This window comes from Rhinopithecus roxellana, chromosome 3 (assembly GCF_007565055.1).
Source record: "Rhinopithecus roxellana isolate Shanxi Qingling chromosome 3, ASM756505v1, whole genome shotgun sequence".
Lineage (NCBI taxonomy): Eukaryota > Metazoa > Chordata > Mammalia > Primates > Cercopithecidae > Rhinopithecus > Rhinopithecus roxellana.
Window position 1 is genome coordinate 150,373,110 of NC_044551.1, and position 144,179 is coordinate 150,517,288.

Consider the following 144,179-nt stretch of genomic DNA (forward strand, 5'->3'; position numbering starts at 1 on the left):
GGCCCCAGGCCTGGTCCATCCTGATCCCACACACAGGTGCCCACCGCTGCGACTTTGCTCACTGTCTCTAAACCAACAGCTTCCATGCCTGTGTCTCCAGCCTAGACCCAGAGACCCTGGGTCTGCTTTCCAAGCATCTCCTCAAACTCAATGTCGAAGAACACATGTGCTTATTTCCTCCCAATCAGCTTCTTCCCAGCCTTCTGCACCTCAGCCAGTGGCACTACCATCTCCCCAGGCCACAGGCCTTGCCATCACCCGTCATTCCTCTCTCTCTCCACACCGTGTCCCAAACCAGTTCCATCCATGAGACCAGTTCGCTTCACCTCCTAACCACGTCCTGAATCTGACGCTCTACACCACCTCCGCTGCTTCAGCCTCCTGTAGCAGCCACCATCTCTCACCTGCACAACAGCCTAGCCTCCTTTCTGTCTGCCTCATGCAGCAGCTAGAGAGGCCATCCTGCAGCAAGCATAACCACCGCGGTGTGCCCACCCCACTGCCAGCCAGGGCCTTGACGCGAGAGTTCAGCCCAGGTGTCGTTAGGAGAACCCCTTCCTCCTCTCCAGGTTGTCTGGGGCTAGAGAGACAAGAGGAGGCATGGGGGAGCCAGACAGTACCCATTCCTCTGATCTTCTCCCCTGAGGGCTCTAGTGGGACAGAACCAAGTTCCTACTCCCAGGCGAGCTAGAGGTGGCAAGTGGAGACCCTCAGTCATTGCTTCTTCCAGCCAGCAGCCCTGCGCTCCCTGGTCAGAGCCTGGGCATGCAAACACACCTCCCCACTCCCCACCCCTTTCACCTCATCAAAATCCAAAATCCAGCCCATCCTTCCTCTCTCAGCTTACTGTGCCCTTCTCAAGGGAGCCTCCTGCCCCATGGACCAAGTCAGTCCTGAGCTGTCTGAACACCTGTGCCTCTCCTTCAGAGCCCACTGCTGCTAAGTAATATGTTAACCAACTGGATAATGTCTTTGTGTTGAACACCTGACTTCCCTGATGGTCTTTAGTGTTTGTTCTCTGCCTAGAGGTACCATCATCCCAGCCCAAGTCTCTTCCTGTTCTATTTATTTCTGAAAATAGATTGCTGTACCTGCAACTTTTATTCCTTTGGGGAACCATCCCTTCTGCTCTCCATGTGGTCCTGTGGGACTACCAGTCACTGTTTCCCTCCTGTAGCCCCAGACTCTCGCCACAGAGGTGGGCAGCTGTGCCCAGCTGAAACAACTACAGTGCCACTTCTCACCAAACACAGTAACTGGTATAGGCGTACACAACTTAGCAAGGGCTCTCATTTCCAGGTGCATATACATAGATGTGGAGAGGAGGCTTGCTTTCCACTGACTGCCAGGCTGAGGCCATGTAAGCCTGGAGCTGCTAGCAGCCATTTTCCCTGACTACATGAAGGAAGCTCACCTGCAGCAGGAGGAGAATTAGACTCACACAGAACAATCAATCAGGGCAGAACCAAGAGAAGGGGGAGAAAGACTATCATTTGTGTTGCTGGATCTGAACTTACCTGAAGGCAGGCACCCCTGAATGTCTCACTTTGTGAGTCAAACAAACTTTTCAGCTTGAGAGGTTTGCCTGTTGTGTACAATCAAGAGTACTGATGAATATAGCTTTCTTCCTGAGACACTCCCCAGTTTCACCCACATACCTGAACAAACTCACCTCCTCCAACTCCATGTCAAGTGTCTAAGATGTCTAAGATTATAGTCTGCATGTAAGAGCTGGCTAGGCTACAGTAAGGTAGAAGAAGGGAAATCACAGTTGGGCCCCACCTCTATAATTCAACCCAACCCCCAGGGATACACCTCCCACTACAGGCTTTTGTTTCCCCACCTTAGGAAGCTTGGAATAGAAGAGCCACAACTGTCATCTCCCCAAGTCCAAGAGCACCTCCTGGAGTCCCACACCGTCCCTCCCTCTAAATGGAAAAAAATATCTGGAAACCCACTATTCACCCACCCTAGGTGGCAGAAACATGGGGGCAGAAACATGGTCTTTCTGGGTGGAGTAGGGATGCCCCTCTGAGTGGTACTCTCACCCACTCTTCATTTCTTCAGTAATTGTGTTTAATCCTCACCTTGTGCCAGGCACTGTGCTAGGCACTGGGGCTACAAAGACCCTCATGCCAAACTGTCTGTTGTCTACCTGGTATCAGTAGGCCTCCTTCTACACCCTCTTCCACATCCCAGGAGTCCCGTATCAGCAGGGTTCCAATTAGAGTATACCAATGAGAGGCACTCATGTGAGATTTGGAGGGCAGAAGAGAAAGATAGGCCCTGATTTTCAGGTGGAAGCTATGAGCCAATGAGTTGAGGTTCCACCAATGGCCTCCAGGTTTCCTCTGAGAATCTCCTGCTTCAAGGCTGGAGGCAGTTGAAATCATCAGCTAGCTTCCCATAAGATGCTTACATTTCCAAATCCTGAATGTAGCATTTCTGAATTTTGCTTAACCCCACCCCATCTCCAACAATTGGATAAGCCTCTAAATCCCTATATTCAATCCCTTGCTGCTCAAAATACCTGGAAAGGTTCCTGTTCTCCATGCCCTGTTGTCTCCTGGCACTTTGGAGAAAAGCCTTGCCTGGTCACATTGTCCTCAGGGCCTGCCAGGATACCGCACCGCTGATACAGTGCAGTGCCCACTACACCATAGCAAGTCAGCACAGCCAATGACTGTATGGTCATTGAAAACCTGGCAAAGCCTTATAGGATCACACCAGGCAAGGATAAGTGAACTTAGCCTAGTGGGTATACTATGGCTGAAAACACACACACACATGGAGTAAAACTGTATCTCTAACCCCTAAACATTGAAAGGGCAGGATAGAACAAGCCATGAAATAGTCTGACTCCTTGTTGACTGATCTGCATGATACCCAGAAAGGGGTGCAAGGAAGTCATTTATGCCAGACCCAGTCACCCACTGTCACCAGTGTGGAACCCTCCTTGGCTGGGGCTTTGACTCTCTTCCTGACTCTCAGAACTGCACATGTGGGGACCCTCTTCACAGCCCCTCAGGCAGCCTTCTCCTAATGCCACCTCTGTCTTAGCCCCAACCCCACTGCCTCCTTGGTTTCTTAATTCCCTCTGCTTGCCCCTCCCAGAATGCCTCTCTTGGCCTCCTCAGTCTTCAGACTCAGTACTCCTTCATCCACTTCACCCACCTCCCCTCATTTCCCAGTCCATTTCCCCATCGAGCTTGACAGCCAGGCCCCTAGGGAGGCAATGAAGGTCCCACATTCAAAAATGCACCAGACAATCATGCCCCTACTCTGCCAGGGAGTCCACCCTAGGCATAACCGCATGCGCTATTACGCAGAAAGGGCCTCCGCCTCCACTCCCTCCTTGAGCTGCATCACTCAAGAGTCCCTTGAGCTCTCCCAACTTGGCGTATGCCCCACAAGGAAGGTGTGTGCCATGCTCCAGCCTCAGAGGGTGGAGAAGAGGGAGCAAAAAACCCAAGCTCCCAAATGTGCGTATGAAAAGAAATGTGCAGCAATGTGACTATCGCATCCAGAGTGCTGAGATGATGGGGTTGTTTCCTAAGATTCCCTGTTATACATGATCCTTTCAGTAAAAAGAAGATAAACAAATAGAAAGAGATCACATGATCACTTAAATCTTCCTGAAGGTTTGTATGAGTGCTGAAATTAGCCCATGCAGCACGGTGGGAGAAGAATTTTTCCACACTCTCCTCTCCCACATAGATGTTCCACCTCCAGGATGTCCTGTGCCCTGCTCTGCTCAGTTCTCCCAACAGGCCTGAGATTTCCACGATACTATTACTCGAGCGCCATTTTGAGTCTGAACTGCTTGGAGACTGTGGGTGCAGCCCCTCACCAGCCCTCAGTTCCCTGCCAGACCTCTCAGCTCTGGGTCACTGCTCTGAATCTCAGTGTCATCAACTCTATGTGGCAGAATGTGCAAACTGAGTTCACATCACAGTGAGGCTGGGGCCAGACCCCCAACCCCCAATCAGAAGGTTCCAGTTCACCAAGTTGCCTGCATCCCCATGTGTGGGATACCGCCTAATGAAATTTGCTGGAATCACCCCAGCCAATATTGCTAACTTTTCTTTTATTTCCTATTCTGAAAATCTGTCAAACTCATCATCTCTGGCCCGCAAAACAAATTTATTTTTTGAGTCGTGTAGGAAAAAATTGAAGTTGAAATGCTGTGAGGGTAGAGGCTTTTGTCTTGGTGTCAGGCATCTATGAAATCTAATGGAGTCGTTCTTTGACAACATTATCTGTGTTTGGTTAATTTGGTGGAGTAGACAACGTCCTCCATTGAACAGAAAGAATAGAATGCACAGTCCCAGGAAAGCAGAGAGTTGGCCCATCGTAGATAATTTCCTTCCACTATTCATCCTGCAGATAGGCACTCAATTACAGAGGTGCTCATAGGTACATTTCCATTCATTCTTTTATCACCTTGCAAATGAAATAGTCATTTTTTAAATAGCATGAGCAGAGATGCATGTCAGTAAACAAAAGGGCAGGCTTCCTTATCACAGTATATTTTGTCCTGATTATTTGCTCTTCTATCTCACAGAAAGCTCTGCATCTAATTCACAGGTTTGGCCACCTCTTGCCAACTTTTTCTTATTAATGCAGCCCAAACTGGGTTGTTGATACACAGTAACAGGAGTAAACCCTCCCTGAGTTCCACGTTCAGGGGCCTTGGTCCAGGGCTGAGTGGATGGAGGATAGGAAGTGCCCCTGCCCCTGAGAATCCACTGAGTGCTGCTGGGTGGCTACTGGTACCAATTACTGGTATTAGCTTCTGGTACCAATGATGCTGCCCCATAACTGCTTATTTTCTGAAGCAGTACTTGGAGCAAACTGGATGGGGACCCCTGCCGTGCATAAATGGGGAGACAAGTACCCCAGACGATCCTCCAGGCAGATGCCACCTAAGGGAGCCCAGTCTTTGCAGAGCCCACCGAGTCAGGGTGATGCCCACAATCATGACTGAAAGGACTTTTGAGGATGCTCCAGGGAACATTTCAGATGTGGGCTGTCAATCACACCCACACTCTATGAATATGCATAAGTTTCATGGATATTCATAAGCATCCCAGCAACCTCGAAGTTCCTCCTTACAACAATAGCACAATTCCTTTTGTTGTTTAACAGCCTCTTCACATTAAGTGGTCTGCTGGGTCAGAAGAGGAGGCTGGGAAGGAAATATGCATCTCTCCTCTCTGTTCCTCAGTCTCCCAGCCAGCCAGGGCTAATATTTACTTACTGTAGCTAAAATGCTTCGTGCCTCAAGGGCAAGCGGCTGCTTTCCAGATGCAAGCGTGACCCCTTGAGTGCCGCTCACCTCACCCAGCTCTATATAGGGAAACTGTGTTCAAACTGTATTTCTGTAAATAGAATTCTACTTTAGAGAGTTTTTCCTTAAAACATTCTTTTATGACCAGCTTAGATGGGGTCAAGGGGGCTCCTCACACTTTAAATGGAGGACAAATGGCATAATCAAAAAGGATGTTCTACAAACAGATGTTTAACAGCACAGGAGGGCACTCACATTTCAGGAAGCCTGTCATGCTGCTCTTCTCCCTTGGAACTCTGTTCCCTTTCTTTCCACCAGCTGAATTGTGCCTCTGATCGTCAGTGAGGATGCTCTGTAACCAGCAAAGAGCTGTAGGTATGTGGGCCGTTGAGGCAACACCCTGGAAACCAAGAGGTCTTTGGTAAACAGGATAGGGCAGGGAGAATGACAGGTTACCTCTTGAAGATGAGATGGCCAGAGGGTCATGTCCTCTCACCGCAAAATCCAAATGGAACTAAGGGAGAGCCAAGTCACACATCTAGACAGCTTACCTGATGAGTGAATCTTGTCCCTGATGGTAGACACAGCGTCTTCTCCTCATGCTGAGGGTGGTACCTTCTGGGAGAACCTCCTTGATTTCCAGCCCGAGTCCTCCCTGCCCTAGACTTCCTGCGCTCAGCTTCCCGGGCACTCGGACACTGCCTTCCGCTGCCTTGGATTTTTTCCACCTCTGTCTCTACCCACCAGGCACTACGAACTCCTTGAAAAAGGAGGAGTTCGTCCGCACAACGTGAAATAAATCCTTGTTAGATTACACACAGAACTTCATGTTTCTAAGGCATGAAACATGAAATCCTCAACTGAGGCTTTATTTTGTAATATAGTCAAATACTTTATTTTTCCCCAGAATTTAAACTTCTATTAAAGTTGTCACTCCAAACTAGAATGCATCTTTAAGACATACATAGTACATCTCTAACAGAACACAACATGTGGCTTTTCTAAGTAGCCAGGGTGCTGAGAGTTCGTGGAGCCCTCAGGGCTAGACCCTGGGAGAACGGACAGAGGAGGGGAGCATCCCAGGACAGAGCAGGCTCAAAGGAATGAAGCCAGGTTGTTCAATCTGGGGCACATCTGGTGAAGCTCAATCTCCAGTCCTGATGGTCCAAGTCAATTAACTGCTACCAGATATGACTCTCGTCATCTTGTCCTCCAACCCACTCACGCTTGAGGGCTAGTGTGAAGCAGGAACCGAGGAGAACACCTGCAGCTGGAAGTCCAGATGTTAAGGGACTTCAGTGTGAACTTCGCAGTATTAAAAATAAAATCAAAAAATTAAAGAGAAAAGTTAAGTACGCTATCTTGGCTTGTTTCCTTCAGGATGACTTTGAAACCCTGATAGTGAAACTGAGCCTTCTGAAATGTTTTCCCTCGCATCTCCCCCAAAGTCAGTGAAAGAGGACATCCAGGAACAAGCGAGCTGGAATTGCACTCAGCTGCCCCTCCATGCTTCTGTGCTGGAGGAGAAGATGGAAAAACCCAGAGCCAACCTGACAACCCAAACACCACAAGGGGCAAATGTACCCTTCACTCACTCCCCGCCCCCCGCCCCTCACCCCACCCCTGCACACAAACGAAACACAACTGAACCTGGAAAACAGAACAGAAAAAGAAATTCAGTGAACCACCAGGACTGTTTGGTCCATAGGACGTGTGGTCACTAGCAGCTCAATCTGCTCACTTCAAGGGCAGTTCTTTTGGACAGGTTGTGTGAACTTGAGTATAAGGGCCACAGACGAGAGGGCCGTTTCCTAGTGGTAGGTATAAGATGACCTCAGGCCAGGTGCAGTGGTTCATGCCTGTAATCCTAGCACCTTGGGAGGCCAAGGTGGGCACATCACTTGAGGTCAGGAGTTCGAGACCAGCCTGGCCAACGTGGTGAAACCCCGTCTCTACTAAAAATACAAAAAATTATCCAGGCATGGTGATGCACGCCTATAAGCCTAGCTACTCAGGAGGCTGAGGCAGGAGAATTGCTTGAACCCAGGAAGTGGAGGTTGCAGTGAGTGGAGATTACACCACTGCACTCCAGCCTGGGTGACAGAGGGAGCCATGTCTCAAAAAAAAAAAAAAAAAAAAAAAAAAAAAAAGACCTCAGAGGGTAACATGGATGCTGAAGGTGGTGTGGCCAACAGAGGAGTGCAGGAGTATCTCGTGCTATCCCTAAAGCACTCAGTCTGGTGTGTCCTGGCATCCCCTCCTGGGCCTGCACCCTCCTTTCAGTAGAATTGGTCTCAACAAACAAGATCTAGTTTCAAAAGCTCCAAGAAATAAAGTCTCCCCCAAGGCAGGATAGCACCAAAAATGGAAACAATAAAAAATAAAAGAAAAAGAAAAAAAGAACGTTGTGTAGAAATAAATCCCAAACTACCATGCGCCAGATGAGACCAGTTCGCAGAGACAGAAGGAAGGAGTAGGGACCAGAGGACTATACCCGAAGATGCCAATGCCACGCATCCCACAGCTGTCAGCGGCTGCACGGAAAATGGAAGTTACAACTTCTGCCTCTGGGTGAGGTCTTCCCAGTCTGACAGTCCAGATCGGGAGGACACCACTGCCTTCCAACCAGTCCAGAGGCATTAATCGAGCACCTGCTATTTTCCAGGCCCGGTGCGGAGGTCTGGGAATATCAAGACTCACAAAAACAGACCGGGGAAGCCCTCAAGGCATTCTGGCTCAGCTGGGGATACATTCAACACACAATTACACAAAGAGGAGAAATGATTTGATAGGCAGGACAGGTGCTTCAAGGCTGTAAGGCTCTTTCGAAGGGTACCACATGTGCCACAGACTCAGCTCATTCTTGAGAGCAGGGAGAGCCTGGGAATGACACCTAAGGACCTCCTCTGCATAAAACCTGTCCACCCAGGTCTTCTGGCTTTTGAGGATCTGACTCCCGGGGCCACCACTACTAGGGTTGCCCCTCTTACAAATGACACCCTGGGGCTCGCCCAGAACCTCCAGGCTCTCAGAATCCTCCAGTTCTTCTCACACAGCCTTCCCAGGAGCCTGTGACCAGCTCTCCAGACATGATGGCTACAGGATTTGTATTTCGAAAATTCAGTTGCCTTTTCCTTTGCCTCATGCCAGATTAATCAGCCTCAAACACCACCTTTATCTCATCATTCTGAAACTGCATTGTTGTCTGTGGTAATACCCAAGGTCCATTGTCTCATGCCAAGAAAATTAAGGACAGGGACACATACAAGGCGTGTGTTTAGGAGCAGGGGTTTAACAAGCAAAACAAAGAGAAAGGAGAATAGCTCTCTCTCCTGCGAGAGAGAAAGGGGCCCCTGAGTGGGAATTCTGGCCCATGGTGGAGTGCACCAGATTTTATGGACAGACTTGAGGAGGTGGTGTCTGATTTACATAGGGCCCAAAGATTGGTTGGACCAGGTGTGACATTTACCTAAAATGTGGGGAAACTGACTGCCCCACCTAATCTTATTATGCAAATGGGGTCTTTGCCCGGCCAGCGCCATGTTGCCTGTTCCTTACTGTACATGAGACTGGCAAAGAGAAGGAAGATGGAGCCACCATTTTGAACATGCCTAGTCCCAGGTAGTCGTTCCTATTGGCACAACTGCTGGCATTCACCTGTGCAAGCTTCCAGCTTGCTTGTCTATACTTGCAGCTCAATTTTACAGGCTCCTCTTTGTTAGAAAAGAAAATTATTTGGGGGCTGCTTTTCATTAAAAGGAAAACCTTACCAGGAGCTCCCATACCCTCACTATCTGCCTAAATAATTTCTTAAGTCCTATATCAATTCTATTCCTCAAAAGTGCATTATTTCCAAGCAGGTACTCGTGGGCCTGTCCAGCTCTATTTCCCTTATGCACCCAAACAAAACCTCTACTTTTGATGAAAAAGCAAAAGTTATTGAGTTCTGATATAGACACTAGCAAGCTGTCACACTTACCCTAGACCTCTTCATAATCCATTTCCTTTTCACCACTTCCCCCATGCACTTTGAGCTCACTTCCACCTCAAGGTTTGGTTTCACACCTAGCGGGCCCTCTCATATCTTTATTCTCCCTGCCCTTCAAGGCTTGCTCAGGACTTGCCTCTTCCATGCAGCCTTCCTAGATTGCTCTCATAAGTGGGTGTCTAAAATCCTATCCTGAACAAAAGCTCCTTCTGCAGCTTCCTGGGTATACCCTGGGACTCAGCCAGCAGGATTGCTGCCTGAGGCATTCCCAAGAAGCGTGTCTTCCCCACCCAACCCTGAGCCTCCTCCGGCCTGGGAATTCCTCAAACACAAATCAGCACAAGGCCAAAAACTAAGAGTTTATACCTGACACCACACAGGGCTAAGGAGTTTTAGACTTTTTCAGGTTTGGCTTCTGTACTTTTAATCAAGTTTACCTTCACCTTTGCTGGCTTCTCTTCCTCTGCTCAGCCTCTAAATATGGGAAGGCCCTAAAGCCTGGGGTTTCCAGAACTCTGCCATTCCCCATCTACCCTCGCACCCCTGGGGAGCCCATCCAGATGTGCAGTTGTAAATGCCACGTCGGTGCCCATGGCTTCCTTGTTTCTATCACAGGCCCAGACCTTTCCCCTGAGCTCTATCCTGGGTCGTAGACTCAAGATCCTCCTCCCCTGTCTTCACTTGGAATGTCTCAACATGTCTGAAACTGCACTGTTAATAACCCTTTTAATTCCCACCTGTTGCAAAATTCATTTCCCCCACACAGGCCTCTTCATCTCAGTAAAGGATACCACCAGTTGAGTATCCAGTTGCTCGGGATAAACATCTAGGCATCACCCATACGCCTCTCTTTCCCTCACATTCCACAGCCGAATGATCAGCCACTCCAGACAGCTCTACCACCAAAATAAATTTTGAATTCAACCACCTCTTTCCACGTCCACTGCGTCATCCTGGTTCACTCACTACCATCTCTTGCCTGGGAGGACCCTCTTCAGTGGTCTTCCTGCTGCCAGGCTTGCATCTCTGTGGTCCATCCTCCACTAAGGGGCCAGAGTGGTCATGTCACTCCCAGATTGAAACACTACAGGGTTCCCAGAGTCTCAGACTAAAATCGGAACCCCTTACCACGACTACAAGGTCTCGCATGATTTGTCCCGTGACACTTCTCCGTCCCCAGTTCCTACCACACCCTTCCTATGGGTCTTCCTTCTGGTTCTCAAACACACCAGGCTTGGTGAAGACTCAGGGCCTTTGCTCCAGCTGATCCCTCCACCTAAAGCATTGATTTTTCACATTTCTGCCTGATGGGATTCTTCTTGTCATTCACTTCTCAAGTGTCACCTCCTCAGAGAGGCTTTCCTAGACAACTCGGTTTAAACCCACTCAACCCCACATCATTTTCTACTCCATGTCTCCACTTTATTTTACATCTATGCAGCTATCACTGCCTAAAGGCATCTTCTTCATTTATTTACATACCCGTTTATTGTCTGTCTCCACTACAGAATATAAGCTCCAGGGGAGTAGGAGCTTACCTGCCTCGTCCACCACTGCATCCTAGTGCTCAGGACAGTGCCTAGCACTTGGGAGGTGCTTAATACATTCATGATTGTTGAGTATTTTCCCAGCTCTATGACATGGGGGCTCGGCTGGTTCCTTCATGGTAGCACTTCTGCTTTGAACAAAGAAAAAACATAAACTGGGCCAAGGTTTCCAAAAGACAGTTCATTGGAAGATAGCTCCCTTTGGGACATCGTGTTAACATTCTGTTGATTGGCTTTCCAGGAAGAACAGACTCTGGCAAAGGAAGGGCTAAGATGGGCCAATGAGTTTCTCAACCACACGCCCACACTCCTCTCCAGAAGTCAGCAGCCTCCTGTCCAGCGGAGGAGAGTCCACTCTCCTCCACACTGTCCTATAGAAATGCAAGCCACGCATGTAGCTTGGAATTGTCCTGTGGACACATTTTTAAAAAGAAAAAAAGAAACGTGAAATAAATCTCAATAATACATTTTAACCCAACATATCTAAAATATAATTTTTCATTGCTTCAGACAAATAATAAAATAGCATCATTTCAATCAACATAAAATTTTATTGAATATTTCACTTTTCTTGGTACCAAGCCTTCAAACATCTGAGTGTCCTTCATACACATTGAACATCTCAATTTGGACTAGTCACATTTTAGAGACTCAGTAGTTACATGTGGCTAATGGCTGCTATATTGAACTGTTGGGACCTAAAAATAACCAAGCTTCACACATGTAGATTCGAGGAAAGCATAATGTCAAATGTAGGATGCATTTTGTTCTCATATGTTTAGTCTTTTTACACAATGCAGGTTTTCTTGCCATAAGACTAAAACACAAAAGCTGCATTGATTTTTCTTCTTTTCCCCTATGTTTCTGCAATACATTCCTTTGGCTTGCCTTAAATTTGCTGCATGTGTAAATAATGGGCACCAGCCCTTCCCTGCCAAGGAACAGAAGCAGCGTTTCCCCCCTCCCCATGACATTGCTACCATCAGGCTCCTGTATTTCCTGGCTTTGAGTTCACCAAGAGACTATTATAGTTTATTAACTGACTTCGATAGAGATCCGTTTCTAACAGCAGAATTAATGAATCCTATAAACCAGTTGCACAGGGTGAGAGCAACTCCATTGCAAAGATACAATATGCTTATTTGGAAATCTGAGCATGTGTAGGAATCATACACTTTCATATTAGCAAATCTCTCCCCTGACTCCTACAACTAGCTTATTGTACTGGGCTAAACACCATGCCACAGGGGCTGGGAAACCAGGGACTGCCACCAAAAAGGACGGCAACAGCCTGCTGAAGTGAGAACGCAAAACCTGACACTAATACTTCTCAGGCTTGCCTCTTCGAGTGGATCCAGTGTGGGAAGAGTGAGAAATTTAACTGAATTTGATGCAGTGAGTTTTTCCTGAGGGCTGGCTGGGTCTTCACACAAGGGTCTGGGGAGGAGAAAGGGAGGAATTGGGCAGGATGTGCATCTTCTGGTTGGAGGTTGCAGGGAAGCCATGTGGAAAGTGAAAAGCAGTCTTCCAGTGCTCACCATAACAAGCACGTTCCTGTCTTGGAAACTGAATCGGGCAGGAGTCCCTGGGTGTGGCTGGAGGGTGTTGGTGGATAATCTGTACTCCATGCCAATGCCCCTGGCACACCATAGCAGAGAGTGACACCACCCAGCCCAGGAGCTAGGTCACACTAGAAAAAAGATGATGGAGAAAAACACGAGGGATGGCTGCAGACTTGCAGACTTCCTTCTCCTCCTTTCTTTTGATGTTCTGGAGAGAAAAGGTTCAGTTGACTTAGTGGACCAAACAGTTAATCTTGCCCTCACAATAAAAATAAGGGCCAGAGAAGGCACAGACAGTGAAAAGCAGCATTAAAGGCAAGCAGTAAACCAAGCAACTATGTCGAGAGCAGAAGTCTGTCCAGTCAGCAAGCAGGGATCAGAGGGGGGCCACCATCAGTGTCGTTTTGAAACAAATTGCAGCAATGAGAAAGATAGTTTAAAATTATCTGGAAAATGGAATAAGAAACCTCAGTGATGAGAAATAACTAGAGTATAGTAAGGGAAGTTCTAAACTGTGCCCTAAGTGTTTCTGTTTTCTTAAATTTTGCTCCAATTTGTTTCCCCTCGTACTGCACACATGTATGTGAGCTACATGGCTTGTTCCAGGGGCTTCTCAAATCCAGCTCACATCAGAACCAAACCCAGGGCCTCACCATAGAACAACTGAATCCAAATCTCAGTGCGAGAGGTCTGGGTATCAATACATGATTTTGAGGTGCGGCCAGGGTTGAAAACCACCACTCTAGGATAAGACTCGTGGCCTAAAAGGACAGAGATATGGATACTGATCCTCTAATGGAGAAGATTCTAACAGGTCAGGCTGCTCTTGGAGTCATCAACATGGCGAAAGAGTGAGCTCCTGTAGCTGGAAGGGGTCTCGCAGGGAGTGACTACAGCAGAGGAGATTCTTGAACTATTTGGCTAAAGTAGCTTCCAAATCTTAGATACCAAGAGAATTAAAAATCAAAGGCTTCCTGATGATTTTTCTGGGAAGGTTACAGTTTCCATTTTCTAACTCAGGACCTGAGATCTTGAGAATGCCTCCTGCCTGATTTATGTTTGAGAGGTGGCCTGAGAGATTCACCTTGGGTAAAAAGCCTGAGGCGTTCTGAACTATTTCCCTGGTTCATGGGAGCAATGGAACAGAATGCTTGAAATACAACTGTCCTCAGAAATGTAAGATGTGGCGTTGTGGTAAGCGTAATTGGCTGGCTCATGTGCCAGGGTTGGTACACTGGAGATCAGAATTACCTGGGGGAATCTGGTTTTAAAATACACATCCCCAGGCCCTTCCTCCAAATCTACTAAAGCAGAATATTAGGGGTATGGTTTGGGACTCGTATTTTTAAATGTTTTCCCAGGTGTTTCTGCCACAAAGTCAGGTCTGAAAACATTTAGTGTATAGTCTTCTCTGATCCACAGGTGGGAAAGCTTAGGTGACTGGCCTGCACAGCAATATCCTAAAAGCTCTGTCTTCTTGATACAAGTACCCAGAATTGTACAAAGGGCCCCAAAAGGAGGTCCAGACTCTTGCAGGGTTGACCAGGCAATCCCATGCATTATAGAGACCAACAAAGACACTCCAGCCTGACATTTACAAAGACCTGGAGAATCATTTAAAGGAAAACATAATGACATACCTATTATACAATACAGAGGAAGACAAGAAAGACAGAGTTAAGCGGGCTCTGGGCAGCCAGGGAAGGTTCCTTAGACCTTACAGAACAAGTAGGATCTTCATTCATGGACAGGAGGCCTGAGCAAAGTAGCCAAAGACTAAGGGGCCATACTGAGCACCTTGGAAGCTGACCTATCTGAAGGAAAGGACGCTTGTGAGGCAAGTGGGCTCCCTGCAGTGAGGGCACATGGTAGAGTGGAGGCCTTGCTCTCTGGGCTGCTGAAGCGACTCTAAATACATGGTTCCCAGCTCCAGGTCTCCAGGACCACCTGGGAAAAGGCAGGGCCTGAGAGTGTGGAGTCAGGTGGGCAGTCTACACTGCCCAGGTGACCTGCTTAGGATGCAGGTTGTCTCTGCTGATTTGGATCCTTCCAAAGTTTGCACAGTCTTGGTTTGCTCAGCACAACTCTTCCCTCCTAGAGATGAAAAGCCCAGGGAAAGCCATTTACAATGGAGATGCTGACCTGGCACTCCACAGGAGCCTGAAGGATGGCACATCGATCGGCTCCCAGGCCCTGCAACTCCCAGATAACCCCCGGGCGAGGCCAACACCACCAATCCCCACTGGACTGTCTAAGCAAGTAAGTGCTGAGAGGTTTGGCCATTGAGCAGCAGATAAAATACTGTAGCTCTCCAAACCCCAGGAGTGTCATTCTGAGGGGAAAATAACATTATAGGTTTGTGTTAGGTCATTGGCTAATTAGGTGAAATGAATAAGTAGATTTTAAAAGCCACACTGTCAGCGACTCTTCAGACAGAGGCACTGACCCTTCCTCTCTTACCTGAGCTCTGGAGACTTGGGGAAAAAGCCATGGCACCAGGTGGCCCCAGGGAGGGCCTAGCCTCTGGTGCTTAGCTGAAGCTCTGAACCAAACTGGGAGGAAGTGACAGGGAGATCAGGGGTGTAAAGACTGCTGTACTCCAGGCAGCCCCCATTCAAGCCTCCCATGGCTCCTTGCTGCCCACAGATACCCAGGCCCAGGCCCACTGCCTCACTTGCCCTTCCCAGTGGCATCCCCAACACTCCTGGGCCAACCTGAGAAAGCAACACACACATCTAGAAACAAACCCTCATGTCGTGTTGAGATTCACTATCCCGCTGTGTTAACCTTTTCACTTCTATTGTTATCTTTTTAAATCCTTGCGACAGCCCTATGAAGCTGAGTCTATTATCATCCCCATTTTACAGATGCAAACACAGAGGCTCAGGTCACACTGCAAGTAAGGAGTGGAGCCAGGGTGTGCAAACCTTGTCTTGTCGGACTCCAAGGCCATGCACTTGTTATAACTAATGGGAGTTCCACTGTATCAGTCACAGTCCGGTCAGGGAAACAGAAACCATGCTAGGTCCTTCAAATAGAGGAGTTTTCGCACAGTGAATTGCTTACCAGGTGCTGTGACAGTAAGAAGGAAGATAGGGTGACCAAAGATTAGGTAATGCAGGAAGCCAATATCTCCCCAAGGGCTGGGAGTCACAAAGACAAGAGAAAACGTGACCTAGACCTGAAGTCTAAGAGGACCGGCTTCTGTCCCAGGAGCTGAGAGCATGGAGGAAGGACTACAGCTGCCCCTGCCTCAGAGACACCCCTAGAAGAAGACAACGAGCAAGAGAATGAGGAAGAAGGAAGGCTCCTCTCTCTTCCAGCCCTCTGATCTCCCGTGGGCAGAACTTGGCAGGGAGCCAACTGGAAAGGGAGCCCAGAAAATGCAGTTTGTGGGTGTTTCTGGCCCAGAAACACAGGGTATGGAGGGGCAGGTGAAAGCTGGGACAGAGAATAAAGAAACAGCAAGACCTGGCACAGTACTAAGTGCTTTCCATACCCTAAGTCACATCATCCTCCTAATAACCTATGATGCCAGCAAAAATAGTGGCCCCATTTTAGAGACAAAGAAAATGAATCTTGAGAATACACATGACATGCTCGAGGTCATCCAGTAGAATCTAGATTCAAACCCATATCTGCCTGGCTCCTAAGCCCAGGGAACTGGGGGTAAACATGGCAACCTCATCCAAGAGAACTTCGATCCAAGAATCTCACAGCATGCGGCCCACCTGAATGACTCTCCTTCCACGTGGTGCAGTCCTGTCACCACTTTAGGGAACGTGAGCACCGGGATGAATCACATCTTACCTTCTCACAGCCCTCGGCATGCTCCAGGTCCCAGAAATTCTGACAGCAGCAGCAAGAGTCAACAATGGGCTGTGGATTCACAGCATTTACTCCGCAAGGAGCTGCCAGGACTGGGAACACACAGCATGGCCATGCAGGGGCTGTTGGCCAGAGAGGCAGCCCCATCACAGAGCCCAGCTGCAGGCCAGTACTGAAGGCCTGGGGCTTGCTGCTTTGGGTCACTCCCAATTTCATCCACATCCCAAACTCCACTAGCTCTGCGTGCTGCCTCCTTGCTGGATCCAGTTACTGGAGAGGGGAGCCGGCTGTGTCACTGGGGAACTTAACAAGGCTAATTCCACTAAAACCTCCATTAACTTTACTACTTCCGTGTAAGTGTTTCATTGTAAATAATGATTCCACACCGCAGAAACACACTGCCAGAATCTCCCGGCAGACATAAAATTAAATCCAGCCCCCACAGCCTACTCACAAAGTGCATTGTGATAGCTGCATAATCTTCCAAACCACAGAGGGCTGCAAGCGCTTTCCACCAATTTCAGGGGAGGCTTGACTTTAATCTGCGCTAACAAACAGATCTATGCACCCCGACACCTTCCTCTGCTTCACACCAAATCCCCTCTCAATTCAGATTCCTTTTCTAGGACGAATTGTACCACAGTTCTGAGCACAAAAGAACCTCACTCATCTCAGACAGGGACTTAGCTTAAAGTCCCCCACCCAGCCCTTCTCTTCCAACAAAGTCCAGCAAAAGATGTTTCAGAAGATATTATATATACACACACATACACACATACACGTATATATATGTATACATACACACACACCCACACACATACACAATTTCCAGGAAGAACAGCAGAATTTCTAGACCCAGGGAGATCCGCCCAGCCCTCCACCCACATGCCCAACCCCCACACACATAGCTTCCCCAATCCTTTCTCAATGCTAGGTCGGAATCTGCTGTTTCGCTGCCTCACGTTTGCATGGATCACCTCCCTCCAACCCTGGAGAGAGACTGCACGAAGTTCAGCTAAAATAAGAACCACCTAGAACAAGAGAGTGAAGTCAACTTCACTTTGAAAATAAACAGGCATGCCCTCTGTCTCTCCCAGCCTGGGCAGGGGACAGGAACAGCTTTTGGGTGCAGGGCCCTTGGGAGGAAGCCTTTCCTTCTGAGTTTTTAGATACAGGTTTCAGGGATGCCTGGACCACCAAACCTCTGTCTGCTCCCTGCTCCCACCCTGCTCCTCCACTCTGCTCAGTGGCTGAGAGGCACAGAGGTGTCATTGCTGAGCTCTCAGGAGCCTCTGACCTCCTGGAACCCACACAAGGCTCTTCACCCTCTCTGCGTAAGGACGCTCAGCCTGAGGGGCGCATTGAACTGCAGGCTATAATTTAAGTGTCTGCTTGTGTGCTCTTCACTTGCTAAACTCATAGCACTGTTGGAGTCGCAGGCAGGTTTAGGTGACCCGAGATATTCACAATACATCCACAGACCAAGATGAAACCGGGCTGCCCACGCGTTGTTCCAGATGAGACCTCCTGTTTCCACATTCAAATTTCCAATTCTGATTTTAAAGAAGAAAAGCAATAGTCGGTTTATCAAAAACTAAAATCCTGAATGAAGCCTTGCACATGAAGAATATTCAGGCTGAGGGACCTCCACATCAACTGCTCCTGGCCAGCACCTCCTTGTTAATCAAATGACAGCATGGCAGCCACTCTCCCTGCCCTTGGAGATGGGCTGCTGCATTTAATCCTCACCGCAGCCCCATCAGGCATTCGCTTCAGCTCCATTCTTCACATGAGGAGGTGGCCACTCATAGGCACACTGACTTGCTCAAGGTCACACAACTATAGAAAATGGCAGAAGGAAGACTCAAACTTGGGTCTTCTTGCTCCAAATCCCCTTCCCAGCATGCACAGCGCAGGTTCTGCAGTGCCTCGTGTCAGCAGGCCTGAGGGGTTGCATCGCAGAGGCCCGTGTCCTCCAGGGCCCCTTCCCACCAGCACCTCCTCCCCCAGAAGTCCTTCCCCACAGAGCAGCGCAGCTTGCCCGGGCCGGCTGGGACAGTCCAGCTGTCAGGCTGCATTTCTCTCCACTTATTTCTGCTTCCCTCATGACCTCAGTTTCAACAAGATGTGCCTTTAAATTAGATCCCAGAAGGAACTTCAAGGCAAATTCTCACATTTGTGACGTTTATGGAACTTGTCACTGTTCATGCTATTATAGTGCCATCAGCTGCGAGGGCACATTCTTCCTGGTTACAACATTGTTTTTCTTCCCTTTGGGAGGGAAGCACCCTTGAAACCAGAGGTTCTCTGGTACCAGCATAACCTCCTCATTCCCTACTCCACTTATGTCTATTTTTCTCTGTGGATCATGTACATGGTCTTTCAATTTCGTATCTGTGATTTATACATTACAGTGTTTGCTATCCTCTGTACAACAGAGAGAAAATAGTTACTTTACAGGAAGAACAATATGACAGGCTCCCAACTCTACAACACTCGCCAAACCCAAAGCCAAGTGCAGCTTGAGCTTTTGTAAGTGCTGGAATTTAGGCTTCATGTTTCACTTTCTCTTGTAGGCAACTAAAGAGCAGAAACCAACTCTTTGTGGCCAGCCCTGAGCTAGGGACCAAGGAGGAACCAAGACATGTAATATCTTATATCCCCTCCCTGCGGACTTCTCAACTTGTTGGAGGGAAAAAAGATTCATTAAACTATTAGAAAACAACGCAATGTATGTTTTTGATAGTGTGTTCTAATAAATAAGCTGCTATTTTCAGAAAAGGGTGGTAATAGGAAATGTTTAAGATTTGAAGGGAAGTTATAAGAGAAAACATTGATTGTGTTTGAAAACTATACATTTTCTGAAAACTTGTTTTAATGGATCCCTTTAAAAGCTTAATACAAACTATCTCATAGGCTGTTGCCAAACTTTGAAAAGTCCACAAGGAGGTAAGGAAAGAAAGAAATTATTAAATTGTAAAAATACTGATTAAAGGAAGAAGACCCTTACTTTAGAAAAAATAACTTTTTTCTGGTTAGTCACAGAATTTCTTGAGGGCTTCATGCTAACATCATGCGTTCAGCAAAAGGTCATGATTTCTTTCTCATCTTGTTCTTGATAAGCCTGAGTTAAAGACATACCCTCCCTGGAAATGAGCCATCAAGGACGAGAGAGACAGAAGCTGAATGTAGTAGGAGGGAGAATGAAGATGAAAAGTGAAAGCAAACAGGAGTAGGACATAGCTACAGTGACCACATGTCCTGGCTTCCTGGGACAATTCAGTATACACCCATTGTTCCAGCATAATTATTAACAGTGTCCCTTTTCCTTACCAGAATAATCCTGATTGGGATAATAAGTAACATGGGCCACTCTAGAAACCGTGGCAACAAGAGTTCAGAGGCAGGAATTGTCAGTGTGTGTGCTCAGGGGTGAGAGGTGCTATGAAGACTCCAGCTCAAGTGGAGAGTTGAGCACATGAGGGGAAAGGGAAGAGGGCGCTGTGGAGGAGGTGCAGGGCTGGATCTAACAGGGCCCAGAAGGCAGCAGGGAGGAGCTCCTACTTCATCCTGTGGGTATATTAGGGAGTCACTGGGGATTCTTGAGCAGGATAATCATGGCCCCAGGCAACAAGCTCAGAAAGGACAAGGAGTGAGATACCAGAGGCAAGGAGACTGGTCGGAAGTTCAGTTGCCAGGAGTGGTGCAAGGAGGAGGAACACGAAAGGCAGGAGGATCAGACACCAAGGGTCTTACAGGAGCCCAATGGGGGCACAGTGAGAAGGGAAGAGTGAAGACAAGTGACCGTGGGGGGTCACACTCAGGCACATTTCTCAATCAAACCTTCTGCACTTCCTGAGTTACGAAGATGACTTTCCTCCAAGACTCTCCATTGCAAGAACAAAGAGAAAAGCTGATATGACAAAATGCTTAGAATTATGTCTTTGATGTATGAACACTCCTCGCCCCCTGGACCCTGATAAACAGAGTTCACCCCAGATTCCTGTGATGGATCCAAAGTGCACATCTTTAATAACAAGAGGTCTCTGAAGGTAGATTTCTTCTTCCATTTGTGGATTTATTTCCATTTTTAGGGTCTTGGAGATGCTTCCGATTAATTGTTAAGTTAGCCTTTTGAGACCTCAATTTATATGCAGTATTGACCAGTGTCTGCAAATAATCTGAGCAGAGGAAGGAAGAGGTCCTTAGGAAATTAATGTAATCGTTTCAGCTCATTATTTGAAGAGCACGTTCTCAGAGCCCAGAAACTTCATTCATTCATTCAAAATTGCTCTAAAATCCAATTAAAATCAGGGGTCACATACAGCACCATTGTTTATTTCTTCATTACTGAGAGGGGAGAGTAGACTTTAAAACTGCAGAAATCTAAGGAAGGTGAGGGTGGAGCCGTGGGGAAATCACTCAGGGTCCCCAGTGAAGCCAGAAAGCTAAGGATGTGAACATTCTGGGGGGCGTCATGGAAAGGCACACTCACCAACGCTTCTGGAAAGGCAACATTTCAACAAGAATATGAATCCCATCTTTAAGAAATAGTTTTTAGTCCTTCAGCAGACATTACACATCCTTTTTCGGACCCATGAACTCTAACGCCACGCAAAAGGAAGTCCAAAACCAAAAAACAAAGAGTAGAGAATTACCTCCCAGAGATAATTCTGCCAAAAGTCTGAAGATACATGGCAAGGAAATGTGATTCATTTATTCATTAGTCCTTTTAACAATATCCATAGAGCTCTTACCTAAACTACAGCAGTGAACAAAACAGACAGTATCTCTGCTCCAGAGTAGCTTACATGCGGGGGCGGGAGGTGGGGTTGAGGACATGGGCACGGAAACTGACCATGAACAATAGACAAGGCAAACAGGTAAAGCATATGGCACACTAGAAGGTGATCAAGCACCACAGCACTCAGGAGACAAACGTTCAAGGCAAGACGTCAAGAACTTCTGGATGAGCAAGAACAAAACAGGCAAAGAAAGCAGGGTCAGGAGCTGGCCACCACCACGCTCCTGGGCCATTCGTAGGTCCCAATCAGCTCCTCTCAAAAGTAGCTTCAGCACCCCAGGAAATACATAGAAATGAAAACATCAGAACAGAGTGTCCCACAGCAGCCCTTCTAGTCCCCTGAGCAACAATCACATTCCACAGGAAAGGACTTCAGCACAGCCCCAAACCATGCCCCTGTACCCAGAATCTCTCCCCAGCCCTGCAGTCTCCTCCTCTCCAGGGGCTGGTTCAGGCCCCCTCGGACAGAGGGAGCGGTGAGGCCTTAGTCTGAAAGTCGATCTTAGGGGACTTGCCACACAGAGGAGAGATCTCACTAGAGGCCAGATCCTCAGGATATCAGAGACTCAAACACCCAGCAGGGCTGAGAACATCTCCCAGAGAGGCAGTATGGTGTCCCAGACAGAGTGCCCCTCTCTCCCTCCCCACTTCTCCACCAAGCTAGAAACCAAGGGAGTCCTGCTGGGCCAGGAGCCTGCTGGGACACATGAACCAGGCCACTCTCTTGTCTCAAGTCCCTCTGTTGTAAAATGAGGAGGCTGATTGGGTGATTTACTGACCAAGGTCAGCATACCCTGGAACTGGAGCATGGGGAAGTCCTCATGCCCCCTCCAAAGCCAGCCTGCCCCTGGGGAGAAAGGGCCAGATGGGAGGGCTGCAACTCCGCTCTGCAGAACAGCTCCCCTTTTCTTTGTCTTACATGTTGACTTTCCCATAAGGTTTAATTTTTTAAAGAATGTTGCTACTAAATAGATGTTTGAAAGCTACTTTTAGTGTTCTGAGATAAATACCTTTGAAGAGACAGGACAAAGAGCAAAGTGTTTTTCCCTCTGCCCCCACATCACCCAGGCACTCAAGACAAGGCTTCTGACAACCAGACTCACGGGAGGGTTTTCTTACACACCACGCAATTCTGCAGGTGATTCTCGAGCAGACACCAGCTTCAATTCAATTCCGACACTGTCTACTTGGAGAGAGCGTCAGATCCCACAGGACTGCTCCCACTCCAGATGCCAATCATAAGTAGTGGGTTGCCACCTATGCTTCTGATGGACCCACTATAAATGAGGGTTCCCACATCCCCCTCCTCAAGTTCAATTAATTTACTATAGCAGCTCACAGAACTCAGGGAAACACTTTACTTACATTTACCAGTTTAATCCAGGTGGAAGAGATCCACACAACAAGGCATGTGCCCCCGTCCCAAGGCTATCTAGGGGCCACCAGCCATCTCAGAAGCAGAAAAAAGACACCCATATCCCTCTAGAGATTCCAAGGGCTTCGGGAGCTCTGTGCCAAGAAAGGGGGATGAAGACCAAATGTATATTTCACAGTATCACAGTACCTGAATGTATTTCATCACCATTAAACAAGAGGTGATGCATGACTCAGCTCCATCAGAGAAGTAAGAAGACTCGGGGGAAAGAAGGCCCTGTGCCTTTCTCTGACGCACTGGAAGCACCTACTTGTGTGCCAGCTCCTCACCAGGACCCACGTTGCCAAAGCAACCAAGTTCGGCTTTTCCTGCCCAAAGCACACAGGCATCCTTGAGCAGGGGAGAGGTGGAGCCAGGCATGCACCGGGAAACCACCACATGCCATGCCCAGTGGCTGAGCCCTTTGACCTGCCAAGGTTGCTGAATGGTACTTGAGTCTAGGACTCCCACCAAGACACCCAACTCCACAGACAGACAAGTTAAGAAATCACAGGGTGAATCTCCTTCAGAGGGTGGCTATGTGTAAAAACCGAGAGGGCAACACAGCTTCCTGCCTGCCTTTTCTTGGTGTCCCTGGAATCATTCATTACAACCACAGGGCAAGAGTCTGGGGTGGCAGAGATGAAGAGGCTCAGTGGGCTGGCTCCACCTCCTCCCTTCACAGAGACACAGAGGTCACTCAGGGACTCGGTGCCTTGCCCAGGAGTCAAAACCAGGCCTCGGGTCTCCCTACTCCCATGCCACCTTGAAGGACACACGCCCCAGAAACCACAGCTCACTCCTTTTTCAGGACTTCATAGTCAAGAAACAAGCCCAGCCAACCCTTTGCTCGAAAAGTCCCAAGGCTGAGATGCAGGTCTTTCAGGTGGGCACCAAACTTTGGTCTAGAATCTTGAACTCATTTCAAAGTGTTTCTCAAGATGGTTCTTGTCTAATTTCCATATTAGCACAAACTAATATCTCCTCATTGCAATTCCTCTGCCTCTGCAGCCATTTACCACTGCACTGACCTTTGCTTCTAGGTTAATTATCAATAGTTTTGTCTATTGAAGAAATTGAACTGAATTAGCTTAGTTTTAATCTCTCATCAACAATTCAAATGACCATTTCCCACAGATGAAAAATAAAATTGCCCAAGTCGGGTGGATGCAGCAGAGCCACCAACTCCTAATGAGGCTTCACCAGGCAGGGAGGGGCATGGCCCTCACCAGTAGGCATCAAAGCCCTTCCCCTGGCGTCCCATGCTTGAGTGCCCTCGGTCTGGACTGGACGCATGCCAGGGAGCATGGAGGATGTCCCAGGTTGGTCCGGCCCTGTCTGACAGCCCATTAGCTCCAGCTGTCAGTGACATCTGCCTGCTCTGATTACCGTCAGAGCTGCGGAGAAGCAGCGGCCCCCACCATTGAGCTGTCTCCCCCTGCACTCAGCTGTCATCAAGCATTGTGCTTCCACCTCGAGGCACTCAGAACCCATCCCTGGCTGCTATTTATAACCTTCCTGTGAGGTCGTCTGCCAGTGAGGCTGTAGAAGGGGTGTGCCACTTCAGGGCAAAAGGCCCCAAACACCACCAACTTCCTGCCACTGCCTCTAGGTGAGAAGCAGGCAACTTCTGAGCTGAGCAAAATCAATTCACAAAGTACATGCAGCATCAGGTCAGCTTCCACTGCGCTCCATGGCTGGGGACTCCAGGCTACACGAGAGGGACACTGAGACTAGGGTAGCTTGCGATGTAACCAGAGGCCTGGAGAGATGGATTCAGATGGCGCCACATGGCTCCATGCTCAGCCTGACAGGACTGCCTCTGATATCTAAAAAGATGCCACAATGATTACAGAGGGACTGAAAATCCCAGCCTTTGACGTGTGCTGAGCCACCCATGTTAGGTTCCTGTGGCTGCCATAACAAAGGACACAAACTGGGTGGCTTATAACTACAGAAATGATTCTCCCACAGCTCCAAAGCCCAGAAGTCCAAAATCCTGCTGCACCAGACTCCCTCCAGGGACTCTAAGGGAGAAGCTGCCTTTGCCTCTTCCAGCTTCTGGTGGCCATCAGCGTTCCTTGACTTGTGGCTGTATCACTCCAACCTCTACCTCTGTGGCCACACTGCCTCCTCTTCCTGTGTCTTCTCAGTGCCTCAAATCCCCCTTGGCCTTTCTCTTACAAGGACACTTGGATGCAGGGCCCACCTAGATAATCCAGGAGTATCACCCCATCTCAAGACCCTTAATTTAATTTCATCTGCAAAACTCTTTTTCCAAGTAAAGTCACACACACACGGGGCTCACCTTTTGGGGGCCCACCTATCCAGCCTGTGGGAATAAAGCAAGAATCTGGCGTTTAGAGTCAGGAAGCACTGGGTTTGAATCCCACCACTGCCACTGACTTAATAACTACAACTCTGTCTTTTCTTAGGATGTCACCAGCACCCAGTGTGATTCCAATAAAGGGGCCCAGCAGGGCAGGGATCTGAGAACAGGCCTTGCCCTCCTCCCCTCTCACCACAGAAGGCCCAATGGCACGCCCAGTGACAGTCCCGCCCCAGGCCCAGATGGGAGCAGGAACTTCGTGGGTCCGTGAAGACGGCCTGCAGAGGAGCCATTTGCTTTCCCCACTCAGGGAAGCAGCACTCTGTCACCTCTTATGATACTGCATCATCCTCGGCTCTGGGACCTGGCAGCCTGCCTGCTTGTTTCTGCCTCAGCGCCCCCAGCAGCACCAATAGGTCTCCATCCAGGCTTTGTTTGCTTTTAATTACTAAGCCAACTAAGCGAGCCCCCAGCACAGACACACCTGGCTGCCTCCGACAGGTAATGAATCACTCAACCATGTTCAAGGACAGGCCTTTCTGACAGCAGCGGGGCGATCAACTGAACAAAGTCAGAGTGAGCTGGGAGGTCAGAGAATATTGACTAAGGAGTGTCGCAGACGCCTGCCTCCCCGACACTGCCCCTGAGCTCTGCTGATATTGATGCGGATACAGTCTTGGGACCACAACTTTCTGACCAGGAGGATTGATTTCTCTAGGAAAATGACGAGTGGACACTGAGCAAATACTCTTATATATCAGCACCAACATGGAGATCCTTTAAACATCACTTTTCAGTGACCAAGCAAAGAGTTTTTCCTAAGGCCAGAGAGAAGACATCCAAGTCTGTGAACTCCTCTAGTATGACTTTCCTCCTCAGGCTGAAAGACCTGCAAAGCCATGGGTTTCTTCCACACCATCTCACCAAAAATTCTGTACATTGTACACAAGCTGGTCACACACCTCCCTGGAGCCATCCTCAAGCAGGAGAGGGTCATCTTCGACAACCCAGGGTTGACAAAGGACAGAGCATGAGGCACAGGTACAACTGGGAGTCTTGCAGGTTGTAAGGATCAGGATTTGCCTCAAAACCTGAGAGGTCAGCCACACCCGGTGTGTCAATAGCTATCCTAGCCCCCTGGGCAGGTGAGAGCTGCCAAGAAATGCGGAACACTTGGTATCTCCTGGGTCACAGAGCCATCGAGGGAATCCAGAGGGTTGGCCACCCCAAATCCTGTCCCTGGCAGCAACATGGAAACTCCACCCCGGTGGACACAGACTTGTGGGCTGGGAACGGACGGTCAGTGTTCAGTTGCCCTCCTCTGCTGTGTGTTAAGCTGGGGAAGATTCCCTAGCGGAGGACAAGGGCCGGGAACAAGGCTGGCTTCATGTGAGCTGACGCGTCTGGCAGCTTCCTGGGGAACCAAAGACACCAAGGCTGTGAGGGGAAAGAGCAAGTGCGCTTTTGACCCCTGTCTCATAAAAATTCTAAGTACATCCGTATAGGTATACATAGACACAGGTGCCTAGTGGATCCTAAAGTTTGTGCACTAAAGTGTTCACAATGCTTCATCCTCAGACATGTGATTTTTCACTGTGCTTTGTCTCTATTTTCCAAATTTTCTACAATATACACCGTATTACTTTTATAATGTGAAAAAGTGCTATTTTTTTAAACTATACAAATGCAAAGAATTGGCACTCTTAATCTCAGATCACTACATCCATTCTGTAGGAACAAGTGCCCTATTTGTCAACTGTTCATAACAGACTGTGCCTAATTAAATTCTAGAAAAAACCCAGCCACACCCTCGGCCAATTGTGCATCAGGCACTATGGGCACCGTGATCCTCCAGGCTCAAAGGGACACTGGACTGCTGGTTCCTTCCTCTGCAAACACTGAAGCCCCAACACCACTGTTTAACCCATTCAAGAATAACCAAAAATACAAAATAGATTTCATAAATGACTTTGTCTTTACAGTTCGCTCCTCAAGGACACGCATGCAGGCTTCTAGCAAAGACGATGCAAAATAATAAGACAGATGTAGTAACTAATATGAAGTGCTTGCTTCACTAAACAAAGAGCTTTTGATGCTGTAACTCAATTTGCGTTGGCATAATAGGATCTGAGTGGGGCTAAGAGGAGCCACATAACAGCAGGCAGTCAGCCAGCCTCACCAGCAGAGGGGAGCATGGAAACACACGGCAGAGCCCCCGGGGCCACGGGCTTCTCATCTGGGACCTCCGAAAGGCACCATTTCATCAGGTGATCCTCAGAGGGATTGCTCATGTTCCTCCAAGAAAAGGCTCAAACAGCTGGGCGTGGTGTCTCATGCCTGTAATCCCAGCACTTTGGGAGGCCAAGGTGGGAGGATCACCTGAGGTCAGGAGTTCAAGTCCAGCCTGGCCAATATGGTGAAACCCTGTTTCTACTAAAAATACAAAAAAAAAAAAAAAATTAGCCAGGTGTGGTAGCATGTGCCTGTAGTCCCAGCTACTCAGGAGGTGAGTCAGGAGAATCGCTTGAACCGGGAGGCGGAGGTTGCAGTGAGCTGAGATTGTGCCACTGCACTCCAGCCTGGGCAACAGAGTGAGACGCAGTCTCAAAAAAAAAAAAAAAAAGAAAGAAAAAGCTCAAACATTTCATGGTTGTTTCTGGTACCAAAAGCCAAACCAAACAACCCTTCCTTCCCTGTGCCCTGCCCTCCCATTTATTTATTCAGCACCTGCTCTATATTGAGCACCTACTGGGTCCACCAAGGTGAGTAGGGAGAGGAATCAGATACAGTTGCCAACACTCAGGAGTTCATAAGCTGACAGATGCTTTCCTCATGTTGTCCAGGGGAGAGAAAGGGTTCATGGTTTTGCTGCCCCGAGAGTGGTAGAAAAGAGCCAGAACTGCTGGCTCCCAAAGGTCCCAGCCCGGGGAGAGATAGAAGAACCTCACGCCAATTCTTCTTATGAAGTCTGTTCTCCTCAAAGAGGCCGTTTCTAGAGCCTTGCTGCTGGAACTGAGGAAGAAGTCCTTCCTAGAGACGGGGTCTCTGGGGTTTGCTCTGGGAAGACCGGTCAGCCTTCCTCCACCCTCATAGCTATAGTCCCACTGCCGAGAAGATGCTCTGGGTCTGGGAATCCAGTGATCTGCCCTGGCTCAAGACTCCCATGAGGCCTTGAACAAGACCCTAGCCCCCACTAAGGGATGGAATCCCCCCTGGTGACAGCCAAGGTTGTCCTGGATGAGGACGAGGAGTGGGCCCACCTCTGCCCTCAGACATGCTCTGAGGATGCTTCCCTGACATGCAGGCCCCAGTGACAAGATCAACAAGCATGTCCTCACATCAGTGGACAAATGGGCTACTGAGATAGTCATAGCCCTGACCCAGAACTGTGGGTGTTCATTTTGTGCTCAGACTTGAGTACCCAAGTCAAGGTAAAAGGATCAGAGGGGTGTGAGATCTGGAGCTGCCTCAGTGATGAGCTAATCCCTGACTGAGCAGGCTTCTTGGCCATAAATCTGGATGTACCTGTGTCAGAAGAGCCAGCCACTTGGCTCTCTGTACCCAGGGGTGCTGCCCAGCACGGCTAGAGGCAGCTCTCAGAGGCCCTGCCAGGGACCGGGTCTGGAAGCACCACTGCATGGAGGAAGCGGGGGGCCACCATTGCCAACAAGAGCACAGGGCTGGGGCGAGGCCCTGCCTCACTGTACTCACTCTCCCTCCATCTCTGTCCAACCTTCCAGAGCCAGGGAAGGGACACAGAAGCACAAATGCTTTCTCAGCAAGCTTCTGTGTGATTCTCACAGGCACGGAGACCATCAGGACAGAAAATCATCCCCACTTCCCAGATGAACAAACCGAGCCTCAGGCAGGGCCGTGCTTGAAAGGACAGAGCTGGCACCTGTGCTGGCCTCCTGCCTCCAGTCCCAGCGCTCCCTCCTCTGCCTCATTTAGGGGAGTCCTCATCAATTAGGTGAACACCCCAGACTGCAACACAGCCTGAAGCACCCGCCACCTGGCACTGGAGCTTCCTCTCTGCTCCCATCCATCTATTTAAAGGCCGAGCCTAGGAACTCAGAGAGATGGTCTCTGTTCTCTGCTTGGCCACTCACCAAGAACAGATCACCTCTGAGCCTCAGGTTCCCCATCTGTAAAGGGCATCCAGGGCCTCCCAGCTCTCCCCACTATAATTATAGGGGCATCTGGGAGATGTTCACTACCTGTCAGAGTGCTGAAAAACACAGGGCTGAGACCCTTAGCAGGTGGGGAGTGCAAGTTATTTCTGCCCTGTTGTTGTAAAAGATACTGAAAATGAAACCGTGGTTCCACACAGCCCTGAGCCAAGGCTGTCCAACACAAGGTGGATGGATTTAAACTCCGGTGAGTTCTCTGAGTGCTCCTAGAGGAGGTAGCAAGAGAGCAGGACCCCATGGAAGGGTATGCCTGCAAGTCCCCTGGTCCGACCTCTCAAACAGCAAGGCACATCCAGGCTGCTGTATCTGTGCATATAGAGACCTTCCCTGAGCTATTAACTCCAAGAAGGACAAGGGCCCTACATCTTGAGGTTACCAAATTCCTTTTAATGACTCTTAAGTGCTTCCTTACAATTTTCTATAAATCCACCAGCTCATCCCCACCCCAGAACTCCACACGCAACCTCATTAGGAGGCAGTAAGTGGTGGAAAATATTGATACTTCTGGCTAATGGCGTTATTAATACCATTACCATTCATATCGCCTCGTAAACAACTCTTATAGGACATTTAGCATGGCTAAGTCCAAATGAAGATAATATTGTTGCTAATTATATCTCTATAAACTTACTTTATGGCAGGGAACAAGGGCTCTTACATCTCTGATTACTCAGTTGCCAGAACCATAAGGAAGTAGGAAAGACTGCATGAAGACGTGCCCTCTGGGGATGATTCATTATGAGGAAGTGTGGTTTGCAAGAGCACAAGAGCTGTTTGGAGATTTTTAAAAAGAAAGGAATGCTAATTTGTGAGAGAGGGGACAGGGAGGAAACATCTCAGGGAGCCAGAACTGAGCAAGGCTGACTCTCTGGAACTGCTGGGCAGGATTCGCAAGCTGGCTCTCTTGGGTCCCTGTGTCCAAGGGTCAGAAAGTAGCCTAGGTAGGGCATGCCTGAGCTGCTCATTTTGGTGATGAATACATGGTGGAGCTCCAGAGAAGGAAGCTGAGCAAGTGTCTTCATCTCATGAGAGGGTTCTAAATCCAGCAGCCCTACAATCACGTTTGGAAATGACTCGCATTTTCTTATTTACTCAGTGGCTTACTTAGCACTTGTGGACTTAACTGGGGCTTGCCTGAAGCTGGTGGAGGGGTTTATGCTGTCTCAGGAAGCAGTGTCAGCCTTGCGATTTCGCCTCCTGCATTGTTTGGGAAACATTACTCCCAGAAAAGACTCCAAAGTGATTACTCTAAAGGAAGCTGTGAATAAGAAAATAAATGTTTTTCTTTTTCTCTTTCTAGCTGAGCTCAGACGATTTACAGTATTAAATGTCCCCTTGTACTTGGGAGAACTAGAATTGATTTTTTTTTTCTTAAAACTGCTCATTGGGTTGCTTATAAATTTCTGTAGCTGTTGTTATCAAGTTGTAAATTGCAGTTATGAGAATCACCACAGATCAATGGCAGTCATTCTGAGAGAGGACCAGGTCTGTGTGGACAAAGGCAATTCAGGCTTTTGACAGACATTTATAGTCCATTATCTTTAGTTCAGATTTAATTAAGAATTGGTGAAATCTCAGCCAGATACTAGGTAGGAATTTACCTTCTCTCTGCCCATGGGTCAGTCCATACAGCTATTCACCAAATATTTCCAGCTTTTCTCCCTACATACATTTCTCCATCTCTTTTGCAGTTAGGCAAGATCATTAAACTTGTTTTGGCCAACAAAATGTGAGTCTGAGTATCACATATTAATGCCTGGTAGGTGGTTTAAAACAAGGGGCAGAGAACTTTTTTATGAAAAGCCGGACATATATTAAGGCTTTGTGGGTCATATGGCCACTGTCACCAACTATCCAACTCTGCTACTGTGGCACCACCAAAGCAGCCACAGATAATATGTATCTAATGGTGTGGCTGTATTCCTATAAAACTTTACTAATGGATACTGAAATTTGAATTTCATATAATTTTTGTGTCACAAAATCTTCTGGTTTTTTAAAACCATTTTAGAATGGTTTTAAAAAAAAGTTATAGAATGCACAAAAAAAAGTGACAGGTCGGATTTGGTCTCAAGGCCATAATGTGCCAATCCCTGCCGTAAATAAAATCAGTGGATGATTTGTTATATCCCCTCTCCCTGCTGAGACAGCTCCACCATCAGTCCAGGTCCATGAGTGCCCATGAGGAGCAGAGCCCACAGTCAGTCCCCACTGGACATGGAGAGTGAGCAAGAAAGACACCTTGATTGTTGGAGTCACTGAGATTTGGGAGGTTGTTACTGCAGCAAACCCACCCTCTGAAACAGTCTATGAGAGATTTTTTAAGATAATTAATGGACTAGACAAAATTGCAATATAAAGAGATTATTAAGGAATGATTTTTTGAAACATACTTTATTTTTTGTAGTATCCATTTTTATTAAAATCATAAATTATGCATAATATTAATCTGTTCATTAAAGCAGATCCTGAATATGCTGAAACTTGACAACATCTCCTACATCTATTTAGAATCACGGGGAAGTTTCAGAGTCATGACTTTTCTTTTCCTTTTCAAGGATATTTACATTCAGCCTGGGTTTTCTCCTCATCTGTCTCATCAGGGACACTGACAGTTTGGGAATCTCAGCCTCATACCAAACCTTTCCGTCTTTAACCCAAGAGATGAGTAGGATTCCAGACAGAATTACCCATTCCAGACATCACATTTTAATAATAAATGAGACAGGAAGAGGCAGAAGCAGAAAGGTATGCCATGTGACTTCGGGGATGCCTCTTGTCCTTTCTGGGTCTTTTTTCCTCCTGTAAAACTGGGAGTTGGAATAAATAATATTTGTAAGCTCTTTTAGTTTAAATATTCTAAGACTAGATATAATGTCCAACAATTTAAAACAAACCCTTTTGGATCTGACTACAAAAACAAACTAGAAAGAGCCTTTGGACTCACTCAATCTAGCTCTTTATCTAAGAGTCTTCTAAAGAAGTCAGATGTGTCCCTATTTTGATCCCACAGAATTAATCTAGAATGACCTGGAAACTGACCAAAGAAGAAACACAAATGAACAATGAAAGTCTGAGAAATATTCAGTCTTGCTAGAGATTAGAGTAATACAGATTTAAAGATCAAGAACCATTTTCCATCTACTGGCTTATGATCATAAGCAGGATCATATCCCATGTTGGTAAGAGGAGGGAGTCTAGAGACCCTGTGCTAATGGGGAAGTAAATTGGCGTGGTTTTTCCAGAGCAATAAGTATTGAAAGCGATAAACATGGGCATCCCCTTTAACCAAGCAATAGCACTACATCTGTTTTTTGTTTTTTCAAAAACATGGATAAGCACAAGACTTAGATAACACAACAAATGGATACAGCATCATTTCTAATGACAAAAAAAAATTAGAAACAGTAAATGATTAAAGGTAAGGAATTATATAAATTAAAAATGGTACCTTGATAAAGTGAAATACCATCCTGCCATTAAAGATAATGCTGCCATACATTATATAAGCCTCATTTTGCAGGGGGTGGGGGGAGTAAAACTTATAGACATATGTAGAAAAAGGACTGGAAAACATATCAAGATGGAAATACCAAATATCAAAAATATCAAAGTACCAAAAATGGAAGTAGTTATCTTTAGAGGTGTTAATTTTCTGAATTCTACTTTTCATTTTCCATATTGTTATAGAATCAGAAAAAATAAGCATTAAATGGAAGTAAAAACTAAAAAGTATAAATCTATATATTTATTGATTTCAAAGGTGTTCTTGACACAATTGAAAAGTATTTTTTCTAAGTTAGCTATCAAATAACATGTATAGTTAGATCCTGTTTTGGAAAATGAGAAAAAGACTGAAAATATCTTTATGATACTTATAATATATATGATGCATACTTTATGAAAAATGCTTAAAAATTAAGTGATTTGTGGGATAGGGTTATGAGTGAATTTTTTTCTTCTTGTCTTTTTTTCTGATTATTCTACACGGAACATATATGTGTAAAAACAATAAAAAGGAAACAAAACTCTTTAAAAATAAGTGAATTAAGAAAGATCCAGATGCTTCAAGCTAGTTTGCTCTCAATGCTAAATAAGTCACTAGATCAGTCCCCTCCTCCTACACACACAAAAAGACAGCAACCTCCATGGTCTTCTATAACTTCCCCATGATTCTATATCACCACTGTGTGGATGAACAGGCTGCCTGGAAGAGGCAGGAGGGAACACTGGGAGCCCAGTACACTTAAGACTAGGGACACACTTTTGATTCTTGCTACTGACTCTCAAGGGTCCCGATTCTGATATTCTGTCTTTCCACTTTTGGGCATCTCACAGCCAATACCCGTCAGCCCATGTGTGTTTTGTGTGTGAGCCTCAATTTGCTGACTGATATAAAATATTAGACAGTAAGAAAAATATGGTTCTGGAAGAGCACCAAATGGAGGTTTGGCATTCTTTAAAGTTCTTACCAGTTCCTGAAATTTGTTCAGGTAGTTAGACACCCAGGAAGCAGGGAACTTACTGTGTAACACTTGGATGTAGCAGTATACTTGATCTGTATCATATGAACCAGGAAGATCTCTCTTCATGAGTAATCTCTATTTATATATACTAGAGATCTCCATGAGCATATAAGACCACAGGTAAAGCAAGCTCTAAGAAAATGCCTGCTCTGCTATTATTTTCCACTGATACTTGTTTTTGTTTAATTTGTCATCTGCTAGTGCTAACTTCAAATAAAACGTATCAGGACCCAGATATTTAAGAAAAAATATATGGGAGAAAACTTAAAGTTGAGAAAACTCTATTAACTTGAAAAGAAAATTTCCTACCATGATTATGAATACGTCTATTTCTGCTTTTGAGTCTAACAATTTTTGCTTTCTATATTATGAAGCTATGTTATTAGGTGCCTATAAATTTGGATTTGTTATAGATTCCTAGTATGTTGACCTTTTATCATCATGAAATGATTATTTTTGTCTCTAGTAACGATTTTTGCCTCTACACATTGTGCCTCTGATTAATATTTGCATAGTAAATGCACAGTAAGTTACTTTTTCTCCTTTTACTTTCAATCTTTTTGAATTCTTACACATAAAAATATGTCTCTACGAAACATAGTTGAGTTTTGTTTTTATCTAGTCTAACAATCTTCATCCTGTAATTAGTCTATTTACATTTGATGTAATTACTGATATATTTGAGTTTATAATCTTATTGTTTAATTTACACTTGTCTTGCTTGTTTTATGTTTTTTTTTCTTGACTTCTTCTGGATCAAGAATTTTCACTATCTCATTTTTCTTCACTCTTAGCTAGTTAGTTATGCATTGTTTTACAAATCTAATAGTGCATACCCTATATTGAGTACATTCTTGACTTGTTAAAGCCTAAAGTAAATTAGTATTTTGTATTATTTCTTGGACAAATTAAAAATTTTAATTTCATTTATCCCAAACCCACTGCCTTTTGTGCTTTGTGTTGTATATTTTAATTGTATATTTATAACCCTAGAAGACATAGTCAGATTTTTACCCATACGTATACATATACACACACACGTATGTGTGTGGATATATTTATACTTTTTGTTGCTCTTCATTCATTCCTCAATTTCCATGTTTCCATCTGGGATCAACATCTTTGTGTCTTCAGACGTTCTTTTATTTTTTTTTTTAGGGTGGATATAATAATTTCTCACAATTTTTGTCTAAAAATGTGTCTCTGAAGTTTTTCACTGGATATAGAATTCTAAGTTGGAGATTATTTTGTTTCACTATGAGTGATATTTCAGTGCCTTCAAGTTTCTGCTGTTTCCTGGAAGTCAGTGTCATGCTCACTGTTGCTTTTAGAAGGAAATTTATCCTTTTTTCCTCTGAATTTTACAAGATTTCCTCTTGTTCCTTGATTTTCAGTCGTTTTATTGTGATGTGTCTAAGTGTATTCCTTTTAATTTTTTCTATGTGGGGTTCATAGTGCTTCTTGAATCTGTGGCTTGATGTTTTAGTATGTTTGGGGAAATTCTCGTCCATTATCTTTTCAAATATGGCTTCTACCCACCCTAAGACTCCAGTTGCGCATGTTAGACCATCTCACCATCTCACATATTTCTCATATGTTCTTTCCTGTATTTCCTATCATTTTTTTTTTCTGTCTTTTAAACTGGAAGTTTTCTACTGATCCTTCTTCCAGCTCACTAATCTGCTCCTCCACTGCACCTAATATGCTATTAAATCCCTCTACTGAAGCCTCAGTCATTGATTTCTCAATTCTCAAATTTCTATTTGATTATATAGTTTCCAATTCTCCACCGAAGTCTCAGTGTTGTTGCTCAATTCTTGAACATATTAACCACACTCATTTTAAAGCTCATGATGGATAACTCCAATTTCCAGGTTTCCTGTAAGTCTATTCTCCTACAGGCACTGTCTCTTGGTTTTCAGTCAATTACTGTCTTTGTGCTCACCTAGTTATTTCTTTACTGGATTCCAGATGCTGTAGAGATAATCTGAGTTTCTGGATGATGTGGCCTCGTTCAAGAGAGGGTTCATGTTTGTTTCTGGTGGCAGTTAGAGTAGGAAGAGATGACCTTAATCCAGTAAATAACTGAGCTGATTTAATGATGGCCTTTGTGAGAGCTGGCTTATTTCAAGGTCAACTTTATTCTTATAAATTTCAACTCAAAGTTGGGGAGGTGTTTACCAGGACTTCCTATCTGGTAGAACCACAATTTTCCCCTGAAGCCCCATGAAAATGCCAAAAGCTATGATCAACATCTCAGGCATTTCGAGCGACTTTCTGCTCAGCCTCTCAGCAGCTGCATTCACGTCAGCAAACTTGGGTAAAAGTAGCACCAAGTATGTGGCTCTCCCCTTGGGATTTCCCTTCTTTATTTTTATTTTATATATATATATTTTGAGATGGAGTCTCACTCTGTCACCCAGGCTGGAGTGCAATGGCACAGTCTCAGCTCACTGCAGCCTCTGTCTTCCAGGTTCAAGTGATTCTCCTGCCTCAACCTCCCCAGTAACTGGGATTACAGGCACCTGCCACCACACCCAGCTAATTTTTGTATTTTTAGTAAAGACAGGATTTCACCATGTTGGTAAAACTGGTCTCGAACTCCTGACATCAGGAGATTCACCCCACTCAGCCTCCCAAAGTGCTGGGATTACAGGCGTGAGCCACCGCGCCTGGCCAGGATTTTTGTTCTGCCAAGAATCTTGGCCCTTTTAGCCAAGCTCTTGTCACCTTGATAGCTTTCCAAAGACTTCAACTCATGTTTTAATTTTGTAGAGTTGTATTCCAATTACTATGGCAGCAAAACAAATTCCCCTAAAACTTAGTGGCTTGAAACAATGTCAGTCATTTATTATCTCCCACAGTTACTGTAGTCAGGAATTCAGGAGCAGCTCAACTGGACAATTCTAGCTTGGGGCCTCCCATGAGGTTGCAATCAGATGCTGGCTGAGCTGGATAATTCTGGCTTGTGGCCTCCCATGAGGTTGCAATCAGATGCTGGCTTTGGCTGGGCTCATCTCAAAGGCTGCTTCACTCACATGTCTGGTACCTAGTCTGGGAAGACTCAAATTGCTAGCAATTGGGCTCCTCCAGTGTCTCTAACTATCTTTATGTACTCTCTCCCTATAACTTGCTACCACATGGAAGCTTCAGATTAGTTGGACTTTCACAAATTGGCTAAGGGCTACCAAAAGCATGTATCCCAGGGGAGAAAAGGAAAGGCAGGAGGTAACTTCTATGGCATAGTCTTGAAAGTCACACAGTTTCACTTCTACTGCATTCTGCTGGTCATGACAATTACAAAGGCCCGTCTGTGTTGAAGGGAAGAAACATAAAAGCCACCTCTCAGTGCAGGTGAGTCAATGTCTCCCTGTAAGGAGACATCACACACATGGGCACACAGCATGGGCGAGCTAGTGATGTGGCCATCTGGAAAATACAACTGCCACAATGGCTCCAGTTGTCCTTGATAGGAGGTTGGTCTCAAACAAGTCAGTCTGCCATTTCCAGGAGTAGAAAATCCCCTCTCCGTTAACTTACAGTTTTCTGTCATTGAGAAAAGACTGCCATGACTGTGTTCTAATGGAGAAGCCGCTGTGTTGGAGCCCTTGTGTCAGCTCAGCTGAACCCATCTTCTCAGAGACCCAGTGAGAGCTTTGGCACCATTTTAGCAAAGCTTAGGCAGACATGGCCTGAGTCTCCTGCTGCCCCACTCAGACTCACTCCCAAGGCTGATTTCTAGAAGCCCAATAAAGAAAATCCACACCACTCCTCATGGTCCACTCTACCTTTGCTTTATTCCTGCACAAAGAATAGTCTGTAAAAACGCTGTTTGCACAAGATACGAATTCTGTTAAAAATTTTTTTCAGAGAATTTAACATATTCTTTCCCCCTCTTCCAGATTCATAATGCATATTAGCATAAAGCCTCCGAAAAGTCCTGTAGCAAAGAAACTTTGTTTCATCCCCATTTTCATGAATTTATTTAATGACAGAAAGTGGGTTGAGGGGCTATCTTTTTATTAACAGGACAGAAATTAACACCCCATGAGCATTGTACAGAACACGCAAACATTGAACAGAGCATCCCTAGACTTCTGATCCCACACTGCTCTTGTGGGACTGTGGAGCTAAGTTGTTCACAGTAAAACGTTGTGTCTCAAATTGCCTTATGGGAGTTAAGTCATGGCTGAGCGCCCCTTTGCTGAGTGGTATGCTTTTTTGGGTGTTCCACAGCAAAGATGGGCCATGTACCATTTTCTAAATTAGGCTGATGAATGCATCAACCTTTTCCACCTGCCAGTAACACAACAAGAAGTTTTTAAAAGGCTTTTGTTTACTGTCTGCCAATACACATGGGGCCATTAGCCAGTTGGCAGGTCTTGTGTGAGCTTCATTTCTGCCAGCTTACAGTGAGCTGCCCACTCTTTAGCTGAGAGCCACGATCAATGCCCCTTCAATGCTAAAGGGCTGCAGGGGTGAGAGGTGGGAGAGAGTAAGAAACAAGGAGAAAGGGACAAAACCTTCCTTCTACCCTCCACATTAGGTAGAGCCCTCCCACTCAAAGCCTCATTACAGGCATTGCTGCCTGTCTGTTCTACCAATCTCTTGATAATTTAGATGTGTTTCCAATTGAGAGCTGTGTTGTGTAATAAAACAGAGACAATCGACTCTTCCTCAGTGTTGTAATAGCCTCTCTGTGTGTTTACTTGAGAACAAATGCTGTTATAATTTCTTTGGGGAATCAATATCTTCCAGTGCATATGCACAGCCCTATTGGAGGTTCAGATTGTGTAAGGAGAGAAGGGGAAATTTATTGCCTTGTAAATGCTGGCAGAAGGTAGGTTTAGTGAGAGCTGTAATTAAACTTTTGCTGATAATAAAAAATGGAGGCAATAAACACTCAGATTTTCCAGTCCTCAGTCTCAGAATGGTTGAACCATCACAGGGTCCTGGACTCTTGCTGGTCTCTGCACAATTAGCCTCTGAAGGTGAAGGTCCCAGAGCCCAAAGGCTGCCAGCTCCTGGGCCCTTGAGATGCCCTCCAACTTGAGATGCCAAGTTGAAGAAAGGCCCATCTGCTTTCTTCAACTTTAGCAGCAACAAAGTCAACCTTTATTTTACCAACTGCTTCTAAAGCTGGCTATTCAAGTCAGAGCTACCAGGCTAAAAGTCTACACAGGATTTGAGAATGAGGAGTTCAACCTGGAGGCAAGGACCTGTACACCAAAAAGAACTGAAGTATAAGGGGAGGTAAATCACTCTCTTCTCAATCTTTCTGCAGGGGGACCCCTCGCCGGGAGTTCACTCAAGTCTTCCAGAATAGCACACAAAGATTTTACAAAGGTGATTGCTTGTTTCTCAGCTAAGCACTTGCTGTGCAGTTTTGTATGTGCTCTAGGTTTGATGGAGGCAGAGGAACTGCACGGTTGGGAAGGGGATGGACACTTCCTCATGCCCACAAGGTGGCAATGTCCACAAGGTACCACTGATACCTTGCCACTGGCTAAGGACATCTGTATTGTCTTTTCCAGCTGGGATGAAATCACAGTCACCTCTCTCCCTGCAATTCCTGGCTGTGTCCACAAGAGTGTCAGACTATGGACGAAGGAGGCAATTTCTCTGGCCCACTGAGATAGGGGCTTCTTCAAGGCTTCTTTGGCCCTGGGTATCAAAGTAAGATCAACTGGCCTGGGAAAATCAGAAAATATCCCCACTCACCAGCTCCACTACCACCATCACCCATAGGTTAAGTTCCCAAAGGGGAAGAACTTTGTCTATAATCTCTGTAGCTATCCAGACAATAAATATCTACTGAGCACCTACTGTTTGCCATGCATGGTGTCACCGCACCCAGCACCAAACACTTGCAGAAAGAACAAACAAGTGAACAAACTGGCCTCCATATCCACCAGGAGGTTCCTCTGAGAACAATATAGGAGCCTGAGTTCTTCTAGAAATAAGATGCTCCATACTGAGCACCTGCTGTGTACCAGATGGCCTACATAGCCCTTTACACATGTCCATTCTCTCTTTTGGTCTTTACAACCACTCCCCACTGTGAGGTGGAGATGGTGTTGTTGACAGTAGAGGACAGTAAGGCTCAGAGAGGCTAGCCGTGTGCCCAGAGCCAATGCCACCCAACACACAGCACAGGGCCGCTAGCCATGTGCCCAGAGCCAGTGCCACCCAACACACAGCACAGGGCCGCTAGCCGTGTGCCCAGAGCCAATGCCACCCAACACACAGCACAGGGCCAGCGGGGAAGGCCCCAGGTGATGGTGCTCCAAAGCCCACATTCTTTCCCTTATGCCATGTTCCCTGTCAACAACATCACATGAGCCCTTCACCTGCCATCACTTGCCTTCTCCTCGCAGGGTCTGCTGAGAGAGCAGGTGGAAGGTGCAAAAAGAAGCTCACCCCTGAGTACTTGAGAGAGACTAGCAAAAAAAGGGCTGAGCAGGGCTGCCAAGGAGCACCACGGGGAAGCAGCAAAGGGGTCTAGGGCTTACCTGTCCATAGGAGGCAGGCCTGGCCGGGACCACTGGCTGCCGGCATTTCTGGATTCTGTGCCTTTCTCTCCTGTCTCATCTTCCACCCTCCTTCCCTCCTCTAAAATGTTCAGAGGACTAAGAGCCTGCAGGGAATCTCAGTCCAGTGCCCTCGCCAGCCCAAATGCCTCCCACTGGGTGGCCCTTAGCCCTGGGGCTCCTCCAGCCAGTGCCAAGCATATGCAGCCCCTTTGCAAGGCTGGGCACATGTGGTGCAAAACCAGCTGGGCACCAGACGTAACAGGGTACTGGTGAGGTGCAGAGGCTGGCTGGCCCCAGAACGCAAGACCCTCCCGGCGTACAGCCTTCTCCTGGGCAGCTTCCCCTAGAGAAACAAAGCTTCCAGCAGCGAGTCCCAAGTCCAGGATGGACCTGCACGGATTCTGATGCTGTGCCTGCAATCTCTTTCTTCAGATGCCTAGCACTTGCACAAACTTCAAGTTGCTTATGTCCAAATGAGTGAGGGACTCACCGTGTCATATCAGCTGCCCTGGATTCACCCACAGGGAGCAGCAGGCCCCAGGGGAGAGTCTGGAGAAAGTGTCCACATCTGCAACTTTCCAGCTCTGGGGCTTCTCCAAGATACCCAATGGCCCCAGATGAGAGCTCCAGAGCTCAGGCTGCGGTGGGGACCCTAGGCCGCTGATTATCCAATAACATTACCAGCAGGCATTAAATCTATCCTCAGTTAACCCAATGTCTTTAATAATAAAAAAGATTTTGCACTGGGGATAAATACTGTGTCTCATTTTCTCACTCTCACTGGTCTCCTGTCACTGTGCACTTATTAATACAATCGCTAATATACGGCTCCCAATCAGCCACTAAAATGCTGCTGTTATTCCTACTAATTTGACAATAAAATATGGCTGTGCCAGGCCATAAAAAGTAGGCTGCCATGTGACTGGGGGCTCTGTGGGAGGTAAGCCAGGGAGCCCAGGGCTCTAGACTGGCCACCGGGAACTGAGCCACCATGGCCACAGCCCTGCAGGCCCTGACTTCCAAGGACCCAGAGACCACCAGAAACTCAGAGGTGTTCCCTGCTATATTTCCATTACTATATAACAAATTACCACAAACTTAGCAGCTTAAAACAACACTCATTAATCATCTCACCGTTCTGTAGGTCAGAAGTCCAGGCGTGACTAAATTCTCTGCTCGGGCTCACCAGGCTGAAGTCAAGGTGTCAGGTGGGCCACATTCGCAGTGGGAGGCTTGATGAGGGCGGAATCCACTTCCAGGTGCATCTCAATCAGGCTCTTGGCAGATTTCTGTTCCTTGCAGCTGTAGGACTGAGGTCTCTGCTTTCTTGCTGGCTAGGGCTCACTCTCTGCTCCTAGAGGCTGTCTCAGGTCCTAGCTCCCGGCCCCGCTACAATATGGTAGCTTCCTTCTGCAAAGCCAGTGGGAGAGTCTCCCTTCAGTCTTAAACTGCATAATCTAATCGGGGTGGGGGTAGGTGATATCCCCTCCTATCCACAGTCCCACCACGCTCAGGGGCAGGGGCATTGTGCAGGCCATGTACAGCAGGGGTGGGAATCATGGAATCCTGCCATCTCGGAATCCTGCCCACCACACACAGATTGAAGATCCTCCACTTCCCCGTCTTTGTGTGTAGGCAGCCTTTCTGCTGATAACTGGACCTTGGTTCTAATCTCACTCCCCTTCCCCCACATACCAGAGAAGACTTCTACAGCATCTGGCAGCTCTTCTCCCAGGCAAAGCCTCCACACCTGGCCAAGTGGAGAAGAAAGCAGTGGGCTCAGGTACTGTGGATGTGCAAGGGATGGACTGAGGGGCTCAGGAGCAGTCTTTCCCCAGGCCACACAGCATGGAATAGGTATTTGCAAAAGCATTCTCTTCACCAAGTAGCAATAATTCACTTCCAATCCAAAGAAGGCCCTTCCTCAGACCTTCTTATGGCTTCTCCTAAAAAAATCTCCTCTTCGTAAAGCTCCCAACTACGGAGACAAAGCAAATCCCATTACCCACCAGGTTATTTCCTCACCCTGGTTCTGGGCACCCAGATTCCTGGACCCCACCCCCAGATCAGTGGACCCAGAGAAATGGGATCTGCCTTTGTAAAGCTCCCAGCCAGAGCTGCTGCCCAAAAGCCTTAAGGGAGAAGCAGGCCTGGGGCCTTGCCCTGATCCAGCTGCTTTCAATGAGCTCTTCAAGCCCAGAGAGGAAACAAAAACAAACTGGCTTTTGATTTGAAGAATCAAGTTTATATGAAAATCCACGCATCGCAATTAAAACACCATAACCCCAAATGACACCGACAGCCTTCCAGATAAAGTCCACCTTCTTCCAGCTCCCCATTCCCAGGCCTGTACAGGGGGCCCCTCACCCTGTCTCACCAGCCTTCTCCACTCCACCCAGGGCCCCTTACTCCTCCAGAGCCTTTACTCTTAGGTCCCCTCAGCTGGGAACAGTTTGGGAGGCCGAGGCAGGAGGATTGCTTGAGCCCAGGAGTTCGAGACCAGACAGCAACATGGTGAATCCCTGTCTCTTAAAAAAAAAAAAAAAAAAAAAAAATTAATTAGCTAGGCATGGTGGTGCATGCCTGCAGTCCCAGCTACTCGGGAGGCTGAGGGTAGGAGGATTGCTTGGGCCCTGGAGGTCGAGGCTACAGTGAGCCATGTTCACATCACTTATACTCGAGCCTGGGTGACAAAGTGAGACCCTGTCTCCAAACACAAAAAAAAGGTCAGATTTTGCAAAATCTGCAAATGAGAGTCAGACTCAGGTGACCAGAATCAACCTCTTTAGGAATAGATTCTTGGCAGGTGGAGACGTCACCTAAAACCCTTATCCCACCCCCTAAACTCAGGTGGCAGGGGACAAAGACTTGAGGCATGGCAACAGACTGTGACTTTAGAATAAAGGCGGCCACAACCATCGGCGTGACTATGAGCTGCTGGGCATCAGTGCCTCTCTCCTGGCAGCAAACCAGCCCCACACCAAAGCCTTGGGGCAAATCTCAGAGAACAGGCCAGGCAGAGGGCCCTGGCAGGGGGGGTCAGATTAGGTCATGTCCTGAGGATAGCTACACGCGGCAGTCCTGCCGCCCACCCCCTGTGTCTCCACACTTTCCCTGGCGTCTGGGACCTGGAGACTCAGAACATGTTTGCATCTGTCAAGCCCAACAAGTCATTAATTACACCTTGGGGAAAGTCACAAAGCAGGGTGTGGATGGGCAAACACTGTTCAAACATGCTGAGGCAAACATTGAGACTGTGTTTGACGCTGCTGGGGTTATTGTGGTAAGGGTCTGTTTTGGTTGACTACAAATCCCAAAACTTTCCAGTGTTCCTTTTGAAAGGTCTTTGAATTGAAAGATTCAAGCCTATACTGCTCCTACCTTCCCTGAGGGAGTTCCCTCAGTCACTGTGACCTCACCTACGGTCCTTGAGGCCTGAGGGGTCCTCCCCAAGGTCCCTCTCCCAGTCCTCAAGATGAAATTTCCACCCTCAGAGCTAATGCCAGGGGGTGGGAGGAGGATTAACCTTTGTCACAGCCCTCAGCCTGCTGCTGCTCTGACTCAGGATTCTAGGAAGGACTTTTGGGGTCAGGAGTCTTGTTTGGTTTGTTTGGTTTTAAGATGGAGTTTCACTCTTGTTGCCCAGGCTGGAGTGCAGTGGCGGGATCTTGACTCACTACAACCTCCACCTCTCGGGTTCAAGCAATTCTCCTGCCTCAGCCTTCCGAGTAGCTGGGATTATAGGCGCACACCACCACCCCCGGCTTTTTGTATTTTTAGTAGAAATGGGGTTTCATCATGTTAGCCAGGCTGGTCTTGAACTCTTGACCTCAGGTGATCCACCCACCTCAGCCTCCCAAAGTGCAGAGATTAGAGGCGTGAGCCACCGCGCCCAGCCAGGACTCCTGTTTTACAAGTGGACTCAGGCTCACAGCAAGCAGGGTGCTATCTAGCTTCAGCTGAGCTCTGAGTTTCTCGAACTGTAGAATCATCTAGGAATCCTGTAAAAGTGCCAGTGTGGACTCAGCAGGTCTGGAGTAGCACCTGAAATTCAGCATTTCCCACATGCTCCCAGGTGACACCCATGCTGCTGGTTCACAGACCACACTTTGAGTAGCAAAGCTCAAGAGTAGCACTGCCCAGCAGAAACAGAAGCAGAGCCACATAAGTCATTTTAAAGTGTCTCCCAAACACATCAAAAAGTAATTGTCATAATGTATTTTATTTAACCCAATGTGCCTAAAAGAGTATTATGTCAACATATAATGAATATAAAAAAGTACTTACGAGATAGCTCACATTCTTTTCTTGTACTAAGTCTTTAAACTGCAGGGTGGATTTTACCCTTACAGCACATGTCAATCTGAACTAGCCACATTTCCACACTCAGTGGCCACATGTGACTAGTGGCTGCTGTTCTGGACAGTGCAGCTCCAGGGGATGGGAGAAAAGGAAAAGAATATGAGAGGAAAGAAGAAAAATCAAGGAGCCGCCACTGGGTGACCCACCTTGGGACGACAATACAGAAAGAGCATAGTAATGAGTTCTAGACTCAGCTCTGCCTAAAGAGAGTCAAGTAAAGTCTGGACCTAGGCCTTTCCACCAATAAAATGGGTACAGCAATGCCTGCCCATCACTAGGCCAGAATCTGGGCAAGACACTATTCCCAGCTTATGGGGCTTGTCAACATTGGATTCTGCAGAGCAGAAACCTAGAGTGTTCAGGCAGTAATACCTGGCTCCCCAGGGTGGGGCCTGAGCCCTCCAGAGAGCTCCAACAGGAGAGTCTTGATGTTCACTGTTCACACAGAGCCTCCTGGGGGGCTGGGTAGGCTGGCAGGGGCTCTACCCCCACTCCCAAACCACCCTGAACCATCTGGCCCTATTTAGGAAGAGCACTTTGCTGTCCCTGTGAACTGAGGAAACGCAGGCAGATAGAAGTAGTGCTGCCCATGCGTCTCACGCTGCCAGAGTAGCTATTTTCAGGTCCTTGCTGCTGAGTTCATCTTCACATCCTTTGCTCTTTTCCCTGTGCTTCAAGAGCTGAAGCACCAGAGAGGCCAGTCCTGGTGGGTATTTTGGTCTGGCCCCTTCCTGGATCTCTGAGGCCCAGTAGGGATTTGGGGGAAGTGAACTTTGTAGAATTCAGGAGCAGGGTGGGGCACGAGGTTTGAACACCAGCCTATACTAGCGAAGCACTGAATGCCACATATAATCTTAGTTGCCTACGCTTTACAGACATCAAAGCTGTGGCAGGAGGAGGAAAAGGAGCAGGAGGACAAAGGTAAAGCCAGGCTAGGTGACAATATAACCCAGCAAATCCCTAAGCCAGGACCTGAGCTTTCCAATCCCTGGTCCTGTGATGCTGCTGCACCAGTAGATGCCAGGTGAGCCAACTGCCCACCTCTGGCTCCCCTTTGGGGCACCAATGGGCACAGCGCCTGGTCCAGCCTCCAGGGAGCCACACACACAGCTCAAGGGCCTGGTTCTCTGAGAGAGCAGTGAACCTCCCACCAATGCCCTGGACTCTTCCAGGCCCTGGTCAAGAGGCAGTCTTGTCTCAGTCAAACAACAGAGCCTGAGCCAGGGGTCCTCAGTGCCTGCCTGTCTCACGTCCCTGAAGGAGGTACCCACAAGTCCTCCAAACCCCAGCCAGGAACCAAGCAACCCCAGGCACTGGAGGGAGCTTTTAGGTTAAACAGAGGCAAAAAGAACCTGTGGACTCCTTCCGCACCAGCTGGAAAGGGAAGGTGGGTCTGATGGCCATGCCATCTCCCAGCAATCCCCAGAAGAGGGTCCCAGCAGGAGAGGTCGCTGGCCCCTACATCACCCTTGATATGAGGGCACTCACTCATCTTCCTTTGGGCCTTGATGAAGTTAATAAAAGTAAGTAATCCCCTACCCTGCCCACTGAACCACCTCTTGGTCAAGCTCTCCTTGCTCAGTGATACAGTACGTACTATTTTTTCCCAAGCTATTTTGTCCCCCAACTGGTCCAAGGGTCTGAGGAAAAGAAACACTCCCAGTCTCCCCTCCCCAGCCTAAGACAACTTCATCATGTCAGGTGGGCCCTGGTGCCAGCGGCCCCTTGCTGTCACCTCCACAGTCCTTTGAGCTCCATGGGTCTGACCATGTGTGTCCTCATATCTCATAGCATTCCTCTCATGGTGCCAGGCCTGCACATGGCAGACCCAGTGCCCCCTGCTTCTCTCCTGGAGGAGGAAAGTGCCAGCAGGGTGACCTCTGCTCATCCTTGAGAGTTCAAATTAGACATCACTTCTTCCAGGAGGCCCTCCCCAGCTGAGCCAGGTGCCACTCCTCCAAGCTCCCACAGAACCACATCCTTCCCCATTCCCAAGGGAAACTGGGAGGTAACATGGCATCTTTGTTTGACCAGTGACTGGTATATGCAGTTGGTACTCCAAAAATTCTGGCTCGTGGAGTGAGCATGCTTCTTAACAAATCCAGCCAACCACATGGCCTGGGGCACTGACACACACAAATACTCAGACTCAGCAAACACACCCTCCTGAGCCACGACCGCAAATATCCTGCTGAGAGCGCCTTTGAAGTTCAGAGAAATGCTGGGCACAGTTCCTCAGGCCAAGATGGGGACAGCTGAGTGGAGATAGGACCCCTGCCAGTGCCACTGCCTACCCGCTTCCCCCACCCCAAGAAACCTACACAGCACTTTCAGGAGGAAAAGCAGCCAACAAAGAAAGCAGCTACCTCCCTCGACAGCCAGACCCCCAGAGATTTTAAATGGAAATAAAATAATCTCACTTCGTCGCTTCAACCACAGATAGGCACAGTCAGGGGAGAACAGCCGGCTAACTGCTTCTTTGAAGAGGCGAAGACTCTTTGACCCAAAAGCTATTTGTCCTCCGTAAATGGGATTTTAGAAACAGTGCTGAAAGGGAGGCTATGGCCGCAAGAGCCTAAGCTTGTATTATACATTAGAAAGATATTTAGAAATAAAGCATGATTAAAAGGAAAGCTATAAATGACAGCCGAGAGCTCCAGACCCTCCGAGGCCTTCATGCAAATGTCTTGCTGCTCCGTCCGTCCCAGAAATCTGGGCCAAACTGTAACAATCTCTTTGATTTTTAAAGAACTGTTGTCACCCCAGCTGCTTTGAGGGGCTCTGTTCTGTCCCTGATGGTGGGCTCGGATCTGAGGAGGGGAGGGTCTGAGCAGAGACCAAGCACTGGTGCCGGGGGTCCCCTTGGAGCCGCCGTCCTACAGAGGTCTGTGTGCATGCTGACTGACTCCCCTCCGCAGGCTCCCCTGAACATTACCTGGTCCAGGAGGCCTCCCTCATCCATTATAGGGCTAGGTTGGTGTCCCCTTTTCACAACACTCATCACGCCCTGTGCCACCAGGCTGTGTGTGACTTCCATGGGGTAGGGAACCCTGCCCTGCTCTGGGCAGTCAGTGAGATTAACTAAAGAATGGTGTGTCCCACACACACACACACTCTAAGAGGCATGTCAGGAAGGAGGCCAAACCCCGGCCAGTAGACACCTGTGTAGTCAGCCTCACTTGGTCTTGTTAGTTACTGCTGTTATTATTAACAACATTCATCAGTGATGGCTGCAGTTCTAGCCTTTGGCTAATGCCTCCATTTATGCCTAGCATTCCATTCTTGGAACGCTAAGCATGTGGGAGTTATTTATATCCTACTGCTCAAGGTCATCACCAAGGTCTGATTTTTCAAATTCAAAAAAATTACCACCTCAGGCATAAATGAGTTAATCACTGTTAAGACCCCCTTAGAACTATCATAGGCTAAACTCTTCTGAATCTTCCCTTTTCAGAGAAAATGAGCTTACTTCCTGTTGTTTTTTAACTGAAGTCCATACTTTATTCAGATTTTAGTAGTTTTTGCCTGATGTCCTTTTCTTGTTCCAGGATCTTCTCCAGGACCCCAGTTACCCTTAGTTGTCACATCTGCTTAGGCTTCTCTTGGCTGTGAGATTTTTTCTCATACGTTGCTGGGTTTTGATGACCTCAACCGTATTGAAGGGTACTGGTCGGATGTTTTATAGAATGATATCCTCTATCAGAATTTGTCTGATGTTTTCGTCATTATTAAACTGGGTTTATGGGTGGAAAACCACAGAGGTGAAGTGCCATTTTCATCATATCATACCTGGAGTACATACTATCAACATGATTTATCATTGTTGATGTCTATATTGGTCACCTGGCTGAAGTAGTGTTTGTCAAATTTCTCGAGATCTTTTAATTGAAATCTTTCCCACCTCTCTAAAGGCCACATCAAAAATCTCCTCCTTCTAGAAGTCACCCCAGATTACATGTGCACACACAGGCACACGTACTCTATTGGCTCCTCTCAGGACTTCGCACACCTCAAAGTATTTCAGATGTCTGTGAACTTTCCAATCTTATTTTGACTGCATGCTCTGTGAAGCAGTGACCTAATGCCCAGCAAGCATCTAGCATACAATGAAAAGTGACCACACATTCAGTGCTCACTGATAATACCTCACAGGCACTATCTGGCTATAACCCAATGAGGGAAGAAGGTCTCTTGTTATTGCCATTTTACAGCAAGTAACCAGCAGAGCCAGGATCTGGCTGTGTGGCTGTGCAATCGGTTCCTTCTTGGCTATGCTCCACTCCTTCCCCCGTGGGTAGGTAAGCACTGTCAGGTTATCCTCCACAACTGGTTCAAGGACATGCTGCTGTAATGGAGGCAGAAATGTTTGGTGGACTGAGACTCTGGGGCCTCCAACAGCAGCACCAAGGACGTGAGGCTCCATCCCACCCAGGCTCTGTCCCACTCCCAGCCCTGGCAAATATGGACCATGACACCAGCACACTCACAACCCTATAAATCCTCAAACAACCACAAGCTTTCTTTTTTTTTAACGTCAGATGGGTAATATGCTCACGTCATAATGAGGCTTAAAGGAGGCACACCTCACATGAGTATGAAAACTCAATCATCACACTTAGGAAATACAAAAGATCAAGCCTTACCATTTTTGACATCCAGAGACGGGAGGCTGGGCTGTGTACTTGCTAACACGCTGTGTCAGCGAGAAGTTGAATGATGTACGTGGAGCTGGAACATCTCTCATAAATTTTGTTTTATTAAATTTTAAACTTTAATAAAACAATGACACAATTCAAATAGCAGCTCTGGACTTCCTCATCCCCACCACCTACCATCGTGGGTTCTCCAAGAACCCTCCCACTGGCAGAGTCTTCAGGGTGTTCAAGGCTTTCCTATGGTGTTGGCATTGGACTCTGAGCCCTGGACTAGGGAACCAGAAGACAGGGGGCCTAATGGGAGTAGATGGCCTCAGAAGGCCCAAGTAGGCACACAGCTAGATATGACCCAGGCAATCAATATGAGAGGTTTCTGGTCTTCAAGACAGCAGAAAGAGAGAACCGGTATTGTTAGCTCTGATTAAGGATGAGGCTCTCTGTTGATTCCCCAGGGACCCAGATTTCACAGTGGAATTCAGAGCTAGGACCCCAAGTTTCCTAGAGTCAGACAGATGGTAAACCAGGCTCCAGAACAAGCACCCACTTCTCTCCAACAGCTACACCAGAATAGCAAATTCTCCCTTCTGTGCCCCTTCTTCTCTGTCTTCCTTCAGATTCAAATAAAAGGTAGGGAACCAAGTAATCAGCATCCTCTCAGCCAGGACACTACTCCACACTTCACTTCTCTGAATCATGCCACCACCCCTCTGGCTCTGGTCTGGGGAGATCAGATGACTATCCATGTGTCCCCATATCAGCCTCCCTCAGCAAAAAACGAAGTAAGGAGGTCTCTATATCTGGGGGCAGGGCATAGCTGAACAAAAGGCAGCAGAAACTTCTGCAGACTTAAACATCCCTGTCTGACAGCTCTGAAGAGAGCAGTGGTTCTCCCAGCACAGTATTTGAGCTCTGAGAACAAACAGACTGCCTCCTCAAGTGGGTCCCTGACCTCCATGTAGCCTAACTTGGAGACACCTCCCAGTAGGGGTCGACAGACACCTCATACAGCTGGGTGCCCCTCTGAGATGAAGCTTCCAGAGGAAGGATCAGACACCAATATTTGCTGTTCTGCAGCCTCTGCTGCTGATACCCAGGCAAACAGGGTCTGGAGTCGACCTCCAGCAAATTCCAACAGACCTGCAGCTGAGGGACCTGACTGTTAGAAGGAAAACTAACAAACAGAAAGGAATAGCGTCAACATCAACAAAAATGACATCCACACCAAACCCCCATCCATAGGTCACCAACATCAAAGACCAAGGTAGATAAAACCACAAAGACAGGGAGAAACCAGAGCAGAAAAGCTGAAAATTCTAAAAACCAGAGTGCCATTTCTCCTCCAAAGGATCGCAGCTCCTTGCCAGCAACAGAACAAAGCAGGATGGAGAAGGACTTTGACGAGGTGACAGACGTAGGCTTCAGAAGGTCAGTAATAACAAACTCCTCCGAGCTAAAAGAGGATGTTTGAACCCATCTCAAGGAAGCTAAAAACCTTGAAAAAAGATTAGACGAATGGCTAACTAGAATAAACAGTGTAGAGAAGACCTTAAATGACCTGATGGAGCTGAAAACCATGGCACAAGAACTACGTGACTCATGTACAAGCTTCAGCAGCTGATTCGATCAAGTGGAAGAAAGGGTATCAGTGATTGAAGATCAAATTAATGAAATGAAGCAAGAAGAGACGTTTAGAGAAAAAAGAGTAAAAAGAAATGAATAAAGCCTCCAAGTAATATAGGACTATGTGAAAAGACCAAATCTATGTTTGTTTGGTGTACCTGAAAGTGATGGGGAGAATGGAACCAAGCTGGAAAATACTCTTCAGGATATTATCCAGGAGAACTTCCCCAACCTAGCAAGGCAGGCCAATATTCAAATTCAGGAAATACAGAGAACACCACAAAGATACTCCTCGAGAAAAGCAACCCCAAGACACATAATTGTCAGATTCACCAAAGTTGAAATGAAGGAAAAAATCTTAAGGGCAGCCAGAGAGAAAGGTCGGGTTACCCATAAAGGGAAGCCCATCAGACTAACAGCGGATCTCTTGGCAGAAACCCTACAAGCCAGAAGAGAGTGGGGGTGAATATTCAACATTCTTAAAGAAAAGAATTTTCAACCCAGAATTTCATATCCAGTCAAAGTAAGCTTCATAAGTGAAGGAAAAATAAAATCCTTTACAGACAAGCAAATGCTAAGAGATTTTGTCACCACCAGGCCTGCCTTACAAGAGCTCCTGAAGGAAGCACTAAACATGGAAAGGAACAACCAGTACCAGCCACTGCAAAAACATGCCAAATTGTAAAGACTACCAATGCTAGGAAGAAACTGCATCAACAGGCAAAATAACCAGCTATCATAATGACAGGATCAAATTCACACATAACAATATTTACCTTAAATGTAAATGGGCCAAATGTCTCAGTTAAAAAACACAGACTGGCAAATTGGATAGAGTCAAGACCCATCAGTGTGCTGTATTCAGGAGACCCATCTCACATGCAGAGACACATATAGGCTCAAAATAAAGGGATGGAGGAAGATCTACCAAGCAAATGGAAAGCAAAAAAAAAAACAGGAGTTGCAATCCTAGTCTCTGATAAAACAGACTTTAAACCAACAAAGATCAAAAGAGACAAAGAAAGGCCATTACATAATGGTAAAGGAAGTAAGGTGGTCTCCTGCACAGGAAGGGCAACGTGGCCCTCCAGATCCCCCGTGACACAGCAACAGCCTCAAGGACCCTGCTTCCTCATCCCCAGCCCATTTCTTGCCATTCACTGGAATGCATGCCTTCTAAAAATCAGACTTCCTGCAGAAATGCTTTAGGAAAAAACATTACAAAACAAACTGGTGACTGCGAGTACAACACTGAGCTTCCTGGCACCCCGCCTGACATGCCCCAGTCCCTCCACCACACACTCATGATGAAACCCCTGGGAGGCCCCCATGGAAGTTCAGCCTACTTAGCTCAGCACCCTTCAAGCATCATTTCCAGCCATCATCACTTTTGTCCAGACCAGAAATCTTGTTGAAAGAATGGAAGAGAAGAGAGAAAGAGATCTGCTAGCTGGGAACTAATCCATTGTCATTCCAGCCTCAGCTGATGGCCCTCCATCAGCTTTGTAAAGCTTTCACTATGAAGCAGCTTCTCAGTCCAGGCAGAGAAACCAGCCTATGGAATTCCATCAAGGATCCAGGAATCCTTGGAGCTGGCACTACAGACCCTCCCCGCTGGTGCTGGATTTCAAGGGCCTCCAGGATTACTGACTCTCTGTGCTGCAGCCGCTGCTTCCCTCACTTCCACACCAGGCCCATCAGGTTTTCTTCAATTCTTAATGCCCTTCAAGGATAAACATGTTTCCTTAAAATGAAGAAATTTTTTCTCCCCCAAAGGTGAGAATGTTTCACACTAGGGAGAAGAATAGGAGAAACAGTTCAATTAGGTTTAAGGCATACACCCACTAAACCCACTCTTTTGTAATTGAAAGTAATGAAGTTTAATAAAAAACCAGCACAGCCCCTTCAGCGTCAGATTAGATAGCTGTCACTGAAACTCATTTGAGCGCTGTCTTTCAAGGTTCCTTCCGCAGGGCATTGCAATGAGCAAAAGCCAAGGAGAAGGAGGAGAGGTTAATAGTTCTGACTCCCTTCTAATCAGCCTCAGCTGGGAGGGGATTCTGGGCTTGGATGCCTGCTGCCTGCCAAAGCCCCTCACGAAGACCTATGGAGCCCACATCAGGGCTCAGCCTTCACAGTCACTTCATGCATTGACTAGGCTGGGAACACACAAATGTGCACACATACAGACACACACACACACACACACACACACACACACACACACACACACACACCAGGCTTGCGGAGGCCAGGCCACAGCGCCCATCCCTGCCAGCACCCTCTCTCACCCAGCAAGGGTCCTTCGATCAACTGCCAAGGAGCCCAGGGTCATCAACCCACGGGCAGAATGCTCACTCTGGCCAGGGGCATTTTCAAGAGAAAGATTCATAGATTCACCCCTTGAATTCTGACCGTCTTCTCCTAAATGTCATGGGGCCTCGTCACCAAAGCACAACTAAACGGAATCATCGAGCACCTTTCACCCAGAACAACTACTCCCCGTGACTTCCCTAGTCTTCTCTTCCATGTTCTTATTACAAAAGTAATAGATGTTCATTATAGAAAATTCAAAAAATACAGAAAAGTCATAAGAAGAAAATGAGAATCTCTCATAATATCACCACTCAGAAATCACATTAACATTTTGGTTTATAGTCTTCCGCATATTTTTGTGTGCATATGAAGACAGGTTTTTGGTTTTGTGGGGTGTTTTTTCTAAAGCAAAAATGGAATCCGAACATTGGCTTCCTTATCTCTATTCCTATCAAAGTGCATTCTCTCACACACAGACTCAGAATCTATGACTCCCGCTCCCCCAAAACCCACCTCTGGGCACTCACAGAGCTTGTGGCACCTCCTTCATTTGTCCCTTTATCTGCATTCTCACTGCTTTGTGGCTTCATTCAGATCCCCCAGTGCCCTAAGGCCGGGCTCTCATTACCCTCCTCGCTGGTCTGCCCTCCTAGCCCAGGAGGAGGGAGAGGTTAATTGGTTTTGCCCACCAGCTGGCTGTGTTGTAAACACATCTGAGCAGAGTTCACAATCAACGCCCTCTCCAAGGAACGGATTGTGTCAATCCCAGAGATTGGTCAAATGATGGTACATTCCAACCATGGAATACTACGCAGCCATGCATAAATGGTGCAGTGGGACAATGTTTAAGACTTGGAGAAATGTTAGAAAGCAGCATACACAACAATATTTACAGTAAAATCTCAATCTTGTTCAAAATTGTGTACATTTATAAATACACACATATACCTATAATAATGAAGTGATATGCACTAAAAAATTAATACTAATCAGCAGATTATTGAAAATTTCTTCTTTCACTTTGGGAGGCCGAGACGGGCGGATCACGAGGTCAGGAGATCGAGACCATCCTGGCTAACACGGTGAAACCCCGTCTCTACCAAAAATACAAAAAACTAGCCGGGCAAGGTGGCGGCACCTGTAGTCCCAGCTACTCGGGAGGCTGAGGCAGGAGAATGGCGTGAACCCGGGAGGCGGAGCTTGCAGTGAGCTGAGATCTGGCCACTGCACTCCAGCCTGGGTGACAGAGCGAGACTCCGTCTCAAAAAAAAAAAAAAAAAATTTCTTCTTTGTGCTTCCCTGGATCTTCCAACATTTATATATTGAACATTTTTGCTTTGGGAAGTTTTTATTTTTAAAAACGTAAAAGCTTGGGAGGATTTAAAGAAAAAGCTGCTTAGAGCAATGGTTCTCAGATTTTATCCGCATCAGAATCACCTGGAGGATTCATTAAAACACAGATTGCTGGGCCCCATGCCTGGAGTTTCTAACTCAGTGGGTCTGGGTAGGAAAGCCTGAAAATTTGCATGTCTAACACGTTCCAGGTGGGGCTGATGCGGCTGGTCCGGATCCTTTGAAAACCACAGTCCTAGAAGCTCCCAGCAGATGGCATTTAGGAAGAAGGCAATACCACCATGTTGAATCAATGATGGGGAAATACCTCCTCACTCCTGCAGGAAGACATCAACCTTCTAGGGATACCTGAGCTTTGTCCCACATAGACAATGCACAATAGACACCACTTGTGTCCCTGAATTGTGTCCAGAGGACACTGATGGCCTCTCCTTTTCCCAGAATGGGCCCTTCAAGACCCATTCACCTTGAACTTTTTTGTACACTGCTCTGTCCTGCCACTGTGCCCTGGGGTCCAAAGACATGCTACAGGAGAGATGAAGGGCGGGTCAAGGAAGCTGCCAAGCTGTGAGCTTCTAAGGACCCAGGAAAGCCCCACATAGAGATAGCCAAACACAGAAAACAGATGTCAGCGCACACTCCTCCCCATCAGGGAAGGACTCCTCATCCTGTGGCCCCATGTTGCCAGAACACTCTTCCTTAAATAGCAAACTCTCCTGAGCCCATGCCTTCATTCCTTACTTTCAATTATCTGTCTTGTGCCTGGCTCGTCATCCTATCTAGCCGGACAGAGAAGAAACCAATTATGGCAGTGCAGGGAGGCCCATCCTAGGACCGAGGTGTACATAAGGGCCATTGGCACACCAAGGAGGGCCACTCAAATGGTCTGAGGACAGCAAAAGTGTTTAAATAACATTGGCTCAACAAAGCAAGACAGCAAAATGGTTAAGAAGGTGGGCTCTGAGCTCACCCAGGGCCAGATTCAAACCCCAGCTCTATCTTTTACTAGCTTAACCTCTCTGGACTACAGTTATCCCACCTGTAAAGTAGGTGGGTAAGCACTTTCTAAGATGATCCCCAATGATCTCTGCCTGTTGTATTCACACCCCAGTGGAAACCCCTCCCCTTGAGTTGAGTGTGGCTGAATCTAGCCACTGGTTTCTAATAAATAGAGTATGGTAGAAATGATAGAATGTCACTCTTTTATTTTCTTTTGAGACCAGGTCTTGCTGTTGCCCAGGCTGGAGTGCAGTGGCATGATCATAGCTCACTGCAGCCTCCAGCTCCTGGGTTCAAGCCGTCCTCCTGCCTCAGCCTCCTGAGTAACTAGCACTACAGACATATGCCACCATACCCAGGTAATTTTTTTTATATATATATAATTTTGGAGAGACAGGGTCTCACAATGTTGTTCAGGCCTCAAGCAATCCTCCCACCATGGCCTCCCAAAGCACTGGGATTACAGGCTTGCATCACTGTGCCTGGCCAGGATGTCACTTCTGAAATTGAGGGCTGTGGCTTTCACTTTGCATTCTTCCACTCTCATTCTCTTTCTCTTTCTCATCATTTGTTCTGGGGGAAACAAGCTGCCAGGCTGTGAGCAGCCCACTGGAAAAGCCCACGTGACAAACTGAACTGAAGCTTCCAACCAACAGCCAAACCTGAGTTGGGAAGTGGGCCCTCCCCCAGTCAAGCTCTTAGGCGACTACAGCCCCAGTTGACACCTTGACAGCAGTCTCATGAGAGACCCTGAGCCAGAACCACCCAGCCAAGCTTCTCTTTGATTCCTGACCCACAGAAACTGAGAGATAATACATGTGTGTTGTCTTGAGCTGTTATTTGTTACACGGCAGTAGATAACTAGTACACTATAGATAGTAGTGGTACCTGACTGCAGGGTTGTAGTAAGGAGTGAATAGGCAAGTTCAGGTAGAGCTCCTAGCACAGAGCATGGCACATAGTAAGTTCTTACAAATATTATTAATTACAATAGAGAATATCTGCTTCCCACAAGTGCCCCTAAAGGAGCGAGTCTGGTGGTGTCATTGTGGGCACATAGCAAGCTGCAGGTAGAGAGTCAAGGGTGCACGTATCCTTTTCCATTGCAGCTGTAACAAATTACCAAAAATGTACTGGCTTAAAATGATACAGATGTATTACTTTATAGCTGGGGAGGTCAAAAATCCAAAATGGATCATACAGAGCTAAAATCAAGGTGTGGGCAAAGACGTGTTCCTTCTGGAGTCTCTAACAAAAAATGTGTTCCTGGCCCTGTCCAGCTTCCACAGGCTGCCCACATTCCTTGGGTCTTGGTGGCACCGCTCTGAACTCTGCTTCCATTGTCACATCTCCTTCTCTGACTCTGACACTCTTGCCTCTTCCCCCCCCCCCTCCTTTTTTTTTTTTTTTTTTTTTTTGAGACAGAGTCTCACTCCATCACCCAGGCTGGAGTGCAGTGACACCATCTCGGCTCATTGCAACCTCCGCCTCCTGTGTTCAAGTGATTCTCCTGCCTCAGCCTCCCAAGTAGCTGGAACTACAGGCATGTGCCATGATGCCAAGCTAATTTTTGTATTTTTAGTAGAGACAGGGTTTCACATGTGGCCAGGCTGGTCTCAAACTCCTGACCTCAAGTGATCCACCCACCTCGGCCTCCCAAAGTGCTGGGATCACAGGTGTGAGCCACCACACCCAGCTGCCTCTCTCTTAAAAAAACCCTTGTCATTTCATTGGACCCACCTGGATAATCCAGGGTAAGTTTCCCATCTCAAGACTCTTCACTTGTTCACATCTACAAAGCCCCTGATGCTATGTAAGGGAAGCTATGCACAGTTCTCGGGATGAAAACATGGACATTTTGGGGTACATGATTTACCTACCACAGCAGGATTCCTCCAGGGTCTCTGAGCCTTCTCTTCCCCAGTCAAGGCTGTTCTCTGTTCTTCCCACCAAAGAATTCCTTTCTAGGCCGGGCATAGTGGCTCATACCTGTGATCCCAGCACTTCAGGAGGCTGAGGGAGAAGGATTGCTTCAGCCCAGGAGTTTGAGACCAGCCCAGGCAAACAGGCAAGAATTTGCCTATACAAATTTTTTTATATAATTAGCTGGGCATGGTGATACACACCTGTAGTCCCAGCTACTAGGGAAGCTAAGGCAGGAGGATCACTTGAGCTCAGGAGTTTGAGGCTGCAGTGAGCCATGATTATGCCAGTGCACTCTAGCCTGAGTGACAAAGCGAATCCCAGCTCAAAAATAAAATGAAATAAAATAAAATAAAATAAATTGATCTGAAGGCCACCTCTCCTCTCAATGTTCTCCATGTCTCTGCCACCTGATTCTTTAAAAAATCAGGTTGAGATAGGAAATCTTGACACCGTATTCCCACAGGACTGAATTTAATAAGTGAAGATTTTGGTTCTCACACATTCCGCAACACTTCAGGAAAACAAACAACATATCCTCACCGCATCTCTAACACTGATAGCAGCATGAAAATTCCTACTTCCTGTTCCAGCAGCTACAAAGTTGCTCGCATGAGCAAAGGTGAATTATCCAGTGTGGTGTTTAACTAGCATTTAATAATTGATCAATTAGCAATCTTTGATCCATTTCCTAACAGTAGGATGTCCCTGGCTGCTGTCACAGGATGAACGAGGCTGGTTTCAGAAGGTGGCTGTGGGTGTGGGCTCATGTGTATGCAAGTGTGTGCACATGCATGTGCAAGGGGGAAGAGGCGTGCACACACACCTGTGACCTGTGCATGAAACACAGAAGCAGAAGCAGCCCGTATTGAGATTTGGGGACAGCAGAGCTTCACAAGTTAGCAGAGTAGATGTTTCCCCAGGAGTCCCCTGCCTCGCCCAGCTGAGCACCCACAGGGCTACCTATGCCCAATCAGCTTGCATCACTGTCACCGCCACCATGGCTTTGGCAGCACCATATGGGCACACAGCACAAAACTAGCATAGGGTCAAAGAAACAAGTGATCCAAACTTGGGGGCCTCAGTGAAACCTCTACTCCCAGATGTCCTGTAGGTTTGGACTCAGTACCGCCAGTCCTTGCCTCCCACCTGCAGCCAAGCCAGGACTGTGGAGGAGTTTAAGACCTCATGTAAATGTTCTTTATTCCAACAGAGGGATAATTAACCACCTTCAGAGGGATTGCCCTCACTTTGCCAATTGTCACTTGCAGGAAACTGGACACTTGCTTTGATCTTCAGTTTCTAAATGAGAATGTTACTTACAAAGCCAGTCCCCGCCCAGAAAATGAGGTCTTTCCCTCTTTGGTGCCACAAAGCCAATACACGTAATCAAAAGTGAGCATCAAGCAGTGCAGGCTTTATTTGATGGCTGTAGAACTGAGAAGCAGGAGGGGCCAGGTGCAGTGGCTCACCCCTGTAATCCCAGCACTTTGGGAGGCCAAGGCGGGGTGGATCACAAGGTCAGCAGATCAAGACCATCCTGGCTAACACAGTGAAACCCCCGTCTCTACCAAAAATACAAAAAAATTTAGCCAGGCGTAGTGGCAGGCGCCTGTAGTCCCAGCTACTCAGGAGGTGGAGGCAGGAGAATGGCGTGAACCCAGGAGGCGGAGTTTGCAGTGAGCTGAGTTCGTGCCACTGCACTCCAGCCTGGGGGACAGAGCAAGACTCCATCTCAAAAAAAAAAAAAAAAAAAGAATTGAGAAGCAGGAGCTTGGCTTACAAATCAACTTCTTGACTAGTGAGGGGTGAAGGGGTTAAAATATAAACACCAGGTAACAAGAACGCTGCAAAAAGAGTAATGCTACTCCTGACTCATTAGGGAGAAGCCTGGGCATCACACAGACACACAGGCACACATATGCACATACATACATATATACACATACTCATGTACATATACACACATACACTTCAGGAATCTCTCCAGTCAAGCACAGCTCATCTTGGGAGCTAAGAGCCAGTAACTACTCTGAAAGAGACTGTCTCTCACAGGTACCTTCCTACCTTCAGCTCAAGGCTCCTAGATGGGGAAAGGGCTGTAGAGAGGAGGACTTCTGATCAAACATGGCCCAGGACCTGGCCACATTGTCAGAACCCTCCTACCACCTTCCCCTATTTCTGAGCAACGGTACAAGTCAAATGTGCTGCTTAACAAACCAAAAGTGGCACTTTTATATCAGAATGAGGCTTTATAAGTTTCTGTGCCTCTCCCACTGTGAAGCAATTTTGGCATATCCATTTATTTGTCCCAAACTGTGAAAAGAACTGGGGCTTTTGTTGGTTAGGTATTATTAAACACGACCATCATCACCTCCCATATATGTTATTGATTGAGATAAATGACACTATTTTTTACTTAAAAAAAAAATCTGCACCTAATGAAGTCTCTTTGGTGCCAACATCTCAGCAGTAGAGATAAATGAGAAACAATTTCTTGGTATCCATTATTTTAAATTACAGACATCAACCCTGATGTCATTTTCAAGGTTTATTGAGTTTTCATAGACTATCATCAGCTTCGACATTCCACACATGTAATAGAAACCTGATCTCAGAGAGGTTTGATGGCCTCCTTTTAAAGCCTCAATGAGAATGAGCCTCATATCTTAGACTCCCCGAGAAACCTTCCAGAAACTTCCAGGCTGTCTTGGGCAGACCAGGAGAGAGAAAAAGAGGGAGAAGAAAAATCTGCAGAAGGAAGAGAAGTGGAGGAGGGGAACAACCAGAGGGGGTCATTGCTTTCCTCAACTATCTCCAGAGCACAGAGGCTCATCCGTCCCTCTCCAGCCTCCCAGCTGAGCGGGGCATCACTTCTGGGTGCCTGGTTGCCCAGCTGACTTCTCCCAAGCCTCGTTTCCCTTTTGGATATAAATTCCATGGAAAACTAGACCCACCAGCTACCTGACTATAGCCTGGAGTAAACACTTAGTGAGAAGGCATTTTGACACCATAAACCCTCAGGGAGTCTCTCTCCATCCTCACTCCTGGGCAAGTCCCTCCAGACTCCTGCGACCTTCCTCCAGCTGCCACAACTGACCTGGCACATCCCACATTCCACACTGTGACCTCCAGGGGTCACTGATAGACCAGGAGAAGCTGGCACATAAGCTCGTGGATCACCAAAGGAGGTAATCACAGAGAAGGTACTGCTATCCCTGTGTGGGGAAGCTGAAGCCCAGAGAGGCTAAGCTGACACAGTGTGGCCACACTGTAGGAACACTGGTGGCTTCCACAAACTGAATCACAAATAAATGGAAGGAGGTCACAAAGTTCCAGGCCCACTTGCTCAGGAGCAACCTCTGTTCCTAACTATCTGAAAACCCCAAGCTGCCAGAGCCTGCAGAGGTCTCTGGTGTATGGATACGTCGGCATGTACACCCAGGCTCGTGTCTGTATGTAGGCACACATACGTGGGTGTGCACATTCATTTGACAGATGTTATTGAACACCCTGTGTGTGCCAGATCTTGGCAATTCAGCAGTAAACCAGATAATGCTGGTCCCCCCAGATTGTATCATCTAGAAGGAGAGACAAATAGTAAACAAATAAATTTAAAAGAAAAGTAGGTAGGAGTGCTAGTCAGAAAGTAATGGCACCACCAGACCTGCTACTTGGAGGGGGGACTATTGATTACGGTGTGTGTAAGGCAGTACTTAAGGAGGAAGCAGTGACCTCTAAGCCTGAGAGTCAAGGGAAGAGCAAAGCTTCTGGAATGCTGGGAGAGGAACTGCATGGAGGGAACCCCCTGACGGGGGCCGAGGCCTTCCTCAAAGGGACACAGAGGTCAGTGTGTAAACGTGCCCATCTCCCTTTCTTTCCACCCTCCAGCCTCTGGCCTGTGCCCACATTGAATAAATCCAACAAGATGCTGGAGGCAAGGGAGCCCCGTGGCATGGCCCATGCATGGGAGCTTCCCAGCCCAGAGCCGGTGGCGAGGGGTGCAGAGTCTGAAGGGATGAGTGGACAATCCAGATATAGAAAGACAAATTATTGCTGGGCAGCATGGGGCAGAGCAATAAGATGAATGGAAGGGAGGTCAGGAAGATCTTTCCAAAGAGTGACTTTTTTAAGGAAAGAGGATGAGGATGAGCTGAGGACCTTGGAGGCAGGCACGTGCTGTGTGAGGAGGCTCAGCGTAGGAGGGGGCTGGAGGTGGCGGCAGCAGCAGCTCCCACAGACCAAGAAGAAGGTGGTAAGAGTCCAGGCTTCATTCTGAATGTAATTAGAGTCCACTGGCAGGTTTGAGGAAGAAAGTGACAGTAAAGGGGTGACACCCACAAGATGTGAATGAGATAGGAGGCGAAGGCATCCAAATTTAGGCAGCTGGAAAGCAGATGAGTAAACAGTGACTGACACAGCCAACCAGGGAAAGCCAAGTCGAAGCCAGCAGGGGGGAAGTCTGGAAGCAGCTGATTTGCAACCTCCTCAATGCCACACGGGCTCTGGAACGAGAGGCCCGCATGCCTGTGAGAGTTGGGGGAAGGTGGCACTGCACACTGAGGGGCTGCCAGAAATCGATGGAAGAAGCACTGCATCCCCGGCGCCCTCCTCGCCTTGTACAACTGAGAGCTGCACCCCACCCCCACCTCCCCACTTGTCTCTGGCAGGCTAGAAATTTGCTCTCAGGACAGGCTGGTCCCCAAGGGCTGCTCTCTGGGACCCCAGGCCCAGTTGAGCGAAAGATAAAGGAAGTGGAAGTCTACTTACCAAATGGCAAGAGTCCCAGCCCCTCCCCTTGCCTGGTTCTGATACCATTAGTGACCTGGCTCACAGGAAGATTACAGCCTCAAGAAAAGAGACTTGTAGATACAGACACACAAGGGTCCCCCTTTCTGGTGGGTTTTCATGTCCACTCAGAACCTCAGAATGTGACCTTCTTTGGAAATAGAGTGTTTGCAGATAATATTAATAGTTGAGGTAAAAACCAAGATGGGATCATATTGGGTTAGACTGGTCCCTAATCCAATGAGAATGTCCCTGTAAGAGACAAAAAATGGACAGAGAGAGACATTGGGAAGGCAGTCGTGTAAAGACAGAGGCAGAGACAGCAGTTGTGCTGCCATGACCCAAGGACACTAGGAGCCACCAGCAGCTGGAGGTGGCGGCCCTGACTGCAACTTAATTTCAGATTTCTGGCTTCCAGAACTGTTATAGTCATTTGTTGCAGCATTTTTAGGAAACTAAAGATATGATACCCCTCAAATCCAATTACCCTCTGCAGCGAAGCCCACTGCTAGATGCACACACATCACACACACACACTCTTCCATTCCACGCTTTAGTGCCTCACTCTTAAATATGTGCACAGCTCTGCCGAGCTGTAATTTAATAGGATACTCAACATTTTCCCCAAGGGAGTGGGGCACAGAGTTCAGACAGCACTGAGGTCTTCTTCCTCCTTGCTGCGCGGCTGCCTGGCCTTGCTTCTCACCTGAGGAAGCAGAGAGAACGTGAGCCTCCATAAGCAGCATATCCTCTCTCTCCTGCCTCCCTCCCATAGCAGCCAGGGCCAGCACTCCCCAAAGCCCAGCAAATCCTGGCAGCCTACCCACTGAATTGCCACCCCTTACTGGCCCACCTCCTAGAGCACAACCCCTGTCAGGATAAGCATACCCTGGCAGCTCTGTAGAAGATGCAGAGGCCATACCCTGGGGCCACAGGGATGTGAGGGACCCGTGGGGTCTGCAGTATCTGTCCTCACTTTCCTCTCTTTGCGTACACTGCCTGGGCCTAGAGACTGCCCAGTCCTGGACTCACACAGCCCCTGGAGGCCTGAGCTCCATCCCCGGCTGAGGGGGTGATAGGCCGTAAGGCAGCCCCAGCCCTGCCAGAAATGCAGAAAGCCAACATTACACTCCCCATATTGCTTTTCCTTTCAGAATAAGGTGTGGTATCCCTTTCAGCATCTGCAGGGTGAGAGGCCAGCCCTCCCTGGCTTCAAGCTTTAGGCTGGAGGCCCTTGTCCTCCAATCCTTTCTCCAACCAGCTCAGCGCTCCAGGTGGGGGAGCAGCTCCTACCACAGAGGGCTCCATAGTTCTGCCCACAGGATGCCACCCCTTTCTGGGCATACCCTGCTCAGAATCCCCAAGCAGAGAGACAGAGGAGGAGCAAGTGCAGACACCTTGCTCTGGCCTCTCAGGCCTCCTGTGATCTGACCTCGAAGGCTCTGGCCCCTCTTCTTGCACCCCATGCAAGACAGCCTGGATCACTCCTAACATGGTCGTCTTTTCCTACCTCTGAGCCTTTGTCCTTGCCACTGCCTCAGCCCAGAATGCCTTTCCCCTTCCTGTTTATCAGCCCTGCCCATACTTGTAGTAAGAAGTGACTCAGCTCCAGCCCCCACTCATAGTCCCCAACACATCCCTATGATTTTTCTTCCATTCACTGAGATCAGGACTTGCTGAGGCCCAAGCTGTGTACTTGGTCTGGGGACACAAAGACTTAAGGATGAGACTCCTGCAGTGGCGTTTGAACCGCATAATCCCACAAGCCAATTCTGTCTCCTCCACTGGACTGTGAGCTCCTTGGGGGAGTTCCCTCCCTGCTAAGCACACAGGCCACCCTCAGGGAAATGCAGCAGCCACTTTGTGATGCACTTGGTGAACACACAGGTGGAAACATGTCCACAGACTCCGGAACAGCCAGCACTACAGTCTGCAGAGACACAGCTGATCGCATGCCCTACTTTGCAGATGGGAAACGGTCCTTTGAGAAAGGAGAAGGGGCTCCTGGGAGGAGAAAAGCCCAAAGTGCTCCTCCAAGGATAAAAAGGATGGAGAATGGAGCCTTGAACTTAGGTCCCTTGGGGCCCGGGAGCCTGGGTTCGCATCAAGTCAGGTTCTTCCCTGCCCTGCCCTGCCCTATCCTCAGACCCACAACAGACACCCTCATCTCATTCTTGCTCCCAGACTTTTCCCTTCTCCTCTTCATAACTTGCCCACTTCTTCCAGAAGCCGTCTCCAACTCATGCTGTCCCAGTCCAGGCAGATCTTGCCATCCGCTCGTCTTTACAGTAAGCTTTCCAGGGCCACAGTCCTGCCCTCAAGTACAGCCGGAGCCTGGGATCCTGTCCATGGCCTCAAAAGGTGGCCCAGGCAGGAGGGGAGTGCTCGCTGGGTCTCTGGGTGACATTTAGCCCACCTCTCTGACCACTTGTCCTGTACATTAAATATTAGTACTTCAGCTCATCCAGGATTACTGAGGCCTTTAGGTGTGCCAGGCACAGTGCTGGGTGCTGAGGGAACAGCAGAAACCAGACACGCTGCACCCTGTCCTCATGGAGCCAAAGCCCGGTTTGGAAGATGGCCAGTGAGCAAATACGCAGAGCTCAGGGTGAGAGCCGTGCTGGCACCACCCTGGGGAAGGTAGCACCATTTCCACACCACACTCTGTCCGCTCCCCCAGCTTCCTTGACATGGAAGAGAAGTTGCCTGAGACCTACAAACTACAACCCGTCCCAGCCCCATGCTCTTAGCCAACTCGGGCTCTGGCAGGTGTCAGGGGAGTGGGGAAGGGAGGGGGTATGTATGCGTGTGCATGTGTGTGTGTGTGTGCCTGCGCACATATGCATGCATGTGCCTGTGTGCATTTTCAAATACTTTCAACTTTGCAAAATAATGACATCTCTAACATAAAAACAGGGAGCCCATCAGCTGCAATCTGCCATTATATTTTTACTGGGACCCTCGTTGACTGAGAGTGTAATCTGTAAGATAACATAAGTGCTAATAATGTTTTCCAGGGAAGCATTTCTCACTGTTACGAACACAAAATGCTGTTGGGGGTATATTTGTTAACGTGGATGAGACATAGATTACCCAGCTTCTGCAACAAGATGGGAACAGGCTGATTCTTTTCCCCTCTAAGCTGCTCAACTTCTGAAAAAAAATTAGCATAATGTGCTGAATGTTCTATACAATTCTAAGTTAATCTTAAGAACTCCTTTGTGATTCCTCTCCCATTAAAGACTTTAAATATCTTTATTCTCTGTTAATAAAGCAATTCATCAATGTATTCCTCTCAAAGGTAAGTAATATAGAAATGTTAGATGGGGGCGAGGGGTGACATGTTACATAAAAAGGAAGGCTCCATCAGAATAAATATGCTAATTAATACCATACCACTTAGTAGGTGCTTAATAAATGGATATTATATTACTTGATTGATCGAAATTCCCTAACATTTATAAAATAAAGCTTTTCAATATCATGTCAAGATTTTTAAAATATGAAACGCTTAATCATCATTTCCTGTTTAATTTTAAAGTTGGGTAGATTCTCGAAGCCCTCACGTGCGATGGGCTTTCCTGCCCAGGGCTTGGATCTCAGACTTTGACAGAGCGCCACCTACTGCCCGAGCCTCACCACTTTTTTGCAGACCCGCTATTAATAAAATCGCCACAAGAAAAAGTTCTAGAAAAGAGTGCATTTTATTATCAAGCATTTAGCCAGTCCTTACTCTGTATGAGGCAGACCCTGGGGGAACAGACAAGACAAAACGCATCCCTGCTCCGAGATGTTCAATCTACAAGAGAAATGACCAGGGAGGCAGAGCTAAACGGGGTGACATCCACCACGGGGTAGGTCACAAGAGAGAAGCCCAGGTCAGCTACAGGCCCCCAACACTTCCCACCAGATGACTGGCCATAAGCAGGCAAAGCCCTCTTCCTCATCCACTCAGACCCCTTTACACACCCAACACAGCTGCCAGGTCTCTCCTGGTGCTGACCTCTGTGTGAAGTAACGGTCCTCGACCAGGACAGTGACAACGGCTGGTCAATCAGGACTTGGGTGCTGGCCATTAAAGCTGCACTGTGTGCAGGCAGACTCACAAGGAGCAAACAAAGGCTTTGGCAGCTCTCAACTCAGGCCTGTTTTCTACATCGCAAACAGGTTGTATCCCCATGTCGGTCAGAGATACAATTAAGCTATTGATCCTCATGCAAAATGGGCATTGATAAATCAATACGGAGCTGATGCTGTAGATAAACAGCGCGAGTCATCAGGAAGCACGGCATGTGTAAATGATTCGATACAGATTGGTATCTAGGGAAATTCTCCCTCAATACGGCCGAGAATGCCGAACGCTGTTAGGATGAGCAGCAGCTGCTTTCGCCCTAATTTATTGCTGTTCTCTTATTTACTCAACAAGAAGAGACTGAGCACCTTCTGTGAGCTTGGCTGCGTGCTAAGTCTGAGGACACAGGAACAACTGAGCCTCCCCATCACCATCCCCCATGAGCTCATGACCCAGGGCAGAGCTGGTAGAATTCTCCCTGCCCTCTGGAAGGTGGGAGACCTGAGTCAGGGTGGTCCCCTGCTGAGTACTTGCTATGTGCCAGGCCCTGGGCTGGACATGCTGTGGACAAACCTCTCAGTCTCCAGATGGGTCCTGAGATAGGAGTTCCTGGCCCAGTTTTACTACTGAGAAAACTGAGGCTTAGAGAGGTTAAGCGGTCACATAACTAATAAGTGGTAGAGTGGGGATTTGAACCCAGGCTGCTCAGTTCTAAAGCCTAGACTCTCCCCTTATCTGGTTTATACAACCAATATCTTAGATCTGATCATCAAACAGGCTATTTCCACAACCAAAAACCATTCTCCCATCACAGGCAGCCAAGTGGCATTGACCACATGAGAATGGGGACTCCTAAGAGCAGCCTTGCCTGACCTGGGAGGCCAAGGCCCCTAGCAGGTGGGTAGAGCAGGAATACAGTCACAGACACACAATCACTAACCGCATCTCCCTTGCTAACAGAACCCTGGTGCTGTCCAGGCATCCATGCAGCAGGAAGGCTGGCCTGTATCCCAGCCCCACGGCAGGATGTGAGGCTGGATTAACCTTAAACCAATTAGGGCAGTTGCATTCCTTTGCTGATGACTAGCTTAGGAATAAGCACATTACAAATTTCTGGCCAAGGAGACATTGCTCAGGAGAACAAGTCTGCTAGAGAGCCTCCTGGGAATGGAATGATTTCTTAGCTCTTAGAGACACAAGAATCATTTTTCACCCACCATATTGGCAAGAACCCAAAAGGTTGAGAACACATGCTACCAGTGTGGGGAAACAGGCCACTCATACGTCGCCAATGGGAGTATAAACTGGTATCAATCTCCATCTCCCAAAAAAACTCCCCTAAAATAGCAGTGAGTATCTTAAAGTGACAGAAACCCACAAGGACAAAGAATAGAGAACATGGTAGAAAACAAGTTATATCAACAAGACTTTGGATGTTGAAAAGCAGAGGCAAGAGCTAACTGACTCAGCAGATCAGAAGGAGCTGAAACCTAAGCCTCAGTTTGCATGAGTGAGCCCATTCAGAACCCAGAAAACCCAGGAATTGAGAGAGCACCAACTTTCTCAGAAAGCAGAGGCATAGGTGGGATGGAAAACAGGAGGAAATTAACACTCAACAATAAGAAAATTAACAACTCAACTGAAAAGTGGGCAAAAGACCTCAACAGACACCTCATCGAAGCTATACAGATGCCAAATAAGCATATTAAAAAAGATGCCCTACCTTATATGTCATTAGAAAATTATAAATTTGGCCAAACACTGTGATGACTTGGCTCTTGTCTGTAATCAGAGCACTTTGGGAGGCTGAGGCAGGAGGATCACTTGAAGCCAGGAGTTCACGACCAGCCTGGGTAACATGGTGAAACCTCATCTCAAAAAAAATTTTTTTTTCAATTAACCTGTAGTCCCATCTACTCTGGGGACTGAGGCAAAAGGATCATTTAAGCCCAGGAGGTCAAGGCTACAGTGAGCCCTGATTGTGCCACTGCACCCCAGCCTAGGTGACAGAGCTAGAACCCGTGGTAGGAAGGAAGGAAGGAAGGAAGGAAGGAAGGAAGGAAGGAAGGAAGGAAGGAAGGAGGGAAGGAGGGAAGGAGGGAAGGAGGGAAGGAGGGAAGGAGGGAAGGAGGGAAGGAGGGAAGGAGGGAAGGAGGGAAGGAGGGAAGGAGGGAGGGAGGGAGGGAGGGAGGGAGGGAGGGAGGGAAGGAGGGAAGGAAGGAAGGAAATTCCAAATTAAGGCAATGAGATACCACACACCTATTTGAATGGCCAAAATCCAGAACATTGACACCAATGCTGGTGAGGATGTGGAGTGCCAGGAACTCTCATTCATTGCTGATGGGAATGCAAAGTGCTACAGCTACTTGGGAAGACAGCTTGGCAATTCTTACAAAACAAAACAAAACAAACAAACAAAAAAATTGTTTCACAAAAAAAAGTCTTGAAATTAAAAATATGACAGCAGAAATGTTTTAATCAATAAAATGTTTGAAAAATAGAGAAAATCTCCATTAAAATTAGGGGGAACGTAGAAAATAAGAAAGATAAGTAAATTCAAGGATAAATCTAAGAGGTCCATCACTCAACTAATGATTACAGAAAAAGAAAATAAAACAGAATGCAGTTATAAAAAATAATATAAGACATTGCTCCAGAACTAAAGGGACTGTATTTCAAGATTGTATTGATTATCTAAGTGCATGGCACCATGAATTAAACCTAAAAAAGAAAATAAACATATCCCAAGGAACATAATCATGAAATGCAGAACACAGAAATGGAGAAAAATTCTAAAAGCTTCCAAAGAAAATAAGCAGCTCAAATACAAACCTTGGAATCTGAAAGGCATCTGATGTCTCAACAACAATGGAAACTAGAAGACAATGGAATAATGCCTTCAAATTTCTGAGGGAAAATGATTTACAATCTAGAGTCGGCCATACTATCAATCAAATATGAGGTTAGAATAAAGACATTTCAGATAAACGAGTTCTCAAACACACTTACCACTTTTTCACCCATTCTCAGGAAGTTACCAGAAATATTTTCCCCCAAAGAACAGAAAGAACCAAGAAAAAGCATGATCCAAAAAGATGGAATCCAGGGTCCAGGGAATGCCCTGGTTGACGGTGACAAAGTTCTAGAATGAAAACCTGCTAGAGAACAGCAGTCTAGACAGAGGTGGGGCTGGGAGACTCTGCAGGGCTGTCTGAAAAATAAGCAAACAAATAAAACAAGCAGATTGCCTGAGGTGTTTGAAATATTCAGAGATTTTCAGTTCTGTCATGGAGTTTGAGAAATAATTTGTAATTGGTACCTATAAAACAAACAAATGAAAAGAAATGGGGCAATTATTAACTTCTGAGAAAATTAAAAGTTGTACAAGAAAGAAAAATATAATCATAGTACTACACGTGGCTCGCTGTGAATAATGGCTACATAGTCATAATAATGTAGACATTGAATATTGACTTAGCCCAAAATGAAGATTTAATATTCTCAGGAGGCCAGGGGAAGGGGAAGCTTGTGGGGGCCATGGAGGAGGTTGTGCAGGTAATAACAATAAAAAAGCCTTCCCTTCCACAAAGGGAAGTCAATTGATCGCCTCTAAAATGGAAAATAAAAAATAAAAAATAGCAGTTACATCAAGTTTCATAGAAATATAGAGAAAATACAAGAAAAACTCACTTAAACACTGAAAACAGGTGAAACCCAGGAGATGGGAGCAGGGGGTGAGGGGGCAGGGCACTACCATCTTTCACTACAAGCCCAGTAGTGAATACCTATGTACACAGAACCTGGATAGAATATTAAAGAAGAAAAAAAAAACCACAAAGTGTTTGCTGATCTCCTGGCATGCAGTCAGATCTGCATCCACTTTGGGGAGGCTGAGAAACAGCGCAGGACCCAGCTCCTGGCCTCTGGAACTTATAAGTCAGCTGAGAAGAAAGACAAGAAAGAACACAGGCTGTTTCAATGGTGCCCTGTTACAGTGCTATGGCAAATATCATGCCTCTTTGCACATGTATGCAGGTATTTCTCTAGGCCAGAGATCTTAAAAGCTGAGTGGTTGGGACAATGGTGTACCTGGTTTAAATTTTAATTGCCCCCTGCAAAGGCTGTACCAGCATACACTGCCACCAGCAAGGAGGCAGAGTTCTCCCTCATCCTTGCTGACACTTGATAATAGCAATCTTTTTAATGCTTGCCGAACTGCCAGGTGAAAAAAATTGCATTTTTTAAAATTTACACCTTCATTATTACTGGCATGTTCTATAGTAAATAAACAGGGAATAGCCTGCAACAGTTAAAAAGGATAAGGTGTTGGCAGGAAAATATCTCCAAAATGTATTGTTATAGGACCAACAGGTTCCTGTGTTTGCTGCTCAGTAACAGACCAATATACTGAGACAGCAGGGTTTGTGGCAGAGAAAAGAGTTTCATGATCACAGAACACTGAGTGAGGAGATGGGAGAAGACCCTCAAATCCATCTCCCTGAGGAGTTCTGGGCTGGGGTTTTTAAGGGTTTTTATGGAGGGTGAGGGACTGGAAAATCATAATCACTGATGGTCAGGGTAAGGGAGATTGAATCATCTGGATGTGGAAATTGCATACTCTGGTGAGTCAGCTCCTGTGGGGCCTTCACACCAGCTGACATCAGTATTGAAAGAATATCTCAAATGGAAAACAATGTTTTATAGTGTTCAAGTTATTGTCTACAGAGCAGTTAAGAGGAACTACAATCTTGTGATAGGATCTACATGATTCTGAGGCAATTGGCACCAAACAACTATGAGGAAGCAGGAGGTCAGACAGCAAGCTGACCTCATGATCAATGCTGGGTGTGCTGCAAGCTTGGTTTACTGTCATTTCTCCCTCTCCTTTCTTTCCTTTTTTTTTTTTCCTTTGAGACAGAGTCTCACTCCATCACCCAGGCTGGAGTAAAGTAGCATGATCTCAGCTTGCTGCAAACTCCACCTCCCAGATTCAAGTGATTCTTTTGCCTCAGTCTCCCGAGTGTCTGAGATTACAGGCGCACATCACCGTGCCCAGCTAATTTTTTGTATTTTTAGTAGAGACGTGGTTTCACCATGTTAGCCAGGCTGGTCTTGAACTCCTGGCCTCAAGTGATCTGCCCTTGAGATTACGGTGTGAGCCCCTGAAACCCGCCCTCTCCCTTTTTTCTTAATTTTATAAGGTTTATAAGTACAATTTTATTGTTCAGTGAAGCAAACAAGTTGCAAACAATATGTAGCAAATGATACTACTTATGTTCAGAAACATGAAAACCTGCGTGTGTAAATTCTTAGGAAGAGGCATGAAACAAGACAGAAAAGCACCACTTTGGTCCCCTGTGAGAGGGAGAGCATCACTTTGGTCCCCTGTGAGAGGGAGAGCATCACTTTGGTCCTCTGTGGGAGGGAGAGCATCACTTTGGTCCTCTGTGGGAGGGAGAGCATCACTTTGGTCCTCTGTGAGAGGGAGAGCACCACTTTGGTCCTCTGTGGGAGGGAGAGCATCACTTTGGTCCTCTGTGAGAGGGAGAGCACCACTTTGGTCCCCTGTGAGAAGGAGAGCATCACTTTGGTCCCCTGTGAGAGGGAGAGCATCACTTTGGTCCCCTGTGAGAGGGAGAGCATCACTTTGGTCCCCTGTGAGAGGGAGAGCATCACTTTGGTCCTCTGTGAGAGGGAGAGCATCACTTTGGTCCTCTGTGAGAGGGAGAGCATCACTTTGGTCCTCTGTGGGAGGGAGAGCATCACTTTGGTCCTCTGTGAGAGGGAGAGCATCACTTTGGTCCACTGTGAGAGGGAGAGCATCACTTTGGTCCACTGTGAGAGGGAGAGCATCACTTTGGTCCACTGTGAGAGGGAGAGCATCACTTTGGTCCCCTGTGAGAGGGAGAGCATCACTTTGGTCCTCTGTGGGAGGGAGAGCACCACTTTGGTCCTCTGTGGGAGGGAGAGCATCACTTTGGTCCTCTGTGGGAGGGAGAGCATCACTTTGGTCCTCTGTGGGAGGGAGAGCACCACTTTGGTCCTCTGTGAGAGGGAGAGCATCACTTTGGTCCTCTGTGAGAGGGAGAGCACCACTTTGGTCCCCTGTGAGAAGGAGAGCATCACTTTGGTCCTCTGTGAGAGGGAGAGCATCACTTTGGTCCTCTGTGGGAGGGAGAGAGAGTCAAACTGGTGGGTGAGCGGCAGTGTTCTCAAGAGAGACTTTCACCTTCTCCATAAGGATAGATGGGAGCAATTGTAGGGAAGGAAAATAATTTTCCTTCTACTTTTGTGAGTTCTTAGCTAGGACTGCTGTAACAAAAGACAGATCAGCAAGAGAAAAACAAATAAAGGCTTATCAACATGCATATTTCATATATACATGGGCAAAAAGTCAGGGAAAGAATAACTCTCAAAGAGGCGGTTTCGACTCTAGGGTATATAGCATCTCAACAAGAACAATACACTTTTAGAGAAGTGACAAGACAAAAGAAAAAAACCTTGAGTCTCTGAAGGAGGCAAATTGTGGGAAGGCAAATATATAGGAAACAAGCGGTAAAGACTAATTACTAAATTTTGGTACATAGATTCCTCTGGTGCGGTCTCGTGACTAATTAGGGTCTAAATTGTCTTTTGCAATCAACCTTTGTCCTTCCTGGTAGAGAGGGGAGGAGGGACACCTTTGTAAATGTATGTCCTGTGTTAGGCAAAGATGGGGAGGGCAGAGAAATTTGGGTGTAAATTCACGGGAAAGGGTATGAAACAAGACAAAGTATAACTGTGGGCTTCTGTGAGACGGGGAGTGAGAGGGGATCTTCTCAAGGGAGATTTTCACTTTCATAAGGATAAATGGAAGCAATTGTAGGGGAGGAAAAATAATTTTCTTGCATCTGCTTCATCTCAATTGCCTTTAGCTCAAAATAATCCTTATGCCAAAGTGGCATTTTAGGGGGTGGCATATTCTGCGACCCTTTGCAACATAGCATAGGAATCAAATGCATAGGCTCTGGCCTGCCTGGGTTCTAAGTTCAGCTGTGTGTTCTCAGGCAAGGGTGTCCATGTTCTCGTGTATAAAAGAGAAATAATACCTACCTCATGGGATTATTTGGGGATTAAATGTAGTATACATACATATATTCAAACATATAAATGTCTAAAATTAGGACTGTATGTTAGCTTTTATCATCCATACTCTGATTTCTTATCAAGAATTATTTCATATACTAATCATGTAATCTTTTCATCTTAAAGAAGGAAAAGAAAAAAGTGAAACCAAGTTTGAACAAAATATGACAAAGAGCTCAACCAAGCCAAGAGTTCACACCCACAGTGCGAATCCAAAAGGAACCTGTTCAGCATGGCCACCGCCACCAGCTGCCAGAGAGGACCAAGGTGAAAGACCCAGCACCCTAGGGTGGGTGTCCAGAGCTTGGCCCTACCCCTTACCAGTTGGGTGACCTGGTCCACCCATTCCCTCTCGGAACCACAGTCTCCTAACCTGTACTGCAGGGTGGGGAGGCAGGGCACAGTGAGAGTCTAAATGGTCTTAGGAGTGTGGCTGCCTGCCATGTCAGCACCTCCCCTTCTCAGCCTGCACCTCCTCCTCCACAGCAGATCCACACCCACCTGGGCAACCTGAGCCTTGGGGTGCCAAGTTCAGAGCCTGCTGCAAGCACAGGTCCTGCTGTCAGGCATTTGAACCAGAGCAACTCCATCTTGAATAGGGGTTGGGTAAAAGAAGACTGAGACCTACTGGGCTGCATTCCCAAAAGGTTATGCATTCTTAGTCACAGGATGAGATAGGAGGTCAGCACAAGATACTGGTCACAAAGACCCTGCTGATAAAACAGGATGTGGTCAAGAAGCTGACCAAAACCAGGATGGCAATGAAAGTGACCTCTGGTCATCCTCACTGCTCATAAGCAGTTACACTGCATTAGCATGCTAAAAGACACTCTGACCAGTGCCATGACAGTTTGCAAATGCCATGGCAATGTCCAGAAGTTACCCTATATAGTCTAAAAGGGGAGAGACCCTCAGTTCTGGGAAATCCTGGCCCCTTTCCTGGAAAACTCATGAATAATCTACACTTTGTTTAGCATATGATCAGGATATAACTCTAAGTATACTCAGTCAAGCAGCCCATGCCGCTGTTCTGCCTATGGAGTAGCCATTCTTGTATTCCTTTATTTTCTTAATAAACTTGCTTTCCTGTTACTCCACGGACTCACCCCAAATTCTTTCTTACATGAGGTACAAGAACCCTCTCTTGGGGTCTGGACTGGGACCTGTTTCCGGTAACACTGCCAAACCAGGTCTTCCCAGAGCCCACAACTCTAGAGGCTCTGTGCCCTCCTGCAACCATCTGGAGGCCCCAAGGTCTCTTACCTCCAGGCCCAGACACTGCCTCCCCTTCTCCTGCAAAAGCCAACCTGTCCACCCCAAATGTGGGAGGATGCAACAGTTTCAACAAGCCCCACATTCACAACAACGCTCTGTCGATCCCAGCATGACCCTGGGCCCTCAAAACGATTTCTTCTCTGCCCACATCACCCATAGTCTCCGGTCTGGGCCAACTGGGCAGCTGCCACCCCTTGACCACATATCCCTGCCACCAGCACCCACCTCACTGAGAACCAGTTTCCCTGTCCTGGCTGCAGCCAGAGTGGCATTTCAGAGCCCACAGGTGCCCACTTAGTCTCCCTCTCCTTAAAACACTCCATACAAAGGCGCTTTTATCTTGCTTTGAAAGCTTTAAAAGTCTTTGCAATGGTTTCCCCATGTTCTGGTCTCTTTCAGATGATAATAGTTTTAATTATAACAATCATTATAGCATAATACCTTCAATTTAGGCAATCAGCTCCATTTGGAATATTCAAATGGGAGGAGGGTGAGCTTGTGTTTTAGAAAGCTCATAGCTTTGGCAGGTGCCAGCTACAGCCCCAGGGGTGGGAAGCCAGCTCTGAGGGGAAATGCCTGGACCTCCCAGGAACAGACCTAGAGGGAACCCCCCATTCTAGCCCAGGAATCCCCAGGCCTCTACAGGAATAGCCCTGCAACCCTCAGAGACCTGCTGCAGCTCTCCACTGCCCAGAGAAGAAGGTGCTAATTCTTCAGTCCTCCAGGCTCATTTGCACAGCATTGCTGCACACACCATCCGCAGCAGGCCCAGCTGTCTAGTGTTTCCACACATGAGACACAACTTCCCCAGCCTGGTACTAGGCACCATGCTGGCAGGGTGACCAGGTGTCTGTCTCAATTTTAACTCTGAAAGTCCTGTTACAGTAGGTAGTCAGGCAGACATGAGCAGGACAGGAGAGAGCCCCCAACATGCCCCCACCCCTGCCTCCGTTCTGCAACCAGAAATGTCAGATGACCATCAGATGGTGGTCAGGCAGCTGTTACACTGTCTCTCTAAAATAATAATTGCTCATAGCCAGCAACAGGGAAACGCAGTCTCCCAGTAGAAAAAAAAAAACCTGAAACTGGTGATCAGCAGCTTCCTAATAAGATCTCAGAAGTTGGGTGAGTGGGCTCAGCGTACACACTAAGAGGCAAAATGGCAGAGTTTAACTTATCTATGACCTTCTAGGAACATTCCACTGGTAAGGGAAGAACGCCTCAAGTGAGCATGCGTACAACTCCAGTAAACACACTGTACATGCTCCCCTCCCAAGCACTGGCACATGTGGACAGCCCACTTCAAGGGAAGAATCAGGGGAGAAGTAACACAAGACCCTGGAAGTATGACAACATAGAAAACCCCACGTCAGGTTAAACTACACACTTGACCTTGAAAGTCACCCCTTTCCCCCTCTTCCAAGTGTACTTTCCTTCCTGCTCTAAAGTTTTTTAGTAAACTTTCACTCCTGCTCTAAAACTTGCCTCACTGCCTCACTCTGACTTATACCCTTTGGTCAAAGTCTTTCTTCTGAGGAGGCAAGAATTGAGGTTGCTGCAGAAACCTACAGATTTACCACAGTCAGAGTCCTACATGCCAGGACATCCCTCAGTCCTCATACAAACCCGGATCCTTGGTCACCCCACGTGCTAGGCACTGGGCATCCAGTGGTAAACCAGGCTTGTGCCCTGATCTGACCAAGCTCTCGATCTAGAAGGGAGTGAGAGCTTACAGAATATTAATAGGGATTGTTTTAGTGTCATGGGGCTGCCATAAAAAGTCACCACAAACTGGGTAACATAAAACTACAGACATTTATTATCTCACAGTTCAGGGGGCCAGAAGTTCAAACTCAAGGTGTTGGCAGGGTTGGCTGTTTCTGGAGACTCTGAGGGAGAATCCGCCCAGTGGCTCTCCCAGTCTCAGGTGGCAGCTGGCAATCCTTGGCGTTCCTTGGCTTTTAGATGCATCACTCCAATCTCTGGCTCCACCCTCACAGGCCCTTCTCTATGTACTCTGTGTCTTCACCTCTTCATATCAGACCAGTCATTGGATTCAGGCCCACTCCAAACCCAGGATGATTTCTTCTCAAGATGGTTAGCTAATTACATCTGAAAAGACCCTATTTTAAGTAAAGTCACATTTGAGTTTCTGCATGGACGTGAATGTTGGGAGGATACTATTCAACTACTACAGGAATGAACTCAATAAATGCCAGCTGGATTTGTAAAAATCCCATGGGACCTCCAAGGCTGGAGGGAGAGGAAAACGTTATTCATTCATTACCCAGATATTCCCTGAGCACCTACTACACACCAGGCACTGTTCTGCACTCTAGGGAAACATCAAGGAATGAAATCAGGAATCCTTGCACTTTTGGAGCTTCTGGGGAGTGGAAAAGGAAGGACTGGGAAAAAGTCCCAAAGGGTAGCTGGAATTTGGCAGACATAGAAGAATGAGGGGTTGTTCTGGGTCAAGAACGGCCCTTGGTGGGTTGAAAACTACGTGAGCCTGCGTTCTTAGACATAGGCACAGGAGAGAGGGCTGCTGTTGGTAAGCCTCCCTCAGCCCAGCAATGACTTCAGACCAGACCCTGAGAACAGTGGCAGAGATAACAAGTGGCTGGGGGTGTCTTTGGGGCCACAGCTCTATCAGTGCCCCAACTCTTGACAGGATGGTTGCCCATGTTTCCCTGCACATGTGAAGCGCCACACAAACGTAGCTAGTCCTCTAGCTCCGTCCTTGCACAGACCCTTGCCCTGAGCCTCTCCTTCCCATGAAGGAACTCTAGAGGTACAGAGTTCTCTGTAGGAGAAGCCTGGACTTGGTCCCGAGAGCTGTTATCTGAACCTCAGCTCATGGAACCTCATGAGGATCTGACAGAAGTGGGACCTTTTCCTAGGGTTGGGCCATTCTGCTGAGGCATTCAAGGCTTTAATGATCACTGTCCTGAGAGTCACAGAATCCAGTTCAATGCCTGCCTCCTCCAGGAAGCCCTCCTGGACTCACCCCTCTTGTAAACACCTATCATACTTTCTTATAGCTGGTGTGTTCACTTCCTCTCACCTCCTCAACTATACCATGGAGGTATTTCTATTTCCTTTCTTTTTTTTTTTTTTTTTTTTTTTTTTTTTTTTTTTTTTTTGAGACAGAGTCTCACTCTATCACCCAAGCTGGAGTGCAGTGGCGCAATCTCGGCTCACTGCAAGCTCCGCCTCCCGGGTTCACAACAGTCTTCTGCCTCAGCCTCCCGAATAGCTGGGACTACAGGCGCCCGCCACCATGCCTGGCTAATTTTTTATATTTTTAGTAGAGACAGGGTTTCACCGCGTTAGCCAGGATGGTCTCAATCTCCTGACCTCGTGATCCACCCACCTTGGCCTCCCAAAGTGCTGGGATTACAGGCATGAGCCACCGTGCCTGGCTGGTATTCCTATTTTCTATGAAAAAGTGTGTTGTACATTCCCAGCTCTCGACCCACTCTGGTCACTGAGACCCTGGCCTTCTCCTGGAGCTTGACAAAATAACACACCAACCAAAATCTTCCCACCAGAGAATCCCACTCTAGGGCAGAATCAGACACTTCCTCAGTCTCCATCTCCTTCTGCTTTAAGTGTGTGACAGTCAGTCACCAAGTTATGCATTGTAGCCTTTTCCTTTTTAACACCAAGGAACCCTTCCTTCTGTGCTACAAACAGTCATTCCCTACTAAGAGTCAGTGGTCCTGGGACTCATAAACTGCAAGTCATTACTAACCAATGTGTGTCTTTCCTCCGGGCTATAATCTTTCCAATAAGCCATGGCTGGGCTGCAGTTCCCTCAAAGATTAATGTGCATGCCAATGCTAATGCATTCACCAATTGTCCTGTCTCAGAAGGCATCACACACACACACACACACGCACACACACAGCTCTAGGGCTGGCTGGTCTCTCACCCTTCCTGCACACCACACCACCTTGGAAGGTGATGTGGCCAGGCTCTTCCCTCCCTCTTCAAAGTCTGGAAATGGACTGTGCAAGCCAACAGAAGCTTGTGCTGCACCCAGACTGTCCTTGACTTCTATGCTCTCCCCATACACCAAATGTCAATCTCCCAAGCTGATGGGGACACAGAAGGGGGGCGGGGCTCATCCCCTCACGGAGGAATTTCCACAGAAAGAATGATCAGTCTTGCCATTTCCCTGCTCAGAACTCTGGCCCGGCCTCCTGTGACTTTTAGGAGAAGGACTCACAACTCACCAGTCCCAGGGGCCCCCGTGAAGCTGAACTGCATCCCACTGGCCTGGCCTCCAGCCTCAGCCCCAAGGAAGCCGTTAGCTCCCTCAAGGCACCCAGCTCTTTCCTTCTTGTGGTTTGCCCCACTCCAGCTGGCCTCCTGGAACTCGCCTCTCCCTGCTGCCTGCACATGGCCATCTACTTCCCAGATCCAGTGTGGGCATGCCCTCCGCTGGCAAGGCTTCCCTGCCTCCTGAGTAATCCAAGTTTACTTTTTCTTCTGTAAGAGGCAATAGCACACAGTGGTGGACAGCAGGGGATCTGGAGTCAGACTTCCTGGTTCAAATCCCGGTCTGTTGCTCACCGGCTTGTGGACCGTGGACAAGCTGCTTAATCACTCTCTACCTGTATCCTCATCTTAAAGCAAAGCTAAATCCATAGAGTTGTTATGAAGATAAAAGGACAATGTCGTCCCCTCTAAATGTTTTGAATCGTGTGGAGCACACAGCGAATAACCAGTGTCAGCTGTTGTTATCATTACCATCACTTCTAATCTCGCATCACTCTCCTTCTTTTGCCTGCCCAGCCCTTCTCACGGGTGGTGGCTGCACAACTACTTGGTGGTGATTTGCTGACTGCTGGGATGTCAGCTCCAAGATTATCATAACCTGAAGCCTGGCATTGTGCCTGGCACGCACAGGTGCTCTCTAATTAACACCTGTTGATTAAAACTCATCATCACTGACTCTTCCTGACTTTAAGGGTCACTGTCCTGGTGGAAGAGAGCTATAGAGGAGAGAAGTGGTCGGGACAGACGCCGAGTGATGAGCTGAAGCCCCCACTGGGGACACAGATGGACAGGGCAGCCTGGGAGCCACTCTGCGGGCAGCTGGTGAAGCCAGTGCCTGATCAGGCTGCCCAGGCCTGGGGCCCAGCTCTGCCGCTCCTCCCTGTGTGGTCCTGGACAGGCTTTCTAAACTTTCTGACCCTTTGTTTCTCCACTCATAAAACTCCAGTGGGAGGCCGAGGCAGGAGGACTGCTTGAGCCCAGGAGTTTAAGGCCTGCCTGGGGCAACATAACAAGACCCTGTCTCTTAAAAATACAAATAAAACACACACACACACAAACACACACACACACACACACACTCTAGCAAGAAAGCTTCGGTATCTAGTTAAGGCAGCATCCTCTACAGGAAGAGCAAAGAAAGGCTGGCCCCTCTTTCTGCCTGCTTCTGGCGTGGCTCCTGGCTGTCCCCAGCACCTGCATTGCCATCTGTAGAGTATGTAAATCCATACAATTAATACTCTTCATAATCTTACCGCAACCATTTTTCTTCACGAATGTGTTCAGTTTCAGGAAATACGGCATGTTCTGGAGGCACATTTACATTTCATTATCTCTAAAAGCTTAACTACCGTAACTAATGCTAGATTAATAAGTAACCTTGTCCAACAACTACTTTAAACCCTACCACACACACGGTCTCCCCGGTGGTGGAAGAGGGTGCCTTCAAACAGCGGCTGTGGCTAAGAAGGGGTCAGTCCAGGAAGTTAAGCAGGTATAATTTCTGGATCTCCCTTGAGAGACTTTATATTATTCTATCCGAGCAATTAAATCTCAGCCAAAGCTATCAATTTCCTGATAAGCCTGGGACTGAAAGGAAGTCCAGGTGGAGTCCATGTGGGCCACCTGGAGCGTTCCTGATCCCCACACCAAGGGAGAACCCTGACTGGTCTGGACTGCAAGCACACCTAGCTGTGAGGCTGTATGCGCTAAGCACCAGGACCAGACAATGCTCATGTGCAGCTGGAAACTCATGTACAGCCTTTAAAAGTAGAAAACAAGTCACCAAGTTGAGAGACATCAAAGTCAGACTCTGGCTGAAGGCGCTGGGACTACCTCCCTAAAGGACAGCACATGAACCACCCCACTGAGGCAGCCGCAGGGAGCACGCTCCCTCTGGCCCTTTACCAGCAATCCTGGCCCCCAGAAGTGCATGCTTTGTAAATTCCAAGCACAGCCATTTGGGCAGGTATTCATTATTATCGTATTTTCGTGACACAGGTGAGCGCAATGTCATAGTCAACTATCAGTGCAGGTAGGCAGTGGTGTCCAGAAATCTCTCCCTCCAGACTTTCATCCCACCTGACACCTTCCTCAGAACCCCAGCGTTTTAGCTCATGCAGTTGATTTGGGTTTGGCTGCTGCGATGTCTCTGGTTTGTGGAAGATGCTTCTCCCACAAGGATGTGTTCTGCTCTGAGAACTTGGTCACAGATACTGGATGATGCAGGGGCCTTCATCAAGGGGACTGGGCTGCCCCTGCCCTCCAGTCACCTCTGCCCACTCTATGTGTCAGTAGCTAGAGACCCCTTGCTCACCTCCCATAAATGCTCTGGGCCTACCAATGGCCTATCCATGGCCTTCAGCGTAGCAGACCCAGCAGACCCAGACCCAACTTGTAGGGAGTGGGCCCGCCCTCAGCTTCACAACTGGCAGCCAGGGAGGAAGCTTGCTCAAGGAAAGCCCATCCTGTGCTCCCTCTGCTCCAGGAGAAGAGATTGAGGCCCTCAAATTTCTGACTCTATGACTGTCATCCATGTGAGACTACACAGAGGCCGAGAAGCTAAGCCTCCACTGTTTACCAACTCTCCTCCCCAGGACCGTCCTGGTTCTCCCTGGGCTCCAGAGAGCAGCGCTAGCACCCATTGTGACACGGGTTACTGCTCACTCAGTGGTGCCTAGAGTCTGCATGCTCATCTCCCTGGCAAGTGCGGTGAAGCAGGGCAGGCCAGAGCACCTGTGGGATCTTGCCCCAGCTCCATGGGCTGACAACTCCAGCTCTGCACCAGGAATTATTTTGATCACTATTATCCTTCTTCCACGTATCCCACCAAAAACATCCATTTCTCAGGAACCGTTAAGAGTCCTGGACGACACTTCATGGGGAGTCAGAATTCCCCATCATGCAAAGTGACTGACTAGCAGAACCTGCTGCTGAAGGTCACATGGACAGGGAGGCACGCATGGAACACAGGCGGTCTCATCCCCTCCCCCACACCATGACCCCAGGGAAGCTCACCGGGGCAGGAGCCAGCCCTGCCGGCTAGCCTCCCCCTGCAGCTCCTCAGCCAGAAACAGGGAGGTTAATAAAACACAGGACGAGGGTCTCCCGAGGGACAACTCTTGGCTGCCTCTGAAGTTTACAAAAGCAGTGCTTCTGATGCCTCAAAGGCTGCCTGCCATGGCTCCCTGTGAATTATTACACTGCAGGTTTTCAGGACATTCTGACTGCAATGCCTTGGGAATTAGAGTAATTGTATTTTATCTGTTTGCCAAGAGTTTTCAGTAAACTCCTTTAATGTACTTTAAAACTCACAGCCCCAGATAGCAATGTGTGCCTTCCAGCTTATGCACCAGGCACTAAATAAACACAGCGTGATATATGGGGCTGGAGAGGACACTATTCATATATTTACACCCTTTACCAAAACACACATTCATCTTAATGACGTTACTTACCACATAGCCCAATAAATGGAGCCTTCTGAAGGTCATCGTCACAGGCATTCCTCCAAGATGGCCTCCTCAGCTTGCAGAAGACTTGCCCCAAGGCAATCCTTGTTCCAGGGATTCCCCAACACAGAAAATCAGATGTCCCCCTGCTTCCCTGTGAGTCAGAATCTGGGGCAGGAAAGCCACCCAAGGCCTCTCCTCCTCATCCCCCAGCAACAGGGCAGACAGCTGGTGGACACCGACTACCACCCCCTACACCCAGACTTCAGCAACAGGGCACCCTCAAATTGGCCCCAACTCCTTCTTCAACCAGGACAATGGGGAGGAGAAATAGGAGGAGGAAGATGAAGCAGAGGAGGCGGAGAAAGGAGGGAGGGAAAAGTAGGGGGAGCTGACAGGGGAGGAGGGTGCCTCAGTGTGAGGGGGAGGAGCTGGGAGGAGGCGAGGGCGATGGAGGACAGGCAGAGTGGACCTGGTCTTCGGACCACACCCCCTATCCTCCAAAGTAAGGGTCCAATGGAGACCAGGTGTGGAAGAAAAGCCACCCAAGGGAAAGGCCTTGGGCAATGGTGTGCGAGGCCAGAGGCTGGATCTGGGGTTCCGTCCAGCCACCAGCCCCTAGGGGGAGCTTGACAAGGATTTCCCCTTATGCCCCCTCAGTTAGTTTCCCCATCTAAAACAGAGGAAGTCAGACCCAGTGATCTCTTGGGGCAGCCTTCACCCTCACAGCCGCCATGGTCAGTCCAAACCACCACTGTCTCTCCCTCTGTGTGCCTCTGCCTTCCTGCAATGTATTCTCCACACAGGAGCCACAGCAGGCCTACTAAAACGAAAATCAGGTCATGTTATCCCGCTGCTTGGAACCCTCCAATGCCAACCTCTCAACCAAGACCTACTAAGGCCCTCCAGGATCTGGCCCCCAGCTCATACCCTCTCCCTCACTTCCCCCACTCCGGCCACACTAGCCTCCTCCCTGGCTGGACCTGGAAGCCACTGAAGCCCTGGGTCTTTGTATCTGCTGGTACCTCACCTGGAATGTCCTTCCCCAAGATATCTCCAAGGCCTCTTTCCTCTCTGCCTTCAAGTCTTTTCTCAAGAGGACCTTTCTTTATAAAACCTTCCCTGGCCAGTCACCCTGTGGCCCTACCTTCCCTTCCTGCCACTTCTTCTCTCCTCGGCACTTATGATTTCCTCCTGTACCATATATTTTACTTACATTGTCTATTGTTTCTTCCTGTCTACTCTCTAAGAAGAATATAAGCTCTGTGAGGGCAGGGATTTCGTATGTTTTGTTCATTGCTGTATACCAGTGCCTAGAATACCTGGCAAAGGGCAGGCACTCAATAAATACCTTCTGAATTTTTAAGGACCAAGTCCTTATCTAACCCATCCAGAAGCCTTGTTTTACATATACATACATGCATATATATATACACACACATGCACACACATGTATATATATTTATAGAACAAAGTTCCAATTTACCTTCAAATCTGAAATAGAATACAAATCCCACATCAATTAAGTAGGACCTGGCCAGGCACAGTGGCTCACACCTGTAATCCCAGCACTTTGGGAGGCCAAGCCATGAGGATCACTTGAGCCCAGGACGTCAAGACAAGCCTGGGCAACATCGAAAGAACCCCATCTCTACAAAAAAAAAAAAAAAAAAAAAAAAAAATTTAATAAATGAGCTGGTCATGATGGCACATGCCTGTCAGTCAGCCCCAGCTACTTGGGAGACTGGGATGGAAGGATCAGGATCACTTGAGCCCAGGTATTCAAGACTGCAGTGAGCTATGATTGTACCACTACACTCCAGACTGGGCGGCAGAGTGAGACTCAAAAACAAAGAAATTAACTAGGACCTGCTTCTTCTGAAGCAGGCACACTTGGAGGCTGCCCCCACCCTGCCCTCATCCTCTGTTTGCAATACCGTCAGGCACTCTCTCCATGCCAGGGGTCAGTGTCTCTTCTGATCGTCACATGGACTCCAGAATTTTTGCAAGAGAGCTGTCTCACTGTTCATATCATACAAAAGAATGGTGGAGTTTAGCTCTCTGGTGCAGACACACCTCCTTCTCTTGGAGGTGAGGAGATCCTACAGAAATCCATACTGGCTCCCAAGTTAGCCATATGCACCCAGAATGAGGTCACTAGGGCAAGGCATCCTGCCATGCTGGCTGCCCTAGCCTGTCCAGCAGCTTCAGGAAAGAATTATAGACGTGAGGGAAGGTGGACATTGGACATGGGCAATCTTGGACATTGACATGAGATGGCAATTAGGCATGAGGGATCATAGACACAGACACAGGAGAACAAGGACACCGGACATGAGGAACCATGAACACCGGACTGGGGAGGCCACAGACGTCAACTGTGGGAAAGGGCGGCCATGGCTTCAGGATTGGGTGGGGAACCCAGGACTCTTCCTTCACAAGCCTGTCTGGAGGGCAGACCTCAGCTTTTTTCCCCTGGGTCCCCACTGTTGTGCTGGACCCCTATTGATTCCAATAGCAATGGCACCAGGTTCAAGAGGCTGAAGAAGAGACCCAAAGCCAGCAAAAGAGACATAGGGTTTTATTTGGGGGAACTTACATACAGGGACAGTCCAGTGGCTGTGGGCTGGACAGGAGAACTACAACCACTTGCAAAAAGCATGCAGCTTGGCCAGGCGTGGTGGCTCATGCCTGTAATCCCAGCACTTTGGGAGGCTGAGGTGGGTGGATCACTTGAGGTCAAGAGTTCAAGACCAGCCTGTCCAACATGGTGAAACCCCATCTCTACTAAAGATAAAAAATTAGCTGGGCGTGGTGGCACATGCCTGCAGTCCCAGCTACTCAGGAGGCAGAGGTGAGAGAACCACTTGAACCCAGGAGGCAGAGGTTGCAGTTAGCCAAGATTGCATCATTTCTGTCCAGCCTGGGTGACAGAGCGAGACTCTGTCTCAAAAAAAAAAAAAAAAAAAAAAAAAAAAAGCATGCAACTTATATAGCACCTTCACTTAACACCTCCCTCCAGAAACCTCTTTGTGGCAACCCTCATTTTTTGAGGCAAACCATGCCATTGCTGTCAGGTACATCTGCCATCCAGGGTCATTCTCAGGGTATGGTTAAGTTATGTTGTCAGGTGCATCTACCATCTGCCAGGACCAGACAATGCTTATTTGCAGCAGGAAACCTCATGTACAGCCCTTTAAAAAAAAAAAAAAAAACAAGTAGCCAAGTTGAGAGACATCAAAGTCAGATCTTACATGGTCCTGGAGCCAGACTCCACAAAGTCTGCCTTTGGAGGTTAGTGTGTCCTGCACTTGGCTCTGGTCTCCTCGGTGAGAGCCAAGAGTGCTCAGTGGTGGTTAGCTCCTGCCGCAGCATTAAGCTGATAAGGTAAGTGCTTCCACACTACCTGGCAGGTAACCGGTGCTCATCAGATGAGCTGCAGCCACAGTGAGCACTCTCCAGGAGGCGTGCTGGCTGACCCCTTAATGGTGTTCCTCATCTTTCTTCCTCCCTAAGTTTAGACCAGGATTCTGCAAGAGCCAGGATTTCTTCGAAATCCTGATTCCCATCCTGACCCTGCAAACATTAAGCCTGCTCTTCCCACAGCCTTTCATTTCAGAGAGGGCCCACGCCATCCTTCCAGTTGCTCAGGACAAAACCTAGGAGTCATGTTTCACTCCTTCCTCTCTCTCGAAGACCACATGCATGTCCAATCTGTCCGCATGTCCTGCCAGGTCTACCTTCAAAACATGTGCAGCGGTGCCTCATGCCTGTAATCCCAGCACTTTGGGAGGCCGAGGCAGGTGGATCACAAGGTCAGGAGATCGAGACTATCCTGGCTAACAAGGTAAAACCTCGTCTCTACTAAAAATACAAAAAATTAGCTGGGCGTGGTGGCAGGCGCCTGTAGTCCCAGCTACTCGGGAGGCTGAGGCAGGAGAATGGCGTGAACCCGGGAGGCGGAGCTTGCAGTGAGCTGAGATCGCGCCATTGCACTCCAGCCTGGGTGACAGAGTGAGACTCTGTCTCAAAAAAAACAAAGCAAAACATGTGCAGGATCTGATCACTTCACTCCACCTCCATCCTACAACCCTGGTCCAGGCCACCACCCTCTCTGGTCTTGGCCTTGGCCTCCTTCTGCTCACCACCATCTAGTCTGTTCTTATGATAAGCAGAATGATGCCCCCAAAGACGCCCCTCTGTTCATCCCTGTAACCCATGACTACGATGCCTTACATGGCTAAAGGGCCTTTGCAGATGGGGCTGAGGTTCACAGCCTTGAGCTAGGGACAGCAGTCCAGATTACCCAAAGTGGGCCCAGTCTAATCACTGGTGCCCTTAAAATCAGAGAACCTTTTCCGGTTGTGGTCACAAACATGACAACGGAAGGAGGAAGTCAGAGAGAACACAGCGTGAGGATCCAACAGCGTTGCTGGCTCTGAGAGGTAGGAGGCTCCATGCGAGGATCCCAGCAGGGCCTGTAGGAGGCAGGGGCAGCCCCAGCTGATGGTCAGCAAGGAAACGGGACCTCAGGCCCACAACCCATGGAACCGAACTCGGCCAATATCTGAAAGAGTGAGGAAAACTGACCCTCCTCTAGAGCCCCGAGAGGAACACAGCTCTGCTGACACCTTGATTTCAGTCAAGGTCAAGAGCTTTTCAGACTTCTGACTTAGCACTGTAAAATAATAGATTTGTGTTTTCTTAAGCCACTAAATTTGTGGTAATTTGTTACAGCAACAGTTGGAAGCTAATCCAATTCCCCATCCAGCATCCTGGCAAAATGGAAATCAGATCATGTCACTTCTCTGCTCAAAACACTACAGTGGCTTTTAATCTGACCCAGGGTAAAATCCAAATTCCTTACAAAGGCTGGAAAGGCCTGTGGCTTGGGCCCTCCCCCTCCTGCCCTTCCCTCTCTCACTTCCCCGCTGACTCTCCCCAGCTCCTCCTGGATTTCTCCTTGCTGCTGCTCCAATGCACCGAGTGCATCTCTGCTCCAGGACATCTGCGTAGGTTACTCCCTCTGCCTGGGACCTCTTCCCCTAGATGTCTGTGAGCCTCCTTCCCTCCCTTCAGTGTCTGCTCAATGTCATCTTTCAGAGGGGCCTTCTCTGACTCCTCCACATGCAAGTGCAAACCTCCCCCCACCCCAGGACACCCCATCTCTCTTCCTGCTTTATTTCTCTTCTTAGCACCTCATATATATGTATATTCACTTACTGTCTTTTCCTCTATCCCACCCCACCTCCATGAAGGCAGGAATTTTGATCTATGTTTATTACTTCGCTATGTTTGTTACTTCACTGTGTATTTCCAGCCCCTAAAGCAATGCTTTGTGTGTACCCAGGGCCCTGGAATATTTGGTGAGGACTGCATGACCTTGCCCCTGTCTCATGGAGAAACAGTATTGTAAGGGAAGTGGGAGGCTGTCTATTCCCACGGCCCACATCCCCAGCAAGTTTGCCTCTGAACTCTTTCCACCCTGTGTGATGACCCACAAGGGCCCCAGAACCTGGCCCTCTGCCCACACCCACCCCAAGCAGTGGCCATGTGGGCAGGAAACAGCATGCACAAAGGCCTGAGGACTGGCCCAGCACTGCTTGCTGTCCCAGATCCCCTAACGAAAGGTAACAAAGGATGATATGTGATCTGCCCTTCCAGGTCCAGGGACTGTCCCCTCCCTACTGTGGGCCCTCCCACACACCCACCTAGAACAGCTGGAGCTGTGCTGCCCAATACAGTAGCTACCAGCCACATGTGGCTTTTGAGCCTTGAACTGTGACTAATATAAACTGACATATGTGAGCATAAAATATACTCTGGATTTCAAAAACTTTGTACAAAATAAGAACGTAAATATAAACTCTCTAATAAATGGTGCTGGGAAAATTGGCTAGCCATAAGTAGAAAGCTGAAACTGGATTCTTTCCTTACTCCTTATACGAAGATTAATTCAAGATGGATTAGAGACTTAAATGTTAGACCTAATACCATAAAAACCCTAGAAGAAAACCTAGGTAGTACCATTCAGGACATAGGCATGGGCAAGGACTTCATGTCTAAAACACCAAAAGCAACGGCAGCAAAAGCCAAAATTGACAAATGGGATCTCATTAAACTAAAGAGCTTCTGCACAGCAAAAGAAACTACCACCAGAGTGAACAGGCAACCTACAGAATGGGAGAAAATTTTTGCAATCTACTCATCTGACAAAGGGCTAATATCCAGAATCTACAAAGAACTCAAACAAATTTACAAAAAAAAGACAAACAACCCCATCAAAAAGTGGGCAAAGGATATGAACAGACATTTCTCAAAAGAAGACATTCATACAGCCAACAGACACATGAAAAAATGCTCATCATCACTGGCCATCAGAGAAACGCAAATCAAAACCACAATGAGATACCATCTCACACCAGTTAGAATGGCAATCATTAAAAAGTCAGGAAACAACAGGTGTTGGAGAGGATGTGGAGAAATAGGAACACTTTTACACTGTTGGTGGGATTGTAAACTAGTTCAACCATTATGGAAAACAGTATGGCAATTCCTCAAGGATCTAGAACTAGATGTATCATATGACCCAGCCATCCCACTACTGGGTATATACCCAAAGGATTATAAATCATGCTGCTATAAAGACACATGCACACGCATGTTTATTGCGGCACTATTCACAATAGCAAAGACTTGGAATCAACCCAAATGTCCATCTGTGACAGACTGGATTAAGAAAATGTGGCACATATACACCATGGAATACTATGCAGCCATAGAAAAGGATGAGTCTGCGTCCTTTGTAGGGACATGGATGCAGCTGGAAACCATCATTCTTAGCAAACTATCACAAGAAGAGAAAACCAAACGCCGCATGTTCTCACTCATAGGTGGGAACTGAACAGTGAGATCACTTGGACTCGGGAAGGGGAACATCACACACCGGGGCCTATCATGGGGAGGGGGGAGGGGGGAGGGATTGCATTGGGAGTTATACCTGATCTAAATGACGAGTTGATGGGTGCAGCACAACAACATGGCACAAGTATACATATGTAACAAACCTGCACGTTATGCACATGTACCCTAGAACTTAAAGTATAATAATAATAAAAAAATTTTTTTAAATTAAAAAAAAATAAACTCTCATTAATAGTTTTATATATTGATTACACATTGAATGATAGCATTTTGGAGAAATCAGATTAAATAAAAAAGCATTATTCAAATTAATGTTACCATTCCTTTTCACCTTCTTCATGTGGCTACTAGAAAATGTAAAGTTGCATGTGTGGTTCACACTGTACTTGTGTAGGACAGTGCTGATCTGGAGGGAAAAAGCCATTTGGGAAGCAATGCTGGGCACAGGTGGGAGGCTTTCCTCTGTGGTCCCCATGTTCCCTCCCCAGAGAGTTGCTTCTGCCTGTTCATCACAACAAATGAGAAAGCTGTATCCTCCTCTGAAGCCAGGAAGCACTGGCCTCAGTGGTTGCTAATGGAGTTCAAGTCCTCTGCAGCCTGGGCCTGACACTGGCTAGAAAGGTCAGCCATACCTGCTCCATGGGAGGCTCCTTTGCCAGATGTGGCCTTTGTGCCCAGAGGGCCCCAAACATGGCCATTCCCTTGGGTGAATCTCCTGTGGAAAGCACTGAGGTCAAAGAAGCGGCTGAGGTGGGAGCCCTGCCTCTGCAGACTGGCATCTCTGTCCAAGTTGGAATCATACAGATTTGAAGCCCAATGTAGGCACCCCATTTTGGTTTCTGGCTGTATCTCCAGCACTCTGTGCCAGGGTCTCGGCCCATGAACACCAGGGGCATTGTTGTTGGAGGACATGGCCTGAGGTATGGGCCGCAGCATCTGGAGAAGTGGCACTTTGTTTTTAAAAATAAGACGAATCCCGGGTTTCTGGCACTAATGACTCTCAGATCCTATCACTCTTAAAAATATCCTCCAAAGGCGGCTGTTGTCACTGCATTTTTAGCACATACTATTTCCAAGGCTGCAAACATTCTGGGGCCCTGCTGGAGTGGAGATTGCAGATGTGTGAGTCTGTGGAGGCAGCAGCAGCTGCGGAGGTGGAACCAGTCCCCTCTGAGGCTGGCAGGCTTGGGGACTGTGTTTAGCTGCTGAAGAGGAGGGGTGGATAGCAAGGTGGGGACCCTGGCTCAGAGGCAGGGTGACCTGCCCTGGGAGAGCCACCTTGACCATCCAGACACAGAGGCTCAGGAACCAGCCATCAGCCTCCCCCAAATCCACCTCTCACCTCGTCCCATGTGCCCAGGTAGCTTAGAAGTCTCTTAGAGACACACCGAGGCAGATACTCAGTGGATCTGCAAATTCCAAATCTCCCAGTTTCCCACCCAGGATAAACAGGTTGATGACAGAAGCCCAAAAAACCAAGGTCCACATTCACAACGTTTTTTGCTCTTTGGGAGATTCAGAGACATCCAGCTGGAATAATGAAATTTTAGAAACTAACACAGTTGTCTCAGGATTAAATCACAGGACTCCCTTTACATTCTCCATGAGGCTGCACTCTTTCCAGAGTTTCCCAAAGTTTCAGAGCTGTTACAGGCAGCTTCTCTCCAAGTGTGAATTATCTGGTTTCTGTGTCCCTTGGGCCCTGATCACTGCCCAGCAATTCAGAGAAGAAAAACTGACATAGGTTTTTGCCATCTATTAAAAAAATAGACATAGAGGCCCTGGGTGTATCCCAAAGCCACCTGTGGGTGTCTGGGGTGGGAGGGTGGAGTGACCGTCTCTGTTTTGGATAATCTTTGGAGTAAATCCCTGACCAGTGGGCTGAGATGGAGAGGAGGCTTGCAGAGGAGCCATGGAAGCCATCCACCCACCCCTGCCCCTGGAATCGACTGCATGGAATGGCCCTCAGGGATCAGGATGGAGATGAGCCGAGCCCTTGCTCTGGCCTCTGGGACATCTCTTTGCCGTCTGAGGATGGCTGGGTCTGGGGTTCAAGTGCAGCTGGAATATGGGAGTCTTGCAGGTAAGCAGCCCTGATGGGGAGCACATCACTGAGTCAGCCCCCACCTCTGGCCTCGGACCCACCAATCTATTGGCCTTGAGGGCCGGCTGAACTTGATGGACGCCTTCTTTCCTCTGAGTGGATCTGGCTGGTATAGAGAAGAAAGGACTCAAAGAACAGGGCTCATCAGAAATGATCCAGGACTTGGCCTCCCCTCCAGCCAACCCCTCCCAACTGAGCAGTGGAGGACAGTGGATGCTTAACAGCACAGACTCTAGAGTCAAAAATGCATGGGTACCGACTCCAGTTCTGCCATTTTGTGGCTTTGAGACCTTGGACTGGTGACCTGACCTGACAAACGTGAATAATAATACCCAGTTTGTTAGGTGGCTGTGAGTCTCAGTGAGATGCTGCGAGGAAAGTTCTTAGCCTCTCCAGAGGGCACTACTGGGGGCAGACCCAGGGCAGGCATGGAGAGGCTGCCTCCACAGGTGCACAGGGTAAGCCTGTGTGGCCCGGGAGCAAGACTCCTTCTTGCAATGGAAGCTGCTGTTTCGCCCATGTATCTAGCACTTCGAGGTCCACTCACCCCGTGCCCCTCCCAGAACATACCCCATGCAGGGTCGTCCCACCACCCTCTGCAATGAGCCAGCCAGATGAAGCTGCTAAGTCTGGGGGAGGGAGCCACTCTGCCTCCTTGGGCCTCAGAATCAGAGCACGGAGCCCCCAGGATTGGCGACGTGTTTCTGAGTTCCTCACCCCTCCCCATGCTGCTTGGTTATGGACTTTCGGGCCTTCCCATCATGACCAGTGATGACCAGATAAATAAACTTGGCTAAGTTCAAGATTCTAGTCCAGAGAAGCTCGCGGAGGACTTGGACCCATGGCTTCCATTAACAGAGCATATTTCAGCAAAGGGCTCTTAAATCATGAAGGCTCCAGGGCAGGAGCTATGAAGTGATGGATGCACTCACTCTAATGGCTCGACAGCAGCTGGAAATCAAAGTGAGGGGAGAACGTGTGCTGGTTGGAAGAAGGCCTTCTGCAGCCAGGGCACTGGCTGCTTCCAGGCTTGGCTGTCCCTTTGGGTATTGAGAGTTGAGTGACCTCTGAAGGCGGTACCAATGCCCACCCAGAATGCCAAGGGATCCCTGGCCTGCGAGTCAAGCCACCCACCACCAGCTCACCACAGGAGCTCAGGGTCTTCACCACACTGTGCCTCAGTTCCTTCATCTGTCCTGTGAGCTGGCTGAGCTGGATGGTCTCTAATTGGAGGCCCTCTCTCTTTATGTTAGAGGTCACAGCTTCTCAAAGTTAGAGGCATGAGGCATCAGATCACAAGGCACTGCCTCCAAAAAGGAAAACTGGGTGTGTTGTCCCAGAGGGACGCAATTTTCCAGGGACTTCTCAGTCATGATGAGAGCAGAGGGTTTGGGGATCCAGCCCACTCAGGAGTTTGAAAACAAAGAACTTTGAGAACAAAGAACTATCAGAGCTGCTTTTTAGTCTCCCCAAGGGCAGAGACAGTGGTTCAGCCAAGAAGGGACTTGGGGCTTGAGAATGCGAGAAAGAGAAAGTTAAGATTGCCTGTGGCGCTAACCCCACCTTGGTCCAAATTACTTCTGACCCATGGAACAGGACCAGGGACACTGCCTCTTGACTTCTGATTGCGAGAAAACAACATTTCTCTAAACATTGTGCAGCAGCATCCTTCAAGACCCTAAGACAGTGGCTGCGCAGCACAAAGTCCTCGTGTTCTTTGCTCACCTCTTACCTCTCTTCCTTTCTGCCTCCCTTGTGTGTTCACCGTCTCTTTATGGACACTGACAGAGTGTTCCCTCTCTGCATCAGTTCTGGCAGGAAATGCACGAGCTAACCTCTTTGCTAAAAAAAGATCAACTGCTGATGGAATTTCCTCGGGTTCCAGGGTCTATGAGTGCAAAGCTAGGGAAGTATGTCCCCCTCAGGGTCCCCAGGGCTTACCCCTGTGCCTGCACCCAACACCTCCACAATAAATAATTCTTGAAAAACTTTAAGAATAAATTATAAAACAAAATCTGCACATATATCTGCCTAGGGAACTGCTAATAAAAACCCTAACAAACCCTAGCTCTAAGTAGTAAAAGCTAAAATATGACCCTGATATTGTCTATAGCAAAAAAATTAAGCAAGAGTCGCATTACAACAGATAATGTTGATTTGGTAGCAAAGAGAATTGTGAGATACACAAAGTTACAGCAGAATATTTTCAAAAAATGAAACAATAATGACAGTCAACAGCAATAGGCAGTTCAAATACTATGACTACAAAATAGATGCAAGAAAGATGGACATCTCTATGCCCCTAACTGTACGTTCTACTCTCTAAGGCACAGATCAAACAGACCAAGAACAGAGAAACTATAAGCCTGACGAATGTGGCAAATGTGGTCTAATAGCCAACATATGGAGGGAACGCATATTCATTCCCTATGGCTGCCACGACAAAGTGTCATAATTGGGAGGCTTAAAACAACAGAAATGTATTCTGTTGAGTATAAGAGAAAATTATTCTGTTGAGTATTCTCTACTCTCCAGAGAGTACAGCTCTGGGAGCCAGAAGTCTGAAAGCAAAGAGTCAGGAGGGCCATGCTCCCTCTGAGACCCTGGGTGGAATCCTTCCTCACTTCTCTTTGTCTTCTCATGGTTAATCCTTGCTGGCTTTTAACTGCATTACTTTAATGTCTGCCTCTGACCTCACACGGCATTCCCCACATCTGTCTGTGTGCAGTTTTCCCTCTTCCTATAAGCACATCAGTCATATTGGATTAGGGTCACCCTAATGGCCTCATCTTAACTTGATTATACTTGCAAAGGCCCCATTTTCAAATAAGACCACATTCACAGATGCCCGGGGCTAGGACTTCAACATATATTTCTGGGGACATGATTCAACCCACCACAGAACCCAATGACAAAGCAAGAAGATGCATTTTCTTTGCAAATGTGCTAGTGGCACCAGGTACAATGACTTGGACTCTGCAGATCTTCTTCCACATCCACATATTTATTCATATAAATGAAATCAATATTCTCCACAAACCTTACAAATCTCATTTGTATTATTTGTTGCAGTTCATGTTTTATTTCTGGTTTTATTAGTTTATGTTTTGGTTCTTTGATCAGTTGCACTAATGGCTTTGTAGATTATTTCAAAGGCCTAATTATTGGTTTTGTTCATCAATACTCATTTTTTCCATCCTATTTATTCGTTTTTTCCATCCTATTTATTATTGCCTGCTTTCCTAATTTTCTTGACCTCTTTCTCACATCTCTAAGACCTTTATGGTAGAGACTTAGTTTACTGTGTGTGTAGGTGTGTGTGTGTTTAATCTTTCCTACAGACATACGGATTTAAAATAATACAATTTTTCTTTTGGCAATATCCCATATGTTTTGATACGTTACACTTTTTTTAATTATGATTTTTGTTCTGGATTTTCTTCTTGGCTTAGGCATCTTTTAAGGCAATTCTTTTTCATGTCCATTAGTGAAGCACCCCAAAATTATATTACTTTCTATTTATTTCTAACCTTCTTGTGCTACGGTTGGGAATGTGTTAAGTGAAATTTTACCCACAGTCCAGCATGCTCTAGGGGAAGTGGCACTGTTTGGGGTTCCAGGTGTGATGGCTGACTCAGCTGCTGTGAGTGCTGCCTCAACTCCTGATCTCTTCTGCCCCTCCTTCTTCTTACAGCAGTTTTTCTGCTTCCAACCTGTGCTTCTCTGGTCTTCCCAGTGTACATCTGCCTGCTGAACTGACCCTACAAAGACTAGAGTCCTCTCAGCCAGGGATGAGCTAGGGGAGGAGGTGAGAGAGGAAAAGAATGTGCTTCCATCCTGGTCACACTTATGACAGGGGCCCTGCTCTCCCTATGTGAAGCCAGTGGCTGGGTGCAGATCTGTGAAGTCAACAGCAGAGTTCTGGGGGTGTTCTGGGGGACTTTGATGCCAGGCAGACAAGGATGTAGCCAGGCCTTGGCTCCTTCCCTATTGCCAGTGACATCCAGGAGGCAAAGCCACCCTCCTCGAAACACCCCCTCCAGCCCTCTGAAGTGGCACCCCCTACTGCCTGATCAGGTCTTTCCTTCCTGAGGTCTCCCTGGCTCAGCCCCAACCAGCTACCATCACTGCATTCACTTGAGTGAAAAGGCCATCACTGCGTTCACTCCAGAGACTGGCTCTGAGCTTGTCTCGCTTCCCTCGCCACCTCCCCCCCACATTCTCAGAGGCAGGAGAAGGCATGCACCTTCCTTGTGCCAGTCCCACTGCTTAGAATATCCTGACTTTGTTTGGCTCTTTCTTACTCACTTTTCAGGTCTCAGCTTAATAGCTGAGATGTGAGCACATGCTAAGTGCCAGTCACTATACTGAGTAATTTACGTATATTAATTCATTAAATCCTCATAATAACCATATGACATAGATAGATGTTATTTCCATTTCATAGATAAGAGACTGAGGTTCAGAAAGGTTAGCTGCTCATCCACAGTCCCTCAATTTGCAGAACTTGGGCTTACATCTGGGGCCACCTTACTCCAAAGTCCCCACTCTCCATCACTGACTCTGGAAGGCCTTCTCTGACTCCTGCCCTCTGCTCCTACCCTACCCCATGATGGCCTGTGCCTCCTCTGGTCCCACAGCCCTGTGGCTGCGCTGATGGGTAATTGCTTGTTTGCCTTCCTGCCTTCGCCTTTAAGACAAGGAGCTTTTCGAAGGCAGAAATGAAGGGCAGGTTGTCTGCTGCTCTATTACCAGCACTTAGGAAAGGGCTTAAAGGTCATTAAGTGTTCACTAAGTGGATTAATGGATAAATGGGTAGATGGGTGAATGGATGGGTGGATGGGTGGGTGGATGGATGGATGCATGGGTGGATGCATGGGTGGATGCAGGGCTGGATGAGTGAATAGATGGATGGGTGGATAAATGGGTAGATAGATGGATGAATAGGTAGATTAATGGCAAATACTGGGGACGTAGAGAGTGCTAAGACACTGTACCTGCCCTTGGGGAACACTTGGTCTAGAAAAGTCAAGCCAAGGATAAGGATGCAGGTGACTAGGTGTAGATGGAATGTGTGACGGCCTAGTAGTATCAGTCTGCCAGCATCTGGTTCATGGGGCGCATGCTCAGTGAAACTTCCTCAGACAAAAGCTCTCATAGGTGGGACATAAGGGCTGCCAAAGGTTTTGAACTCAATGCTGCTATGAACGCTCTTCCTCCATGCATGCCTTATAGGATTAGGTGCGGTCTCTAAGCTGGAATGCCACGTGTAGATTCTGCTCTAAACCTGAGAAATAAAAGTATTGAGATTATTGAGATAACTATTGAGATTACCTCCTTCCAGATTAGTTTTCTAAACTCTGAAACAGGATCACATTCAGTTAAGGGGACGTGGGCCCTGATGAACTTTGATGCTGTGAGTGAAGTGAAAGCACTCCAGTTGCAGCCACAGCAAAGCAACAGTACGGAGTGGGAAACAGATTCATGCCCAGCAGCCAAGGGGGCCTGGCAGAGAAAGGCAGAGGTTATAGGGCTAGAAAGCTAGTTTGGGGCCTGTTGATCGTTTCCAGAAAAAGCAGCTCGAACTTGGTTCTGTAAGCAGAGAACGAACACTGATGTCGCCAGAGCAGGGCTTGGCGTGCTTGCAGCAGTGCCTTAGAAAGACATCTTTCTAAGGCACTCAGGAGGGCGATGTGTGCAGGAGGGCACCTTAGTGGAAAGGGGAGTATGTCAGGACATGGCTTCTCACGGGCTCTGGCTGGACACAGGGAAGCTGTGGAGGGTCAGGTGCCCTTAGCTTGGCAAGACTCAGAAACTGAGTCCCAGGAGGCGCTGCCATTCCAGGACAAGTTTGTGGAAGCCCAGCTGTGAGAAGTAGGTGGGGTGCGGGGAGGGGAATGGAGTGGGAATGGTGGAATGGTCTGAAAATTACAAGCTATCAGAGAAGTTTTCTGCCTAGTTACACTTTAGCGATTTGGATCTCCAACACTAATTTGAATATTAATCATTATGAAAAAAACATACACATGCAAATATTTTTCCTTTTAAACACCTGTCACCACCATCCTGATAAATGGCTCGCTCAGCAGCCCAGAAGCTCAGCCCAGCCATCCCCCTTTCTGCACAGTCTCACCGACTCCTCCCTCCACCAGAGCCTCATGTAGCACTCTGACCCCTCTTCCCTGGCCAGGTCTGGTCTCCTCACTCTATCCTCAAGCTCCCCCAAAAGAGGGGACCACTCTGCCCTTCCGCTGCCTCCCCCAGGACATTCTGCACCCACTCGGCCAGCACCAGGTGCTTCAGTGGCTGATCTTTCAGCTAAGTTTGCCAAGTGTCTCTAAGGATGTCATCCGGCCACCTCCTCCAAGCATGCCTCGGGGCATACAGGCTGGGCCTGAGGGTCCCACCAAGAGAAGAAGACTGAGGGAAAACCGGAGACAACAAGGAGTTTCTGGACTCCCAGGTAGCAAGTAGTGGGCAGTACCAGACAAGATGCTCATTTGTGAGCCTCTGGGGGAGTCAGTTAGAGGGTAGGCAGTGTGCACACCCCCTATCTCCAGGTCTTATTGCCTGCCTGGCCAGGACTGCAGGGAAAGCTCTGCAATCAGGGCCAGCTGAGATGTTCCTGGAAACCAGTGAGGATCGCACTAGGTGCAATGGTCATGATAATGGCAGTGGTGGGAGTTGATGTTGACTGAGCCCTCCCTGCATGCCAGGCACTGTGCCACTTACTTTCAGGGCCTCACTTCATGTAACCCATACCACAGTGCCAAGAGATGAGTGTTATCATTATCATCACTTTACCTTTGAGAAAACTGAAGTCTGGAAAGGTCATGCCTCTTGCCCAGTGGCGGCACCAGGATTGACCCTCTTCTGAACCAAGTGCCTGCCTTATTAACCTCCTGTGCTGTGGTGCCCTTGGCCACCCCTACCCCCGCTCTCCCTGGCATCCCAGCTTTGTCCCTGTACCCCAGCCTCTGCTCTTCTCTCCTGTCCTTCTCGCGGCCCTCCCTGGTGCTTTCTTTCTCCCCTCCCCTGAGAAGGACCTCAGATCCCATCCTGACCTCAGCCAGTAGCCCCAGCTGTGGATCCCACATCCACCTCAGAGGCCCCAACCTGGCTGCTCCCATCTGCAGCCTTAAGCTGTGCTCCAGTTAGAATCCACATGTGGACGGGGCCTCCTTCCCCTAAGTAGGAATGTGTCACTGAGCCATACCTTCCACAGGCATTTGGTGAGCACGTGCTGTGGCCAGCATGGTGCCAGACACAGGTGGAAATCCCACCAGACCACACCCCCTTTCCCCTGGCCTGTGGTTCTCAGGCTGCTCTCTGATGGGGCCTATGGGCACCCTGACGCTCTGTCTTCACCAGTGAACCTCCTCAGACATATGATTACACCAGAGTCAGCTCCGTGCCCAGAGTCAGAAGTTTTACTGCCACTGGCACAGGTGACCTCTTGTCCCAGCCAGAGATCTCCTGGGGATGCAAGAGACTGAGGTCAAAGGCAGGTGCCTGGCCATGGTAAGTGATTGGTCCATAAATGAGGGACCACGTAAGTTCTCAAATGCAAGAATGAGTACCAGGGAGAAAGGCCAGAATTGCCTTTTCTAGGGTATTGAGGAGGAATGCAGAGAATTCCCTTCTTGAAGGAGGCAGGCACAGGGTAAGCCTTATATCTCTGCAGCACTCTGTGATTTGCAAAGTTTTGCACATCTATTGTTTCGTTCTCATCTCTCACAAAAACCCAGGGGATGAGTCAGTCCTGGGAATATTGTGCTGAATTTACAGATGAAGAAACTGGCGCTCAGAGATGGGAAGCAAACTCAATTAGTATATATAACACAATTAGTAAGGGGCAGAGACAGGGCATTCCCTTCCCCAGCACCACTACAAAAAAAAAAAAATCAGGTGAATTTCTTAGGCCCTGCCTTCCTGAAGAGGGTATATGGCTGTGGGGGGGAGGGGGTCTTTCTATGTCTAACTGCCACATGGCAGAGCTGACTGCTTCACATGCAGAGAAAGGACACTTGTCTGCATTTCTGAGCTGGAGGGGTCATTGCTCAGGGCTTGTCAAGCAACCACATGCATCTCTAATCCAGATCTGGGAGGGGGAGACTAAATGCCATTTGTGACCAACCAACTCTCAGCAGTGACCAAGCTCCTCCGTGACAAATTATGGTGCCTATTACTCCCTTGGCCCCGAGGCCGCCTTGGTCTCTTCAAGTAAAGTTCTGAGTGCTATGGTGGCCGGCACTAGGACCCCTGCTGCGTGGCCAGCACCTCCCCTCCAAGCCCCATGGGATAGAGAAGCTAATTTATTCGGATGTGTGACAGCTAACAGGCTTATCTAACTACAGTAAAATCATTTTCTGAATTATTCATGTGATATTTGAAATCATGATTGTAGGAACAAATTAGCTACCCAAAAACTGGGAATGAAGGCTGCCTCGTTAATAATGCATTGGGCAGGACAGGCAGGGTAGCAGGAGCTCGGAGGACTTGGCTCTGAGCATACTGATCAGGGGAGCTTCATTTCCAGCGGGCCCTTCAAGGACAGGCATCACACAGTCTCCAGCAAGAGTGTGTGAGTCTGGGCCACTCCACGCATGTTTCCTCTTTGAGGATGGATGTGTTTGGCCCTCCCGGGGTCCCTGATGTTCTCCTCTGGTGTCCCCAGGGCTCACCTTCATCTGGCCAGGAGTGCTCCGTCTGCCCCTCTGACCCTCAGCCTGGCCGGGTCATGAACGAGCTGACTTCCCATCACAGAGGTGAGGGAGACTTGACACTGGTCTCTGAGGGTGTCTGGTTGGGAGACCTAGCACCTTCGCCGATGAGCAATTGGATATCCTTCTCTCATCCTAGGAAATCTGCCTGCGGATCATGGAATACACAAGACCCCAGAAGTCACAGGCGACTCAGGCCAGTTCTCACAGTGGTTGTGGTGAAGCAAAGGCAACACCACCAGCCAGTCTCTGTGACTTTTTATAATCGGGGGTGGGAGGCAAGAGTCCAAACTTCCTCATCTGTGTCAGATCTGGTTTCTCAGGCTGTGCACCTAAGGACTTAGACAGGCGGCTGTGGTACATCAGGGCTTCACAGCTCTGCTGGGCCTGATGAGAAAACCTGGGCAAGTCAACAGCCTCTCTGGGCCTCAATTTCCCCCTCTGGCAAATGACATTAGTAGGACCTGATGTCATAGGATCATTTTAGAAGGAAATACATGAGAGCCCAGTTGGGAAAACTCTTCAGAAAGTATCAGTGTGTCACAATGTGTCATCAATGTGGTAAATCGGTGTTGCCAATTCATTTATTCACCTAATTACATCTAATTGTTCCACAATAATTAGATGATTATAACAGTAATATCTGTCATAATCTCTTTAGCAACATCTCTAATGCCAAGTTCTGACCCTTTGAGACCTGGAGACCCCTCTAGGCTCATGTCCTAGGCCTCCCAGGCAGTCCTGGACTGGCAGCATTTGGGAGGGCTTGTCCCTCCAGAAAGGCTGCCTCCTGGAGGTTGGTTTAGCAGGTTGGATGTTTCCGTAAACAGAGGTAAGTGCAGCCTCAGAAATAATTAGGGAGGTGACAGGTCCAGCTCTAACATGAAATTGCTAAGGGCCAGGCGCAGTGGCTCACACCTATGATCCCAGCACTTTGGGAGGCTGGGACGGGTGGATCACTTGAGGTCAGGAGTTGGAGACCAGCCTGGCCAACATTGTGAAACCCTGTCTCTACTAAAAATACAAAAATTAGTTGAGTGTGGTGGCGGGCGCCTGTAATCCCAGCTACTCAGGAGGCTGAGGCAGGAGAATCGCTTGAACCCAGGAGGCAGAGGTTGCAGTGAGCTGAGATCACACCACTGCACTCCAGCCTGGGCGACAGAGGGAAGCTCAGTCTCAAAAAAAAGAAAAACAAAAAGAAGTTGCTAGGACCCCATTAAAACCTGCACTCATGAGTAAAGCTAGAGCCCTGGCAACCCCTCCCAGGATAACATCAGAGCAAACCTGCTCCATACCTGTGACAAGAGTGCAGGGGTTAAGATGTGGAAGAAGAGGAGGCACCACGTGCTGACCGAGGCATTCAGACTAGAGCAGGGCCTGCATCTTCCAGGTCTGACAGTGGCCTTCCAGAGGGCCCCAGGGGACAGAGGCATTTTGTGCTGCCTGGAGCGACTTCATCTTATCACTGTCCCCCACCCACCATGTTCAGGAGCATCCCCCAAGGCTTCTGCCAGATGGTAGCTCCTATGAGCCCAATGGCCACCTCCTGGAGCCTCGTCAGGCCAGACCCAGCCACAGTGAACGCGTTAGACACCCACAGACCTGACAGCAGTGCCATCTGCCAACACAAGAAAGGGTGAGAAGTCGCGATCCACCAGGAGGCCACAGGCAGAAAAGAGCAATTTAAATGCTCAGGCCCAGCTTCTCAATACATCAAGTAGGATGGTGCCCCCACTACCAAAGCACGCAAACAATTTCCTCATTTTTTGTGCAGGCAAACAAATACATTCTTTAAAACATTAATGGCAAGAATGTATATAATAAGCAGATTTCAGCACTCTTGTCACCAATATAAGAAACTATGTGAGATTTGTTCATCTGTTTCACTATAGATCTGTTAATCTGCTTCACTACAGTAACCATTTCACTACCTGCATGTATTCCATAGCATCGTGTTGTAAACCTCATATATATGCAATAAAATTTATTTTTTAAATATGCATATTATTACCTGGGAAAAAAAGTATATTTGAAATCCACAGGGATGGGCAGTGATAGTGTGGGCATTTGCCACCAAGGTGACTGAAAGACAGAATGTAGTCACCTTGTCAGCTCTGCCAGCCTCAATCAGACAGGTGATGCTGAGCTGTACTGTGATCTCAAAGTAGCTACATAAACCTTGGGGGCTTAAGAAGGTTGCTAGAAAAAGAAAGAATTGTTCTTGAATTCAACCCAGCAAGGGCTTGCTGCACTCCCACTGTGCACCCAGGTTGCTGGAAGCAGAGATGGAAAGGGAGAGGGTCAGGAGGAGACAGCCCCTCTCCACAGCCCTTGCAGACTCCGATAGAAGCCAGATGCAGCTACGGTCAGGTGATCTCAAGCAGGTTTCCTCAGCTGACCTCTGCTCCAGGGTCTCTCTCCTGATCCTGTCCTAACTTCTGCCACCTAGCTTACTCCTCCACATCTTCAGAGCTCAGCTCCCTCGTCACTTCCTCCGCGGAGCCTTTCCTGACTTTGATGACTGAGTCGACCTCCACACTATGCTCTCCCAGCACCTCGTGTGTGCCTCTCTCTTGGCATTTACCACCACTATAAATTCACAAGTGCTCAGGTGATGAACAGAGGCCGAGCTCCACCAGAGAAGGCTTCACATCTGCTTCACAGAACATACTCAGGATACACTTGCTGAACAAATGAGTGAAGAGCAAGTGAATATTTCTCGGGTTCTGGACCCCAGAGAGGCACCCAAGTGAAAGATTTCCAAACGGACTACAGATAATAAGAATAAGGGCAGCTGGGTGAGGTGGCTCATGCCTGTAATGCCAGCACTTTAGGAAGCTGAGGTGGGCAGACAATTTGAGGTCAGGAGTTCCAGGCCAGCCTGGCCAACATGGTAAAACCCCATCTCTACTACAAATACAAAATTAGCTGGGCATGGTGGCACATGCCACCCAGCTACTCGGGAGCTACTCGGGAGGCTGAGGCAGGAGAACCGTTTGTATCCGGGAGGCAGAGGTTGCAGTGTGTGGAGATGGCGCCACTGCACCTAAGCCTGGGTGACAGAGCAAGACTCCGTCTCAAAACAGAAATAAAAAGAGCAAGGGCAAAGGAGCCGCCTCCTATGGGGCCCTCAGTTCCAGGCACAGAGACAAACACCTGGGAAAACCTCGTGCCTCACTCCAGGGGACTGACCGCCTGGGGATGGAGACAGGAAGAAAACCAAGAGGTCTCCGGCTCAGGTGCCCAGTGAGCCTGTGCTATAGAGAGTCCTGCTGGGTGGACCAGGAGCCAAGCAGGCTGCAGCATTCATCCCAGAAACACACTGGTAGGGGCTTCAGACTTTAGGAAGAGCAACCAGCCAAAACCCGTGAGCTGTCTGCAATTTAAAAACAGAATAAGGGCCTGGACCTTACCCCTGACAACTCAGCATCCGTCCATGAGGTATAAAGTAGGTCACTCCCTCCCTGGTGCAGAGGTGCTGTGTATTTTTATAACTAGGTTTGAACATCATCAGGTGATGAGCTTATAACATTGTTGTCCCTTAGGGCATGGCCTCAATTTATGAGCCTTATTTTTAACTGGAGTGGAACAGGATGGATCAAATGCTACTAATGTGCTAAGATCCCCTGTGCCTCGTGTATGACGCAGAGTGATCACTCCAGGTGGGCGGTCTGGCCATGCGAGGCAGGGCAGTGCCTAATGATTCATGCCTGCTGGGTACCTGTGCATCCTCAGGGCCTTTCTGTGGGGCATGCTCAGCTCCAAGTCCACCTCCCCCTGCTCCTCTTCCCTTCAGGGCTTTATCATCTCTAGGTGCCTTCATTGGCTTGAGAAGCAAGCTGGGCCACAAGGGATGAGAGGCCTCGCCCATGGTCACCTGGTGCCTTGGTCAGGGCTGGAGTCCAGCCCTAACCCAGGGTCCACTACTAAGGGTTTCTGATCCTACAGAGGCACTGGGGTCTCCAGCAAGGGGACCATGCAGCCTGAGATACATCAGCATTCTGAGGCTGCAGTCAGCTCCTCTCAAGTGGCCAAGCCAGACCTTACGGCAGAGCACTGCATAATTCAGGGGCGATAAGAACAAGGACAGCAGGGCCCCATCCTGCTGGGATCTCAGCGCCAGACACAGGGGAGGGAGGAAATGCAAACGCCCAGAAGGCCTTATTTCACTCTCCAGTGGACCATGTGCACCATAACCTGTTTTGCTCTCCTCCTGGGCCCTCAGTTGCAAGGCATTTCCCAGCTGCCCTTGTAGCTAGAGGTGGCCATATACCTGGGCTCTGACCAGTGGGATGTGGGCAGAAGTGATGGGCTTGCCAGCCTGGCCCATCCAAACCTTCCACGGGAGATTCACCCTGCTGCTTTCCATTCTGGCTGGAATGGAGATGACCCCTTAGTGATGGGGGCGGGTCATTAAAGTCAGACAGGTCATGACACAGAAGAGGACCTGGGTCCCCAAATGACTGCCTGGAGGAGAGCTACCTGACCAGGGTCACTCCTACTAGACTGGGTGTAAAAAGGAAAGACACTGCACAGTGTTACTGAGCTCAGCTACAGAGATGGCAAGGGTTTTCCATCTCAGCAGCAAGTATTTGCCCTGATAGACCCCAGGGACTGTGACTAGTAGTGCCTGGTCTCCTTTCCCAGCTCAGCTGTCTCCTGAGCCAGCACTTTAAGTCACATGTCCTTCACAAAGTGACAGTTGAGGATCAGGGACCTGGTGAGGGTCAGACATCAGCCACACAGAAAAGGAACAGACGCCCTCGTGGGCTCTGTCCTGGCCAGAACCTTCCCATGGGTGGAGACACTTTGGCTCCAGGTTGGGCCTCCCAGGCTCATGCACATCTCATGGCAATGGGAGGTGGGCGGTCCTAGTGGAGACTACCTGCCCCTCTAGAAATCTGGCTCCCCATGCAGCATACCCCTAAAGGCCTCTCAGAGTCCTTGCCTATCAAAAAACAAACCAGGCCAGAGAGCTGCTAATAGTGTTACTGGGAGAACTAAGTGATATGACAAAGGAGTAGGTGGTCTGAAAAGTCAAATAAGGAAGGGTCTTTTTCCCTGAGGGATTCTCTATCCTGGAGGAATGGATCTCACTGTGGCTTCTACCTTGGTGATGATGTTGACTCACTGTAAGCAGTGATCAGCCTGAAATGTGTCTAAAGCAGTTATCCCATTGCTCAGAGCAGCTCATGGCTCTTCTGTGAAGGAGAGTGTGAGCACTAGCTGTGGGACCTCAGCCTTGGCCTCTCTGACCTCAGCCACAAAGGGGGAAGAGGATTAGTGAGGATTAAATGAGGTGCTGCATGAAAGGTGCTTTGCACACAACAAGCACTTACTAAATGTTAGCTGACATGCTTAGAAGGAAGCGGAGAAGAGGGCGGGAGCAGAAGACCCTGGCTGAGGCTGTGGAAGTCCCTGGGCCTCTGTACTCTTCCCTCTTCCAAGCCACAGGGGCAGACTGCCGAGACTGAGCCCGCAGCCTGAGGCTCAAGAGCTAAATCTTGGCAGATGAAATGACTGTCCAGCCCCTGAGTCACAGCTCTGAGCAGCCATGTCCACATCGGGAAGCCTGCCTGCACAGGGCTCCCTGTGACTCCAACCTGCAGAAAGGGCCTAGCGGGGTCCAGCCAGGCAGATGGACTAGAGACCCTGCTCTGTGGGAGGTGAGATCCAGCCACAGGAGCTCCAGGAGCCTACTGCACTGAGGGGCAAGCATCTGGAAGACCGAGATGGCAGGCCCTGAACTTGAAGCAGGTACAGCCTACACTCACAGGACCCAGAGGAAAGCCCAGAGGCTTTCCACCTTCCCCCAGAGGCCACGGCCCCACATAATCTCTGCAAATAGGCCACGGGGCCCTTAGCAGCATGCTAAACAGATGGAGCCTGGGCCAACAGGAGAGGCACCAAGGGCCTCTTCAGAGGCCACCCTGGGAGCTGCTGCACCAGAGGGACCACCATCTCCCTTAACTCCGCTTTCACTGAGCCCCAGCGTGGGCCACCAGGGCCAAGGGTTACTACCCTGAACTATTATTCTAGCTGCTCCTTTGTCCCTAGGCTCTCGTTATGCCTGAAGAACATCTCCATTTTGTGCAAAGAGCCTGACCCTCCCTACCCCCCGTTCCCATGCCTCACACTCTCTTCTCCCATTTTAGTTCAACTCAGGAAATGTTTCATTCTCGACCTAAACTCTAAACCAGTTGATAAATACGACACTAAAGCAGGTAGGGGACCAAAAGGTCACCTTTATTTCTAAACAGGCTGAATTGGAGACCATGACTTGCGTCTAAGGGCAAATGCCTTTCTCCTCTTCTACCTCAAAATGAGGGAGACTGTCCCATCGAGTCAGGTGAGGACACGCCATAGGACTGAGAACAGTTAGGAGCACACGCTGTTGAGAAGCAGCCCGGCTCCCAGGACCAGGAGGAAAGAGATGGGCAGGCGTACATGCCCCTTCCTGTCCCACACCTGTCAGCCAGGAACAGCGAGGGTGGGGCAAGAGGCCAGGAGCGATTGGGAAAGCAGAGGTGTGGGAAGTGCTATTCCCCTAATATCATGGCATAGACAAACACAAACAAGCCCGGGGGAGGAGACACAGAGTAGGGGTGGCTAAGAACACAGGCTTTGGCCGGGTGCAGTGGCTCACGCCTGTAATCGCAGCACTTTGGGAAGCTGAGGCGGGTTGATCATCTGAGGTCAGGAGTTCGAGACCAGACTGGCCAACATGGCGAAACCCCGTCTCTACTACAAATACAAAAAATTAGCCAGATATGGTGGTGGGCGCCTGTAATCCCAGCTACTCAGGAGGCTGAGGCAGAATTGCTTGAACCCAGGAAGTGGAGGCTGCAATGAGCCAAGATCACGCCATTGCACTCCAGGCTGGGCCACAAGAGTGAAACTCCATCTCAAAAAAGAAAAAAGGAACACGGGCTTTCTGAGTCAGGCCTGTGTTCCACTCTTGGCTTCACTAGCTGTGTGACGCTCAGTCTCTTAGGCTTTCTGAGCCTCAGCTTCCTCCTCTGTGAAATGAGGATAGCCACACACCTGCCTCATAGGGAGACTGAAAAATCAAAAAGATAATCCACATCAGGCCTTAACCCAATGCCCTGCATGTGATGGTGGTGGCTGTTGTGGCCACTGAAATTATCTGAGCCTCTCCTTCAAGGCCTCACAGTGCAGGAGACAGGTGGCCACAGACAGGACATCACCACACAGGAGCACAGCTGGGCAGCTGGACCCATGCCCAGCTGGACCCATGTGGGAGGTGCCATGACAGAGGGTTGGGTCTGGAGGCAGCAGCGTGGGGCAGGCATTTGGGAGAAGGCATTATTTCAGCTGGGCCTTGAATGGTAGATGGGAGCCAGGGGTGTGGTTGGGGCAGTGATGGAGGTTGGAGAAAGATGAGGGGGAATTCCAGGCAGTAAACAGCATGGGTGAAATGGGGACAGGTTGAAATTAAGGCTGATTAAGGGCCTAGGAAGCAGCTGCTGGCAAAAGACGGGTTCATGTTAGGTGGGTTTGGGTGGGATAGAGGAAGCTATGGGAGAAGAGGTGAGAAGGTTCTGGCCCACCTTGAGATGGGTCCCCACTGGGATTCTGAACCCAGAGGGAGCCAGTGATGGAGTGGAGACATTCACTCAGTACATGCCAAGCTCTCACCACCTTAGCGCTGACACACAGTGAACAAAACAGATGAAAACCCTGCTTGGTGGCATCTACACTCCAGTGGGACAGACAACAATGAGCAAACCTAAGAGAACAAAACACGGATCACGTCAGTTACCAATGGAAAAAGCAAGTAGGGAAGGGGACTAGGCAGTGTAGAGAAAGGCTCACAGAGAGGGTGACAGCTGAGTAAAGACACGGTCAAATCTGCATGCTCAGGAGTCTGCTTAGATGATGATGTACTGAATGAATAGGAGACGGGGCAGCTGGACGACTGGGGTTGCACTTAGGGGCTAGGGCAATGGTCGGGGTTAGTGAGCCCTGCCCCCTGCAGGCTGAGCCCGGTGGCTCCCCAAGCTCACAGTAGCAGGGTGGGTGGGTTCTATGCCTTCTTCATTTTTAGACACGTTCCCTGAGCCAAGCTGTGAGGGTTACTTCTAGCAGGCCTGGAATTCATCTGGGCTGTGTTACTAAAATAAGGGCTGTACCTACACAGTGCTGAGCCCTGGTCAGGTTGAGAAACTTACTGATTAACAGTGTTGCTTTCCAGCCATGGAGTTGCAGGGCAGTTTGTACCAGCTTGATGCATTGTTTATTGATAACTCGAGATTGATGACACACCTGGTCTCAATGAGGCCCCCAAAGGGCACTTCCATTGGGGTGGTACCCTGATAAGAAATATGCCTAGGTGACCAGCAGGATATCAGAAGCCCCGGTCAAGACTGCATTTCAGGTTTCTCAGTTCTGAGGCATTCCATTCACATGTCAGTTGTTCTTGATTCAAGAAATTGCAGCCAGGATGCCCTTTCACAGTGAGGATAATCAGGCCTGTGTTCCACTCTTGGCTGTGCAAAGAGCCTGACTCTCCCTACCCCCCGTTCCCATGCCTCACACTCTCTTCTTCCATTTTAGTTCAACTCAGGAAATGTTTCATTCTCCACCTAAACTCTAAACCAGTTGATAAATCCGACACTAAAGCAGGTAGGGGACCAAAAGGTCACCTTTATTTCTAAACAGCCTGAATTGGAGACCATGACTTTGATTGTTCAGCCTCCCTATGAGGCAGGTGTGTGGCTATCCTTATTTTGCAGAGGAGGAAGCTGAGGCTCAGAAAGCCTAAGAGACTTAGCGTCACACAGCTAGTGAAGCCAAGAGTGGAACACAGGCCTGACTCAGAAATTAGCTAGGTATGGTGGAACAATACCTGGGGCCAGAGTTCACATCTGGCCTCTTCAGACTGCGGTGAGGCACTGGCAGTGATATAATTCCTGACTGTAATACTATTGCTGTCTTATATCCTCCGCTTGCAATAAACCATAGATTTGTAAGCACTGTCATTTGGGTCCTGTGCGTCTTCTTTAGCCATCGAACCCTGTCTAATTGCCACCCTCGGTGCTTTCTCTAGCACTCTTCCTGTTTTAACTGCTGGGCAGAGTTTCTCTGCCTTTCTAAATTAGATCTTAGAACCAGGCCACCACTGCAGCCTCTTTCAAATTTGTCTTTCGCTCTGTGCTCCAGAACCGCCCATTGCTGGTGAGATGGGGCTCACTCAAAATTTAGAAATGTTTCCAAATTCTGGGGGGCAAAAAAGTTTTCCTGAATTAAAACTTGTGGTAGTGGAAACTTGAATTTCAAATCAGATTCTCTAACTGAATTGAAGGCTATGCAATTAAGCAAATGAATGACTAATGAAATGATTATAAAGCACTTTGCAGAAATGTTATGTAAATGCAGGCGGAAAATAACAAATGTGATGACAGTCGCACTGCCATTGCTTCTGATTTGGGAGAGTGCAGTTCCGAGTCCTCCTGCAGGGACGCCAGGCGCTGGTATTCAAAAACACCTCATTGTCTTGACAGCTCTGAAGCTGGGCCCTTTGGGAAAAGTTGGGTATCCTGACTGCGGGGCTTGGGAGTGGTCTGTAAGCCCAGGCGTCCACCGTGTCCTAATCAGCAGGCAATTGGGATGGCCTCAGGCTAGGCGGCTGGGACAAGTTCTGCAGCATGTCAGGAAATGGTCCTTCCAGGACCCCCCTTCCCCAGCAAAGTGACCTGTGGTGACAATTAGGACTCAATGTCTAAAGAAGACACACAGGACCAAAATGACAGTGATTACAAATCTATGGTTTATTGCAAGAAGAGGATATAATACAGCAATAGCATTACAGTCAGGAATTGTATCACTGCCAGAGTGCCTCACCGCAGTCTGAAGGGGCCAGGCATGAACTCCAATTGTCCTCCCTGTGAAAGAGCATCCTGGCTGCAATTTCTTGAATCAAGAACCACCAACATGTGCACGTAATGCTTCGGAACTGGGAAACCTGAAATGCATAGATTCAACCTCTTACGAAGCTCAAGAATATCTGCTCACATACCTGCGCAGGGAGGAGCAAGGACTCTGCCGCCCACTCTGTCCTAGATTGGTCCATGTTCATTACAGAAATGGCTGAGGCCCATGGACTCCAGGGGCAGACAACACTGGGGAACTAGAACTCACTGTGGGCAGCCAGACAGAATAATGGACCAGGCGCAGTCGTCCCAGTGGCTTTAACCAGAAAAGGCTTCCAGGGGAGGTAGAGGTCAAGGAGGGCCTGTTAGAGCCCAAGCCAGCTAAGCTTCTTGGAGGGACAGACACTTCTAGGGGACGGAGGAGTGACAGTGGAAGACTTCACAGAAAGGGTCAAGCATCGCCCTGCCCACACTGCTTGTTTCAAAGTACAAAGATCCCATGGCTGCAGTTAAATGCACCCATGGTTGGGATGCTGCCTGTCCCTGTTCTCCACAGTTCCGGGCTGGCGATCCACCTCTGCCATGTAAGATGAAATATGGCTCCGCATGGCCAGGTCTGTACACCGTCAGATACAAAGCAACTCTGGAGGCTACCCCATCTTACTTCCTTCCACTCTGGAATTATTCATGCTAGAGGGTACCTTGGAGCAGTCATTTCATAAACCAACTATGCCCAGTTAAGGAGTATGGAACTGCTGTTCCAAAACTAAACTCTGCACCCAAAATTTATCAATAAAACGTAGGCAGGGTGTGGTGGTTCACGTTTGTAACCCCAGCACTTTGGGAGGCCGAGGCAGGCAGATCACTTGAGGTCAGGAGTTTGAGACCAGTCTGGCTAACATGGTAAAACCCTGTTTCTACTAAAAATACAAAAACTTAGCCAGGTATGGTGGCGCACGCCTATAATCCCAGCTACTAGGGAGGCTGAGACAGGAGAATTGCTTGAACCCAGGAGGCAGAGGTTGCAGTGAGCCAAGATTGTGCCATTGCACTCCAGCTCGGGCAATAAGAGCGGAACTTCGTCTCAAAAAAAAAAAAAAAAAAAAAAAAGTAATTGTAAGGCCAGGCATGGTATCTCATGTCTGTAATCCTAACACTTTGGGAGGTCAAGGGAGGAGAATCTCTTGAGCCCACGAGTTCGAGACCAGCCTGGGCAACATAGTGAAACCTTGTCTCCCCAAAAAGTTTTTAAAAATTAGCTGAGTATGGTGGCGTGTGCCTGTCATCCCAGCTACTCAGGTTGCTGATGTGGGAGGGTTGCTTAAGCCCGGGAGGTCGAGACTACAGTGAGCCATGATGGTGCCACCGTACTCCAGCCTGGGCAACATAGCAAGATCTTGTCTCAAAAAATAAAAAATGTAATCGTAATTAAGTTTACTTTCCAAAGAAGAAAAACACTCAGAATCCAAACAACACAGGTAGACTCAAAGGCTTCTTCACAAAGATGCTTTGGCTAATGAGAAGCCCCTTTTCTTAAGAAAAGTTTCTGCTCAGAGGGGATCCTGGCCTTGCCGTTGGAGCCGTTATAAATTGTCCATGGGCATGAAAATGGAGATGGTCTTTGGAGGCCCGGGGAGAGATAAGGAGAGTAACAGATGCCGCAGAGGCCATGCTTGGCTGCAGGTTGCAGAGATCTCCATCCCGATTGGAACAGTAATTGCTTCATTGGGTCATTGCTTTGAAAAATAATGTGGTGGGGGAGCAGAGGCAGCCTGCTGTGAATTCCAAAAAGGAACATCCTGAACTGCTGCACAGACAGGGAACTCCGCAGCAGGAGCACCTGGAGCCAGGAGTCCACTCACCCCAGCAGGAAGGCTCTCCAAGAAGAATTCTCCACTCCTGACCTGGAATGTGGAGATGGGAATGACCAGACAGGCCCTGGACCTGGTGAAGGATGTCAGGACACTACAGCGTCACTGCTCCTGGTGGCAGCCACCATCTTTGGAGCCACCCCTCAGGAAGAGTTAGGATTCAGCACGTACAGCTACCTCAGAGTACTTAATGCCAATCCCTGGGCAAATAAATTCTATACTAAATTCCATTCTGTCCTCACCACAGTGGGAGGTGGACATTACTATCCTCATCTGACAGACAAGTCTCAGTCCTGGCTGAACCCTGGACAAGATCTACGTTTGGGATTCTTCTTGGTGATGGATGATGTCTAGCCCCAGACACCCTCCCAAGCCTAAGTTCCCCTGTCCTGTTCTGACATCCCCATCCCACCAGGAACCCAAGCTTGTGACCATCATGCCAGGAGGACTTCCTCCAGGTTTTAGTATAGTCTGAGTGACGTCTAGAAGTCCTGGGACCTGAGCTAAATCCTGTAGTTTTGTCTGGTTAATAAATTAACAATTGGTAATGATAACAGTTAGCCAACATTGTTATATGCCAGCCACTAAGGTAAGCATTATCTTATATGGCCCTCATAATCTCTCTTTAAGGCAGAGTTATAATCCCCATTTTATAGATGGCGAAACTGAGGATTAAGCAGGGAAGTCATCTGTGGGGAGGCAGAGTCTGGAATCCAAGGAGTTCGATTCCAGGGTGCATGCTTTTAACTCCTGTGTGCCTTTATTTTTTGTTCAGTTTCAGAAAACCCAGTTCACAGAAATCTGATACTTTAGGGACAAATTCTTCACATCACAAAATGATCTTTGGCTTTGGGAAAGGATTCACCTGGACTTTGAGCACAACTTGCTTCATGCATTTAAATGTGACCTGACTTAGGATTTTTGGTGTCCTGCCCACGACCTGATGGGAAACTAGATTTGTCCCTGGGCTTCCTTAGCTGATGTCCTTCTTCCCCTACAGGGAAGGAGATCAAATCCAATCCTAGGCCTGGAAATGCTTGGCCAGGGCCTGCTGGTGCCCAAGCCCCTCTCAGGCTGGGCTTTGGCTTCTTGGGGCCAGGCCTTGGGTATAGAGGCCACTGCCCACATTCAGGCCCAGACAAGCTTGGTGACCTTGCATGGGCCACTCAGCGCCTCTTGCTTTGCCGCACGTCACCCTGGTCATGTTGACTCGCTCTTGCCGAGGCTCCCGGGTGTATCTAATAAACGATGTAAAGCACTTAGAGACAAAGAGCTCAACTACTGGGGCCATAAATTACCAGGGATGGATTCCTGAGTGTTATGAGGATGCGCTTAAGCTTGTTCTCAGTAATGAATAATTATCCTCTTAGTCCTGCAGCCACATCCAAACATCTTCACCCCACAGGACTAGAGGAGTCACTGACCCTGACTGCTGGGCTTCTCCAAAGGTCATGGGCAACAACCAAATGCAAAGCTTGGTCCCTGATAGACACCAGTCTGAAGAACTTTTCTATAAGGCACACTTGGGTAAATTTGAACACAGACAAGGTATTAGATGGTGTCAGGAAACTGTTAACTTTGTTAGGTATAATCATACCATTATGATTAAACAGAAGTTTTTGGTTTTTTTTTTGTTTTTTTTTTTTTTAGATGCAATCTCATTTTGTTGCCCCGGCTGGAGTGCAATGGCACAATCTCAGCTCACTGCAGCCTCCACCTCCCGGGATCAAGCAATTCTCGTGCCTCATCCTCCCGAGTAGCTGAGATTATAGGCATGCACCACCACACCCAGCTAATTTTTGTATATTTAGTAGAGATGGGGTTTCACCATGTTGGCCAAGTTGGTTCTGAACTCCTGACCTCAAGTGATCCACTCACCTTGGCCTTCCAAAGTGCTGGGATTACAGGTGTGTGAGCCACCACGCCTGGCCAGGAGCATCTTACTTTTTTAGAAGTGCATGTTGAAATAGGGGTAAAATACCTGTCATTTATTTTTAACTACTTTAGGGAAAAAAAGATGAAGCAAATACTGCAAGATATATATAGTAGCTTAATCTAGGGATAGGCATGAGTGCTTACTACATCATTTGCTCTGCTTTTCTATTTATGTTTATATGTAATTAAGTTTAAAAACAAAACCAGCAAAGCATGATGATTTCAGAGACCTGTTCTGGCTAAAGCACAATTCCCTCACAAGCAACAGGCAGAGAGAGATGAGCCAGTTTCAGAGAAAGTGTATCCCGGCAGGGGCCGGAAGCACAGGGCTCACCCTGGTGCCCAGATCAGGGAGAGCAGGCTCCCAGGATCTGTTTCTAGAACTATCCTCCCTTGTCCAACCCCAGTCACCACAAAATTTAAAATCTAATCCAAGACTAGTCACATTACTTCTGCTCATTTCTCTACTCTTGATATCACAGGACAGTAATCCCTCCTTCTGCAGACTGTTAATGTAAGCCAAGAAGTAGCTACTAACCACATATTCATTTATTCATTTGTCACGGTTTTGTTTAGTGTTCCCTATATTCCAGGCCAGGTGAGGACTGAGAAAAGGCAGTTTAGTTAAGGTCTATTTGTACTACTGTAACAAAAACACCTAAATATGTATAAAGACTCAAACACAAATAAATAGTGGTTTATTTGTTGCTTACAAATCAGTTTAAAAGCCAGGGTCCCAGGTGGGTGGACAGCTGTTCTCCACTCAGTGATTCCGGGACCCAGGATCTTTCCATCCTGTTACTCCGCCATCTCCCAGGACCTGTGGTCATCAGCCAGCTGATGAAAGGGAAAGAACTTGACCTAGAAGCAGCATGTGTATCACCTTTGTTCATATTCTATTGTTAAAATCTGGTCTCACACCCATGCTGAGATGCATAGGGATGAGGGTGTGAGAATAGAGGCTGGCTGGAAAATGCAGTTCCTGGACAGACTTTCCATCTATAGCTCTTTGCCATGGTCAGAAGAGAAAGGATTTTGGTAGGGAGTCAGCCATCTCTGCCACACATGGCTTAGGCCCTCTAGAAGTTTACAGACTAGTGACAGAGTCACTGCAGTTTAGAGCAAGGTAATTTGTCCACTGGGGCAGATAGAAGCAAGTCTAGTAGGACCGTCAACTCTGTGTCTGGCCTTATGCTCAGATGTGCTGCAGGGGAGACCAAGGAACTTCTAGGAACCTGCAGACTTGTTGGGACTCTAATGCATAAAATCAACAGGGACCAGCCCGAAGCAGGGGGGTCAACACTGAACAGTCCCTAAAGCAAAGACGAGAGTGTACATTTTTTGAAGAGAGGAATTGTATCTCTGTGTTAACCACAGAGTCCTTAGTGCTCAGCGTGGGAACTAGCATAGAGCCAAACTTTAAAAGCTCCCTGCCCACTCAAGCTGTCTGGGAAGATGGGACAGAGCAGGGGAAAGTGGCAGCCCTGAGTGTTCTGTGGCCTTCCTTAGAAGGAGTATTAGGGAGTGGAGGGTTACTAGATTACAAGGGAACTAGCGTAAATAAAGGCCTGGGGATGGGGGTGAATATATCGAACACTAGGAACAACAGTGATCTCCCTGGTCAGAAGGTAGCAGGGGTGTTTTGAGGACCAGGGAAGGGGCCTAGTTCTTTTCCTTCAGACACTTATCACCGTTAATTTTATATTTATTTCCATGCCTACTTCTTTAGAATCTCCTCCTGCTCTAGACTGTGAGCTCCCTGAGGGCAGCAGCCTGCCTGTCCTGTGCAACGCTGTGTTCCCAGGGTCCTGAGTAGGCCCTGGCCCACCTAGGTGCTCACTGAACAAACACACGAGAGAATGAATGTAAGGCCAGCTAGTGGGACAGTGAGCGTCTGCCTGCACAATGAGGCTGCCCGGGGAGGAAGGTACCCCCTACGTGTGTATCTACTCTGCTTGGAACTTGATTCCATTTCCAGCCTGAACTTTTGTTTGCTCAGTAATTCAGTATTTGCTATATTCCACCAAGGGACCTCAAGAGGCATAAAGGTTTTCCTTCTCCAAAAAAAACAAACTTGCATTTGTCTTAAATTACCTCAATTACCTCATGGTGAACCCCATCTTGGTACCCCAACACTCTCCCCCACCTCCAAGCCCCTCTAGAAGCAGCAACATGCTATAGTTCCCCTCCATGTCTCCAGAGAAAATATGAGGACTTCCCTGACATTGACTGAGGGAAAAGGGTGAGCAAGAAAACCTGGGGTTCCTCCAGGGCCTCTGCTGCTGCCAGGTCTCCTTTAAGAGACATTTAGGCCCAGCTGTGAGCTACCCATCTGCTTTCTCAGCCCCCAGAAAGCAAATGCTGGAACTTTGATGTGTTTGAGAATCATTTTTTACCTTAATTAGAAAATACACATTTGAACAGCATCAAACATTAATGAGACTTGCAGGGGGGTCGCTTAAAAACAAACTTATTACTATGTTTCATAAAAGCGTGACTGAGCCCTCTCCTCAACTGTCTGACTATGTTGCTCCCAGTCTTCTGGGCCGGTCAATGAGGAGTGCGCCCGGCGGCCACATTCTGCAAGGCCAGCCTCTGGACAAGCCCCTCCTGATGGCTTTGCTGCTGGGCCAGGGACTTACACGCTCTTTCCACTCTGACAATGGACTTTCTTTGCTGTCCATTTATCCTCATATTGATTTTGCTATAAACCCACATGGCACTCCCTCCCAGGCCAGAAGGAGAAACCTCCATTGATTATATTGGAATAAGGTTTGTTGTAAAGAAGCGAAACGCCTGAAACATCGAAATGAAGTCAGCTCTTCGAGGGTCCATAAATCACCCAGGATAATGCCGCAAATGAACAGGGTTCCTTAAACACCTGGAAAATACGACCCCATAAAGCAGTTCTGACAAGAAATCACAGCCCCTCTCTCTCTGTAGCTGCCATTTGAAAAGCACCATCAATAATGGTTATTGCTGTTTGGTAAGCAAAAGAGGGAAGTTGTGTCAGTCTCCTTTAGAAAGTTCCCTCAAAGTCACTTTGCCCAAATGGCAGCGTGGCGTTTTTTGCGCAGTAAATACATCCCAATTATGAGCGTGTCATGTTAGCTTTTACAGTTCACTAATCACAAACTTTTTGTATGTCATTGCCAACCGGCATCTTTCCCTAATCGGAATTTATGGCTCTGTTGGGTGTTAGTGGAGATAAGGAGGGTCACAGCAGTTTCGTTTTTCCAGAGCTGGAGGCCTCGGCCAGGACTGGGGCCCAAGGTCATGCCCCCTGCCCTCCTCCGGTCTGAAAGCCAGGGTCCTGTGCATCTCAGGGATAGAGGGTGGGGGCTTCTGTGGAAAGCTCTCCTCTAGATTCCCTGCATCCCTGTGGCCTAGGCCACAAAGCTGGACTTAGGTCCCCTGCCCTGGCTAATCTCTGAGGACTCCCCCTTCTCAAAAGTGTTCAACCACTAAGTGAGCAAAAACACTCGGCGAAGCCTGGAGTCAGACCCGTCTCCACAAGGGATTCCCTCTGGCTCCTCTGAGCCTCCCTCCCCTCGGTCAGACCTGGGCAGCCACCAGGGTGGGTCTGCCTCAAGTCCCCATTCTCATCCCCTCAGGACTCACCAATCGCACCCTGCAGCAGATGCCCTCACCAAATCAGGTAGTGCTCTCTGGGCTGCCCAGCATCACACTCAGCATTCAGACTCCCCTAGCCTTTTCAGCCACCACAGGCATCTCCTTGGCCTTGTGGTTTGGCCTACAGGCCTACCCTATGGGGGCTACCCACAGCCAGGCAGTTTCAGAACTGGCAGGGGCGTGTGCAGCTGTGATGGGCACCAGTCCACACCAGCTCCTTGGCATTGCCTTAGAGTTGTCCCCAGGCCCCTCCAGTTATGTGGCCTGGGGTGTGCAGACCAGGGAATAGCAGACACAGTCAAGTATGGGGGGCCCTTCCACCTGGGGCAGGGGGCTGTCAGGCTGGAGCAGCAGCCTCTCATGGAAAGCAGTCCCACAGACTCCTGGCACAGGGCTCCAAGCAGGCCACCCTGAATCTGGGGGCTGTGTCAACTATTCTGTGACCCTGGTTAACACCAGCGCACTACAGCACCAGCCGGCAGGACACAGGCCTGCACTGGATTAAGACCTTAGAGGATCCAATAGTAATTTCAAATAAAAACAACAGCAAACCAGTTGTGAGTGTGAGCAGTCAACACCGTTCTGATTTCCCCCACGGCAATGGCTTTGATGCTTTTCCAGTCAATTTTTTTTCCTGGAGCCTGTGTAGGTTTTCTGGGTCTGCCATAACAAAGCGCAGTAGCTCCCCTCATTCACAGTTTCACTTTCCAAGGTGTCAGTTACCCACGGTCAACCACAGCCTGAAAATGTTAAATGGAAAATTCCAGAAACGAAAAAGTCTGACGTTTTCAGTTGCGCACCATTCTGAGAAGCATGACGAAATCTTACACTGTCCTGCTCCATCCCACCTTGGATGTGAATTATCCCTTTGTCCCGGGATAATTCAGAGCAGGGCAGGGTACACTACTCACCTTTTACTGTACAGGAAAAAGCAGTGGATGTAGGATTGGGTAGTATGCGTGGTTTCAGGCCTCCACTGGGGGTCATGGAACATATCCCCTGCAGATAAGGGGGGACTACTGTACCACCAACTAGATGGCTTAAAACAACAGAAATTTAGCTCTCACCATTCTGGAGGCCAGAAGTCCAAAATCAAGGTGTCGCCAGGACATGCCCCCTCCGAAGGCTCTACAGGCGAGCCTTCCTTGCCTCTTCCAGCTCCTGGCAGCTCAGGAGTTCCTTGGCTTGTGGCTGCATCCCACAAATCTCTGCCTCCATCTTCAACTGCCCTTCTCCTCGGTGGCTGCATCTTCTCCCCTTCTGTTTCTTATAAGGATAATTGTCATTGGCTATAGGGCTCACCTGGGTAGCCCAGGAGGCTCTTATCAAGATCCTGACCATAATTACATTCACAGGTTCCAGAAGATGAACATGTCTTTCAAGGGGACCTCGTTCAGCCACCACAAAGCCTGTGCTTTGCTGGTACCTAATACATGCTTGGTTCAACCATTCAGGTTGATGATTTGTGACTGCCCAAAGGACATCTCTAATGTCATGACCACCATCACCAGAGACACTGCCTTCAAACAGTGAACAATATGGTGCAGAAGATGTCCCCAAAACACCTGTTCTATAAGGAGTAGGTAGGTACGTGCTCTATGCCCAGCCTGTGCAGAGACAAAAGAAAAAAAAAAAAAAAAAAGTAGGGCTCCTTGGAAAAACAACTGAGTCCGGTTCTAGAGAAAGGGAAGTACAGGTGTACCTGGAGTATCCCAGGCCAGAAAGCAAGGGAAAAATCAAAGAGTAGGGAGTCATGTCTAAAAGACACATGTGCCAACAGAAAGGGGGTCCCATGGGCCAAACGTGGGACAACTACCACATCCAAAAGAATAATGATAAGCATGGAGAGTCTAACATATTTAGTGGAAAAAATAAATCTCTGAAACCACAGCAATTCTCCACAAAAGGAGACCAGGGAAGGAAGAAAGGAGAAAAAAAGAAAAATATCTTTTTATCAGAGAATGGCAACCAATAAATGTAGAAGAAAGGATCAAATTAGAAAACTGAGTCCATTAGGAATCATGAATAGATGTTAAGCCCACTGGGAAAAAGGATGCTGGGAAATAGGATCTCAGTGTACCACCCACAGATGACTTCACATTTATGCAGAGGAAAATGTGACTTTAGAGTGAAGAGATGTGGTGGTCACCATGCCAGGGTAGGGGTAAGGGTAAGGGTGTGGGCGTCAGAGTTGGAGCCCAGTCTGGAGCTGGGATACAGGTAGGACAGGTCAGGTGTGGGACAGGGGCTAGTCATGGATCAGAGATGGAACTCGGATATGTTCTGGAACAGAGCCAAGGCCACAGGCGCCCAGCAGGGACAATACTCACAGCCTCAAGCCCCACACCACAGCACTGGGCCCCGGCTGGCAGAGCTCTGACTCAGCTGCCACCCGGTTTGCTCCTAGTGTTTCTTGCAGGGCTGCAGCATTTCTTTAGAGTAATGGGGCCTGGCGCGGGGGCTCACGTCTGTAATCCCAGCACTTTGGGAGGCCGAGGTGGGTGGATCACCTGAGGTCAGAAGTTTGAGACCAGCCTGACCAACATGCAGAAACACTGTCTCTACTGAAAAAAAAATACAAAAAAAATAGCCAGGCGTGGTGGTGCATGCCTATAATCCCAGCTACTCGGGAGGCTGAGACAGGAGAATCACTTGAACCGAGGAGGCAGAGGCTGCAGTGAGCTGAGATCGCACCACTACACTTCAGCCTGGGCAACAAGAGCGAACTCTGTTGAAAAAAAAAGAAAGAAAGAAAGAAAAAGAGTAACGGGTATTTCCCACCAGGCCTAGACACTGAGGCAGCTCATTGAGGGGCTAGGAGTATTCATCATCTCTGATCTGCAGGGCAGCGAAATGACTCTTTGCAGTGCGATTTTCCTTAAGAAGGCCCAGGGGCAAGTGTCCTGTTCTGAGCCGGGAGGGAAGCAACTGAGGGGTGTGGGGCTGGGATATGTATAACCGCCACTGCCCCGCCACTGACCATGCCCCCTTCCCTCTCAGGCCCACAGCACGCCTTCTCCTGGCTCTCCTCCAGGGAAGACCTCACCTCGGCTCCTTCCCTGCTCCATCCTCCTGGTCACAGACTCTCCCCTGCTGGGCATGAAAGCAGCCATCTGTCCTTCTTTGGCCTCTGAGATGCTCAGGTGCAGGCAGTGTGAGGTCTGTGTCAAGAGTGACACAGGAGGTACAAATGCAGGTAGTCGGCTGTAGTCAGGTACTGTTTTTTCTGCCTCTTTTAACATTGTCTCAGGGCTTGTGACCAGCTCTGCTTCTTCCAGCCCTGGGGCATACAGAGCTCGAGCTTTTAGTAATTACCCTGAATCCTCCCAGCCTCAGACAAAGGGAGCCGCTGCTATGATAAATGGGTCTGGATGGTGATCATTTGTGACTTGTATTAATATTTACAACAATAACATTTTTCATGGGTAGAATTTTTTTGTCACTGCAGGAAATGAAATGCAAATTAACAACTGTAAAGATTATCACATAATGAAATAGGACATAAATGATAAAGAACTAATGAATTAAGTGGCTTCAAAGCATGGAGGGAAAATGTCCTTCAAAAGCAAACATGTAGATAGAGCAGGAGATTAATAATATGGGGAGCGGCTTCGGGAGCTCAGGCCTGGATTTTCCCCTTCCCAGGGGCTGACCTCTCCCACCTCCTTTTCTGACTCAGTGGCTCTATCACTGTCCACCCAGCTGCTTCAGACAAAAAAAGCCTCAACACTCCATTCTCCTCGCAAGCCCCTCAGATCAATGTCTTCCCTCTTGAAGATTTCTTGAACCCATCATGCTGCCTATTCCTGAGTTCAGGAGCTCATTCTAATATCTGCCCTCCAGCCCACCTTTCAGGAGAGATTCAGCCGCTGCAGTTCATCCCCATTACAGCTCTTGGGGTGGAAAGTACAGGCATGGTCCTGTCATTTCCACCCCCAACCTTTTTTTTTTTTTTTTTTTTTTTTTTGAGACAGGGTCTCGCTCTCTCACCCAGGCTGGAGTACAGTGGCATGATCTCAGCTCACTGCATCCTCTGCCTCCCAGGCTCACGTGATCTTCCCAACTCAGCCTCCTGAGTATCTGGGACTACAGACACACACTACTACACTGGGCTAATTTTTGCATTTTTTGTAGAGACAGGGTTTCACTATGTTCCCCAGGCTGGTCTCGAACTCCTGGGCTTAAGTGATCCACCCATCTTAGCCTCCCAAAATGCTGGGATTACAGGCGTGAATCACCACCCCTGGTCTCCACTCTTTCAAATAAATAAGGAAAATAACAAACCATCGAAAAAAAACAAAACGTTAAATTAAGTTTAGCCTAAAGTTGCCTCCTAACATATTTTAAGTTTGGTCTAAAGATTTCTCTATACATAGTAAACTATGCTCTAACTAAATATATAAACAGACTATAGCCTATCTTATAACAAGTAGCCAGGTGTCAACCAATCACAACAGCCACACATCAACCACTCACAGATGGCCAACTGTCAAACTATATTCAAATAAGTCACATGCAGGTCCAGGTGTGGTGGTTCATGCCTGTAATCCCAGCATTACAAGGTTGGGATGCCAAGGTGGGCAGATCACCTGAGATCAGGAGTTCAAGACCAGCCTGGGCAACATGGTGAAACACCATCTCTACTAAAAATACAAAATTTAGCCAGGTATGGTGACAGGTGCCTGTAACCCCAGCTACTTGGGAAGCTGAGGAGAATCACTTGAACCTGGGAAGTGGAGGTTGCCGTGAGCCGAGATCATGCCACTCCATTCCAGCTTGGGCAACAGAGGGAGACTCCATCTAAAAACAACAACAACAACAACAACAAATAAGGCACATGCAGAGCTGTAGCCAATCCAGCTGTTTCTGTACCTCCCTTCTGCTTTCCAGTCACCTCCCTTTTCTTTACCTCACTTTCCTTTTTCTGTCTGTAAATTCTCTCCAACCACAGGACAGCACCAAAGTCTCTCTAAGCCTACCCCAGTGCCAGACGCTGGCCAATTCACAAATTATTTGCTCAATTAAACTGATACATTTATCTAAAACGTTTCTTTTAACAACAACAACAAAAAAATCCTCACCAGTGATTCTCCATTGTTTTCTCCTCCATTCTTCTTTGCACAACCTCAGATAAAGGCGACTGTTATAAGATGTCCCTATGGAAAGAGGAGTCAGTGCCACAGAGGACAGGTGTTCAACTGGAGGGCACAGCCTCAAAATGACGGTGGGGGAGGTTCTCTCCGTGTGGGTGTTGGGTGCATTGATGCTTTGGTCAGAATTGTTTGAGTTGCAAATGACAGACACCCAGCTTAAGCTGATTTGAGCAAAATTAGGAAATTATTGGCTGATGAAACTAAAAGCCAGGAGCTTGGGGCATGGTTGAATGTGGAGCTGAAATGGCCTGGGACTCTGCCTCCCTCTGCGTCTTGCATCTGGCAATTCTGATCTGGTGCCAGTTGCTTACTTGGACTGGGAAAATGGTTACCAACAGCTCCCGACTCATTCCTCTTCCCAGCTAAGCACGGTAAGACAGAAAATAGCTTGCTTCCTGTGCTCTGTGACTCCAGTAAGTACCCTGGCTGTGCTCTGATCAGACCAACACGGGTCCTGTGCCTGCACCATGGGCAACACAGTGGCCGGGGTGACAAGAAGCCACGAGGTTCAACCGCCAGCATGAAAACCCTCCTGGCTTTCCTCCCACCTCCCTGGCGGCTTCTTTCCAGAATCTTTGTGGATTCCACCTGGCCTGTGCCACTGCTTATCACTGGATGTCTAAGGATGCAAGCTTCAGGCTTCTTCTGCGTTGCACCAGCAATCACCAGCTTGCAACATTGTGCAGTTTCCTGACTTCAAATGCCCTCCACGTGCTTCCCAATTTTGTATCGCCAGCCCAACCCACCCTGAGCTGGAGGCTCACTTGACAGCCTCACTTGCATTTCTAAGGGATATGACAAACCTCACGTTTCCAAGTGGGAAATCCTGTCTTTAGCTGCAAGACTGTTCTTCGTACATTCATCTGCCTCTCGGTCAATGGAAATCCATCTTCCCATTTGCTGATGCTGAAAGCATCCTCACTGCCTCCCTCTCTCTCACTCCATATTCAAGTGGTCAGCAAACATTTCAAAATACATACCAAGTCGGACTCCTTCTGCCCCCTCTACTGTTTCTCACCTGGATTATGCTGTGCCAGCCTTCAGCAGGGTCCCCTCCCTACCAGCTGTTCATCACAACACAGAGTGCTCTTGTCAAAATGTGGGTGAGACGGTGGCATTTATCTGCCCCATACCCCTCAGTGACTTCCCATCACCCTCTGAGCACCAGCCAAAGGCCCTACCTCAGCCCCCACCTCCAAATCCTCTCCTCTCTGCTCTGGTCACAGCAGCTTCTTGCTGCTCTTCAAACCCACCCGCCAGTGCTTCTGCCTCAGGGACTCTGCCCTCTCCGTTCCCTCTGCCGAGTTCCTCTCTCCCCTCCTTCAAGCCCTTCCTCAGGTGCCACCTCCTCAGTCCTCCCCACTTCCATTCCACCCACATACACCCTGTCCCCTCCTCACTGTATTGTTCTCCCAACCATTCTAACTTTCTAATGCAGTGGATATTCGACTTTTATTGTCTGTCTTCCTCCACCAACATGTAAAGTCCACAGCATGGGACTTTTGCCTATTTTATTCACTGCTACTTCCCAGGCACCTGAAGAGCACCTGAACAGCACCTGTCATGTAGAAGGTGCTCAATAGGCATTTACTGGCTTGGCCAGGCCTAGGTCTAATGCACTCCCGAAGGTGGGGGTGGTGTAGGTGGGGGGCCCCGAACCATACAGCCTGAGAGTGATGGAGGGGAGGGTCCCCAAGGCAGGGCCTGCTCTGAACCATGTGGCAGAGTGGGACCCCATCTCCAGGGTGGACTGTCCCCATCCCCACCCTCAGGGGCCCCTCCCCAGCCTGGCCTTCCTTGGAATGCTCTGACCCTGACCCACTGGTACTGAGCCAGGGGCTTGGAATTTGGAGCTGCAGGACCAGACTGTGTGACCTGGAGCCGATGAACCTCCTCTTCCTGCAAGCTGAAGTCTCCCGTTGTCTTGGTCAGCTCAGGCTGCTGTAAAAAACACCACGGCCTGGGGGGCTTAAACAACAGACGCGTGTCTCCCAGCTGTGAAGGCAGGGACTCCGAGGAGGCTGCCAGCATGGCCAGGTTCTGAGGAGGCCTCTTCCTGGTTTGCAGCCTGCTGCCTTTTTGCTGGGTCCTCATATGGCGGAGACAGGAAGCTCTGGTGTCTCTTTCTCCTCTTTTACAAGGGGCGCTAATCCCATCAGGAGGGCCCCACTCACATGCCCTCCCCTCAACCCTCATCACCTCCCACAGGCTCCACCTCCTAATGCCTTGGCATTGATGGTTAACCTCTAACAGATGAATCTGGTGAGGACACAGGCATTCACTCGGTAACTCCTGTCCTGAAGAAAAGCTCCGAAGGGAGGTGAAAGTGCTCTGTCAATGCTGAGTCCATGCTCATGTGGGGTGTATCTGGATGGAAAAAGGTGCACTCGTGCCTAACCCCTCTCTTGATGTGCCACACATGGCTCCTCTGTGCCTCTGTTACAGTCCGTGGCCCCAGGCCTCCCCACCGCTGTTCCTGGTGCAGCATGGCCCCACCCTCTGGCCAAGCGCTCCACAGCACGGCCCACAGCACGGCCCACAGCCCAGCAAGTGACAGCCCTATATGCTTAGAGACATATGCTTCGAGATGGAGAGATGTTGCAGTGTTGAAGCAGATGCTCCTGTGGCCCAGGAAGGCTCACACGGGCCATAAATCCCAGCCCAATGGCATCCCCCACTCTCAGAGGTTGGAGAAGTCCTGCCCCAGGAGCCGAGGAGCCACATGGGTGGGTGCTGGCTGGGCAGATTGTCCCCCAGTGCCTGCTCACAAGGCAGCCTGAGCAGATGAACCCTTACAAACACGGATTCCATTTCCATACAAATGTCTGTGGTTGTAGCAAATACACGATGGGGAGACAGCAATGTGACATAAAAGCCAAGTCAGTTCTGCAGAAGATGCTTCCTGGTGTTTGGGGGCTTCAGAGAGCTGTGTTAGCCACCTGTCAGGAATAGGGAGGAAACCAGATGGAGCTCTTTGGAGAGGCATCAAACAAGTTTGAGATGAATCTGCGTGGAAGGGGTAATGTAATCAGGCTCAGGGAGCTGCGGGTCGGAGTAGGCAGCGCTGTTCAGGAGAAGCAAATAATTAACCACAGACTGTTCCACTCAGCTCCAGGAGGGCAGCTGCCAGCTATGGGAGTTCGTTCCTTACCCCAGAACGCCCATCCTACCAGCAACGCCCCAGGCACCCACCCTCTAGAGCCCAGCCATCCTTCCCAAGAGGACCAGCCAGCACAAGAGCCCAGGAGGGTTTTGTTGCCAGGCCTGAGTCTTTAGCAGCCAGGTTTCAGCCCTAGGCCCTTCTCACCTCCAAGCCACCGTCTGAAAATGGTGAATGAGGGCTTTCCCTGTAAGAAAGACACCAAGGAATTGGATGGCATCCACATTTCCCACTGCAGGATGCCTACTACTAGAAAGAAAAGGCAGAGAGAGAAAGGGAGGGAAGGGGGCGGGCTCCTGAAGTTCAAAACAAGAGGAAAACACAGGACTCCGATGAAGTTAAATGGGCCCCCTTCCTGTAGGACTTAGAGATCCTGATAGATATGTGTGTGATACCTTCCCCTACATCCTTTGCAGGAGGAACAAAAGTTTGCAGATTTTTCACAAAGGATCTTGAGGACCTAGAGTCTTACGATACATTTTGGAAAACGCTGGATCAGCTGGTTTTCTTTTTCAATACCATGATTCAAGTATAAATTAATACATACAACTTTTACAGTCCACACTGATCCAGGGCATGGGACATGGACTCCAGGCAGGACAGCAGGGTTCCTGGCCCAGTCCCGGCCCTCACCCTGTGTCACTATGAGCAACTCATTTCACTCCACACAGGCTCTGTTTCCCATCAGTGACACGGTAATTGTAACGCCGACTCCAGCACTTTATACCTGTAAAGGTACTCTGGAGAAATTACAGGCCCTGTGAATATGTGGTTTGGATTCTTCTTTTTCACTTTCAAGGAAAAAAGTGTGTACCCTCTCTGTCTCCTTCCACATGGATTTGAGAACACAGTCAGCACATGTCTCCGCAAAACAGCAATCTTTTTCAGATTAATTGATTTGATAAATACTTTCTAAGCACCCACTATGGGTCAAACACATTCTACGTACTGAGGACACAGCAGTGAACAAAAGGAACAAAATCCCTGTCCTCCTGGGGCTGTGAGCAGACATAATAAATAACCATATGCATAAAAAATGGACATCGGGGGCTGGGCATGGTGGCTCACGCCTGTAATCCTAGCACTTTGAGAGGCCGAGGTGGATGGATAACCTGAGGCCAGGAGTTCAAGACCAGCCTGTCCAACATAGTGAAACCTCATCTCTACTAAAAATACAAAAAATTAGCTGGGCATGGTGGCGCGTGCCTGTAATCCCAGCTACTCGGGAGGCTGAGGTGGGAGAAAAGCTTGAACCAAGAAGGCAGAGTTGCAGTGAGCTGAGATTGTGCCACAGCACTCCAGCCTGGGCGACAGAATGAGACACTGTCTCGAAAAAAATAAAAAAGGTGGGAGGGCGGGAATCAACAGCAATAAGATCTGAACCCTGAAGGGGACTGAAGGATTTTTAAATAATGACAAAAAGAGAAAGGAGGGGAAGATTAAGGCTTTCACTCTGAGCCGGGTCACTCAGGTTGCTGCCCGGCTTTGGGGATAAGCTTTTACCCCTGCTCCGGCCTATGCTGGCTGAGGCTTTGATGGTGGCAGCTGTGGGTCCTCATGGACCCAACCGGGTTTCTTCTCCATCAATACAGATACTGAGGTGCTCCTCCCTCAGCCAGCTGCTCCCTATCTCTAAATTCACTTTGCGAGTGAGAGAAAAAGGAAAGAATGTGAGAATCAGGTACTTTCCCCATTCAACTCTGACTCTGATTAACTATTTTTATCTTCCAGTTAAAATAGAGAAATAGGGCCGGGCGCGGTGGCTCAAGACTGTAATCCCAGCACTTTGGGAGGCCGAGACGGGCGGATCACGAGGTCAGGAGATCGAGACCATCCTGGCTAACACGGTGAAACCCCGTCTCTACTAAAAATACAAAAACTAGCCGGGCGAAGTGGCGGGCGCCTGTAGTCCCAGCTACTCGGGAGGCTGAGGCAGGAGAATGGCGTAAACCCGGGAGGCGGAGCTTGCAGTGAGCTGAGATCCGGACACTGCACTCCAGCCTGGGCGACAGAGCGAGACTCCGTCTCAAAAAAAAAAAAAATAGAGAAATAGGGGGTGAGAGAAGGATGATATAGAGTCCCTTGTGCTGATAAACAGATTTAAAATTCTAGTCAGAAACTTTTTAAGATGATTTAAAGGAAATCACTTTCTACTTTCTGGTGTGGACGTACAAAGTCCAGTCTCAGTATTGATCCCTTAACACACAGAAACTTCTCAGCCAGACCAGTCCTCACACAGAGGATATGCACTGTCAGGCCCACACAGGCCCCAGAGTCTGACCAAACTGGGGAGGCCCCCGGAACAGACCATTGAGACAGCCAAGAGCACAGACTTAAGGGCCAAGCTTCGAATATGTCTCCTTCTACTTGGACTTCTGGGTTGAAAATCCTGTCCTAACCCTTCCTTCCTCTTTTGAGGACATCGTTCCAGCCCCTAGAAATGGAATCTAGTGCCTCCGGTGGGCCAAGCCCTCCAATGCACCCCCTACATTAGTGTTCATAACCTGGGTGGCTTTAAACAAATGTATTCTCTCAGTTCTGGAGGCCAAGTCCAAAATGACAGTGTCTGCAGAGCGATGTTTCCTCTGAAGGCTCCAGGGAGAATCCATTCCATGTGTCTCCTCGCTTCTGGATCTCGCCAATCTCCACTTCCATTGTCACATGGCCTTCTTATAAGAACACCAGCCATTGATTTAGGGCCCACCCTAATCCAGTGTTACCTTATTTTAACAAATCTCATCTGCGAAGACCCTATTTTCAAGTAAAGTCACATTCCGAAATAATGGGGCTGAGACTGTAACATGTCTTTTGGATGGCATAGGTCAACCCACGACAGTCCCCGTACTGGAGAGTACACACTCTCCAGCATCATCACAGTCTTACTCTGCTTTTTCCTCATCAGCACCTTAGACTTTGGCTGGAAGAACACTCTGGAAGTGTCAGGCCCACACAGTCAGGCTCAGGAGGTTTGCAGGCTCCTGGAACTTGGAAGAGTCCAGTGTGCGTGGCAACTGGGCACTTGCATGTGTCACCCACAGTCTGGATCTCTCTCCTCAGCACATCCATGGGTCCCCGCTCCCCTGGGAACCGTGGGAGGCCTTCTGGAAGCACTACACAGTGCCTCCTCTCTTCTGAAGGTAGCTCAGGCAGAGCCTTGGGCCTGTAAAGCTCTGGTGGCCGCAGTGGCCCCCTTACCAAGAGAAATGTTTTCAGTGGCTCTGAGCCCAGCAGTGAATCACAGCAGGGTCCCCCACCGGCAAACGTGCTGTTCCAGCTCCAATGACATTTTGAAGTTTCCTTCTCAAAGTTTCAGATGCGGTGGATGGAGGTGGACAGGAGCTTTGAGCCAAACGAATGCAGAGGAAGTGTCAGTCTCAACAGTCCTGAATTGGAAGTATTCAGACACCCACCCGGAAGATGGGGTGTGTAAAACCCAAGCAGCAGAGAAAGTGAAAATGCGAACAGGCATGTGGGAGTCAGCTAGTGACGATGCGATTTACGTTTTTGTCAGAGCCACCGTCCCTGCACTGTGGTGGGTGGTTTTGTTTGTTTTAAGTTCCAGCATTGTCACTGACTCTGGGATCCTGGGCAAGTTATTAGCCTCTAACTGTGCCTCAGTTCCCTTGTCTGTCAATCAGGGGCAGAAATACTATCACCTTAAAGGGTTGTGGGGAAGACTTGAATGCTTCAGGCAGGTAAAGAGAAGGTTAGCTCTAATCTGGCACATACTACACACTCGCTAAAGGGACAAGAGCTCTGAAAATGGGTGTTTGCATTTAGCTTTGGAGCTCTGGGTTAGGACACCTCCTTACACAGGTCAGCCCACAGCAATCCCTGTACTGGAGAGTACACACTCTCCAGCATCATCACAGTCTTACTCTGCTTTTTCCTCATCAGCATCTTAGACTTTGGCTGCAAGAACATTCTGGAAAGACAGGCTCAGGAGTTTTGTAGGCTCCTGGAACTTGGAAGAGTCCAGCATGTGTGGCAACTGGGCACCCAAGCTGGGTCTTTCGCACAGTGACATTTGACAAATCACGTTATCAGAGACATACATAAAGACCAATACACAAAGACGTTTCCAGCAGCATTATTAATAATAGAAAAAAACAAACAAACAAAAAAACTGGAAACAACCCAAATAGCCCAAAAACAGGGGAAATGTATGATAGCAGATCCACACAGGAGAATATTGTGCAGCTGTTAAACAAAAGGCAGCAAACAGAACTCTCTACAGTGGAACCCTCATCCTGTAAACCGCATATAGTCATCACTAGACAGGCATAAATCATGACTGGAGACAAAGAGGCCTGAATGGCAATAGTGCTTTCTCCTGGATGATGGGGTACTGGGTGAGTCTGGTGGTCTTCACATTCTTCCATATTTTCTAAATTTTATAAGACGAATTGCTTTTATAGTTAGAGGAAAAAATGAGTATGCAGTGTTTCATGAGCCACTTTCCAAGGCTGACGAGAAAGCCAACATTGGTCAGGTTTTAGTGAGGCGTCTTTCCCTCCCTAGGATCATGCAATATTCCTGCGGGTCCTGTACACAGCAGAATATTCAGGGAAGAGTCTCACATCACCCCTGATGTGGCAGCAAGGGTGGGCCTCTGCCAGATACCCCCCTGAGGTCCTGCCAGGTCTTAGCAAGTGCCTAGGCCAGGTGTACCATTTTCTTTTGCTTGCGAAACCTGCACACTGAACCACCAGCCCCTTCCCAGCTTTAGGAAAAGTGTCCCAAATCTTGCAGTGAGACCAAAACAGATTCATATTCAAATACACGGTCCCCTCACTGGAGTCAGAAAAGCGTGACAAGGACAATGGAGCACTGGCCACTGCAGGAAGAAGCTCAGCACCTATGGAGTCAGGGTTGTGGAAAGGATGAGGGAAGCACAGCATGAGGGCCAGGAAAGCAAGGGTGGGGTCCTGTGCAGCCCCTGAGTCTGGCACTGGGCTCAGAGGAGCAGCGAAGCCCCAGTGGAAGGAGGGTGCAGAGACTGCTGGGGTTAAGGGCACACTAGAGGGTTTGACCTGTCAGTCTGAAAAGATGTAGACAACGACTCCAAAGGAAACCATGGAGATCTGGAATGTGTGGCCCTGAGCCACATCTCCATCTTTCTTTTCTTTTTTTTTTTTTTTTTTAGGGAGAGTCTTGCTCTGTCACCCGGGCTGGAGTGTAGTGGCACGATCTCAGCTCATTGCAACCTACGCCTTCTGGGTTCAAGTGATTCTCCTGCCTCAGCCTCCTGAGTAGCTGGGATTATAGGCACGCACCACCACACCTAGCTAATTTTTTGTATTTTTAGCAGAGACAGGGTTTCACCATGTTGGCCAAACTCCTGACCTCACTATGTTGGTCTCAAACTCCTGACCTCGTGATCCGCCCACCTCAGCCTCCCAAAGTGCTGGGATTACAGGCATGAGCCACCATGCCCAGCCTGTCTCCATCTTTCTGATGGCTCCCCAAGGCCATCCTGTGAGCCCAGATCTAGGGTTTCAAGGGGAGAAGGGGGACAGAAGATACTCTGGGGCTTCCTTCCCACATGCCAGGATCCTGAGCCTGCCCCTGTCAAGGTCAGTTTGCCCTCTTGGTGGCTGGACCTTGAGACTACTGGCCTGAAGACATTCAATGCATCTTCATTCAATTCAATGTATTTCTTCTCCATCAGATCAGAAAAATGGAATGGTCCTCTACCAGGAATAAGTTTGATTTGGTTTAAGCACAGCAGGGGCAAGAATGTGCCAGAGAGCTTTAATGTGTCTTCCTGGGTGACCTCCTGGGGCCCTCACAGTCCCTGACAGCCTCTCCCGAGCTCTCACTGAGCCCTTGACCATGCTGCCGTCTGCTCCAGCTCCAGCCTTCCTCCTCTACCCTGCACCTGAGGAAGGAGCTCTAAGCCTATTAGTTCCTTTGCACTATATGAAGGCCTACTGTGTGCCACCCCGACATCTGATAAAATTGGGAGGGCCTCGGATGGTCTAACCACAAGTTCCCCCTCCAGTTCTCTTCCTGTGGATAAGGTCCCCAGGCCAGACAACCTCCTTATCCGGGAGACCAGATGTAGTTCCTGCTTCTCTCTGAGTAGTGGGTTTTGGTTCCCTGCCAGCCCTCAGAACTGTTCAGCCAAGTCAACCACGTCCTCCCGTGGGAAACAGGGGCACCTCACCCTCTTGGCAGTACAAAGCCTGCTTCCACAGCCCCAGGTGGTTCACATTGCTCCTGAGTGTGACCCCCCTGTGGCTGGTGTGGAGTGCTGAGTCCTCCTCCCCGGGGCTGTGAACACATATGACTGACAAATTGCTGTCAATCTGTCTGTCCAGTGCTGGGTGTCAAGTGTTCACACATCCCGTAACCATAGGGTGAGATCCTACCTCACTAATGGGGTGAAAAGAAGGGATTAAAATACCCTAAGTTCTCCCATTTGTGGGGAGGCTTGGTGTCTGGCCAGGGTTTACAGAGCCAGTGAGGTGAGACATCCAGCAATGTGTACAAGTGGGAACTGGGCCTAGGGCCCCCGTGGCCAAAGGCTCTCTCCCCGAAAAAGGCTTTCCCCGTGGGGCTGCCCCAGGCCCAGAGGTCTGGACCACATCCACTTTATCAGGCCTCTTATAGATTAAAAACCAAAAACATACCAAGATGCAGATATAAATCCTGTGGCAGGTTTTAAATGCTTACATTTAACAAATTACTGCTCCTGACATTAAAACCTCACTTGGAACCATTCCCAACATCTAAATGTAAAGAGGCAATTGTGAATGTGAGGCTTAGGCCAAGAGGCTCCCTGCCCCCGGCCACCAGGCTGAGCCCTGTGTCTGGAGGGGCAGCATGTGGGCCACACTGCCTGCACCAGGCCTGCCCAACAACCACGCGGCCAGGGCTCCCCTCCCTCCTCACCCCTTCCTTCATTTCTCTTCTTTCCCCGCTCCTCCCTCCTCCTTCTCTATCCACTGCCCTTCCTCCTCCTTGTCCCCACTTTCTCCTCCCACCCATCCTTCTCTCTCCCTGTACCCTCCTCCACTGCCTCTCCCCTCCGCCCCCACCCCCACTCACACATCTGAGCCCTGAAAGCCTGTGGGGACCTTGTGGCCTCAGGTGAGCCCAACTGCTTGCTGCTGCCTCACCTGCTCCCCAACACCTGAGACCTGCTGGGTTGTGGCTTGTCCCAGGGGCGCCAACCTTCCGGATCTACATGACCAGGACTTCACTTTAACGCTGCTGGTGTGGTCAGCAAAGCCTGGACTCGTCAGGAAGGGCTTCATGATGCAGGAACTACGGCAAGTCCTGTACCTTCGCTGTGGCCTTATCTCTGTGTCTCCTGATATCCTGACACAGCCTGGAGCTTTGCCTCCCCACCTGACACTCCCGACACCCTAACAGACCACACTGCCCAATCGCCCTTGCCCAAGAAGGCCTCACCCCTCCACGACCTGCCTTGTAGAGTGTAGGGCGGCCTCTCTGTCCTCTGTGGCCCACTCTGGGCAGCTGACACAGTGGCATCGACCAGGATGATCCAGTACGGGCGCCACCTCTCCTGCCACCCACTCCAGCCTAGCTAAAGATTGCAGCCCAGTGCTCCCGGCTGTATGTCCTCAGCACACCCTGGTGCAAGGTCTGGCTGGCCCTTCCACTTCCTTCAGCTCGACTGAGTTGTGGAGGTTGCCAGATGTTTCCAGGGAGATGAAGGGAGGTTTCAGCTGTTGGAGTACGGGTGCTTCTGGTTTCAGAAAGGTGTGGGCTCTGCTAAAGATTCTGTCTTTCATTCAGTCACACTCCCTGCACACCCACAGCATGCCAGGCCCCATGCTAAGTGCTAGGGATACAGGGAGCAACAGCCAGACACTGCCCTGTCCTCAGAGCTTTCAGTGATGGCAGGCTTTCAGCCAACAATGACAATGATACTCAACAATGAGTATTTAGTAATAACTATTAGAATTTGAGGGACACAGGAGTGTACACCAGGGGCTCTGATTTCATCCAGGCCATGGTGGAATGATGGGAAAGCCCATCTGCACAGTTTTGGTTGGGATTTGAGGGGCAGGTAGAAGAAGCTGGTCGAAAGAATAAGAAGAGGAGGGTGTTCCTGGCAGGCGAGGGACCCCACAGGGAGCCTGGGCTTCATGCATAGAAGTCATGGAAGAAGTCTCCTGTGGCCACAATGTGGTGAGTGGGGGCTGCCAGCAGGCTGAAGTCAGACCCCTCAGGCCTGGGATGCAGTCCACTGCTTGGGGCTGAATTGCTTCAGGTAGAATCCTGGTGCAGGGTCCCAGGCCTGACCCCAGAGGCTGGCTCCTCCCCAAACTGCCCCAGCCATATGCTCTGTTCTTTCATGGTCTCAGAGAAGAAGCTGGTCAGGACAGAGGAAACCGAGGAAAGGCTCTCTGATCAGACAGCTCCTATCCCACTCCTTCAGGCCAGTCCTGGTCATGCTCAGGACATGGACCAGGGGCAGAGGGCCATGCTCTGCCCCTCCCTGTACCTGCCAGCCCCACTGGTCACACCCCGATGGTCCTTACATACTTACAGCTGTGCCACTGGGTAATTTAGCTCCCAGGGGTACTATATTTAAGGTTTTGTCAACAGGCTATTATAAAATGCCTCTCAGGTGTGGATAGAAAGCTCAGAGGGAGCAGGGGATGGACACTGCTCCTCCAGAATCTAGAGCTACCAGAGAACCAGCTAGGACTGCAGAGGCAACAGGAATGTTTATGGTCATCAAGGTGGCTGTGGCCCGAGGACACATGCCCACCGTCCTGGCAGCAGGGTGGCAGGTGTGTGTGCTGAGACTGGTCTGCACTCAGGCTGTTCTCTGCACTGGCCACCTCAGGCCCCCTCTCTCTCCCCATCTTCGATTGTTCGGATCCCACCATTCTTCAGCATTCAGCTAGGATGACCCCTCCTCTCCAAATCCCCTCCGGTTCTGTGGCTTCTCCTCCAGTACTGAGGCTCCTCCTCTAGTACTGAGGCTCCTCCTCTGGTTCTGTGGCTCCTACTCTGGTTCTGTGGCTCCTCCTCCGGTTCTGTGGCTTCTCCTCCAGTTCTGTGGCTCCTCCTCCAGTTCTGTGGCTCCTCCTCCAGTTCTGTGGCTCCTCCTCTGGTTCTGTGACTCCTCCCCTGGTTCTGTGGCTCCTCCCCCAGTTCTGTGGCCCCTCCTGCGATTCTGTGGCCCCTCCTCTGATTCTGTGGCCCCTCGTCTGGTTCTGTGACTCCTCCTCTGGTTCTGTGACTCCTTTTCTGGTTCTGTGACTCCTCCTCCGGTTCTGTGGCCCCTCATCTGGTTCTGTGGCTCCTCCTCCGGTTCTGTGGCTCCTCCCCTGGTTCTGTGGCTCCTCCTCCAGTTCTGTGGCTCCTCCTCTGATTCTGTGACTCCTCCCCCGGTTCTGTGGCTCCTCCTCCGGTTCTGTGGCTCCTCCTCCGATTCTGTGGCCCCTCGTCTGGTTCCGTGGCTCCTCCTCTGGTTCTGCGGCCCCTCCTCCGGTTCTGTGGCTCCTTGTGACCTTGATATCACAGCTCTACATTTGGCTCCCACCCTGGTTTAGAGAAAGGCTGCAGCTCCACAGGGCAAACAGGCAAGAGCTTTTTTTTGTTTTTTCCCTCTCCCTGAAAATCCCATAATTTGGGGTCACTTTTGGCTCTACAGATGATGTTATCTTCAGGTATTAAAGAGTCTTATCTAGTCCAGCTAAAATCAAAACTTTACACAACACTGTGAATATATTATCCTACTGGGCTGTAAACTTAAAAAATGATCAAGAGGGTAAATTTTTTTCTGTATTTTACCACAATTAAACTTTTTAAAAAATCTAAAAACATTTTAATCTCACAAGCAATCTTAGCATTTTGTCTCCCCCAACTCAAGCCTGTACCTCAGCTCAGGGACTGGCAAGGGGAGCCTGTGGGGGTACATTGTTTAATGACATGAGATGAGTGGCTGTACTAGTCAGAGTTATCCAGAGAAACAGAACCAATAGCAGCCATATATACACAGAAAGCATTTGTGAACATGGCTACTGGGAGACGGCAGAGAGAGAGAGAAAGAAAGATTTCTAAGGAATTGGCTCACATCATTATGGAGTCTAGCAAATCCAAAATCTGCAGAACCGATGTCCTAGTTTAAGCCCAAAGGCCAGAAGTTGCTGTGGAACCAGGATAAGCCTGTGTTCCAGTTCACAGGCCATCAGGCAGAAAAATTCTTAATTGGGGGAGGGCCAGCGTTTTTGTTCTATTCAGGCCTTCAACTGATTGGATGATGCCCAACCACATTAGAAAAGATAACCTGCTTCACTCTGTCTACTGATTTAAATGTTATTCTCAGCAAGGTGTGGTGGCACATGCCTGTAATCCCAGCATTTTGGGAGGCTGACGCAGGTGGATCACTTGAGTTCAGAAGTTCAAGACCAGCCTGGGCAACATGGTGAAACTTACATCTCTACAAAAATTACAAAAATTAGCCAGGCACGATGGCATGCACCTGCAGTCCCAGCTACTCAGAAACTGAGGTGGGAGGATCACTTGAGCCTGGGAGGCAGAGGTTGCAGTCAGCTAAGATTGCACCACTGCACTCCAGCCTGGAGGCTGGGCAATGGAATGAGACCCTGTCTCAAAAAAAAAACAGCCTGGGTAACATAGCAAGACCTCATCTCTACAAAAATAAAAATAAAAACTTAGTTGGATGTGGTGGTGCACATCTGTAGTCCTAGCTACTTGGGAGGCTGAGGAAGGAGGATCACCTGAGCCCAGGAGTTTGAGGCTGCAGTGAGCTGTGATCATGCCACTGCACTCCAACCTGGGTGACAAAGCGAGACTCTGACTCTTGAAAAACAATAATAATAATAATAATAAATAAGAAAAGTTATTCTCATCCAAAAACACCCTCACAGAAGCACTCAGAATAATGTCTAACCAAGTATCTGGGTGGCATGTGGCCCAGTCAAGTCAACACATAAAATTAACCAACACAGAAGTAGAGAGTAGAGACAGTGGATGCAAATCAGGAAGACTGGGCCCTGCCCTGTTTCCAGCAGCCCTCACCACTGGCTGGTGTCCCTGGGCCTCAACTTCCGCATCTCCTCAGTGAGATAAGGTCTGTGAACCCCTCTGTAAGCTGCAAAGTGCTCTACAAATGTGTGCTGTTGGAGTTGGAGTTGTTGTTGTAGTTGTTGTTGTTATGGTTATTTTAGCGACTCTTAGTAAATACACTGAATGTTGCTGAGGAACTTGGCAGGGTTCCCACACACAGCTGAGGTGGTGGTGGGGGTGGGGTTGAAATAATTGTCAAATACCTTCCTGGAATGTTGATTCCAGAGGGAATTTATGGTCCCTGTTAGTCATTATTTCAGGGCGACTTATCAAAAAAACTGCCCACAGCCTCATCATAAGCACTTATTCCACAGGAAAGTTGTTTGCAAAACACAACAGACATCAATAATGATGTTCGCAGAGCTGTAAATCTTCTAAGCCTGCCTTCCCTTCCTGGGGACGAAGACACCTGATTTGGTTCTCCAGGAGCTCAGAAGTCTCGAAATAGATAACAGAACCCCAAAGTCCATTAAGCAAGGTAATTTACAATAGTGGCAGGCCAAATTCAGGGAAATACATTAGAGTATTTTCCCATTTGGCTTGTAGAAAAGACATTATTCTAAGCACACACACAATGAATGCTGTTAGGTGACAATGAGGAAATCGGTTCGCTCTCCTAACGAGTTTATTCATCCCCCTCACCATGCAGCACATTAATTTTGAGTGAAAGTTCCACCACCAGATAAGATTCTCAAAACTCTGACATAAACATCTGAGACCTCATTTCCGACCCATTAAGTAAGCGTCACTGGGCATTGTAACAAAGAGAAGTGGGGCACAAAGGTGACTTCCTTTAGAGCTCTGACTCTTACCTCAAGCTATCCCTTGAGTTGTGAAACGAAGAGGCAATTTGAAATTGTGCACTGCAGAAACTTTCAGAGGCCCTGAGAGTGTTTGGGGAGAGGAATAAAATGTAAAGTGATATTAAACACGAAGTGAAATTGCTACATTTTTTTTCATGTTTTAAAAAACAAGCAAAGTTTGTTTCCATTCTCTGCTGCTCTCTCCAGGTTGCACTCCCCTTTGCCCCCACCCCACCTCAGGGTGGACTCCGTTTCCAGGTGTAGTCAGGAACCAGGTCAGAATGGACCCTCCCACCCATAGAAAAAAAAAATGGGAATTATTCATGCTATTCTGTGGCCCACTCATGGAGCGACCTAAAGAGATGGAAGAGAAACTAACTCACAATTCAGTAGTTATTGAGCTCCTACTATATATCTTTGTTGCAAAGGACAGGAAACCAACTCAAACTAACTTAAGCAAAACAATGAATGTGTTGGTAATCAGGATCAATCATCCCTACTAGTATGGTGATATGGTTTGGATCTGTGTCCGCACCCAAATCTCATGTTGAATTGTAATCCCCACTGTTGGAGGTGGGGCCTGGTGGGAGGTGATTGGATCACGGGGGCGGGGGGGGGGGGTAAAGTTCCCATGAATGGGTTAGCGCCATTCCCCTTGGTGCTGTTCTTGCGATAGTGAGTGAGTTATTGTGAGATCTGGTTGTTTAAAAGTGTGCAGCTCACTCTCTCTCTCTCTCTCTCTCTTCCTCCTGCTCTGGCCACACATAAGACATGCCTGCTTCCTCTGCCTTCTGCCATGATTGTAAGTTTCATGAGGCCTCCCAAGAAGTATAAGCCACTCTGCTTCCTGCACGGCCTGCAGAACTCTAAGCCAATTAAATCTCTTTTCTTTATAAGTTATCCAGTCTCAGGTACTTCTTTTCTCTTTTTTTTTTTTTTTTTTTTTTTTTTTTTGATGGAGTTTCACCCTTGTTGCCCAGGCTGGAGTGCAAAGGTGCGATCTTGGCTCACTGCAACCTGTGCCTCCCAGGTTCAAGTGATTCTCCTGCCTCAGCCTCCCAAGTAGCTGGGATTACAGGCATGCTTCACCATGCCCAGCTAATTTTGGTATTTTTAGTAGAGATGTAGTTTCACCATGTTGGTCAGGCTGGTCTCAAACTCCTGGCCTCAGGTGATCTACCCACCTTAGCCTCCCAAAGTGCTGGGATTACAGGCGTGAGCCACCGCACCCAGCCTCAGGTATTTCTTTATAGCAATGCTAAAACTAATACAAATGGTAAACACTATCTGTGCCTGTTAGTAGCCTAACATTAGAGGCTAGATAGCAGTCTCAACTTCCAATTCTGTGGTGTCATTGTTGTGTTTCCTGGTTTCTCCCTTGAAAACCAAGACTTCCGGCCGGGCGCGGTGGCTCAAGCCTGTAATCCCAGCACTTTGGGAGGCTGAGACGGGTGGATCACGAGGTCAGGAGATCGAGACCATCCTGGCTAACATGGTGAAACCCCGTCTCTACTAAAAATACAAAAAACTAGCCGGGCGACCTGGCGGGCGCCTGTAGTCCCAGCTACTCGGGAGGCTGAGGCAGGAGAACGGCGTGAACCTGGGAGGCGGAGCTTGCAGTGAGCTGAGATCCGGCCACCGCACTCCAGCCTGGGCGACAGAGCGAGACTCCGTCTCAAAAAAAAAAAAAAAAAGAAAACCAAGACTTCCAAACTAGCTGAGTCCAAAGTTGCAAAGTAAGGGAGCAAACATGATGAGTGTGTTATTAGGTATAGTAGTGAAGGAAGCTCTGCCCACTTTCACCCTCTTGATTCCAGGATCCCTGTATTTTGATGCTATTCTCTCAAATCCTCCCCCGACCCCCCTGCCAAGGATGCAATATTGTTTTTAGCTTACTATCCTTGCAGGAAGAGGGAAATTCATGATGGCTTCAGTCTACAGGTCAGGGAGCTAATGTGATGATTCTGTCAATTGCAGAGTATGTCTATTCCAATTAGATACCTAGAGACTAGGGAAGTATCACAAGAGTGAGTCCATGGGCCCGGTGTGAGATGAAGTTTGGTCAAAACTCCATTTATCGGCTCACCACCACAAACCTTTCCTTTGACTAGCAGACCAAGGGGGCAGTGTGAGTTCCCAGGAATTAGCAAAAATTAAAATCTAGTGTCTAGGGGTCCCTTAAAGGACTGCCTGTTTCCTCACTCCTCAAATCCAGTGTCTGCAGATCCCACTGGTCAAGGCTTAGGAGTAGTTTTGCAGTATACATACGGATGTATTTGTGGCACTTTGCAGATTTCTTTCTCAAGAAGGCCAAGAACCGCTTTGATCATGTGGTTCCAGGACATGAATTGGCTTAGGTCTGGGAAACTGAAGGGGGGATCATGACTGCATTATAGGGGCTGAAGCTGGCTTCTGGCCACCAGATCATGCTTGTCAGGACGGTTCAGTGTGCTGTCCATCCACTTCAATCCTAGAGGCGCCAGATAAAGCAGCTACCACCAAAGTGCCCGTCCATCAAGACATTCTGATTCCCACTCTGAATAAGTGTGGAGCGGGGAGGAGGAGGAGGGCAGGACGGTATTATTTGTTACCGGTGTCACCCAGCATTGCCTTTTTTTGCATGTAAGGCAGGTTTTCTCTGGCCTGAACTTTCCCTCATGGGTGCTTTGTGGATTCTTTGGAGACCCCAAATGGAACACTTGGCTGCAGGTTTCTCTGTGTGGCTGCTTGCTTTCCTCCCTCAATCTGTAGGAATTTGGGGGTCCATCTGTCTTCAGGGTCACCTTTCCCTTCTGGGCAGTTTTATGAGGCCAGCCCTTTGCCCCATGTGGCCCATGTCTGTAAGAAACACTTACTTATGCATCAGTGGTCTTACTACTGGTAGAAGCACAGTTGGCTCCAAATGTGCCTCACACCTCTGTGTGTGTGTGTGTGTGTGTGTGTGTGTGTGTGTGTGTGTGTGTGTGTCTGTACTCCCTACCCTCTCTCCTCCCTTCCCCTCCTCCCCTTTCTTCTCTTCCCATCTACCCCCACTGTGTCTCATGTTTAGACTCTTCAGGCGAATCTCAGAAAACAGGGCCTGTAACCCTGGCACTTTGGGAGGCTGAGGCGGGCAGATTGCTTGAGCTAAGGAGTTCAAGCCCAGCCTAGGCAACATAGCAAAACCTTATCTCTACTAAAAGAGGCTGAGGCAGGAGGATCATTTGAGTCCAGGAGGTCAAGGCTACAGTGAGCAGTTATCACACCACTACACTCCAGCCTGGGCGACAGAATGAGACATTGTCTCAAAAATAAAAAAAAGAAAAGTGGCCGGGTGCGGTGGCTCACCCCTGTAATCCCAGCACTTTGGGAGGCCGAGGCAGGTGGATCACACCTGAGGTCAGGAGTTTGAGATCAGCCTGGCCAACATGGTGAAACCCCGTCACTACAAAAAATACAAAATTAGCCAGGCATGCCTGTAATCCCAGCTACTTGGGAGGCTAAGGCAGGAGAATCGCTTGAACCAAGGAGGTGGAGGTTGCAGTGAGCCAAGATCATACCATTGCACTCCAGCCTGAGCAACAAGAGCAAAACTCTGTCTCAAAAAAAATTATATTATTTTATATATATTATATTCCATATAGTATCTACCTCATAGGGCTCTTGTGAGAATTAAATTAAATAACCCTGGTGAAGAACCTAGTTAAAGCGCTCAAGAAATGGCAGGTATTATTAGTATTCCTATTAATATTATAAACCAGAGCACACAATGGCCCCAGCTGATCTACCAGATCAGGAATCAGGGAACATTTCCTCCTCAGCTGCATCTCAGGCAGTGAAAGGCAAATCTCTCCAGAGGAGAGGCTCACAGATGCACCCACGCGTGCCCACCACCATCGCGTGCCCACCACCATCGTGTGCCTGCCTGCACACACGCAAGCAGCTTTTTGAGCTTTGGAACTTTACAGGGACTACTGGATTTGGGATGAGGCCTGCGGCCAGGGAGCAAGAGGCCTGGAGCATGGGCACTGACCTCCAGCGCACAGACATTTTCCAGTTTGCAAAGTTTCCAGCCTAGCAGTAGCAAGGTGCTTGGGGTTGGGGGAGTTGGCAGTCTGAGATAAATTAACATTTTCCTTTCTCAGGGCCTAGAGAGTAGTGGAGGAATTTGAAGAAGCTGCAAAGATAACTCAGGGCTGCTTTGAACATTTGAACCAAGGGCACTTCTGAAGCTGAGGGGTTGGGCGGCGGTGTTGATTTTTAAATTCGTCACAGCTATGGCCTTAGATGTGGGCTGTGCTGAGGGACCCAGGATCTGAACTCCTTACGGAGGCTGGTAGAAAAAATCTCCCAGCCTGTCTTTGCTGGGGACCATAACCAAAACTGTCTCCCCAAGATTAAAAACAAAAGAAAAAATTCAGCCCTCAGAGTCCTGAGCAGGCCTCTGGGGCTGTCACAAATTTCTGTGTAGTCCTTTCTGGGAAGTTCTTGGCTGTTCTCCAAGCCATGAAACCACTCGCAGAACTAGGTCAGCAGAAATCGTCCAGAGCAGCCAGCCAGCCACTACCTTACCTTCTCAGGAGGCTCTGCAGAGGGCCAGGGCAGTTGGAGCTCTGTGTCACCAACAGTCTTGCTGTGGGACAACCATGTCCCACCAACAGTCTTGCTGCCTTCCCCTGCAGCATTATACCCTCGGTGTGACTGGCTCCCAGGCTATGGGAAAGATGGAACTTTTTCTCCGGTTTCTGACTGAGAAGCTGCAGACATCCAAGGGATGTGTCTTCTAAGCCAGCTGCCCTAAATGGCCAAGCAGTCTCTCAACAGCAGTGCCCATTGGCTAATGCATATAACACATCTGGGGATGGGGGCACCCCATCTCTACCTCCCACCAAGCGACTCTCAGGTTGAGGAACCGTCTGTGTATCTCTAAGGAGGCATGTTGCCAAGGACCCTGCCGTGGTACCAGCATTGTCCACTGAGGCTGAAGCTATTTCTCCAAGTTCATGCCTGCCCTTTGCCCTTGGTGGAGTCAGTGGAGCTGGGGCCTGCACACCGAAGGACTTCGGGTTGGGACTAACGGACCGGCAGGTGCCCTGAGATTAGTGGAGGAATGACAATCGTACTTTCTTTTTTTCTTAATTTATTTTTATTTATTTATTTATTTATTTATTTATTTATTTTGAGATGGAGTCTCGCACTGTCGCCCAGGCTGGAGTGCAGTGGCACGATCTCAGCTCACTGCAAGCTCTGCCTCCTAGGTTCAACCAATTCTCCTGCCTCAGCCTCCCAAATAGCTGGGATTACAGGTATGCACCACCATACCCAGCTAATTTTTTGTATTTTTAGTAGAGACGGGATTTCATTATGTTGGCCAGGCTGGTCTCAAACACCTGACTTTGTGATCTATCCACCTCTGCCTCCCAAAGTCCTGGGATTACAGGCGTGAGCCACCAAGCCCAGCCGATATTCATACTTTCTTTTGCCCTCACTGTTGGAGATTTGGACTCACTGTTGAAGTCAGAAGCATCCTTCCAGCATCCAGCAGAAACTCGAAGATGTTTTTTCCTGAGAACCCAGGTAAAGAAGGAGGTCCCCTTTATGGTGTAGTCACACTACCCCCTGCTGGACAGAAGGCAGCATGGCGATGAGGGCCTGCCATGCCCAGCATCCGTGGATATTTGCCAAGTGTCGTGGGCAAGGCATTAGACACACAGTAACCACTCAGTAACGGTCACTTATCGTTATTGTTTAGTTGCTGTTGTTGTCATAGAGTGAGGACCACCACAGAAGTTCAGAGAAAGAAGTTACTGTGAGACAGAGGGTTGCTTTCTCCTTCCTGGCTCTGCCTCTGGCTGTCTATCCCAGGCGAGCTGTATGCAGAGCTCTTGAGGGGAAGAAGCTGCTCATGGGCAATCATCACCTACAAGGGCACCTCCCACTTCCACAGACGGGCTCTGACCACCTGGGCTCCAAACGCCCTTGAACTAGCCTCTGTGTTGCCAAGTTCTTCCTGCCCCTGTTCCCTGAACAGACCCTCTGCAACCTCAGCTGGTCCCCGCACTGCAAACATTTGCTGAGCTATTCAGCTCAATTTAAGCTGCAGCAGACCAAAACCTCAAGTGAGCTAACATGACCTTGCTGTTTTCATTTTCATCAAGATAAGAAAATGCCAAGATAAGTAATTGTCAGAGTTAATAATTTTAAAATGCAATAGACCTTGTAATTAAAAATAAGCTGAAGGAGGCCACAAAGTGATTGTAATAATGTTTCAAGGGCCAATTACACAAAACGCTCCTCTGGCTGTGCCAGGAGAGCTGGAAGGAAAGAATCAAACTCTTGGGAGCTCAGAGCAGTTTATGTACCAGGAAAATCCTTTTCTTGAAATCTGATCCATCAGAAAGCTTTGGATACATTTATCCAAAACTGGCCACACCTTCATGAATTTTCCCTACTTATTCATGTATCTTTTCATTTGTTTGTTTGTTTGAGATGGAGTCACACTCCATCGCCCAGGCTGCAGTGTAGTGGCACGTTCTCTGCTCACTGTAACCTCCACCTCCTGGGTTAAAGCAATTCTCCAGCCTCAGCCTCCCAAGTAGCTGGGATTACAGGCATCTGCCACCGCACCTGACTAATTTTTTGTATTTTTAGTAGAGATGGAGTTTCACCATGTTGGCCAGGCTGGTC

General features: G+C 48.4%; 1 non-coding gene across 1 annotated transcript; it reads right to left on the reverse strand.

The window, feature by feature from the left end:
* Nucleotides 1–48,905: 48,905 nt before the first annotated feature.
* LOC115896721 lies at nt 48,906–49,006 on the reverse strand. The gene has a single exon (XR_004056622.1). It is a non-coding gene; the product is annotated as a small nucleolar RNA U13 (small nucleolar RNA).
* Nucleotides 49,007–144,179: the final 95,173 nt, after the last annotated feature.